The 128,776-nt window shown below is 38.6% G+C and overlaps 8 protein-coding genes across 26 annotated transcripts; 6 read left to right on the top strand and 2 right to left on the bottom strand.

Annotated features, from left to right (window-relative positions):
* The first annotated feature begins 10,583 nt into the window (after positions 1-10,583).
* Positions 10,584-15,795, top strand: map2k2b (mitogen-activated protein kinase kinase 2b). Of its 7 annotated transcripts, XM_041993361.1 has the most exons (13): positions 10,584-10,729; positions 11,060-11,167; positions 11,333-11,473; positions 11,561-11,771; positions 11,928-12,074; positions 12,213-12,290; positions 12,549-12,600; positions 12,811-12,935; positions 13,289-13,502; positions 13,722-13,774; positions 13,877-13,938; positions 14,056-14,101; positions 14,768-15,795. In XM_041993361.1, the coding sequence occupies exons 3-13, from the start codon at positions 11,385-11,387 to the stop codon at positions 14,876-14,878; spliced, it is 1,188 nt and encodes a 395-aa protein (XP_041849295.1). In that variant the 5' UTR covers positions 10,584-10,729; positions 11,060-11,167; positions 11,333-11,384; the 3' UTR covers positions 14,879-15,795. The 7 variants fall into 7 exon arrangements, with proteins under 7 accessions (XP_041849295.1, XP_041849290.1, XP_041849291.1 ...); XM_041993356.1 differs by having other exon boundaries at positions 11,060-11,473; XM_041993357.1 differs by having other exon boundaries at positions 10,584-11,167; positions 11,340-11,473.
* Positions 15,796-19,640: 3,845 nt separating this feature from the next.
* tcf3a (transcription factor 3a) lies at positions 19,641-50,547 on the top strand. Of its 10 annotated transcripts, none has more exons than XM_041992395.1 (21): positions 19,641-20,175; positions 25,374-25,470; positions 25,836-25,908; positions 37,577-37,650; positions 38,653-38,728; positions 39,370-39,410; positions 39,571-39,706; positions 40,154-40,203; positions 41,249-41,348; positions 41,639-41,772; positions 41,894-42,044; positions 42,160-42,218; positions 42,370-42,448; positions 44,775-44,851; positions 44,956-45,129; positions 45,265-45,370; positions 45,467-45,599; positions 46,341-46,406; positions 48,052-48,293; positions 48,712-48,858; positions 48,978-50,547. In XM_041992395.1, the coding sequence occupies exons 2-20, from the start codon at positions 25,417-25,419 to the stop codon at positions 48,849-48,851; spliced, it is 1,965 nt and encodes a 654-aa protein (XP_041848329.1). In that variant the 5' UTR covers positions 19,641-20,175; positions 25,374-25,416; the 3' UTR covers positions 48,852-48,858; positions 48,978-50,547. The 10 variants fall into 10 exon arrangements, with proteins under 10 accessions (XP_041848329.1, XP_041848335.1, XP_041848333.1 ...); XM_041992401.1 differs by having other exon boundaries at positions 41,636-41,772; positions 42,439-42,448; positions 44,959-45,129; XM_041992399.1 differs by having other exon boundaries at positions 41,636-41,772; positions 42,439-42,448.
* A 1,110-nt stretch (positions 50,548-51,657) lies between these two features.
* On the top strand, positions 51,658-55,110 carry LOC121645240 (cytochrome b-c1 complex subunit 10). 2 transcript variants are annotated; one of them, XM_041993629.1, is made up of 3 exons: positions 51,658-51,791; positions 52,767-52,897; positions 54,771-55,110. In XM_041993629.1, exons 1-2 carry the CDS (start codon positions 51,742-51,744, stop codon positions 52,885-52,887), a joined length of 171 nt encoding a protein of 56 aa, XP_041849563.1. In that variant the 5' UTR covers positions 51,658-51,741; the 3' UTR covers positions 52,888-52,897; positions 54,771-55,110. The 2 variants fall into 2 exon arrangements, with proteins under 2 accessions (XP_041849563.1, XP_041849562.1); XM_041993628.1 differs by having other exon boundaries at positions 51,664-51,791; positions 54,746-55,110.
* A 750-nt stretch (positions 55,111-55,860) lies between these two features.
* Positions 55,861-63,117, top strand: mbd3a (methyl-CpG binding domain protein 3a). Its single transcript, XM_041993061.1, has 7 exons — positions 55,861-56,017; positions 57,200-57,356; positions 58,482-58,619; positions 58,897-58,987; positions 59,221-59,398; positions 62,035-62,190; positions 62,319-63,117. The coding sequence occupies exons 1-6, from the start codon at positions 56,004-56,006 to the stop codon at positions 62,183-62,185; spliced, it is 729 nt and encodes a 242-aa protein (XP_041848995.1). The 5' UTR covers positions 55,861-56,003; the 3' UTR covers positions 62,186-62,190; positions 62,319-63,117.
* Positions 63,118-64,223: 1,106 nt separating this feature from the next.
* On the top strand, positions 64,224-72,330 carry LOC121644828 (RNA-binding protein MEX3B-like). The gene is made up of 4 exons (XM_041993059.1): positions 64,224-64,700; positions 65,211-65,784; positions 67,414-67,670; positions 67,800-72,330. The coding sequence occupies exons 2-4, from the start codon at positions 65,274-65,276 to the stop codon at positions 69,015-69,017; spliced, it is 1,986 nt and encodes a 661-aa protein (XP_041848993.1). The 5' UTR covers positions 64,224-64,700; positions 65,211-65,273; the 3' UTR covers positions 69,018-72,330.
* A 1,858-nt stretch (positions 72,331-74,188) lies between these two features.
* On the bottom strand, positions 74,189-107,073 carry LOC121644826 (protein unc-13 homolog A-like). 3 transcript variants are annotated; one of them, XM_041993054.1, is made up of 42 exons: positions 106,638-107,073; positions 102,383-102,412; positions 102,061-102,160; positions 98,183-98,300; positions 97,983-98,106; positions 97,275-97,345; positions 96,989-97,043; positions 96,560-96,589; positions 94,948-95,161; positions 91,096-92,193; positions 90,855-90,957; positions 89,647-89,690; positions 89,014-89,092; positions 88,632-88,637; positions 88,466-88,540; positions 88,144-88,363; positions 87,311-87,538; positions 86,988-87,129; positions 86,573-86,742; positions 86,279-86,394; positions 85,760-85,923; positions 85,410-85,563; positions 85,083-85,151; positions 84,766-84,855; positions 84,355-84,489; positions 84,131-84,258; positions 83,819-83,904; positions 83,572-83,698; positions 83,382-83,478; positions 82,337-82,480; positions 82,179-82,256; positions 81,375-81,452; positions 81,206-81,294; positions 80,972-81,115; positions 80,208-80,331; positions 79,558-79,614; positions 79,356-79,436; positions 77,832-77,979; positions 77,469-77,525; positions 77,056-77,142; positions 76,803-76,959; positions 74,189-76,720 (listed from the first exon to the last, which is right to left on the bottom strand). In XM_041993054.1, the coding sequence occupies exons 1-42, from the start codon at positions 106,657-106,659 to the stop codon at positions 76,432-76,434; spliced, it is 5,628 nt and encodes a 1,875-aa protein (XP_041848988.1). In that variant the 5' UTR covers positions 106,660-107,073; the 3' UTR covers positions 74,189-76,431. The 3 variants fall into 3 exon arrangements, with proteins under 3 accessions (XP_041848988.1, XP_041848990.1, XP_041848989.1); XM_041993055.1 differs by lacking the exons at positions 74,189-76,720; positions 76,803-76,959; positions 77,056-77,142; positions 77,469-77,525 and having other exon boundaries at positions 77,851-77,963; XM_041993056.1 differs by lacking the exons at positions 90,855-90,957; positions 91,096-92,193; positions 94,948-95,161; ... (6 more) ...; positions 102,383-102,412; positions 106,638-107,073 and adding an exon at positions 90,199-90,237.
* Positions 107,074-111,775: 4,702 nt separating this feature from the next.
* Positions 111,776-115,765, top strand: LOC121644829 (BTB/POZ domain-containing protein 2-like). The gene is made up of 9 exons (XM_041993060.1): positions 111,776-112,314; positions 112,429-112,548; positions 112,950-113,106; positions 113,394-113,499; positions 113,598-113,795; positions 113,884-114,076; positions 114,374-114,461; positions 114,557-114,703; positions 114,787-115,765. The coding sequence occupies exons 1-9, from the start codon at positions 111,806-111,808 to the stop codon at positions 114,946-114,948; spliced, it is 1,680 nt and encodes a 559-aa protein (XP_041848994.1). The 5' UTR covers positions 111,776-111,805; the 3' UTR covers positions 114,949-115,765.
* Positions 115,766-117,236: 1,471 nt separating this feature from the next.
* On the bottom strand, positions 117,237-127,131 carry LOC121644827 (elongation factor 2). Its single transcript, XM_041993057.1, has 14 exons — positions 127,003-127,131; positions 125,524-125,738; positions 124,091-124,272; positions 123,804-124,015; positions 123,484-123,662; positions 123,003-123,108; positions 122,506-122,758; positions 121,870-122,065; positions 121,634-121,757; positions 121,244-121,486; positions 120,314-120,667; positions 120,003-120,185; positions 118,129-118,261; positions 117,237-117,895 (listed from the first exon to the last, which is right to left on the bottom strand). The coding sequence occupies exons 1-14, from the start codon at positions 127,003-127,005 to the stop codon at positions 117,702-117,704; spliced, it is 2,577 nt and encodes an 858-aa protein (XP_041848991.1). The 5' UTR covers positions 127,006-127,131; the 3' UTR covers positions 117,237-117,701.
* Between the last annotated feature and the right edge of the window lie 1,645 nt (positions 127,132-128,776).

Genomic DNA, 128,776 nt, shown 5'->3' with positions numbered 1-128,776 from the left:
TTTGTTTTCCCACGGACTGTATAGTTTTGCATTTATGCTCTTAGTGATAAACCTAATCGAAATATTGACTGACAGAGATTAATGACATGGCGCAGGCCGGTTAGTGGGGTTGGGAGGGGGTGAAGGAGGTCACAAAGTTAGGATCCCAACGCTGCAGACCAATGAGAGAACAGCCCGATGGTTTGTTTGTACAAAGGTCATCTCCGAAAAACAACGAGTGTACATGCAAAGTAATATTACATATCCATATAATCAACCAAAATATAGTAAAAAAAAAACATTTGTGAGGACTGTAGGAACTGAGATGAAGTTTGAAACTACTTTGAATGCAGGGGTGTGGGTAGGGTGTGTATTACAAGCGAATAGACAGAGGTTCTGAATTTAAAACAGCAGCAACAACAACAACAACAATAATAATAATAATAATAATATAAACAGGCAAATTTGACTTGATATTTAATTGAAACAAATTGTTTTCCGGCTCTGCAGATGGGCAGTCAGACAGCTCGAACGTCTGACCGGTTCTGGGCTCGATGCCGCGATCGGCGCTTGTACCTTCCGCCTCATTCAGTCACTGCCGACATGCAGATGCAGCCAGTTTTATCTGTCGTTGCTTTGTTGGTGTGTATGAGTGTGTGCGAGTGTGTATTTTGTTGCCTATGTGTGTATAGACCCCTCTCAAACGTGAATATGTAAGAAAACTGAGAACCTTTAAAACTATAGTTCGTTTGTTGTCACTCGACTGGCCCTTATTTAAATTATATTATTGTCTCTAATGATGTTTCAGATCTGTTGAAACGGATAAACAACTGCAAAACAAAAAACAAGATCTGAACCACAAAACGAACATTTGCGGTCATTTCTGTATGAAAGCTCGTTTCTTACGGTGCACGAAAAAGAATGAAAGGGAATGAGAATTGATAAAACAACATTATGAAAAGGGATTTGCTATTTTATTCGAAAGTCTATTTAAATTATTTATAATGAAGGATTTACAAACACTGGAGTCTTTCATATTATTTGTTGTATTTTCCCGCAAACTATTGGATATTTTTCGACCTAAATATCATCAAAGTTTCCGTTCAAGCACAAAATCATATTCCAAAAATAGTTTAATGTCTAAAACATTAGGAAATATGTTAAAAGAAACGGATATAAACACACACACGTTCACACACTATTTATTTATTTACTTATCCAAGCTACAGGCCTCCTCTCCACAAACAGGAACAGCGGGGTAAAGATTAAACTAAAGGGTTTTTTTTTTTTCAGCAGAATTCTGTCTTTCTTTTAAAAAAAAAAGACAAAACTTTTACACTTTTAGTTTTCATCGATTGAATAAATCTGAGTGCCAAGGTTAAAGAATAAGTCAGGAATAAAAATGGCACATAAAGATGGAGTCTATCCATACAACCCCGTTATTTCCGGCTATCATAAAGCTCGAAGCTGTTTTCCCTAAAGTTTAGGTATTGATCTCAGCGTTCGATGTATTGATCGTCGATCAGTTCAGTCACACTCGGCTCCGTTTCCTAAACACCGAGGCATTTGTTTGCGATCGTTTCAGCTGTTAGGATTTGACCTGTGAATGACTGAAACCAGAAACACGCTGTAAAGAATAAATGTCAGCTACCTTGTTTTATTATCTGTTGAACAAAAAGCCCATTTAAAGCTGCGCCGCTTCTTCCTTTGAATAAGATTCACAATAATATCCATGTTGGCATGAAATTTAGTCTTACACTGACGTGGTTTACCATCAAGCGCTTATTTTGAATATTTGGGAAAAGAAAAAGGAAGAATAAGAAAAAAAGCGCCCTTTATTATGGAGCAGTTATTTTATTTTATTTTTTATTGCTGGTTTTATTGTTTGTAGCTGGTTCAGCAACACAACATAATCATTTTGTTTTCAATCGAGATTTATAAAAACAGAAAATGCATCAATCTGTGCGCGAAAGTTTGCTCTGTAATCCAGTGTTTTATTGCATGATCAGAAGCCATTCGGGAAGGCGTTAGGCCTAAATTATATAAGAACAACCGTTCGCTCGCGCGTGTGTGTGGTTTAATTATTTCTTGATCTAGTTTTACATTTTACATTTCATTCATGTTGAAGGATCTGAATGTAAATCTTCCCTGAAGTTAGTATTACATAAATTACCATTTTACATGTAATTGTTTTGTTTATTTAAATCTTAATCTTTGTGTATTTAAACTCCTGAACGTTTTAAAGAAAAATATTAGTGAATTCAGCATTTTCACCTTAACTTTGTTTCCCCGTTTTTCATACAGGCCTGTCACAATGAGTTGGGGCTGAGACTTTTGAGGAAAGATAATAGAATAAAATAGAGTGAAAGCAGTTAAGATAAATGTACTGCATGCATAATTAGGGGACACTCAAGCAATTTTAAGTAGACACAGGAGAAGACTCCAGAAATTAGAAGTCTTCTTTTTTTTAGTTATCTTAACAAATTAAACTGATTTAATGTTAGGATTTTTGTAAGATATCTGTTTGTTGATATTTTAAACAAAGCCTTTGTGCAGAGCTTGTCATTTCAGTAACATTCCTTATGGAAAAAAAAAAAACAACAAAAAAAAACAAATAGATAAAATGAGCAAAGACTCCACACTAAATACAATACATTAATTTCACTATTTGTAAAGGGAAGTTTTGTTTTGTTTTTTCCACACTGCTTATTACAAATATTTACTCCATTGGTTCATTAACAGAATTTCTTTTTGTTAAAATTCAGTACCTCATTTGTCTTCTTGTTGGCCCTGTGATGGAGTGGCAGCCTGTCCAGGGAGCCCAGCCTCATGCCCAAAGCAGCTGCCAAGCCGTAGCTATTCCCAGCATAGACATACAACCTTGAACAGGATGAAGCATAAAAAAAATACATATGTATATTTAAATCCAGCTAAAATGTGACCAAATGTTTTGTTGAATGTAGTTTTTCCCCCATTTATTTTGAAAATAATAAGGATTTTTGTCATTGTTTCAAAGTTTTCATGGCACAAGATGGGTTGTAACATGGAAAATGACAAAAAGCTGAATTATTCATTGATAATTCAGCTTACTAAAAAGTCTTAAACAGCTTCATCACTGAAAAATAAATAAGAATAAAAACAAAACAATAAAATCTCAAGAGCTTTACTTAAAATATGATGCATATTGTGGATTTAAGCATCTGAGTTTTGTATTGAACTCGTATTTTGTTAAAAGCCCAATTCACTTGTGAGCAGTTAAAGTATTCTAATTAATCTTTCGGTAAAGGAACATCATAGCTGAAGGAATATAAAAATTATGCTGTGTACCTTCAGTTTCTTCGAGTTATCAGAAAACATCAGCCTCGTTAAAGTCAGATATGATAAGAGAAAGAAATTTGACATTATGTGAAAGAGACAAATACAAAATTATTACATCAATGAATGAAACAATACGAGAGCAACGAGCATGTTTTTGTCATTTTGTTATATTTGTGATTCAACTTTTAGCATCTCATCACAGTAAAGATGATATTCTTATTACTCACATTGTCTAATCAACAGAATATGCACAAGAGTACAACTTCTCCAGCATCCATGTCCTCTCAGGCACTCGTTGCTTAGTAACAGAAGGAGAGATGTACTGAGACAGAAAAGTCAATCAATTCTCCTGTGAGGGGTGTGTAAGTGTGTGTGTCTGGTGTTTAGGTGTCTTAAATCCATGTTCCTTGAACGCTTTTTTGGAGTCTTTAAGTCAAACACAGAGATTGCATGTGTTTTTTCAACAGAAAAAATAAATAAGGAATTTGAAGTTGTTTTAAGAGGTGGGCCGAAGAGCGCGGTTTCCAGCACCATTCACACGTGTCGTTTCAACCACAAAACATATTAAAATATCAGCAACTATTTTATTTACAAAGGTCAAAGATCACATTGATTTTCCCCCAGGGATTTTCTGTTTTTAATTTCGTCAGATCAGTTCAAGGCTTTAAAGGAGGTCAAGTCTTATCTTCACCATACAGCAAAAAAACAACCAAGTCACTGATCATCCTCTCCTTACCAGTTCTCAAGAAAATATACTCCCTTTCATTTACTTGTTACAGTTTGCTGACAAAAGAAAGAAAGAAAGAAAGAAAGAAAGAAAGAAAGAAAGAAAGAAAGAAAGAAAGAAAGAAAGAAAGAAAGAAAGAAAGAAAGAAAGAAAGAAAGAAAGAATTCTGACTCAACCAGATCGCTTCTGATTCAGTCGGGTGTAAAGTTGAAGTACTTTGTTGAACTTCAGATTTTTCTTTTTTAAATTAAACTTATAACATTTGGAAAACAAATGTATAGAAAACAGAGTATTTCTGCGTACATGTTGAGTTTTTCCTTATTTGAATGAAAAGTACTGAAAACAGATTGTAACAACTGATGAGACTGATGATGTATTGAGTTGTATTAACCATATGATTCACATTAAGCAATTAAATGAGTATATTATATGCCTTGGAAGGCCACAACTGACTATGAAACTCAAAAAACTACAGGAGAGTCACTCCAAATACAAATCTCAGCTTACTTGAAAATTTGTTTCAAAAACCTCCTCAAAGTTCAACAGCTTAACTATTTATGCTTAAAATTTGTCTTTAACTTAAATAAAAGTATAGCAGAAATCTACATGAACCATCTTCTCCATGTCTGTTCACCTCAGGTTTCCTGAAGCGGGGGGCAGAGAAATATACTGGTTTCATACACACCATCAATTTTCCCCTCAAACAAAGACAGACAGAGAGCGATGGAAGTAGGAAGGGAGGAAAGGAAGAGTGAGAGACATGAGAAATAGATGAGAAGCACCAGCCACAATGCTAAATTTTCTTGTTTTATCTCCCACATTGACCTGTCTGGCAATTATAGGGAACTAAAGGAGGAGATACAAGGATGTGCATTTAATATTTAGATCGTTTAAAGGTTTTGTGTGTTTACTGCAGAGAGGAAAACATTCATCAAGCCGGCTTTGAGCTCCCCAAATGTGGGGGAAAGCCCACTTTATTGTGCAAAAGACTGTGACACAAAGCACCAGAGCAAGAGATGGAAACAGAGAGCAACAGGGAAAAGGATGAGGAGAGGAGGGAAGGAAAGAGAAAGAGAGTTAGGCTGGTGTTAAGGTGATTAGTCTGGTGGGTTGGTGATAGAGAGAGTTGATCAATAACCTATCGATTGCCTATTGCAAGTGTCAGGGGGGTAGTGGGAAAGAGAGGGAGGTGAGAGAAAGGATAGGGAGGGAGTCAGTCCTGGCTTGACTTTTAAAAATCCTTTACTCTGCAGACGACAAATAACCCATTAAATTGCAGGAGAGTCAGAAAATGTGGAAACCCTCCCTGTTATACACACACATATTCACACACACATAAATATATATACACCTGTACAAATATTTCTTTGTTTCAACCAAGTGCAGTGCAAACAATTTTTCAACTTTGGCTTCATGGGGAAGAAAAATCATTTCTGTAAGTAGTGTGGAGGAACTATTGAGTTCAATGCAGAGAAGTTACTTAGCAGACCATTACTTCAAAGAATTCCTGTAGGATGAAATATTCACTGGAGCGAGCCTCACTCAATACTCACCCTGAAACCTTTTAAAATGTTCTGCAATAAGTCTGTTAGAAATAGATGTCAAATACAAACAAAGGAAAAGCTAACAAAAATGCAGTTTTTTTAAGTTAATTTTTAAAAGTAAATTGTGAATTCTGTGATGTACTTTGGCATCGGTGTAATCTGTGTATTATTTATTTGGAGCCCATACGGAGCAAAGTGAAATGAAATCTTCTCATAATGTTGAGTGATGCTGTGAAACATTCCCTCGGGCCTTGCCTCTGCTAACAACAGCCCTAACTGGAGTCTGAAAAATTCATACTGGAAAAAAATAAAGATGCCAAGTTAATGAAGTGAAATGGCACAGAAGTGTGACCCTTTATCTTTATATGTCTGTGCAGGTGCCTCTAAAAAAAGGGCTCATTGAATTACAAGATTTGTCACTCTCTCGTGTGATCAGTGTCATGCAGGATGGGGTCAGAGGTGAAGGGTTACTCATCTTTTAAAGTACAACAGAGTGCAACAGGATGCAGAGGGAGGAGCAGATGCTTATTGAACAAAGCATTATTTTCATTGTAAGATCTTCTATGCTATAAGTCCTTCACTACAGCAAGCAGAGACAATGTTTGATGCAGGTATGTGACACTGTGCATTTTCATCAAAATAAAAAAAAAGTTCTTTGCCTTTCATGAATCAAAAATTGTTTTTCACTTTCTCTTTGCCGATGCTCGGACGTGATGGTAGACTGTGATGGATTCTCTTCGCAATGAGGCTTAGTTCTCAAACGGCTATTATCTTAACAGATCCTGCTGACCACAGGGCACATTTAAACAAATGGAAAAGGCTTTTGATATTTGAGGGAAGCCGTGTTTAAGACTGATGGGTAAAACACAGCCATTTTTCCTGGTTATCTCTATCCACACTCTGCTCTCCCATTCTTCTTCTTTTTTCATCCTGCTTTCATTTCCTCGTTTTCCATTTTCATCTCCTCCGCCTGCTTCTCTCCTTCTCATGCCCTTGTGCCACTATCCCCCCACCTCCTCTCAGGGAGCCCTGCCCCCACACAGTCTCTTTCAAATTAATGTGGAAATATTGACAAGTGATTGGCCTGGGACGAATAGATCATCGGGATGTAGAGAAGAAGGATGAGGCCAAGCTGGAACTGTTCCTAGTGGATAGCAGTGGATAACAAAGGTTTCCTTATTGTTACTCAACAGATTTCTATGATCCCCTATTTGCTAATACAATCTTAAAAGTTGTTTTACACATCATCTTTATTCCTCACTACAGCATAATTCTGAAATTATTAGTAGTAGAAGCAGGATGGAGAAAGTCAAAATGTAGATCTACAGACACAATAACACCTTTTAAATAACTCCCTGCCACGTTAATGTCACAAGCAGGGGTACACACTCCTGTGTAAACTTAATAAAGTGCTGCAAACAATCTACAAAAGGCCACTTGGTCTATATTCCACTTAAACAGATGAGGGTATGAAAAGGGCAAATAATAGCCAATCAGTGAAGTGATTTTACTGTCCTCTAGCAAGAGCTGACCCCCTGACCCTGTATGCGGACCCTGAGGCTAAAGGTTACCTCTCCACAGGTCAAAGGGCATGTCCATGTACTGACCAGAGATGCATTGCCATGGCAACAGCATTGACCAAAGAATGTGGTGTTCAGGTGGAGCAGGGTCACTGACAGCAATGTGATGGTGCTAAACTTGTTTAACCTGTTTCTTTCCATTGTGTAAATGTAACACTGAAATAGCTGCATTCGGTTTAATTATCAGTATAAGTATATATATTTTATAATCTTAATTTATATTTGCAATCTTTTTAACTTTTATAAAATGCAGTATAATAAGAATAAAAACAGTGGGTCTCAACCTTTTTAGCCTGTGATTTCTATTTGGAGCGCTTTGTCACACCTCATTCCAATGTCTCATTCACCATATTTCTCTGATGCTTTTATTAAAAATGTTCAGATGGTATAAAGAAATAAAAATTGGTTAACATTCAGTTCAAAACATGACTGAAATCTGTATATAAACCTTTTTTCTTTCATTTTGTGACCTCTTATAAACAGCCACTGTGTTCATACCCAGTGGTCTGCATGCAGCACAGCATATTCACTTGTTAACGATTGTGAAATGCTTCCTATACGTTGATGCATTCATATTATCTAACTTATATGCACTTAATTATATATTAAACTCATAATATTTTGAATGTTATTCAATAGTTTACAGTGAAGCATTGAATGTTCACCCAAGTATATTCCAGATAGTTATTTCACAGTTGTTTTGCAGCCATTACAAAAAAAATTTGTTTATTATCTTATTTTAATTTATGGAAATAAATATCTTAGCAGAGTGTGTACCATTTTTACTAGTACACTTGCTATGCACCTTGTTGTGCTTTTTGTGCTGTTCCATTGCTGTTTTTGGGTGGTGATAGACCCCATCTCTAAAATAGTTGTGTTTGTTTGCTGTATGTGTCTAATCTGTCTTGCAAAATAACTTCTTCTCTACATAAATTTACTGAGTTGGCTGTCATACAAAACAGAAGATATGTCTCTACCTTGGTTTGATAATATCTCACCATTTAATTCCTGTAATCTATTCCCAGCTTCCTTGTATCATCATTTTTATTTAATATTTCTTCTCTGATTTTCCCCCTCAGGTTATAGACTTTTCTGATTACTTCTTTTAATGTGTTAGTGCTAAATTGGACATTGAAGTAGACAGAATTACTCTACAAACAAGAAATAATTATTTAATCATCATCTGCTTATTTATAAAGGCCTTTAACACCAGCCACAGCTAAACAAAGTACCAAACAACAAAGAAAAGTAAAAATAACATAAAACAATCAAAATGATTAAAATATAATAAAAGTGGACAATTAGAAAAAAAAACAATATCAAATCCAGACAATTAAAAACTAAAATAAATAAAATATAAACCAAATAAAATCAAGTCTCTGGTTGGGTGGAAGGCCAGTGAGTATGTGTTTAAGTTTTTTGTTTGTTTTCTATCTAGTAACTACATTTCTCAACAAGTTGTCAAATTAACTGACAGTGAATAATATAATGGCCTATAATTAGATACAATAGCTAATACATACATACATATATATTATACACACACACACACGTGACAGTCTGCTTTCTCAGAACCTCAACTTTTTGGGGGGGACTTTGGTTGCACTGACATTTAGGACAGAATAGGATGGCATTTGAATTCTGAGTGTGATTGAATTCTGAGTGTGTGTGGGACATGGGTCAGGTATCAGTGTATCAGATGAAGTGGCTGGATTATAACAGCTGGGTGAAACCTGTTTGAGAAAGTTTATTGTAGAGTAACTTCTCAAAGTGATCTACTTGACTAATTATACAGCAAAATGCCAGTAAATGTATTTAATAAATTTAAACTATAACCATTGTTGATTTAATGTTTAAGAATAATTCACTATCACATTTATCTCTTCTTGCCACTTTATGCCTAAGTATTAAGATATGCATATATATATATATATATATACATAATATATATAATAACAAATAACATTTCAGATTCAAGGGGAGCTCCATACCCATAAGGCTCCTCTTGGCAAAGTAAATCTGGTCAGCACAACACGGCAGCCAGAACATCATTCTGCTGTCATAATGCTGGACAGGAAAGGTTTATAAAAATGAAAAAATAAAAGAAGTTTTCCCTTCCAATTTTTTACAGATTTCTGTGTCCCTGTTTATCCAGTCATTTGCTTATTGCAGCCAAAAACAGTGCAGCTGAGTCTGTTAGAGCTTCCTGAAGTCAGTTGAGGTTTTGATTTACTTTGCTAGCAATTCAGTACTCTTGAGTTATTCAGTTCAGTTTTCTTTGAGACCTCAGCTTCACCTCCGCTATTTCTATCTATTAGAATTTCATGATTACTTTATGAATGTCTAAGAAACACCTAAAAATAAGGTCATACAATTTTGAGACACCAGAAAGAGTATAACGCCATTACCAAGACAAATCCCAGAAACCCATCACAACCAACACATTAGGATTTCTAAGACTTTATTTTAACTATGATAAATTAAACCAGGTTTTGGTATCTGTTTTGCATGTAGATGGAGACTCTGACAAGCCAATAAGAGCAAGAAATATATACATAAGAAATAGTAAAACTATTCCATGTATTCCAAGTTTGAATAGTAGTTTTATCTCTTTTTCATATGAAATGTGCTTGCACTGTTCTCATATTAACTCTGAGTCCTCCTTTCTTTCTATGTATGCAGTTGCAGATCAGTCTAATACAACTACACAACTACAGGCTGTAAAAAAAAGTGAACAAGAGTGCCACCTAGTGAAAGGAAGCCACACAGCTATAAATTTCACAGCTTTGCTTAGTATATCTGTTAGCAAGACATAATGTTTTTAAGGCAGAGAATAAGAATAATATTGTTCTGTCTCTGTGCTAATCAGTTTTAGTATAGAGAAGGTGACATTAGTAAGAAATATTATGTATTTGTGTTTAATAAAATTTATTTAAAGTTTCTGGGTTTAAACTTCCCCAAAGCTCTATTGTATGTTGATTAAGTTTCTTTCTTTAGCTGTATGTGTATCTGTCTGTGTGTGTTTAAACATATTTGGCTGTTTAGGGTGTTCTTTTGCACTTGCTGAATGAAAATATAGAATAACAATAATTTATAACTACATCACTCTCTTGCCCGTATGTCTGGATTTGTTCAGTCAAACTGGTTTTAATAATGAGCCATTTTGAGACATTTTTAATCAGACTAGCATGTATTACTTCTTTTTCCTCAATTGCTGACGTAATTGTTTAAACTGTAATTCGGGGTGAAATGGTTGTGTTTTTCTGATATTATAGGCTTAGGCATATCCCTAGTTCTTAGTGGTGCTTAGAAAACAAAAAAAAACAAAAAAAAATACTCTTACTTAAAATTTTCAGAACATGGCTTGTTATTATGGCATTACAAAATCTCGGTCGAATGCGAAAATATCGCGAGATGTGACGCTACAATCACAGGCGAAGTGCGGCGATTCCATACTGCACCGCCCCCCCGTCTCTTCTGCTGATGGTACGGGGCGCTGGAACCCGGTGTTTGTCTGCGGCAACCATACCTGCCAACAGCCCGATAACCGGGTGTTTTTGAAACAGGAGGGTGGGAAAACGGTACTGGAAGTGTTCCCCAGTAAAAGAACGGACGGCTTGTTTACCTAGCTATAAATGTGCTACTGTCATTCAACAGCTAACAGATAAAGTTAGCTAACGTGGGATGCTGCTAGTTATGGCGTTAGTTTTTAATATATTTATTTGGCCATTACGTTTTAGCTAATTTTGTGTAAATGAAATTAACATTAACTTGGTCAGTATCAGCGCAGTGACCATAATGCTTGTTAGCTTGCAAACAAGTTACGTCTGGTCCTCTGAAGTTAGTTAAGGTTAGCATTATTCTACTGTATTTGTATTAATTAATTAATGCCCTGGTGTTTGTTTTGTAAGTCTGATCATTTAAGCAGAAGCAGTGTTCAAGCCTATTTTGAAGGAGGTACTCAAAATCATTTACCTTTGATGACTCTTGGACCTGACAACAGTTAGTTTGCGTGACAGGTAACGAATTATTTAAGTTATCTAATTAGCATCTACAAGCTTATAATTAGTTTTCGTTTAAACCTCCAGAGCTGGAGGGTGATTATGATGTTAACAGTGTTACTGTTGGCTAAAGTACAAAGTCTCTTTGAGGAGGTTTTTAACTTAACTATTTATCATTTGTAGCCTGAAGCAAAGCATCACTAAATCCTACCTCATAGTTTATCTGCAAGTTAGCATGGCCCCCAAAAAGAGACCAGTGCCCTTAAACATTGGTCCCACCAGCGAAGGATTATCCTCTCCCACTATCTCAGATGTTGAAGCAGAGTAAGTATTCTGCATCTTTTCAATAAATGGTAAAAGTTGTTGTGCACTTGACAGAGGAGTCACTCCAGTCTTCATCTGTTTTCTCAGGGCCAATTTAGAATCACTTAAAACAATATTGGAGGAGCTGGACCTGGATGAACAACAGAAGAAGAGACTAGAAGCTTTTCTTACCCAGAAGGCCAAGGTCGGCGAGTTGAAAGACGATGATTTCTATCGAATCTGTGAATTGGGTGCAGGAAATGGAGGAGTAGTCAACAAAGAGTGCCACAAACCATCAGGCATAATCATGGCAAGAAAAGTAAGCTACAAATAGAAAAAAAAGTAATGATACTTGTGTGGTAAAACTACGATCTGTGTTCCTATCCAAAGAAGTTATACCAGACTAGTTAATCAGGTGCATTTATTGTTTATATTAAATGTACTTGATAGTGTCACAACTTTTTTTTCTGTTCAGCTTATTCGCCTAGAAATTAAACCTTCAATCAGAAACCAGATCATCAGAGAGCTTCAGGTCCTGCATGAGTGTAATTCACCCTACATTGTGGGATTCTATGGAGCTTTTTACAGCGATGGAGAGATCAGCATATGCATGGAACACATGGTGAGAGAAACTGAGAGGGTATATATATATATATATATATATATATATATATATATATATATATATATATATATATATATGTGTGTGTGTGTGTGTGTATACAATATATTTTGTTGTGTTCTGTTCTCTCTCTCTCAGGACGGTGGGTCTCTGGATCAGGTGTTGAAAGAAGCAAAGTGGATTCCTGAAGAAATTCTGGGTAAAGTCAGCATTGCTGTAAGTACTCTGACACACTGTTTAATCTAAATCATTGTAAGATGAGCAATTTTATCAAAGTCTAAGCAGTTAAGAACTTTAGTAGTCACATATTCACTCTTCAGTTTTTCCATTGAGCTCACTGTAAACCATACACTTTATATGCATAAACACGTCATGGGCCCCAACAGGTTTCATGCTGGTTTCTCTGTGTTGTTTCACATCAGAGCTATTTAAGGTTATTGACTTTTGTAATAGTTTCGTTTTGTTTTGTTCCAGGTTTTGAGAGGCCTTGCCTACCTACGAGAAAAACACCAAATCATGCATAGAGGTATCATAATTTTTATTAAGCTGTTGATTTGCACCATTTAAGAATATAGTTTTTTCTATTATGCACAATGCACACATAGCAAGGAAATCTTTATTTTGGTTGCTTATCAATGTATTTATAGTGGTTACTCTGAAAACAAGTATGTGATCAAGATCAGTTGATTTTAGGCTTTGCAGATTAGTAGACCTTTTCTTACCCCCCTTTTCTTAGATGTGAAGCCCTCCAACATACTGGTAAATTCACGTGGTGAGATCAAGCTGTGTGACTTTGGTGTGAGTGGGCAGCTCATAGACTCTATGGCTAATTCCTTTGTTGGAACAAGATCCTACATGTCGGTATGTTGATCTTCTCTAAATTATGTCTCAAAATCATTGATACCGTTTTACTTATCTACATACTCTCTTGCCTATATACCTGATTGATTTGTGATGTGATTTTGATCAGAAATGTTCTAATCCTATGCCAGTGTGTAGTGTTCAGTAACATGTCTTTTAACTTGATTAAAGGTACTGGCTTTAATGTAAATAACTTTTTTATGTTGTCTTTATGGTATAATCTAATCTAATAATACTAATTTAACTCTAGTCCAGTACCTTTTATGTCAAACTGTGAGCAACAACAAACAGTGAGCAGCAACCTTTATTATGTGTTCATTTAATGACTTTTTTGTGTGTTGTTTGCTGTGCAGCCCGAGAGATTGCAGGGAACCCACTATTCTGTGCAGTCAGATGTGTGGAGTATGGGTTTGTCCCTTGTAGAGCTCTCAATCGGACGCTACCCAATCCCCCCTCCGGATGCTAAAGAACTGGAAGCCATATTTGGACGCCCCGTTTTGGATGATACTGAGGGAGGAGCACTCAAAACTTCACCTAGACCTAGAGCACCAGGTAGACCTGTCAGTGGTGAGCATCATATACACATACAAAACATGTTTCAAGTAGCTATTTAAAACTACAGTTGCTCAATTTGTATGCAAGCCATTCTAAAATCCACTAGAAATGACAAGCCATGATGTTAATTACTTCTCTGTGATACTAGAGGAATATTTACTGTTTTTCACTAGGTTTTCAATAGTAATTATATAAAACATTAAACTAAATAAATCATGCCTTTTTCCCCAGGTCATTGTCCTGTAATGGCCATCTTTGAACTATTAGACTACATAGTCAATGAGGTAAGTATCAAGGAGTTTCTCCAAAGTCATATTCCCTTCCTTCCCACAACATCATTAAGGTCACACAACATTTTTACTCAAGTTTCCTCCTCTGTATTTCAGCCTCCTCCTAAAATACCTGATGGTGTATTCACCAATGATTTTCAGGATTTTGTGACAAAGTGGTGAGGCAAAATATGCTCTTTCAAGTGTTGTAACTATCAGAAGTTACGTCGAAGAACTCCTTCCTAATTTGGATGTAGAGATCTCCCTAAACAAACTTTCTTGAATTGTTTCTACAGTCTAGTGAAGAATCCTGCTGAAAGAGCTGACTTGAAAATGTTGATGGTAAGTTTCCTCACATTTTCTACTGTGCCCCATTCTCTTTAGGAAATCCAAGTTGGAGAAAGTATTTACATTGTGCTCCTTTCTGGCAACATTTCAATTTTCTTCCTGCATTCACATGGCGTCATTTCACACTGGGGGTGTTTCAGATCTACACAGCCGCAGAAATAACAATAAGTCAAGCAAAGTCTCATATTTGTTCCCTTATTCAACAACTTGACTCATCAGCTATGGGTGGTATGAGTATTACCTGCAGAGAACAGTAGTCAGTACATTCTGAGTTAGGAGAAATGGGGAAGATTCTTGATTGCCAAACGAGGCCAAAGGATGCTCAGAAAAAAAGACAGCATGACTGTGAAAGTGTCTGTATTGCAGAAATTATTACCATATGGATGTTTTTCAGTTGAGAAAATGTATAGAGAGTAAATGTCCACAATATAGAATTTCCTTAAACTGCAATTAATTTTTTTAAGGTTTGGATTCATATGAAATTGACTTTTCTCTTAGCCCTCTTTCTGAGTAGCTTTTAGCTTGGCTCTCCTGTCAGGAATCATCCCAGATTCTCCAAAGTGAGACTGACTGCTGACTGCTTTCTCCTGAAGGTGAAACAAAGCACTTTTAAGTTCAGATATGAGAATTTAATTTATTTGTGTTTGTGCTTTGTTACAGAACCACACATTTATCAAACGGTCTGAGGTAGAGGAGGTAGACTTTGCTGGCTGGCTTTGTAGAACCATGGGACTGGACCAACCCAGCACCCCAACATGCACTGCAGACTGAAGATAATCTGTATGACAGTATGTTAAAAACACGCTACCCACCACCATACTCTGATAAACTGAAATCTCCTTGTTTTCCATCATCTCCTTTAGGTGAGCCTGTAAATCCTTGAGTAACATTCATTTAGCAGATAGTTTTATCCAAAGCAACTTACAGTGGTTAGGCAGTAGCGTTAGGTGTTATTTCATCCCCTGGGGAATTGAACTCTGGCCTCCTGCATGGGAGACAGAGGCTCTGCCAGCTGAACTATCCATTTAAAGTAGTATGGCTTGGCCAGTGCTGGACTATTTATTCTTGTAAAGCCGATTCAGTTTCATCTTTTTTTTTTTTTTTTAATCCACTCTTACCCCACCATAGTGTTCTGATCCTGCACATGCCATTAAAGCTGACAAAAATGTTTATAAAAATTAAAATAAAGATTTTGAATACTGAATATGCTTTTTTTTCCTGAATTTCTTTTAAGCTCACAGTGCACTGCAGTCCAAACTGTTATAGCCATAATGAGGAATTTGTACCGTTGTAACAATGTTATGCAAACACAGTGAGAAATCTAAGAGCTTATTTTACTGAACAGATTCAATTATGGTTGCTTAACTTTTAAATTTATTTGATATTTTCTACTGTTATTTGAGACTTTGCTTATGAGTGTATTTTATTTTATTGCTGTCTGCTTTTTTATTGTCTGTCCTGTGCAGCACTTTGGTAAACGGAGGTTGTCTTAAGTGTGGTAAAGAAATAAATTTGACTTGACTTGTATTAGGAAGAGAGGATTGTGTGTAGAATGTTTCTTGACATGACTTTTTAACTCATTTTGAGATGTCTTGAGGTGAAGCACAATGTTCAAACCATTATAGCATGACCCTCATGTCAAACTCTAAGTCAAAAGTAAATAAATAAATAAAAACTTCAATACACTGCTCCATTTTGCGTTCTGAATTTCTTCCTGAATTACTTATCATCATGATATTATTCTATTGTTTGTATCAGTGTAATCATGATTTAGTCAGAGGCTGGCTAGAAACTAGAAACTCAGTTCTGGAAAGAACCTATTGTATCAAGAAACACTTGCCTCTTCAGCAACTGCATCGGGGCTCAATGAGTAATGTCAGCTGCAAACAATTGTCATTGTGTTATGTATTTTGTGCTGTAAACAGGACATAGATTTGCCATGTGCTTCCTGTGTTGGGGCATTTTCTCCTTGGTCTTTGTTCTTTATGTTGTAAGCGTCTTCCTGACACCTTTGTTCAAAGACAGTTTTTATTTTAAAGTTGTTCCAAGATTTGTCTTTTTTTTATCATCTTATTCAGTAAAATATATGTATTTTATCTTCTTCTGGCTTCTTTTACCAGATTTTAACAATTAAACAGAAGAGGGCAGCAAAGGAGGCACTTATCACTTAGAGGCTCAGGTACAAGTGCAATCTAAAGTGGGCTGTTACCAAACTGAGACATGAAAATATATCTGGGCCGAGTGTTATGTTATATTTAACCTAATAAACTAAACTGAATAACTAAAGATCAGAAAATAGCAGAGCTGATATACATTATTCCACTTTTGTAAGATTAAAAAGAACAATGATAATCTGTTTGGCTTACATTTGGTTAATAAATAAAATGTCTTGCCTCGAGTGTCCAGGGTCCAGACTTAAGGTGTGAGACCTTGAGCTCAGTGAATGGCAGTGTTGCAGTATGTGGTGTGGCTATGTCTGAGAAGTGTTGATGGGAGGGGGAGAACTGCAGCAGAAAAACAGCAAAGTCTGCAGTCATTAATATGCAAATATGCAAATGAGAGGGTAATTAAGATTGGGCGTTTGTCAGTGGCTCTTTGATTGCTAATGAATTCCAATCTGCAAGAAAGAGGGACGGGATGAGCTAAAAATGAGAAAAAAAGAGCAGGATGTTATGGTGCATTTCCCCTTTCCTTATAAAGGGAATTGAAGTGTGTCTAAGCGGTCCGTACAGTGCTAAGGCCCTCTCTAGATGAGAAGAAAGGCTCGTTTAATTATTGCAAACAATACCAATAACATTTAAGCTGTTTACGCATTCATGTAAAGAAAGGACAAGGTGACAATCCCTGCATCCAAAACTAAAAAAATGAAATACTTTCTGCAATAATAAACTGAATGATTGAGCTAAAATTGTGTGTCTGCCCCAGCAAATGCCTCAACATATTAGGTTGGGACTTTGTGTCATACAGTTACCCATGCCCATTATCGCTGAACATGCAGCACAGCAGGCTGAAGCCTCTGCAGGAAAGTAAAAAGATTTTTGCTCATTAAAGCAATGTGGCCAACCCCTGTTGAGAAAGAGCTCAGGTATCATAGTAGGGGATGTACAGAGATAACATGTTGTCTGTCACAGTTTTGTTTTTCTTATTTTGTAGCAAACAGGACTCACAGTTCACACACGAGCACACACTGTTGTTATTGCTCTTCCAATGGTCCCTGGACGCTTGTACGTCTTCCTCATTGGCGCATGAAATGGCGGTATGTATACATGAAATAAAAACTAAATGAATGTGAGGAATGGGTTGAAACAGCTGCTCAAGTCCCCATACAACGTAATGACATTTTTATATTTCAGTGGCCTCAAAATTGCCTGCTAGTAAATCAAAATCTGTGGTACCCAAGGGAAAAACAAACAAACAAAAACAAAACTCACCAAAACACATAATGAAATCTTCAACGTGACTGAAAAGTAGAAAACTTTTATTGAGTCTTAACTGGCAGTGTGATAATTTCATATGTTCTTAAATATTTGACAGTGCAGACAGTAATGTTAATATACACTGTCTGGAATGGGGTGCTAATGGCTGATCCCACCCCTGCTCTGTTTGCTGTGTGACAAGTCTTGGAGTGTGAAGTGTGTTTGTGTTTGAGAGACAGAGGTGGGGTAGGGGGGGAGTTTTTTTTTTTTTTTTATACAGGAAACAGGAAACCAGAAGTCATAACAGGATGCCCCAGGTTTTGATACTGTACCTGATGCGTGGGTGGCTGCTTGGGGGTAACCCATTTACAAAGCCTTAGAGTTTGTGTCTAAAAGACGAAAGAGCCCAGTAAAGCGTGGGTGGAGAAGAGGGTACACACTTTGGGGTTAGGAAAATGGAGTTCCACTCTAAATATAGCCTTTTTCTCTTTTTTGCTTTCTGCCATACAACCTTGATGTTGTTTTTCCCCAGTCTTGTTTGTCCTACTTTTAAAAAAGCATCAAACCAAACAACCTTTGATGCTTTGCATAAAGCAGTGATATGATCGCTTCTATGCGAAAATATGCACCATCTTTCCCCAGGTGTACTGTAGGAGCATCACACCGAATCTGTGACATGAAACTAGTTTTGTCATAATGAGGTTGATGTGCTCACACCAACTTCATGCAGTTGCAAATCGGAATTGAGCCGTACCCTTGCAGCCGTTCTCATTCAAGTACATCTTTAAGAGAAAGGCAGAAAAGAGACATTGCTGCAAATGAAAATATCTTGTTTTTTAAAAGCCTTAGGATAATTTAACTCAAAAGAATTGCATGTTAACCAGACCCACTGTTAATCACATACAGGTGTGTGATTCAGTTGCATGTCTGCAACACATGGCGTGCATGTGTGCATGTGCATGTTTGTAAACCACAAAGTGGATGGCTGACTTTTCTCGTAAAGGCCAGCACAGATGTTACTTTGGTTGTTTCCCGACTAACCAGTTGAGGTTTTCTCTAGAAAGTCTGAAAAACAAAAGCTAGTATCAAGTACAGCTTACATGACAACAAAGGTACAACTCATGCAATACACCAAAGTTAAAATTTTTCAATTTATCTTTTTTTTTTTTTTTGTTTTGGTTTCTTGTTCACAAAGAAAATTGCCCCATATATATATATATATATATATATATATATATATATGTATATATATATATATATATATATATATATATATATATATATATATATATATATATATATAAATTATGCATGTTTAGTCATTTTCCAATGTTCATGTGTTTTTGATAGGTCCACAATTAGTGTACATTACTGACTAAGAGTAAGTGATATTCAGCTTGTTGTATGATGTCAGAATGTACCTAAAATGTACTTTAACCTTTACAGGTGAACTTAATTTGACATACTGCTGAATGCAGGTGTTCAGCTGCTCAATGTTTAAGTATTTATTACACAACATACTGTTCTTTAACAAGGTAAATAACCCTTAAAAACAAAGTGTATGAACCATGAATCAACCACAAAATGTTCTAGTGTTCTGGTTCAATTACAATTTGTGTTTAAACAGTCCTTTTTCATCATATTGTTCGTATATTGACGTTATAAAAACCAAGACGACACTTAACACATGACAAGATATTGAGACACTGATATGTTTATGTTGTGGATAAACTGAGTAAAATGATAATGCATAATTATACTTTAATGCCGTACATTCGTGATATTATATCAGTGTAGCATAAAATATATAAAAACGTGTGCATAGTGCTTTTGGTAAGGAATTTAAGTGACGTTGCAAATTAAAGAAACTTACATATTATCTTATTTTGTTTGGCATGACATTTCCCCTCCACTTCTCTTTTTTGGCCAGGACACTGTTTATTAACAAAATTGAAATGCCACAAAACCCATTGGCAAGCCAAGACAGCCCTAAAGGTTGAGGCTGAAATATACTTGGGCAGCCTATGTGTCAATCAAATTTTAGTGGTCTCCAATTGGTCCTCCTTCTGATATTATCTTTCTGTCTTCTGCTACACTAGCGTTTGTTGGGCTTTTTCGTTGTACTCATCCGCATGTCGACGTAGATCCCCGCAAATTGCTACTTAGACCATTTGTCTGTTGTTCACAGCTTCAAGCGGTGAGATTTTTAGGTGCTAACAATATTCACTGCATTAATATACACGGAATCAAAACCTGCTTCGTTTGTTTTCTTCGTTTCAGTAGAAATTGGACACTGCTGATGTTTTAGTGTCCATGTCCTACCGTAGGCTGTATTGCGGAGTGATCTTCCATTGGAACCGACAATGTGGAGGTTGCTAAAATGTCTACTTGGAAAATGAAATGCTTACAGTTTCTGTAACTAAAAGGAAACAGAGCAACACAAGAGTCATGCTTTATGCGAGAGACATTTTTTTAGCTTCGTGACTAAGACGACAACGAGACAAGGCAACAGAGGAGTGGTTCATATTGTCTTTTCCTTTTCATCAAGCTCACAGTCCGGACCACGGGAGAAGGATCCTATCCCTAACTTTGTTTTTCCTCTCTTCTACTACCGTTCTTTTCCCTAGTTGGATGCCACTTTATTAAATCCAGGTAAATGTTGTCAAATTCGTAACAGACGTAAGCATGTCACACAGAAGTTTTTTGTTAACTTTGGTACCGGTGTAATATCCAAATTTTAAGTAGCAATGTTTCAAGTTGTACTGAGTAGCCGGGAAAAGTGGGGTCTTGGGTTTTCGTCCCCTCGGCCTGAGTGAGCTCGGAGTGTTATTACACAGCATTAGCAGCTTGCGTGTGATGGAAAAGACGTCTTTGTTCACTTCAATGGGCTGTAACGTTGAAACACATTAGCATATTACCAGGCTGAGTTAGCTCTCCTGGGGTCTTGTTGACTGTAGTGCTAATATGTAGCCATTATTTCTGAATGTCGGCCGTATAACATTAATGTAAACCGGTTGACTTCTTTTATAACATTACTACTTGCGGCTGTTATGCTAGTTTCCCCCTCATTTTGTACAGATTGGAATTTCACGAATACAACCTGTGTGTAAAATAATTATGCATTGATTTTGATATCCACATAAAAAGTATAACTTTTTTTTGCCTTTAAACACCCATCCTGCCTGTCACTGTTAATACGTGGCATATAGCCAAACATCTTTCTTTTTCAGTCTGAAAACGGCAAACGCATTTTGGTAAATTCTTTTTTGAGACTCTGGCATTATTTTATGGTTTATTTACTTTTTGCACTCGAGTAAAAATATTAGTGGCCGAGTCTTTGTTTTCATCAGTGTCTCATCCTGCTCCTCGACGTGCGGCCAGGCAACAGTTGTTTTTTTTTTAATTCTTTTTGTCCTTTTAAACGTCCCGTGGTATTTTAAGGTACCGACGAGCCTTTAAAACTCATGCTGCCGCCAATGATCTGCCCTCTTATTTGCCGCCAGGTAGCCGTTATCGTTGCTTGTCTATTTCAGTCGTTTAACTTTTCTCCAAATGCGCAGGCCAAAGGTGGGGGTGCTCAAGACAAGCGTAGGCAACTTCCATTTGTTAGGAGGGGCTAAGCACTTATCCCCCATTTTGACCTCAGCTAACTGAGAGAAATTGCTAGATTATATGCGGTCACCGTATTTTCCTTTGATAGTTTCGCATTTCTCCGTTACCTGCTGTACCATTATTTTCTTTTGTTTGTTATATTTGTTGTAGTATTTACCTTCTGTCATGCTTTCAGACACTCGTCATGGTCTTTTATTAGTTATGTTGCAAACTTGTGATGTTTATAGTTGTGTTACTCGAACAAAGTTGGAAGTCAACTCTGTTTTTACAATATTTCCTCGAATTTTACATGTAAAATAAATTCTAAATTATACTTTAATTATGTTTTAATGTGAGGAGCAAATTTCTAGTTACTTCACCTAACTAAAACCACCAGGAATAGCCATTTCCTAGTTTTTGCTGTAGCATAAAAGCAATTTATCAGTGATGATATGGAAATAAGTTATTCAGCTGTTAGGCTTGCAGTCACTGCAGTAACACCTTTAATGCACTTGAGGTCACCAGCCAAAGACCCCCATTTAAACCTGTTATGTTCTTAAAATACGGCCTGCTTGCTTTAGGATAACTTATTTTGGTTAGTAGCCATAATTTCCCACCACAAACTAGCCCCTTTGCCACAAAAATAATTGACAAAATTACAGTAATAAGTAACATCCTAAGAAATAATTGAGAGTTGTTTTAGATCCATCATAATTTTAATTACTTCTAAATGTTTATATATAGATATAGCTAGATTTATCGTGACCTTTAAAGTGTAAAGTTCTTTTAAGAATCATACACTTACTGTTATTGTATAATAAAAGTATCCCAGGAGGTGAATTTAGGTCAGTGTTGGTTGGCAGTCGTTTGAAGTCAAATTTATCTGTAAAGAATGTATTATTTTAATAGTTTTTATATAACTGTTTAATCTTGCACATTGATGCAACAGAAATGGTGGATATATGTTATTGGTGCTCATAATGAGCATAATTTTAGCACTTACATGGAAACAGTATTTTCAGCCAGTAGTCAAGGTAACTTGCTGAACCTCACAGTGTCTCTTTCTCAGATAATGGAGAGTCATTTAAACTTTCAGGGCTTAAAAACAATAACAGTGCATTCCAAGCTCTAGTAAACTGAACCAGTGAAAAGGTCATCAATGATGCTGACCAGCACTAATTACAGGACATTTTATGTTTATTTGCCTTTATATCATTCTCTGACTTAATTAAAATTCTATGACACAGTATGAAATAACACTATGTTTCTTCTTGGTGGCTTTACTGCAGTTTTATGATTTTTTTTGTTTGTTTTTTTTAAAATCTCGCTTGCTTGTTTGTCCTTTCTAAATATGGTAGTTTTTAAGATGTTCTCCACACATGGACACCATTTGTCCTGATGTTGGCTTGCAATATCTTTGCCTGTTAGAGAGTTCAGCATGTCCGGTTATCACTTTTGAAATTTTTTGCAGTTATTGGAGTCACTTGGTTTTGAGGTGGAGGAAGCAGCCTGAGCCCAGCAATGTGGCCTGTGGCTGAATCATGTTCACCCTTTTTAGATGTGGGCTGCTCTTAGAACTGGTTATATTTTTGCATAATGTTGTCAGTACTTAAGGACATCACTTAAAGTGTAGTTTAGTCTTGTGACATACATAGACAGTAAAGTTAAAAGATTAGTAGAGAATGCAAAGTGCTCACTGAAAACTGAATGTAAGCCAGTTACTCTTTTCCCATCTGTTGCTTTCCAAGGATTTGTTTGATGTAAATTTTCTCATCTACTCAACTCCATGAAGACTTCTCAGTAAATGTCCCTGTGGATTGTGTACATGCAGCAGTTACTGAATGGAAGTCCAGCTTGTTTAGCCCTTTTTGAGGAGAGGCCTTTTCAGCAGACTAACTATTGTCCACACATGTATCATTCATAATTGAAAAAGTTGGCCAACAATTTTAAAATAAAATTTACTTCCATCATCATCAAACAGGCTAGGTTTGTCTGTCTGTCTGTTAGCAACATAACCCAAAAAGCTATGGACGGATTTTGATGAGATTTTCAGGAAATCTCAGAAATGGAATAAGAAACATGTGATTTGATTTTGGGGGGCGATCCAGATCATTGCCTGGATCCAGGATTTTTAAAAAAAAAAACGCTTCTTTACTATGGGGAGATAGGGATAATTTTGTCTTTAGAGTTTCAAACTAAAAAATAATGCCCACAATCAATGGCAAATGGCAAAAAAAGACTGACTTGGTTGAGGTCTGCCCTGAGTGCTTCTAGTTTTATCTATTTATTGACTACTTTTCTGTTTTTGTTACACCATAAAGAACAGGAGTTCATATTCTCGCTGCTCAAGTTGTCATTATCTTCCTAATGTGTATATGTGGAGTGTCCAGCAGTGTCCTGAAGCAAAGAAACCGCACTATACAACTTTTTCATCCGGAACGCTGTGTGAGGTTACAGCTGAGTTTTGCTTTGCTCACCACGTCACATGCTAGCAAACAAGCCGATGTGAACTCGCACAGAGGCTGATTCAGCAAAGAAATGCAAGAAGACACTATTAGGAGAAGAGAGGGGAAGAAAGAGATAGAACAAAGATAAGAAAATAGTCAATACAGTCTTTTACAGACTTGAGAGAGCTCACAGTATACAGGTAGGATAAAAAATGGATGCTGAATTAGCTTTTGATAGGGGAAACCTCACAGAGAATAACAGAAGTTCTGCAGTGCGTCTTGATATGGTACATTTCTGAAATAAGTTTAAATAAAGAAAAATAACAGCTAAGATCTCTTTTGTAAATACTTTTTAGTGCTGGACAACAATTAGAATTTTTAATCGCAATTAATTGCATGTTACAATGAATCACATTGTTATGAGCAAAATATTCTTTTTATTTAACAGTTGGCCCACTGTTATATGAAGAAAATGCAGTTAATTTTGGTTTACAAACACTAAATCAGGGGTCTGCAACCTGTGGCTTCGAATCTGCAAGTGGATTTCTAGACTTTTCACAATGGCTCTTAATACATAACTAAAAAAGAACTAATGTTTTTATTTATATGTATAATAACAAAATGAGTTGTTTTTTTTTTAGCAATTTTTCAGTTTTGTTTTTCCATTAAATTATTGCATTTAATTTCCACAACATAATGACACTAAAAGTACCAGTATTATAATTTTTTTTTTCTTTTTTTTTCTTAGGTTGGAAACTATGGGCTTTTTACAATTTTCCTGCCCGTTTGCATGTGTTTTGACGGACAAAGATAAATGTTGGTTCTTTTTCTTTCTTAAGTGCCAGACAGAAAACATCTATTCATTTTTAATAAACCCGCTCTGTCCTGATTACATCAGACACAGCGCTGCAGTAGGACAAGACATGGAGGAAGAGGCATTGGACTGCAAGCAGCTGCAATATGGTTTCTCTGTGTTCAGAGCCAATGAGCAAGAACTTTGGGGGGGAGGAAAAACTGCATTAACACGTGATAAAAAAATTTAACAACATTAACGTGCCCAGCCCTAATAATGGTTTTTGTAAGGCATGGTCAGTCAGTTATACAAATAGCAATATGGCAGTTCTATAGGATGAAAAAAACATACTGCAGATATTAGGAGTAATTTATGCATAAAATGATACAGTACATGTGGAATAATGAAGAAGATGTTTGAGTGGGCGTATAAGATGATGCGATAATAGATCAAATTGAGGGCCAGTGTAACAAAAACAACTTCAAAATGATACTTGTAGGAATTTTCCCACTACACCAGTCACAACATTCTTTTAACTGGGGGTAAATATATATATATATATATATATATATATATATATATATGGCAGTAACCAATATTTTTTATTTTTTTATATTTCTATTAATTTTTTAGGACTGATGTAAGTATTCAGTGACTTAGTTGTAATCCATATTTGCGTTCAATTAATGGAGAAAATTGAATTTTTTTAAACAAAATTAAAGCTAATAAAGATTGACACACTTTTAAAAAGAATTTTAAATTTATTAAAAAATCTGGGGTAAAATATTGACAATTAGTAAAATAGTTCTGGAATAAACACTAAAAATCTTTGTTTGACTTTTATATCCACAAAAGTAATATTTTTCTAAGTTGACCATAACGAATTAAAAAAGGCAATAATTTTATCCAATACATTGCCACATTTTCAGAATATATATATATATTTATATTGAATAGATTACTTGATTATCTTACACATGAGCAGAATAAACTCATGTTATTCTTACCTCTGCTTGTAGTCAGTTGCTGAGACTGAAAGGGCCCAGTGAACAGCAGCAGAGAATGTCAGCAGTGGAAACAGACAAGGAGCTCAGCGACTTGCTGGATTTTACCGCGGTAAGATTTCTCTACAGATTGCCTGGATTTATCCAGTGTGAATCTTAAAGAGTTCCCTCAGTGGTCACAGAACAACATATAATTTTTTTAATTAAAAAAAAAAAAGAACTTTTGTTGAGTTGGGTTGAATGAATGGCATTCACGATCAGTGAGGGTTTAAAGAATTTCACTGCGTTTATCTGTCGACTGTCACATTAACTGAAGAAGTCACAAAGTGTCTTGCTTCATGCCCATTGGGGTTGTTGGTTCATGACGATGGGGCACTTTTAATAACCTCTTAATCAGCTTTTGGATAAATAAGAAGGGTACATCAGGATGTTATATTAGCTTTCAGTGGTTTTACAAATTTCTTCTTCTATTTTCAGATGTTTGAGCTTCCAGTTTCGAATGGTAAAAATGGGCCAACAACGCTCGCCAGCAGTCAGTTTGGAGGTTCTGGTAAGAAAATACCTATACAGTTTTATTTCTCTTCTGTCACCTATAGCTAGTAAGAGAAGGTTATTGTTCATTTCAGCCTTGGTGTATCTCCAACAACAAGCTAAAAACCCTTCTTTTCCAGTTTTACTACTCCACTTCCATTTTTAATTTATTTTTCATTTAATGGAAAAATATTTGATTCTTATTCTCTTTTTCTCATAAGCGAGATTTCATATTACTGATTATTGTAGTGTGATGCCCCTAGACCTCCTCATCTTTGCCTCACAGGTGTCTCTTCCCTCACCTTCTCAGCTGTTGCCATTCAATCACTTAAGAACAACGGCAAAGGATGGGGGTTGATGGGAGCAGCCAAATTATCTCCTTTGCTTACTCAGTGAAAGAACTGTACTCCCCTTGTCCTGCATTCTCACACCCTAGTTTGTTCCCTCCACATAACTCATTTTCATCTAGCACTGTTATTCATCTTCATCACACTCATTAATAAAGTACTGTTCAATCAGCTACCAGCTCAACCTTTGTAGTTAGTTTGTATGCACTTTACGGCAGACAAAGCAGTTCATGCTACTTGAGATCAGACATTTTTCTTGATTCGGGGTGTTTTTTGGTCCCATTGTGTTGCTGTCATATATGTCCTTGCCAAGTTCTCCTTTTAGTGTATCAATGTTTGCTATTCCAGATCCACGTCATACACAAACCTTTCTATGCACTTGTATTTCTAGAGGTGGATTAAGGCTTTTACCAACTGGTTGAAAGGAGCCTGATATTCAAGGAAAAGATGATAGATAAGGCATTCAGTTTCTGGGTAGGATACAGGGGTCTCTGTTACATGTGTTCACTAGAAAGCCAGTTGCCTGTTGTTTTACAAGTTCAAGGTGTGCACTTATCAGAGACAAGTTGATGTTATCAATTTAACAGCTACTCATTAGGTGTTTTTGGACCACATGGACCTGTTCATAGTTCTTATAACTACTGAAGAATTTCCCACCTCTTTTTTGTGTCCTTACCACAGAAACTGTGACTGCCTGTAGTTAGTAAAACTTAATTTTTTAAAATCTATGCTCTTCTGTAATTCCTATGTTAGAGTAGGAGCTTTCCCAAAATAAAGGAAACCATTTATGATATAACTGTAATATGACTGGTAAAACATATGACCAAAGCACTGAAACACCCTTTCACAAAATAAATTGAAGACATTGATAAAATGTTGAAAAATGTAAAAACGATTCTTAATGTGGGGTTATTGGCTCTATAACTCTAAAAGTGGATTTATACTGGCGCGGCGTCTGCATGCGGTCGGCTACAGTGTAGCTGACGCTGGTGAGTTTGCTTTCGAGCATAGGGGGTGTGCATCATTTTGGTGTCATGTTGCAGTTTCTCTTCCTAATCTGAAGGTGGCAGCAGGGGTGGTATCGGCCGATAAACTCACCAGGTCTGAGTTTTTTTGATGGTTTACTTCAGTAGGTATTTTCTGTTTTAAAACAACAATGGCGTCCAATATGGTTCAGTGTCTTTATTAGCTTGTGGAAGAAAACAAAGAAATAATTGGATCAGCCTCTCATCAACTTGATCCACTGGTTATTGTTTTTAAAAATGGTGGTTACCACACAAATTCAGTGAGAAGATCCAGAGATCCGGCAACACGTGATCCCAAACTGACCAATCACAAAGGCGTACCTCTGCGTAACCAGGGTGCACATCTAGCCTCTGTGGACTGACAAGGCAGTGACGCAGACACCGCGCGAGTATAAATCCGTCTTAAAGAGTGGATCCACAAAGCCCTTTCACACTGGCCAGGCACCATCGCGCTGCCCGTTCCCAAGCTTGAATTTAAATCGGCCAATGCATTAACACCAAAAAATGTTGGTTCGGAACCTGAAAAGTTGGTTCTCAGTGGTCATTGAAAAATAGTGATTCTCAATCGCGAACTGTGATGTCATTAATGGTCAATGGGTGGATTCATTTGAAAACTAAGTCGCTGTTTTACTTTGTCTTCAATAAAATTAAAAAAAGAAAAAAGGCCAAAGCCAGATGAATGCTGGCTGTCAATGTTCATGCAAGTGCTGTATTGCTGGCTGTGTTTCAATAAAGTTGGGGAAAAAATAGCAAGGCAAAAAAATCAAAAAGCTTCAAAAAGTGAAGAAGGAATACCACAACAAAATAGTGTTAAAAAAAACAAAACAACATCAATTCTCAGATACTTTTTGATTCTTAAAATTTAGCATCTAGTTAGATATTATTTTGCACAGGTATCGATACTTAAAGGCCATTTTGGTGTCTGCTGGTTCAAGTAGTACATACTACAAGGCTGTGGGGGGCCTTTGTACTGATGAAGAAGTCGAGCTTCTTCATCAGTACAAACAAATCAACGCTGGACTGCAAAGCAAAAAAAACTTGAGGAAGGGTGGGTTGGTAATCGGCGTGTGATTGTCACATTGACGTCATATCCTCTAGTGGTGCGGTTCCTCCGTCCTTACAATACCACAGACAGTAGAGGTCTCAAACCTACCCACCTTGGTACCTGGTTTCAGACATGATCGGTTTCATGGAGGCTAATCCCTGGTTTCGAGGGTTTGCAGTGTATTACCGGTCACATTAGCAACTAACGCTAAGACCGCAGACACTAGTAGCTAATGCTAACAAGCTCCGCAATGTTCCACAACAGCGTTGTCACCACTAGGACTGCAACGATTAGTTGGCGTTGCATAATGCACATGCGCAAAGAAAAAAAAAAACTACAGAGTGAGACATTGTCTTCTTCCCTATCTCTGCTGAGCATTGCACATGCGCAATAAAGTCCGCCAGGGGAAAAATATGGTGGTGGACCAGGGAGCAAAACAGAGGACATCAAAAGTCTTGGATAACTTTCCGATAAACTTGCAATATAAATTAAAACATGTGAGATTTGTAAAGCGGACCATGTGTACCACAGAAGTACGTCTGCAATGCAATGCAAGATTTCAAAGCTGAAAGTGAAATAAGAGCTATTTATAATAATCATGAGATACATAATCCAAATGGGCGACTAGTCTTTTTAATAGTCGGTGACTAATTGACCATCAGAATAGTCATTAGTTGCACCCCTCGTCACCACACACATATGTACTTGGAAATAACAGGTTTACATTTCATCCTATTATCAAAAAGTAAAACATTCTGATGCTATTCATCTGATTTACATGACGGCATGTCGTACCTGCTCTCTGTGTCCACAGCAGTGCGCATACACACACAGACATGTTCGCGCACACACTGGTTTCCATCATAGTACAGAATGCATGCGTTGGAAAACACATCAACCAGCTGAAAATCAGACAAAAATATAAGTTTTCTAAATTCTCTAAGACAACTGAAGATGGAAGCATCTTGCTCCAGTAAGGAGCAGATGGAGTATTTCTCCTGCTCCAGTGTTACTCTGATAGCGTCGCGGCATCAACATACTTTATCTCATACTGTTAGAAGCCAAGCAAACTGAGGTGTTAACAATACCAGTTTAGTTTTTAAACTAATACTTTATGCTAATGTTTTAAATATTGTTTTAAACAACAGTCTGTGTTTGTGAATGCTCTCTGTAGCGCTAACCAGTCCAAACATTAACCAGTGTTCATTAACAACAGTGCAATGCAAATTTATACAGTTTCAAGTGGAAGAAATTAACACTGAATAAAGAAGAAAAACAATCCCAAATAAGAGGAATAAATGGTTCCTAAATTAGATTGCGAGCATATTTGGATTGATCTCTGTGATAAGTATAAAACATTTTGAGTTGATCCATTCACAGAGACTGCTGTATATCCTTCAGCACACTCCAGTCCATGAGTTGGTGGTAATGCACCTATAAGCTGATTGCTAACTGCCCAAAAAACAAAAACAAGGAAAGTTAGGATGATGATACAAAAACTAAAATCACCGCAAAAAAATGCTACATCAGTAACATGATAGTGGTTATGTTTTGTTAAATTGTTAAAAGGTAAAAAAAAAAAAGAATTAATACCAGGTACGAATTTTGTTGGTTAGTAAGTGGAAAAATGGGAAGCGCGACTAATTTCTTTACTCACCTGAAAAGGGGACAGCCCAGCAAGTACCCAGAGGGCATGAACATGTGATCGCCTACTGCGTCAAACAGAGCAGCGTCACCCCATGATGTGTCTGCCATCTCATATGAAAAGCATTCGGAATTAAGTAAATAAAATTATATTTTACAGTCTTACTATGTTTGTTTTATATTGTGATCCTTTATTAGAATACGTTTGAAATTGACAGCACTAACAAAATATATCAAGATCAAGATTGAGCTGAGCAAGTAATATCATGATAGTATTCTTGCCAGCCATTATCTCACAGTCCCATGTGTCATACTAAACAGGTTCATCAGCCCAAGCAGTGGGAAGAATCACTGTCTAGCAGATTAACTGATTCTATAAAGCAGCAGCATGTAATGTTTTTTTTTGTTGTTTTTGTTTTTGTTGTTGTTGTTGTTTTGTTTTGTTTTTGTTTTTTTTTGCCTCAAAACATATCTGTGTCTAGTGATCCCTTTGTGGGTCTTAAACTACAACTATTCAATCTACCACTTTTTCAGATATAGTCAAATAGGTCAAATGGGTGTTGGTAGATTTATAAAAAGTAAATAGTATTTATCCAAATGCTGGGGTTGAGGCTACTTAAGTAGTATTGCGGGTTAAGAAAATATTTTAATTTTAGTGTTCAAGCCAGTCTACATTTAGTAGAGTTGGTTATATAATCATATTTTTGTGCTTAACTAAAAATATGTTATATGATTCCTTAAAATTAAGTCTCACTATGTTCTGCTTCAGTATGGTTTAGGTTTGAGGCATGTATGGGTTTAACAAGTGTGGCTGTAGCAAACTTCCCTTTAAGAGCTATCTCTCTCTTATGTCTTTTCAGTCCCTTTCCCCCAGGCATTTTTGGTACACTTTCATTTTTTGGTGACTAGAAATTGAAAGTCCTAACATGTATTTTTATACTGGTATGGGCAAAATGCAGAAGGGTAAGAGATCAAAATTTGCATGAAATTTTTAAGCAGATGTTTGAGTGAATCTCAGAGACTAAAGAGTGTTCAAATCACAAATATAATTTGAAGCTGGAATCCCTGTCACACTGTTGTTTAAAATTCACATAATTTTAGAAGACATGATGTGAAAATATAAGTTAAACTGTATGAGTTATTTACTTACAACACATTGTGTTGTGTTTAAAATCTGTGGCGACTCACAGGTCAAAACAGCAGGGCTTTGTCATTGTATATTGTTCAGTATTTCATTTACAGTGCTCACGCTCTTGAGATTTTATCTGACATCATGCTTTGTGTCTGTGTGACTCATTTGGCCAGGGAAGGAAGAAGTTGTATAGACAAATAGCACACTCAGTTAAAGGTGGCCTGGGGCAGTGTTCTTGTAAAAATGGAGACATGTCTTAAAGTTTGATGAATACATGTGCCTCAGCTTTGCTCATGAAGCCTGTGACTCAAGCCGTCTGTCTGTTTCTAGTATCTCTTCCTGTGTAATTATAGACTAGTAGTGCTTAAAGGGGTGTTGCATGCTGGGAGGAGAAGTGCACTGGGGTTCTCCAGAGAATTTGTCTGATATTACTCACTCTTTTCTTCATTATTATTATTTTTCAATTCACATTGTCTAAATACTGGACTGTTCGTTTTCTCCTGATATTGGTCTTTCTTGGGGTCATCATGAAACATAGTTGTTGTTTTTTTTTTTGTCATAGTATTAAAAATTCATTTTTGTTTGTATTTACTATATTTCACTATAGGAAATTTTTTAATTGGTTAGCCACTTTTGGTTGACTCCAAAACTGATCTAATCCCTCATGTTCAACTGCTCAGTTTTACAGCAAGACAAAAAACCACAAATTACCTCTTAACAGATAATTTTCCCACTGATGACAACTGTATGTGAGTACATTTTATAAAACCATCTAGTCTGATTTTATATTAAGCATTTCCCCATTATGAGCTTGATATCACATCTCATACAATATTTTGTCTTAGAATTACATCTTAAAAATTAGGTTATGTTCAAATGGCACTGAAGCAGGTTCAGGTGTGAAAACAGTGGCGAAAACTAGAGAAAGGCTTCAACAGCCCCTCAAAACCACTGTAGTACATACTACAAGGCTGTGGGGGGCGCTACGATGATTATCTCATTTTGATATAACATTTTAATACAAGTGTCACTGAAAAGTGGACTTTAAGTCTTCACTAGCTGATTATTTTTTATATATTCTGTTTGTGTGTATGTGGGTGGGTGTGCATGGTGTATGAAATTATGTAAATAGCAAAATTTGTAATGTAATATCGAGGAGACCCCAGGAAGAATAGTTATTGATGTTTCAGTAGCTAATGGGTATCTTAATAAATGAAATGAATTGAAAGAGTAACACTCCAGAGCTAGAACAAGACAGAGCACATGCGCAGATAATGACATATCTGCTTGCTCCCGCTGTTGATGGTACAGTAGTGCAGCACTGTGTTGTAAAAGCAGTGCATTTTGGTGCTAAAGCTGTACACAAGCCAGGACTGTCTGGTGCAGCACCACAACACAGCTGAGGGGTATTGCACGAAACCAGAATAAAGAAATCCAGGATGATTAAGCAAGCCCAGCTTGACCTAGCTTGCGCGGCCTATCCTGGCTTAATTGGTTGCACGTTTGCTGAGCCAGGATGAGAAGGTGCGGCTAGGTTAAGCCAGGTGAAGATAGTTGGGATAAGTGCGTGTGCACGGCATACTGAAGCAGACCTCGCGATCGCTCACAGAATCACCGATGGGGAAAAGGATAAAAGTCGCGCGTCCTACGTCACGGCCGCTGAACAACAGCTCCTGACGGAGTTCTCTGACGAAGTTAAGGATATTATAAGGAAAAAAGGCAAAACCAATGCCATAAGTAAAGAACGCGAGAGAGCCTGGCAGACAATAGCCGACCGGCTTAATGCGTAAGTGGTCAAAAACTGTACAATTAATAAACAGTGCTCCACTGGAACTGTCATAATTAGGCTACAATTAAAGGAGTTACTTTTCAAATCCACTAACTGTTGTATACTTTAAGAGTGACAAGCAGGTGCATGTTACTCAGGAAATGTAGAGTATGATTAGGTCCAAACAATTATCCACAATGTGTCATTTAATCTATTTTCCTCATGTAACGTTTTTATCTATTTTATCTTTCTGTCCTTCATAAAGGACAAACCTGTCTGGCCATAAAAGGACCTGGCAGCAAGAAAAATTAAATCTAAGAACATTTTGCAGGCTGGCAAGTGACTCCAAAGTAGATAACCGTGAACAAATGAGGTGAATAGATGAGGTGTCTGCTGACATGTTCAATGTCTGTATGATTGTAGCAGTTAAAAAAAAGGCCTATAGAACTGGTACAGGGGGCGGCCCACCAAGCCAGGATGTGACTCCAGCAGAGGAACTGGCCTCCATTTAAATAAAGGGAGGCCAGTGATGGAGGGGATCCAGGGAGGGACAATAACTGACTCTGTCCCAGCCACAGAAACTGTCCGCTTCATACAAGGTACATCACGTACTGCAATTCTACTGCACATGGAACACAATCAAATATAATATAGTGTCTGACTTTGGATAACCTTGCAGTGTCTGGGAACACAATTACACTTTTGGAGCCACCAGAAGATGATCCGGTTAGTACAGTGTCTCGAAATCACAGGCTTGGTATGTTCTGTGAAATCTTAATCCGAGTCCTCTCGCTGCATGTATACGGCAGGGGGAAGGCACATCTGCAGCTGCAGAATGCACGTCTGCAGATGAGGAGACTGTGTCAGTGGAGTCCAGAAGGCTTGAGGCATGTCAGTTTTATGGGATTGGACTGCTTATTTATTCCATGAAGGATATGAAGTCAGTGATGTGGTGCTAATACAAAATGTGTAGCAGGTCCCGGATGCTGCACAGTCTCCTAAGCGGCCTGGTAACATTGTGAGTATTGGCTAAAGTAAATCTACGTTATGCACAAATCCTGCTGTGCTAATTGACATTTCCTTTACAGACTTCACAAACTGTCAGAACGCTTTATTCAGGGCACCTGGAGAGAGAGATAGAGCTGGCAGATGTTAAAAGCTGACTCAAAAAGAGCAAGCTCCAAGGAATGGAGCTGGATCTTGAGATTAAACGCCGGACACTCAGAAAACTGCTGGAAATCCAGTAACGGAAAATCTGTATCTCTCAATGACATAGTCATCTCCAAAGGCCAGGGGATGTGACCTATGGGGCGCCAAGTGTAAAAATTCAGTATAAAAGTTGTAGCTGACACATTTTCATTATTTATCTCACTTTTCTCACATTTAGCACATTTTTCCTACATTTAACATAACTTTTAACCACATGTATAATGGTCAAATAGAACATCTAAATCTAAATTTTAAATCTAAATCTAAATGTTATATGTTATATCTAAATGTTTAAATCACCCCATAGTGACCTGTCCCTGAAGACTCGTTCACGTCTGAATGCTCTTCTGAGGATCCGGGATTCCTCGTCCAGCACATCCTCCGAAAAAGGGCAAGCCATTATGAAGAGGGAACAGGTGAAGGGGAGTTGGACCTGAATATTCTACATTGCCCTCGTCACGGATTTCTTTGAATACACCTTTGTAACCTCATCCGCTGTGTTTTGTAATCTCAATTAATGCAATAAAACACATATTTATAAAACCTCTGACAGCAATTTGACGAACAGTCTTCATTAGCATAGCAATATAACACTTGGCCTGATGAAATCATGCACTTATGACCAAGTTGATATTGTGTGATGACATCGTGATCCTGTATTTAAATAAAATGACTAAAAAAAAAAAAAATTATATGCACTGCACTAGCACTACACGACAGCACCTGGGTCCAACTGGACTCAAAAGCGGTCTGACTAACACTTAATTATGACGTCCCATCTTGTTTGAATTCATGCTTGTGTTGTTCTTACTCTCAAATGTAAGTGGCTTTGGATAAAAGCGTCTGCTAAATGACTGTAGAATAGAATAGAATAATAATACTAAAACTCGAATCCATATAAAAAGGCTGTTGCGATTACGAACAGATTTGGATTAAATGTACAGTGACTGTATATGTAATATTTTAATACTGGATGATTAAAATGACGCGCCATACTTAGGAAGACCATGGACATGCTGTAAAACACATTAATTCCTCATAGAATTGACGTTGGACATGCAGGTGACTCGCTAGGATTAATCTTAGCCTGAGCAGTTAGCCTGGTCTGGAGCAGGCTAGCTGCAGCGGATAAATCACCACAGTAACTTGGCCGGGATTAGTTTGAGCTGCTTTCATGCAACTGATTTAGGGCTAAATTTAGCCAGGATAACCAACATATCCCGGCTTAATCCCTTATCTTGGTTTCGTGCAATACCCCTCTGGTCATGGGATGCCGTTATTGTTGTTGTGTTAGGCACGCGTTCATCACATGGACGTCACATCCTCTGGTGGTGCGGTTTAGGGCTGCAACTAATGACTATTCTGATGGTCGATTAGTGACCGACTATTAAAACGACTAGTCGACCAATTGGATTATGTATCTCATGATTATTATAAATGGATCTTATTTCACTTTCAGCTTTGAAATTTTGCATAAGGTTAAGTCCGACGTGCCTCCTCTTTAAATGTTCAAGCATTGCAGACGTACTTCCATGGTACACAAAGTCCGCTTAACAAATCTCACATGTATTTAATTTATTTTGTAAGTTTAACGTGAAGTTATCCCAGACTTTTGATGTTCTCCACCGCCGTTTCTTCCCTAGTCCGCCACCATATTTTTCCCCTGGCAGACTTCACTGCACATGTGCAATTCTCAGCAGAGATTAAAAAAGAAGACGATGTCTCACTCTGTATTTTTTTCCCCTCTTTGTTCATTTGCATTGTGCAACTCTTAGCAGAGATAGGATTAGAAGACAATGTCTCACTGGTAGTTTTTTTTTTCTTTTGTTTGCCAACAATAGTCGACGGCTAAATTCGTTGTTGACTATTTTTATTGTCGACAACGTCAACTAATCGTTGCAGCCCTAGTGCGGTTACGCTGTCCTCACAATACTACCTACGGTAGAGGTTTCAAACCTATCCACCTTGGCACCTGGTTTCAGACACGATCGGTTTCATGGAGGCTAATCCCTGGTTTCGTGGGGATGAAAGGGTGGATTGCTAAACACTTTTGGGGTTTTACTACAATTCTGCGTTGTGGGAATGGCCCCTTAATCTCATAACACCTTATTTTCATGTGTGAGCACTTACATTAATTCTAACATTACGTTTGTTTAACATCCACTTCTTCTACTAAAATTGCTGTTCAATTTAATGCTGAATGTCTTTTTACCCAAAGTGCTGTGAAAAAGTAAATGCTGAACAAGAGGGATTGTGAAGAAAAACATTCTAGTTTACTATCAGTGAGGTGGATCATGATTGTCCATGTTTCTCTTTCTAACATCTTAACTTATAGAATGCCAAAGAGTCAAAAATACCACATGTACATTTCATGTTTATCATCAAGATGCCTTGTTTCTACCAATCACTCTAAATGCAATGTGTTTTTGTGTAATTGTTTGGTTAATTAAATACATGCATTTATTTAAAGAACTTAACTTGAAGTCCACTTTTCTGTGACACTTGTATTAAAATGTTACATCAAAATGAGTTAATACAAATATGCTGAATGCAATAAACTTGCATTGAACTAGCAAAATTTAAAATGGTCCTGCATACATTGAATTGTAGCTGGAGATTGAGTTCTAATGACTTAAACACAAAGAAATGTTGAATGTGTTTCATTTTGAATCTTTGATTGGCACAGAGAGTGATAGTCAGCCGTAGAGAGGGAACAAGACATTGTCTCCTTCGTCTCTTATTCTGCTGGTGTTGTGTAGATCACACTTGTCATTGCAATCTAGCAGCTTTTGGCACTATGGACCCATCATTCTGTTCTACTGCTGATCCTGTCATGATTCTAGTCCGCCTCTACCCCTCTCCTCTCTCTCCCCTCCGCATTTTAATTAGACAACAAAACAAAAATATGAATATTCATAGAGCCCAGCCTCATTAATATGCACAATTATGCAAATTAGGGTGCAATTAAGCTTCAGCTTTCCCCCAGAGATGCTGTGTTACAGAATGAGAAGGGATTGAGAGAGAGAGGACTGACAGGAATTTCTGCTTCACTAGTTTTTAAAATCACTCCTTTCAAACACGGTCACCTTTCTGTAAGCTGCTCTGGCCAGCGATAACACATGCTAGCCATGTGAATTCAAGACCATGAGTCTGTGGTAATGCAAAGGTGTAAGCCAAATGTGTGGGAATAAATGAGCTATGAATGACTGTTGCCATGGAAAATGTAAAGGAGTGGAGTGGGAGAACGAAGAATGTTGAGGATGATTCTGGAAGCCTCATACTGGGTGTTAATTATTCAAACTTCCTACAGCTCATATCCACACTGTGACAGCACTGTCACTACGCTGTCTGTACATGAGCTATAAAGTGAAGCTCTTCATTGAAGGTTACTTTGAGCAGCCTGAAGGAGTTAGGAAGTTAGGAATTTCTTGCAAAACCAGGGCATAAATCTCTGATAAGAATGTGTTTGCCATTAACTGGGGGAAAAAAAAACCTAACCCAGTTCTTTGTGTTCCAGGTATAGAGGAGAGGAGTGGGTCCAGTCCCTGGGGACAAGGCGAACAGAATAGTCCATCTTTCAACCAGGGAAGGGTATGGTTTATTTGAACTTATTACATTACACTCAGCCTAAATGGTTTAGTGCAGCTCAGTTGGCTGCAAAATTCTTCAACCCCTACTGAATGGGAATCCAGTGCAACTGAGGTTGAATAATTTTGCTGTACACATTTTAAACTTTGGTCACTCACCAATTTTTTTACTGCTCAAATTTTGACCACTATTATAGTACTATAGTCAGAAGTACATATGCAGTTGTGACCTAGTTTCCAACACACAATTAGTTTGATTTGACTCTAAACACAAGCTTGAGGGCCACTGTCCTGCAAGTTTTCAATGTTTCCTGCTTCAACACACCTGATTCAAATTAAATGGATCCAACAGCCAATTAAGTTTTGCACAATAACTCATTAATTTGAGTCAGGTGGTTTTGGAGCAAGGACACACTGAAAACCTGCGGGATTGTGGACCTCCCGGACCGGAGCTGGACACCCCTGTTCTAGAGAAACGTGCTCTATGTACTATTTGACAGTTTTGTACTGTAAGGATGTCACGAGTCAACATGTTCATCTTTAAAGTTGTAGTCAAGATTACTATTAACGCTGAGCAGGTGTGCGGTGGTGCATATAATTTATCTCCAACCACTTTTAAACAATCAAAACCTGAAGGATTTTATAACAGTATTTGTGTTTTGGTAGTTATTCCCAAGGATTTCTCAATATCTGCTGTAAAACTGGGTTCAAGCTCATGTGCAAACACTAAAACTAGGCAACTCATTAGCAAAGTATTGACCCAAATCAAGGGCAAATTTTAACCAAACTGAATTACTTTAATTTACAAATTGAAGGAGCATGAATGAACAGCTTGATAGAAATACACAGATGTCTTTTGTTTTCATGCTTTTTCTTTTTTTCCCTTTTTTTATAATCAGTTGCAATTTTTAAAATGTTTGTCCTTTTTTTAGATTTTTTTATCAATTCATTAATGATACTAAAGTAATTTAGTTTGTTTGTATTTCCATTGCTGTCTCTCTGCCAGGGTTATGGAGAAGAGGGCCTTTACAATGAACGAGAGGGCCCGGCCTCTGCCTCAGCATTTGGATCAGGGATAGTTGGTAAGAAGGCTTGAACTGAGATGTTGAAGGAAAGATGTCACAACTGTCCCATATTCCTTTTTTTTCACAAACCAAAGCAGATTTTGGGCAGTGTTTGATTAAATGCTGGAGAAAGGTGGTGACAACAACATACATTTATATCAATGGACAGTGGGACTGAATCAGAACAATGAGTTGTTTGTTTTAAGAGAGCAGTCGTTCTCACGTTAGGCACAAATGTGCCAGTTTAGAGTAAAGCATATTTATGGATGGAGGGAGCAGGGTAATCAGGGAGGATGTGGAGGAGGGGTTTGTTTGTGTGTTGCAGTTTGCATGTTCACTGTGGGAGGGGTGGAGGTGTAAAGGGCACCCGTGCACAAACAAGGCTCTCCTTAGGGAATACAGTGGACTATAGCGCTTTTCTGTTTAACTGTCAGGGGTGGGGGCAGAGGTTGTGTACAAGTGCCCTAGAAGCATTCATAATGGGTCTATTTGTTTTATTTTTGCTCTCTACAGTCAATTACCACACAACCACATATACATTCACATGGCTGATGGGATAAAAAAAAGGGATGATAAATGCACGATTTAATGTTGAGATAAAGTTTGGTTTTCACAATCCTAACATGTTTTTTTCTTTCTTAATTTCCTCACAATAACAGGGAAGGCTGAACGGGGAGCTTATTCGTCATTTGCAACGCAGGTAAGGAAATTTGAAAGATGAGTGCTTCTTTTTGTCAGTTTTTTGTTCGTGTTTTACTTGTAATATTTTTAACTAAGTCCTCCTACATCTCCTTTTTGACAAAATAAGCTTTTTTTCCTCCCTCCCTCTCTGTGTTTTTTTTTTTTAAATCTTTTTGTAGCTGGGTTTTATACCCAGTGAAATACCGATGTCCAGTCCTGATGCCATCTCCCCATCTGCTGTTAAGTCCAGTTCCCAATTTTATTCATCCTATGAGGGCAGCAACCCTCGCAGGAGACCTTCACAGGATCCCATCGGTAAGACTTCAAAGCATTGTTTCAAGCGTTTACTTATTTTCGTTATTACATATTATGTTTAACAAAAAACAAAGGTCTTCTGTTTTATATCTCTATTTGTGTTTACTATAATTTTAAAAAGGTTGTGAAAAATATCACTTATTCTTACTAAGATACAGGGAAATCGGTCAGTTCGCAATGAGGGACATCATTAAATATCAACATGATTGTCTTTTGATAAAGCATTAAGCTGGATTTATACTTGCACGGAGTCTGTGTACAGTAGGGTTGTATTCAGTGTACACCAGCTTTATCGAGCTATCACAAAGACAGACAGATTGGGCAGGGTAGGAAGGAAGTGGCAAAAGTGAACCCTTTCAATGCTTATTTTATTGTTACTTTCTCAAAAAGGGTTGATCCTTTTTGTAAGCAGTGTTAAATGATTTCCTTTTGTCACACTCCCGGCAGAATCACAGCCAAAGAAGATCAGGAAGGTGCCCCCGGGTCTGCCTTCTTCCGTGAGTACTAATATCCTGATGGCTTCAGCCTTGTACAGTATCTCAGCCCTGCCCTTCATTCCATAAAACCCCATGTTTTCATTTTTTCGCCCCCTTTCACATTTCTGACATCTTAAGTCTTCCCTCGACTTGCAGAGCAGTATAATAGCTGCAATACAGGCCTTCCAGGTCTTACAGCTGTGCATCTTGACTCCTCATTTTTTCCTCCCACTCTCGCTCTCTGGACACACTATTTCCTCATTTTTGCTACCCCCCACCCCATCTCACACCACTTCCCTCTATTCCCCTCTCCACCACCATAAACAACAGTCCTCCCCTTTCTCCTGCTCCCTCCCCCATTTCTCTACCCCAGCTGCCAGTAAAGTTGGCTGCCATCCAGGATTCGGCAGATGGTTCAGTAATTAGGAGTATATCTCTCCGTTCTGTCTTCTGTTCTCCGGTCTCTTTCCTTTTCTTTTTCTCTGTTTAATCAAATTACTGAAGAAAACTTAAGTCCATTTGGGTTTGAGTTTTTCTGCCACAGTCCTTGATACTTGATTTTTCATCCTGAATCATCTAGAGTGATAGAACAGTGGCTCCTTTATTCTCATTATAACATCCAGCTTCCATTTTATGGTAACATCTTACTATTTAAAAAGTGTGAATTATGTGTCTGTAAACCATTCAAAGGATGTCTGTGTTTAAGACGCTTAAATGAAAAAATCTCATTGAATTTGTAGATGGGGCCCCAAAAAAGTACTGAGACTGAACTGTGAATACACACTGAGCTGTCTGAAAAGTTTATTCAATTAGATTGTAAAACCAGATAGTAAAACATACATTCCAACCAGGGAGGAAACTTAACTTTTTACAGCTGTTTAAATAGGTTATATATATATATATATATAAAGTTAAAGTTAAAGGGCAACTGTCTTTAATGATCTTAAAATGCGTACTGAATGACATGCATGTAACAACATAAACTATGTAGCTTATGACTTTTTAATATTTATTAGACCAAGTTTTCAAGCATTTAAATGAAGAGTTTTACTTTTCTTTTTTGTAGGTTTATGCATCAGCCACTGGAGAGGATTTTAATCGGGACAGTTCTTGCTACCCAGTCTCCAAAGCAGGAAATGTTTATCCTGCACCGTTCTACATGCAAGGTTAGTTGATACAATATTTTCCTGCAGTATTTCTTTGTGTTTAGTTTAAAAGTTTCATCTGACAAAGACAATATTTACTTGGAAATGTTCTTCAAAAATAAATTTTTGGACTGTGTTAGGGAACAATGGAGATATGTAGTTTCATTCGTGTGTCACTACACCCCCTACGGTGCCATAAGAGTGAATCAGTGGTTAAATGAAGTCATCACAGTAATGTGACATGTCCTGTGGCTGCTTATCCCTCGCCCTTATTGCTTCCCCCTCCTCTACTGGATGCTCTTTCACAGAAGGTCTCCACCCACCCTCCAATCACTGGGGCTCTGCTGGGTCGATGGTTCAGCCTGGTTATTCTGCCATACTGGGTAACTCGCCCCATCTGAGCCAGCATGGGCCATTCACTGCCATTAACCCACAAGACAGACTGGTGAGCTCTGCTTTCACACTAGTGATGTGCTAAAGTCAACGCATACTTTTTCACCAGTGCATCATGAGGGCTTCTGTCTAGTTTCATTTTCTTCCAACTGTTTTGTGGGTTTTCCCCCAAGAAACGGCAGCCCCTGCCCCTGTCCCCCCAAAACTACCCCCTGCACGGCAGTGAAGTGAACGGAGCTCATCCTGCTGGCTTCCATTCTGGCTCCAGCAGCTTTGGAGTCCCCAGCCACACACCCCCTATTGCTGGCACTGAAACTGTCATGGGTAAATCCTTGAATGTGTACTTTTTACTTAATTACATATATTGTTTATGTTTTCAAATGCCATAATATAATGTAACTGTAATATTAATTTAATTTTTTGTTTTCCATTCATAAAGCAAATCGGGCTGCAGTACCTGGAAGTTCAGGTGATGAGATTGGAAAAGCCCTGGCATCTGTGAGTATTTAAAATATGCAGTTGTAGGCCAGTAATCTTGTTCTTATTTTGACACAAGGTTGTAAATGTTTTTGCCTATGTTGCTGATTTGTTATAATTATTAAGGGATAAGTTGCATCATTAGATTAAAAATTAGACATTCTGTGTCCAGATCTATCCTTCAGACCCCAACAGTAACACTTTCCCTCCATCTCCGTCTACTCTCTCTGGCTCTCCTCAGGCTGTGTCAGGTGAGTGAATGACTCCTGTAATTTTTTCGAGGCCTGGTGGTTGGATAGCTTTTAAGTCGTCTTGTTTGTTTGTCGTCTGTTCTGTGTCTTCTTCAGAGTAGATTTTTTTTCCCAGCCTGAATGTGTTGGAGTGAGAATGAAGGCATATAACATTCCAAACTTTTCTTTTAGTATTTTCATAAGTCTTACCTTTCTTGTGTTCATTTATGATCCATATCAATGTTATTTGTCATGTTTATCACTTACAGTACATTACATGAATAACTGATTAGCATCCGGTGTTTATCTTGCCACACTTTAGATCCACTTGATAAGGAATGCTCTAAAATGTCTGTCCAGTTAGAAACGGATAAATTAAATCTTAGATTATAAGCCAAAAAACAGACAAGAGTCTCTTTTCTTTGACTGAAAGCAAGTTATCTGTGCCAATGAGTTCATTTTGATGGCTTTGTGCTCAGACTGTGTAAATATAGCACCTGCTTTAAATTAGCAGGCAAGCCTATCTTGATATTTAGGTCATCTAATCTGGCAGCAGGTTCTTTTTTACTAAGATTTTGTTAAGGGGGGGACATTCATAAAATGTTTTAATATTTTTTTTTTTCAATGACAGGCTTTAAACATTGTGACACTAACACCCAGCTACAGCATAACCCTCACTTGATCTTTCACATACAGTCTCACACACCACCCTAAGATAACTTATAAGAGAGGAAGGGAAAAGATAGAAAATTAAAGGAGGGTGGGGTCACTTCCCTATTTGAGTCCATGCATGAGCTGGTTACACACTTCATACATCTGATACTTCTGTTACAGAAAGATTGGATGAATAACAAAGTTGTGAAACAAGTTTATGTAAAATCATGAAATAGTTGTCTTTGCAAATTTAGATGAGATTTGGTCGTAGAATTTTATGTTCATTATTCTACAAATGCAGGGATTTGTTTTCATAAATGATGCTGAGGAACAGTTTAAAAGGTGCTTGTGAAATTGTTTGGATTGAAGTTGCTTTAAGAAGAAAACTATTCATTAAATCGTTTTATAAATTGATGTTACACAAAATGCAGTAAAGAAGTCAACTCAATAAAATAACCTACATGATTAACCTCTCTGGAAAATGGCTTTAATTATTCAGTTTTTAAAAGTAATTTAGCCAGGTCTGTCTGGAATTTCATGTCATGTAATCCCAGAATCACTCCAGAGATGATGGCTGTGTGAGTTCCATCTGTAGCAGGGATTCTTGTTCTTCAGGTTACTGAAGATATTTGTTTGGAATCGTTTTCATGCTGCACAGTTTGGGAATGACTGCTGCTAATATGCAGTTCTACAGATATGCAGCTCTAAGAACTTGCTCCATCCTTCACTGTTGCGTGCAGACGCTCATGCTTGTAGCACTTGTCAGCTCTTTGGCAAGCTAGCTGCCTTCTGTTGAAACCAAGTATCAGTTTTTTTTTCATTATTTTTGACTTGTCGGACCAAAGCACCTGCTGTCAGCTTGGCTTTGTACCCACATCAGAAGAAGAGCTTTTTGATGTCTGTAAAGACCTTCTAACCAGATTTCTCCAGACTGTAGGTGGGTGTACCAGGGTCTTACTGGTCTCTCCATCAGCTTTGAGCTGATGGCAATGCACCATGTTGTTGGATTTTGAATGGGCTTAAGTTTTATTTGTCTTTTGTCTGCGTAGTTTTCTTGACCCGCCCCTACAGTCCTCAACTTTGCAAGTTTCTTTTTACCTCTGCAGAGGGGATTGGACAGCAGTTTCTGCCTGTGACAGACCTTGTTACAATTTGACCAATATATTTATTTTTTCTTCTGTGCTCAGTCTTAGTGTGGTGAGATTTTTATATATATATATAAAATAAAACCACTTCTAAAACCTCAATCTGTTAATATCAGTATCTCCTGTTAGCTGTAAGAACCTTTGTGCCATTGTTGCGCTGACCTGTATGCATTAAAGTGAAAACTGTTGTCGAAAAATTGTAATATCTTAACACAAACTCAAATATGTAAACTCATAATAGTCAGCACAATGCAGCAAAGCATGAAACCTGTATGAACACATCATTTTTCTACATGAGGCTAGTCTTGTCAAAACAGTTGTACATTTTGTGTATCTTGTACACATTCCTGTGTAGCCTTTCACAAATGAAGAGTTTAGATTGCTACTCGGAGGATGCATGCTAAAAGTCCTGAGTTTCATCAATCACTTGTTTAAAAAAGCGGACATGAATAGTTGGTCATTACCAGTATTAATCTCTTTTACTAATCTAATATTCTATAAACAAAAAAAAAGTTGGCATAAACATATTATCTTCCTTTTTCTGCAAGGTTCTGCATCCCAGTGGACTCGGTCCTCTGGCCAGGCCACACCTTCACCAAACTATGATGATGGAGTTCAGTCCATGGTGAGTCAGTCTGTAGATTATTTCTATCTCATATATCAAAGATCAGTCATTTAATCATTTATGCATCACCACATGTCTTATCCATGTTACTTCATACCACATAGCAGAGTAAAATGGAGGACCGGCTAGATGAAGCCATCAATGTTCTTCAGCGACATGCCAGTGAACAGGGAGGACCTGGACTTACTGAAATTAACAGTCTGCTGTCAGCTGGTTTAGGCCTACCTCCAGGTTTCAGCAGTGCAGCACTTGGACTGGTCAGTCGCCTGCCAGGACTGGTGAGGGTTATGAAAATGTGATAGGAAAGTTGTCCACAAAGGACTGTAATGAAAATTAAAAATATTAAAACTTAACAGTTACAGTGTTTTGCACATTTAGCAGCTTTCATGCCAACATAAATTGCTGTTTTGTAGGTGTCCACCCACCATGAGGACTCTGCTAGTCTGCCCTCTAGTGGAGGACTTTTGCATCACAGCTCTGCAGCTGCACACTCAGGTTCTCAGCCTGAAGGCTTTACAGGTGTGATTTTTTGTTTGCGATGTTAATCAGAATATATGTAATTTGTCACTTTAGGACTGTTAAATATTTTGATATTTTCTCAATAACCCTGTATAGCCCTGCCTGGCAGCCTGAATCGTTCCGGTGGTGCTACTATCAAACGGGAGGAGAAGGAGGACGACGAGAACTGCTCCATTACAGACAAGTCAGATGACGAGAAAAAAGACATGAAGCCCCACCTTCGAACAAGGTGTCCAAAATCTTTTGAATTTTTTTTTTTTTTTTTTTTTTTTTTGTCAATAAATGGAGTCAGTCATCTTCTAATGTAAATCAGCAGTATTACAATATACTTAGCATGAACCATCTATACACCCTTTCATGTACTGGATTTCTTTTTAATTATATTTCATTCAATTGTTTTCCCTTAAACATGGAAAGTGGTATACAAGTAAAATGATAATGGTGATAATTGCTCTAATGTTATCACTTCATAAAGTGAATAAAACATTAGTGTATGTCATGTACCTTAAAAAGGTAAATCTGGAAGTGAAGATTATAATGGGAACTGACATCTAATTATCTGAATTAATTTGAATTAAATATTAAATTATAATGTTTCAGAAATGTGTTTTAGTTCAAAAATAAATTTCTAGGATAACTCACTTAGTTTTTTAATAAATAATCATGCTAATCCAACCAATCTTCTAGTTCTTCCAGTGTGATATAAATGCTTTTATTAAAGACTTTGATCAGCTGTTTCAGTTCCTGTTAAGTCCAATGATTTGATTTTTTCTGGTCTTTTTTGACCTGAAAAGGGCAGGTTGTTTGTAACCGGCTTCAATACTGATACGCTCATGTTTTTAAAATGATTTTCATTACATTAGATTACTCAAGAGTGTTGACGTTAATTAGGAAACTGTGATACTATTACAAGTGAACTATACCCATATTGTTGTTTCCTTCCGTCCTCATCTGCCATGAACTCCCCTAGTCTGGATGATGAGGATGATGAAGATCTACCAATGGAATTTAAGGCTGAGCGAGAGAAAGTGCGGAGGTTGGCAAACAACGCCCGCGAACGGCTGCGTGTGCGGGACATCAACGAAGCTTTTAAAGAGCTGGGCCGCATGTGTCAGCTCCATCTGAGCAATGAGAAACCACAAACCAAATTGATCATACTGCAACAGGCCGTTAATGTTATACTCAACCTGGAGCAACAAGTTCGAGGTCAGTGGGTGTCCAGGGAGGAAGGAAGTGGAGGGGAAGGGCCTCTGTACAAAATAAAACTCCCACACAGCTTTGGTTTCCAGATTCTGCCATGTTCACTAATTCTGATGTTAAATATTTCTGAATAACGTGATAAAACACAGTAGTTCAACTGATGTAACTACTGTTTGTCTGTATTGTATAACTACTGTAAAAAAAAGATAATTTTCTTTCTTTCTTTCTTTCTTTCTTCCTTCCTTCTCTTTTCTTTTCTTTTCTTTTTTCTTTTATGAAACAGTCCAAAAGCAAGGACACAATATTGTTAAGCTGTGTGGTAGTTTTAAGGCTAGCCCATTCCCCAGTTTACCCCAAAATGTTCTCATTGTTGAGTAACATGCAGGACTGTGGTGGGTTGGCTCTAATGTTAGTGCTTCACTTGCAGCTTGTTGCCTTTCTACATCTAAAATGCTCACATGTCTGCCTACCTCATCACTGGGCTTTATTAACATCTTTTTCTGCACTCCTTTGCTTTTTTACTGTTGCATCATCATTCATTTGCAAAACAATATATTTGATTTAATTAACATAACATTTTTGTCTGTTTTTATAATATTTTACTCTAATTATACTTAGTACCATGAAAGCAGAGCTGTTTTGTATTTGCACGCTTTCATGTTTTGTCGCAGTGTCTTTGTGCTGCATGTTCCAGCTGTTCAGTATTGACCTTTTTATTTTTCTACCCAGTTTTCTAAAAATTATTTCCATTTCACCATTCCCTTCCCCTGGCCTGTTCATGTTTCCTTTTCAGATGGCAACAGGGATCTACTTCTCCTCACATTCATATAAATACATCTACTGCTGATGTATTTAACACGATGAATGTCAGTCTTGAGTTAGCTTTACCTCTGTGGCTCTTTCTGTGCACTGCATTTGGCAGAGGGTGTTGCTTCCTCTCTCCTATAACTTCTCTCATCCTGATGGACAGATTGCTGTATCCCCTCAACTTCCATCCTGGACCCAAATGACCAAAAGCTATTTTTGTAGGTCAGTTAGTTTTGATGACACGTTGATTCACGATTGTATCTTGATCCAGTCTTGGCTTTAAATCCTAAGTGTTGCGCTTCCTCAACCTCCAACAAAGAAAATATGACACAAAAAGATGACATGCTTGCATTTTAAAAGAACATCTTTGAATATTCATATATTTACACACCTGCGTTCAATCTCCTGGAACACAGCCCTGCTCCATTGAGGTCTTCTTTCGAACTTCCGCTGATCTCTTCTTGGACTCAGAGCTTAAAAGTAGTATCAGACGTTGACATACACAAAGAAAAAATATGTAACAGAGCAAAAATGCTGAAAGGATGAAATGCTAGGTTAAGTGCTGCAGTATGAGCTGAAAGTGCAGTGGCTGTGAGAACATAAAGCCTAGGTTCAGTAAGGGTTGTGATTTGGGTTTGTTAACCAGCCCCTCCAACCCCCACCTCTCGTCCTAGCTGCAGCCTTGTCTCGGTGACCGATGAGAACCTGACTGCTGAGGAGAAGGAGCAGAGGGAGCGTGATCGCCGCCAAGCTAACAACGCTAGGGAGAGAGTGCGTGTTCGTGATATAAATGAAGCCTTCAGAGAACTGGGCAGGATGTGTCAGGTCCACCTGCAGAGCGACAAGGCCCAGACCAAGCTTGTCATCCTTCAACAGGCTGTCCAGGTCATTCTGAGCCTGGAGAAGCAGGTGCGAGGTAGGTCAGCCAGTAAAAGAAGATCTTATACATACAGACAACCAGCCGTCTGTTTATCGTAGCTGAACATAAGTTGACGGTTATTCACCAAGTGGAAAATCTTTTCTTCAACTCTGTTCTTACTGTGGCATCCATTAAGGCTCTCTTTGGCTCTTTCGCTTAAAAATTAAGAAAGGAGAAGAAAAGGAGAAGGTTTGAGGAAGTATATTCCAGCTTTTCTGCCAAATGCTTGCAGTTCTCACCATACTTTTCTTCTGTCTTACTTTTACTTTTTGTTTTTGACCTTTCTTGCCAACTCAGTGCGCCGTATGTTCATACTGTTCAACTGCTTGGTTGTCTTAAAGTTTTTAAAGGCCAAGAGACTGAGGTAACCCCTCAATGGGATTTCTGATTATCTTTTTTTTGTCTTTGTTTTAAGAGCGTAATTTGAATCCAAAGGCTGCCTGCCTGAAGAGAAGAGAGGAGGAGAAGGTTGCAGGTGTGGACCCCCAGATGCAGATAGGTGGAGGTCACCCTGCTCTGGGTGGTGATGAACACAACCCTGTGAGCCATATGTAATTCTCAGGTCAGTCTACAGAGGTTTTACAGTGAGTTTGTGATTCCTGTTTTGATATGATAAACATTTTCATTACTTAATTAGTCTTGTTGTAAAATATTAATCATTTGTTCTTCTTTTTCTTCCAGTCTATCTTGATTTTACAGCCATCAGAACACGTGGCCTTATCTATCATTGTCATACATCTCATTGTGTGTTAATCAGCTTTTGGAAAACACACGCACACACACTTCATTACTGACAAAGCAGGTGGCCACATTCCTGAAGATGAATACAAGTATAAGAAGCACACAAGATACAAAAAGAGAAGATTTATTGATCTTTACTCAAGAACACCTTGAACTGAGGACACTGCTTCTGGAGACAGTGAAAATTGGACATAAGAATGCTCTTATGATCATGTTTTTGTAGAACATTGTAAAAAAATTACACCTTGGGAGCAAAACTTATTTGGATCAAATAACGCTTTTGGATCAATTGCTCGTGTGAGCAAAGTTAGGATTTATATTGTTGAATAGTTATTGGCATTCCCATCAGTAAAAGAGGTCTTACATTCTTTACAAGCTAAGAGGGATGGTTTATATCCTATGATTGAACAAAACCTGTTTAATCATGCCTTAACGGGTCTCCTATATAGTGTTTGGTTTGATTAAAAATTAGTCCTCTCCTGATGGCTAAATTTTGGAGAAATCCAGCCAATTACTTGTCAATCAGAAAACTGACTCCTCTTTTTGAAATGCTGGTATTTCAGGCTGTTTTTCTTTAATTTATTTAAATGGCTGGAAAGGTGCCTCAGTCACTTGCTGACACATGGGTTAACTTGTTACCTGTGGATCTAAGAGTATTGTCTCTTAAAGTCCTGTACATTTGTAATTGTCACTGCCATGCAAGTGGAATGGAAAGACTGCCAGAGAGAGGCCCCCACGGACTCAAACACACAACTCTTCAGGATCCACAGTGAGGTTGAGTCAGAAACCCAGCACTATCTCTGAGGCTGCCTTTGGACTCGAGCATCCTTCACCACTGTAAAGTCAGTTGCTCTCTGCCACGCAGTCCGTGGACTCGATTGCAGCCAGCCTACCCACATCACATCAGACCTGGAGATGCAGTTACAGCATTTTGAACTTATAACCAGAAGTCTCAGAGTAGTTTGTATTGTGGTAAATATTTTTTTTGCTTGTTCACAAATAAAGCATTGAAAGGGAACATAAGTGTTACTGCAATGTTTCCTCTATTGCCATTAGCTCACTTGTTTTGGTTGCTCTGTGTAGAGCATTTGGTGTTTTTGCCCTCCCTTTACCTTATTGAACAATTGTAGAGCCTGTTATAAGGATCTTCCTTTCATGGAATTGATATATCGTTGTTTTTTGTTTGTTTGTTTTTTATATATATATATTATTTTTTTACTTTGTAACATAGGTGTAAGAGTTTTGCTTGTATCATTTGGAACGCCTTTTATCTCCTTTTACATTGTTTAAATGTAAGACAACACCATTTAGATTCCAGGAACAAAGTTTGGATTTTTCTTTGGTGCCAGATGGTTAGAAATGTCTGAAAATGACTAAATGATCTGGCTGTAATGTCACATGTTGTGATATGGGTCTTTTTTTTTTCTTTTTTTTTTTTTACTTTCTGAAGGCAAACATATAAGGCCAGTCGTAATTGGATTGTTCTGGTGTTTGTGACAGAAATGAAAAAGAAATTAAATACTTTTCTTTAGCGCACACCCCTTGCCTCTCCCTAAAATCCATTTAACTGATGAGCTTGTTGATTAGTTTGAGGAAGGGGCAGATGGGGGGGTCTGCACAATCTACAACAAAATTTACTTTATGATGCAAAACATAAAATGAATCAAAAAGGGTGGCCTTGGTCATTTTCATGATATTGGAGGTTTTGATAATGGTTACTCACCAGTGCCTGAATACATCTCTGCTACATGATGGATGATGTTGCATTCAAGGATTTATAGGTTATACCTTCTTGTAATACAGATGTACAAAACATGCATATTTTAGGAACATCTGTCCAATGACGAAATACATGCAGTGATGCTGACCTCTTTGGTGTATGTGTGTCATGAGATGTTGAACATGGTCTACAACTTTATTGCTGAAAATTGTACTTAAAACGTGCCATCTTTTTCATCATCATTTTGTGATATAATTTTGTCCTAGGTTGGCATGTGTATTGAGATATATGTACAGCTTTCTGATATGTCCTTTTCAGCTTTATCATTGTAAGCTGATATTGATATATAACAGTATTTGTCATTTTATCAAATTCTGCCCCTTGGATGAGTTCCAATTCTAATTTTCTTTATCAGTTACTCTAACTTTTCTCTAGAAAATGAGTGTCTGTAATATGGAAAATTGCTACTGAAGACTTACTTCTGTTAATGAATACTTGTCTACAGTAACTTGGTCTCAAAACCAATTTTGTTCTCTGTGAAAGATGACCGGCTACAGCTCTTTGTCTTCTCTCATGCTTGGGGACAATATCTGTAGGTTTTGTCCTCAAAGTGCCTCCAGTTTTCCTATTTTTTATATATATAAAGTAGATATTGAGGACTGTTGTGTATATAACAGTACTGTAGCAATAAATGTGCCATTTGTAATAAGAAACGTGTTGTTCTTTTATGTTTAAATAAAAACTAAGCAGTAAGAGATCCAAGTCACGTTTTAGGATGCATAAAAACACTCTAACTTACTTGGACCACATTTGTGCTTATTATTATTATCCTTAGTACTATCCTTATTATGAGCTTGTAGTTTCTACGAATCGGAAGTGACTTGCGCGCATGCTCAATGCGAGTTTTACGCCGGCGAGACTCGGAAGTTCTTCCCAACGTTTGAATCAGCACGTACTGCGTAAGAAGGGCATATTTAAGCCAAAATGATCGGCAAAGTTATCGGTCACAAATATGCAGCCATCGTCAAATCATGGTGAGGTGATTTTACATCGTTATATAGATTAATAGCGGCCGGAAATTATATGTTTACTGAACAGTCTTGACGTTGTTTGTCCCCCTGATATTAGCTGCTAGCCTAACCGAGGTCATACTAGTAGGGGCATTTTGACTTTAGCCTCTCAGCTAAATTCTGTTTTTAAAATGTCTGAAATGACAACATTTGTGTGATAAGAAGGTGTGTCCGTCTTCCTTTCCTTATTGGTTATACTTCCTCGATCATAAAGCTACATTATGACTTTCTTACCTTATAACATAATGTTATTTTGAGTTAAGCAGCTAGCTAAGTGTACTCGTTGAGGGCTTGTACTGTCATTACATACTGGATACAGATTTAGATATTTATCATTTGGGCTACAGAACTGAAACAATAAAGCAAATTAATGTAATTAGAGGCATTAAATCTCTGACACACACACACACACACACACACACACACATATATATATATATATATATATATATATATATATATATATGCATTCAGCTTCAATGCTCCACATGTCTGAAACAAACTCCCAGAAAACCTCAGATTAGCTGAAGCACCCAGTTTTTGTTCTCTGCTGCATTTCAATAGTTTTTATTTTAAAATGTCCAAATCTGCATCTGTTTCTTTTAAGCTTGAATTCTTAAACTTGATCATGTTTTAATACTGTTGTTAACCAATGTTCTTTTGTTTTCTTTTGTTTTTAATGTTATTATTAGGCTTCTTGTATTCTGAAAAGCACTTTGAATCACCCTGTTGTTGAATTGTCCTATACAAATAAACTTGCCTAAATTCATGATTCAGTTGTATTTTTAACTGTAGCAAGATTTGTTACTGGTTCTTTGTGATAATAATGTTTTAGAAAGGTTACTTGCATTGATATTCATAGACTAGTTGCATTAAGGCTATTCTGACCTTTAAATGTTAGAAAATGACCCAACCATAAATGTTTCCTCTTATCCACAGGGTCCCTACTATGGCAATATGGGGTACAACTGGAGGTGTAGCTCTAGTCTACATGACAGACTGGCGGTTAATTTTGGATTATGTTCCCTACATCAATGGCAAATTCAAGAAGGATGACTAGTGGCAGTCAGGTTGGTCTTAATAAGTAGCAAAGATACAAAAGCAAACGTGAAAACATCATTTGCAAGCATTACCACATGTTACTTTATCTCAGCAATATCCAAAGTATCATTTCTCTGTAAAGGTGGACAAATATCTTCCGATTTGTTGCGAAGACTTTACTAAATTCCATCCTTTTTGGAGAGTTGGAGCATGAGCAAAGAAAGAACAATATTACTATATTTCATACTGTATATAGGGCCTAGCCTGATTTAAGGATGTACTTTTATTGGTATTGTACAACTTAAAACGACTTCTAGCTGTCTTTATCAGTCAGTACTCAGATATAGAACCTAATGACTGCTGAGCAAATGCATTGCACAAATTTCTACTAGTCTGTCACATTTCAGTAGATGCATTGCTCTGCACTAGAAGTTTAATTCAGTGAAACTTTAATATTAAAGTAATCTTGCAGACAGTACGTTCCTTCAAAATAAAATGTTTAAATGTGACTGTAGACCTCCATAAAGACACAGACATCACTTGATGGAAGCTTGCTACATTATTGGGGAAAAAAGCCTTGCCAGCATTATCTGCACAGCATCTCCACATATTAGCATATGCTTTCATCCCCTTTTCCATGTAAGTGTTTTTATTATTTTTGTTTTTGCTTGTGTTTGCTCAGATTGTGTCAGGATGGAAATTATGATGAATAAATTACACGTCATCTAACACAGTCCTGTCATGATGTCCGATGGCCTCAGTTGTGTTTGGATTTAAATCAGTGGCATGTATGTAGTAACCCATCTGAGCTTTCAGAGCTAGACTTAAGTATTTCCAGGAGCTCATTAAGCTCAGTCCATGTAAAATGCTGATTATAAGAAGTGCCCCAAGTTATGAGGTAATTTCCAAGTAATTTGTAGTCCATCATTCTACCCTAAAAAAAGGAGTATTTACAAGTCGAAAACACTTGTGACATCTTTCAGTTTTCCCAAGAGTGGATGACTTAAAGTTCATCCCATGATCAGACCATGCAATATTCTGATAAAATGCAATAAATCCAAATTCTGTATCTCAATTTACAGCTCATGACAGTACAATTAGAAAACCACTAAATAGCTGTGGCTTGTTGGCAAGTGTTGTCAGAGGAAAGTCTCTTCTGGCTAAAAAAAACAAACAACAAAAAAGCTTTGCAAAGTTGCATCTGAACACACCACAAAACCTCTAAAACAATTTCCTTTGGACTGAGGAGACCAAAGTTGGATGTTTTGTCATAATGCACAGTACCACAATTAGTGAAAACAGCAAGTCAATACAAATTCCTCATGCAACTGTTAACCATGTGGTGGGGAGGTCATGATTTGGGTATATTTGGCAGCTGCAAGATCTGGACACCTTGCAGTCACTGAATCGACCACAACTCCTCTTTATACCCAGAGTATCCCAGAGTTAAAACTGAGGCTATCTATCAGAAAAGTTTGAGCAAAATCCAAACTTATGGAAGAGAGAGCAGTGCATAAACATGCACAAACCTCAAAGCACTGCCAAAGCCAAAATTCTTCCACAATGATGGAAGAGACTGAGAACATCATAAAGAAAATTATTGTGTCACGTTAAAGCTTTTTGTACAAACTTTTTAATTGTGGGGTGTTTATAATTTTTCACACTGTATGATTTTACATGTGTTTATTTGAGGTTGTATTTACCTAATTATTTTAAGGTAAATTATTATTTTGCACACTGTGCAAGAAGCAAATGGTTATAACTGCATCCTGTTATGTAATCCTTCAAAACCTCGGTTAATGCTTTACTTAGAGGGTGTTTTAAAACAATCTTGACACATTGTTATACAACATAATAACATAATTTTCTCCTCTCAGGTTGGTGCTATTTTTTTGTTTTCAATACGACGACCTACATCATTAACATGACGTGCTGCAGCCTGTACCTTGCACTGTGGTCCCACTGCATGGAAGGCTACTGGAGCCCATGGTCTTGACCCATCTCAGTTAACATTGAACTGTTCTTCAACGTCCACTGATATTCACTGGGGTGGGGATTTCATTGTCCTCTGCCAGTGAAAACATGAATGAAAGGAAATGGATGGTGTCAAACCTGTAAACAGAATACAGTTCTATTCCTTTCTGCTTAGTCTGGGGATATGTATTTATTTTAATCAAACATCTTCTGTGGGTCAAATTTAATGCCTTCTGTTAAAAAGAGAAGTAAAGTGTTTGACTTCTAATATGGTTGTGTGCTATCATTTGTGAGTCTGTGTTGAGTGATCAAAAATTACTTCTTCAACTTAAATAAAGCTGTATGTAGATCCTTAATTCTGTTCTCAGTGGGGTTCACAGTTTGCATGGACTAGACTGAGTCAGACCAGTGAAAATTTTTTTAATAACTGTACCTTTTCATTTGATAAATGCACCTTAAAAGTTCAAGCAGTTACTGAAAGAATCAAAACACACAAGCGTATGACAGTAACAGATATATAATATGCCCAGAGCTTTGATTTTAGATGGTGAAATAAGTTTTTTTTATTGTGTTGTCCTTTTTAAACAAATTACAAAATGATCAGAAATCTCAGCACAGTCAGCAGAATCTCATGAAAATATATGAATACAAAGTGAATAATAGTCATCCTGAATAAAAATTGTTTAAAATGTCAAGAGCGTTAATAAATTATTATTCAAATAAAATGAAGACTGCTGCACTTATATGGCATGACATCCTACTACCAGTATACCACTGCACTTGTATCAAATGTATGAGTTTAGTCAAATTTAAGTTACAGTATATTAATCCTGAAACAAATTCAAAGATTGAACCATGATTTAAATACTCTAATAAAGTTGTGTTTGCTACACTCTATTCTGTCGCGGTGCAGTGCATAGCCTTTAAGAACTCTGGAGCGTTTTAATCGGACTAGTTGACAATAGTGCGGCGCATGGATTACAGTGATTATTATGCTACTGGTCTGGCGGAGTGATCTACAGTTATAAAGGTCCTGACAGCGGGCATCGACAGCTAACGAGAACGTGTAAATTCATGACGAGAATAACAAGGATATAGCGGTCTTCTTATCTTTTTTTATCACCCAAAATCGTTAGCAAACGAAGCGAGACAATCGGGACCATGGAGAGAAAAAGGTGAGACTTCCAAATGCGAGGTTGCAGAAGTTGGTTAAGCGACGAGGAAATGCACGCATGCATGCATCAATTTTGTAGTTAAGAAACTCATCAGCAATTAAATAAGGTTGATTTATTAATTTTATACTATTGCTGTTGTAGTTAAAAGTTTTCGGACGCTTCGACTGCACTACTTAAGTTAGCAAGCAGCTATGAATAATATTACTTTATATGGAAGTTTTTGGGACATTGATGTTCAGACGCTGCTAGCTTGATTAGCTAGCTAACTTTCATTGTTTACACACGCTTGATTTGAAGCGCGCAGGGCCCGGTGTCACATCGAATTCTGTGACCCATCAAATCCCGTGACCTGGTGGGCGGCAGTTCAACTTGGAAGTTCTCGTCATACATGTTAAAAATGCATTTTAAAAATACAATCTTTTAATTAAGACATCAAATAGCAATACGTGGGATTTGTGTGGTTTCAGATTATGTGACATTAAAAGGCAGAATGGTTAATAAAAGGGGTTAACCAAATAGTTGATGAGTTGATACTTCTTTACAAAGTTGTACGCCAGAGTTTCTGTCATAGCTATGAACGTTGACATGAACTTTTATGTAATATATAACTAGCCTAGCATATGTAACGATATCCGAGTAACATTTCTGTATACACTTACTAAATAAAGTATGACACAAGTTCAAGAAAAAATGTTCACTTAGAAACTTATTGCTCACAAATTACATATTAATTTTTGAACCGGTGAGTGAACTTTCTGCCACTTTCTTGTTCTTTTTTTCCTCCGACTGCAAGGCTGTAACCAGGAAGCTTGACAAACATTAGAAAGGTTCACGGAGTCATACTACCTGTAGCCTAATAACATTGTAAAGCTAGCACGTGTGGGAAAGCGGTTGACTTGTCAGTGTAGATGATGGGGCAGGAAGATCTATACTTGTGGATCTTAAAAAAAAACAAAAAAACAGTGCGCACAAACAATAAAAAAAAAAGAAGTTTTACTACTATAGTAAAGCTCATTCTCATCTTCTCAAGAGGGTCATACACATGAATACCTGAGGATCTTTGTGGATTTTAAATAGTAAGGCCTCAGTTGTTAAATATATAACTTTTGTGTGAAATTTACTCAGGTTATTTTTTTATCTCAGCTATATGCACTGGTGATAATGTTGCTGTTCTCTTTATAGTCTGCCTGTTAAGCGCATTTTCAACAAGCCCCAGATATTACGCAGCGACCCTCGCATTGATGTGAATTTCAGCCACTCCCAGACCGGACGCTCCCTCCAGACCAAAATGCAGCGCAGCAGGCACAAGCATCTCTATGACACCAACCATCAGATCAGGGTGAGATGGAGTCTGAGTTTGAGTGTTTGGGCATCACCATCGGCATTATGCTTTCTAGTTATTTGTGGTCACTGTGAAATTACTACACAAGGTAGTGGTACCCATGGAATAAGTTATTATCTCTTTTACGTTTTCATAAATCTTGCACTTAAACTGCATTTGTTATTGTGTACAACATTTAAAAATATTTACAATTTAATTGATGGGACATTGTGGGCATGTTGTGTGTGTGTGTGTGTGCGTGTTTTTTTTTTTTTTGTTGTTGTTTTTTTTTTTACATGCCACGTAGGCTAGATCCATTTTTCTCAAGCATTTTCAGTAAATCTGCCCAGGTTCTTTTACATTGATAAGAACCTGACAAACAAAGAAAATAAAAGTTCTTAACATTGAGTATAACTATGTAGCTGAGCTTTAATCAGATTATGAAGCCTTCCTTCACATTTTGAATTTCTCACATGCGTTCTGGCACAGTCATTAAAATGTCATGAGACTTAAACAGTGGTCACACAGTGTTTGCTATTAAGCTGCGACTAACGCATCACCCTGGAAGAATGTGTCTGAATCAAATACTTGTTTGCTCATTTGCTATGGCTTACATTATAATTAATATTTATAGTTTATCTTGTGCATGTGCTCAACATAAGTATAGCTGGACAATATTCCATTTTTAACTCCAAAGAGTAAATTTTAGCATTATAACTGATTAGCTACTGATAATTGTAATGGACTGCATTGTATACTGTTACTAGTAAACCTTCCCTTCACATATCTGTTTATGATTGACCGTTGACTGCATTACAGGGGATGTCTTGTAAATATGACATAATATAGTTTTTTTTTTCTCTATTAAGCTTAAGAACAGATTTTTTTTTTTCCTTTAAAGCTTTTTTTATCATCATAATAGTCTTATCAGTGTAATCTTTTAGTAGCAGTCTCACATTATCTAGAGTTAAATAACAGATTCAACAGTAATTCCAAGTTGGAATAACACCAAGAATAAAGCAGGATTTCAAACGCTGTGACCTGTCCATGGACTTCTCACAAATGTCTCAGAAATGGTAGAAAACCGATTAGAGTTGGTTTTAATTTTTGACCCAGTTGTTCATGAAGTTGTTTGTTTTGCAGGTCAAGCCTGATTTAAACACAACACTACCAGTTCGACAGACTGCGTCCATTTTCAAACAACCAGTGACCAAGGTAACAAATCACCCCAACAACAAGGTGAAGACAGATCCTCAGAAGGCTGTGGACCAACCAAAACAAGTAAGTCGGAGGGCAAAGAGAAATATATCACTTCCTCCCTGTCATAAGGATGCTTTTTTTTAACTTCATCAGTAAAATAGACAGCATTTAGGTCATTTCCACACAGCTGTGGTCACCCTTGTGTTTGGCTGGCCATTTTTAGAATATGCTGGTAATTTGATTCAGTTTAAATACATGAACATACTGTATCAACTTAAAAGATGACATATAATTTGGGGGGAAACTGCACCCAAAAATGTAACCGTGATTCTTTAGTGTGTTTTTCTTCCATTGTTAGCTGTTCTGGGAGCGAAAGCTGAGTGGGTTAAATGCGTTTGATATCGCAGAGGAGCTGGTGAAAACTATGGATCTTCCCAAAGGCTTACAGGGTGAGGATAACTTGGATTATGGCTACCAGGTATAAAACCCCCAAAAACCGAGGCACTGTGTAAATATATAATTAAACTAAAAAAAGCAAACATTTTCTTTCTTTTTTTTAAATTAATGAATGAATTAATTTTTTAAAGATTTTACACAGCTTCCTAACTTGTTTGGAACTGGGGTTATAGTACAAAGTGAGAATTATTTTTTTTCAGCATATTGCCCATGTTTCTTTCTGTAGGTGTTGGGCCTACATCTTCAGACAAAACGTTGCTCTCTGCCATCGCGAGTGCCCTGCACACTAGCCATGTACCCATCACTGGGCAGCTCACCGCCGCAGTGGAAAAAAATCCTGGAGTCTGGCTCAACACGGCACAGCCTCTGTGCAAAGCCTTTGTAGTGACTGATGATGACATCAGGTAGGATTAATTAGTGTATAATGTATAACCTGTAATAATATGAAGCTAATGTTGGTGGTTTCAGCTTGAGTTGATGTGAAATTAATGACTGCCTTTTTAAGGTGTCCAAGTTCTCAAATGTGAATGCTGTGATGTCTGAAAGAAAACTTCATAGTCGTACATGCACTCAAGAGTTAGTGTTACGGTGCAGGAGACTGAGTAGAATGGTTTAGTTTTTTGTACTCACTTAAACTCCTGACACTTTGAGCTCTTAACTGAGCTACAAAGCTGACATTATATTTTACTGTAAGGATGGAAACTGAGAATCAGTTCTAGCTGAGAGGAGGCTCCAAATTATTTCATCCATCTAAATCCGGTTGCTCTGAACTTCATAGTATGTTTTTATGAAAACTGACATTAAACTACATCATCACTGTTGAAAATCAAGGAGTCATGGCAAAAGGGAAGCGATGGTTTCTTACCAAAAAATATAATAATCTTAATTTTTTAAAAAAACAAACAGTAGGAGTAGTGATGATTATTATGCCTGTTATGTAGAAGTTGTAGTATGCCAACAACTCCTCCCTCTACCATGTTAGACGAAAGCTCCTTCCCACTGGTCAAGAAACCTGCTAACTCCCACTAACATCTGTCTTGTGAGTGCCATGAGGTGGTCTTTAATCAGCATTCAGTTCCAGGCCCACTCACTTTGCAGTAATCAAAATATTAATCTGCTCCATGTCTGATGAGCATTAATGGGAGCAAAACACATGTTTACACTTCTTAATCTTCAATGAGATGCTGCGCTGAGGGCTGCAGAAATGGATACAAGTGGCTTTTTTCTTCACTAAAGCAAGTTTTACTGACCATAGGTTCTTACATGGAAGCTCCAAAATGACAGCAATGATTTGATGACTAAAAAGATTCAATTATTAGTTTTTACTTTTCTGCAAGACAGCTGACAGCTTATTTTCTGCTCCAGTGTGTAAGCTGACTCCTGCAGCCCAGTCAGAAAATATAAACTTGTCCATTTATCTCAGACTGTTGTTATTATCATCAACCGTGGTCCAACACAGCCAGCAGGATACAGTGTAGTGCTGTGTCTCAAGTTGTTGCTTATGGGCTCATTCACAGGAAAGCGGTGGTCTCTGCACTCTAAGGATAAACGTGATACTAAAGCCAATGGAAACTAATTTTATTGGCATGTTGAAGCAAGTCTATCTATCTCTGTTTTATGTCATGTGGGGGGAAAGATAAGTTGTACATATGTTACCTCATGCCATCGTTTTCAGCTGATGACTTTTGCCAGCTTGTAAATCTGTAGCTTTTGTTCCATCCTGTTCAGTAATCAGGTGTTCATATAAAGATTATGAGCAATTTACTCTAACGTCATTGGCAGTTTTGGCTTTAGAGCTGCCAAGTCAGGCATTCATATATCAGTAACGCAGAACTGTTTCAAGCTGGCTGTTGGATAGCTGCACATTGCTGAATGTTCCCAAATGTAACACTGAGGCTGTTGATAGAGTTAACAGCTTCACTATATTAATCTTGTGTTTACTATATACCTACTTAACTCCTGGTGCACTTCAGTGTGTTTTTGTGACTTATGTGAACTGCAATTTCCCATCTTCAGCTTAATTATAGACTGAGGTTATATTTGGTTCATTTGGGGTTCTTCCAGTTTTTCCTGTGCAGAAGTTGGCAGTGAACCCAGTTTGCTTGTACTCAAAGTATAGAATTGTCAGTAAAGCAGTGTAAATAAAAATAGACTTTTAATAGTAGTTACTGAGCTCACGGGGCATCATGTCTGAAAAGTAACTTATTAAACTATTCAGTCCAAGTATTTTTGCAACTTTGGTTGTAGTTACTCCATGCATACATGGGGAAAACAAGCAAACTCCACCCAGGAAGACCCCACCTGAGGTTCAGTCCTGGAACCTTGCTGTGAGATAAGTGCTAAGCACATCACCAACATGCAGCCTCTCCTCATGTCAAAAAATCTTCAGATGATGCATCCACATTAAAATGATGTGCTCTGCCCTGCAGAACACTTGCCCCATTTACAAGTTATGGTCATCATAAATTTGTTAGTACAATTAAAATAATGGATCTAATTGTCATGTTGGAAATGTACGTCACCCCTGCCCCTCCATAGTTCCATGTTGGTCATTGATTCATTATAAGTGTATTACAGAAAGCAAACAAATAAACCAAAAAAAGTATATATATGACTGCATTGATTGTGTAAGAGCAGTTATTATTGTAAACGGTGATTACCCTGGATTTACTAGACTGATTGTCAAATATCTACTCGAATGTCCTCTTGAGCTCAATCAATGGATTAAAATATACTGCCTGTCCAACTCTGGTCCTCGTGAGCTACTGTCCTGCAGGTTTTGGATTCTACCCTGATGAACACACCTGACTCAAATCACTGGGTCATTAACAGGCTTGTGCAGAGGTGTGTTGTAGTAGGAGACATTTAAAATCTGCAGGACAGTAGCTCACGAGGACCGGAGTTGGAGACCCCTGTTTTAGATATATATGTAATTTTTAGTCCTTTTTTCTGCAGATGTTAAAAGACAATAGGTTTTGGCTTCTTAGTAGTGATGCGCTTGTCATTACGTCTAATCCTTGTCCTTGTATCTACCTCTTAGGAAGCAGGAGGACCTGGTGCAGAATGTGAGAAGACGGCTGGAGGAAGCCCTGATGGCTGACTCGCTGGCTCATATAGAGGCTTCCTCTGCAGATGGAACAGTTGACAAAGTCGAGGAGAAAGTTGAGTCCGTGGACAAGGAAGAATTATAGCCCAGGTACACACATACACAGCGTCAACTCCAGCATAGCAAAATTTCTCTGATTCATCCAATGCAACTCAGTCTTACAATGATGTGAACTTAAACAATCTTAATAGTAAAACTCTTTATCATCTCTCCCACAGGTTTGATGGGCATGAAGTTTGCTGTTAAAGTTCCTTTTTTTTCAGATATTAAAAAAAAAAAGTCTCCATGCTGAACTGTATACACTTAAACTGAAACAGACTTTAAATGCAGACATTGTGCTGCAGACTTTGCTCACATTAACAAAGACTTTTGTCTTTATTGTTGTTTTTTTTCCCCCCATTACAAGTGGCAGTGTAGCCCTAAAAGGGTGCTTTGAGTTTCAGTTTTCATTTTACCTCTACTAATGGATGGCAGCTGTGGATGGTGCTCAATACAGTGCAGTGTTACATTTAACTAACAGCTGTTCTAGCTCGATGCTGAAGACACAAACCTTATGTATGTGAATTTTGTGATGTTTAAGTTGGTTCTAAAAAGTGTGTATATTTTTAACTGTTCTCCAAGAACATGTTTATTTGTATTTCACTGACACTGCAGGTAGTTTGTTACACAGTTTGTTTGGAAGCCAGGAAAAAGAAAATAAAACTGCAGTATTTCTTTTGTATAAGCACACAGCACTCTGTGGCTGTGAATAACCAAACATTTAATAATTTTACATTTAGTCATTTTTTTCTTGCAATAATCTTGAGTTTACACAGTTTGAGTCATGGTGCTTGTGTATGAAAATAATAAAAAATAAAGAAAAACATTTTGTTTTGCCAATTACACTAGAGTTTGGACAGTTACAGTTAAGATATGTATCCTGAGACGACAACACACAATCCTGGTGTACTGTACATCAATTATAAAACTATGTCTGTGTACTACTTTCATTGTCAAATAAATGCAACTCCTTTATGATTTATGGTGAAGAATAGTTTTCTTTTCATAATGGTTTATAATCTTACTTTGAACAAGGTTAACCTTTAGACTACAGCATGCAGATTGACTGAATTAAAAAGAAAACTTCCAAAGGTGATAACTCTTTTGAACTAATTTGACCAATGATTAACTGGTCAGAAGCCTGAAAATTGGTCATCTCGCCTCCTTCAGCCAACGACTTCTTACTGGGAACTTTATCTTGGCACAAAATCTTGAAGATGTTTTATTTCCTAAAATACACTTGGAGGAGGAAAGAAGCTGCACAAAGAGCCAGGGTGCATGGGTGTCTTCTTTGTCGAAGACTTTCCAGGATCTGTGATGCATATAGGAGTGTTTAAAAATACATTTTTAAAATGTTTATAAGATCGATTTTTAAAATAAAGCAATAGGCTGTACACAATTTTTTTAGAAAGATGATGCAGCTGATCAAACTAATAGTGAATCTACCTCTGCTTAAAATTCATGATTAGTTAGAAATACCAGATAGGTGATCGCTTCCTGTGTCTATTCTGCATTCATCACAAGCTGGAGGCACTAAGATACCAGAAGAGATGGTTCACGAATCAAATCTGATTTGGTCAAAAAATATAAATAAAAGGATTTTTCAAATTTCCTCCTCTCAGGACTGTTGTGGGGGCATACAGGGACTTGGTATTAATTATAATTAACCTTATGACTTATTATTTTTTTTAAAAATTGCATGCTTTCATTGTGCATATGGACTTGTGATCATTATTTTAAGATACACTTTAAAAAAAAGCAAACCTTGATTCCAGTGCTTGGTTAATAAAAATAATGCCCTGAAGTAATTGCATGATTTCACATTGACTGTTTGTACCTATATGACTATTACTTGTCATTATTTAACCTAGGAAGCAAACGCAATACCAAAGTGCATGAGCATCTCTCTGAGGTGTTGTTGGACCACCCCAAACACCTCATTGGTAGCCATGGTGAACACACCCAACCATGACCACATTTTTTCCTTCACATGCATCTCTGTGTTGACAGGATGCAAAAGCATCACTGTAATAGAAAAATTTAGTTAAATTGTGCCGTGGAAATTGACAGACATATTGGCATTGGGCAGTAGCTGAGCGTTGATTATATCCACTGGCTTCATGTGGCCTTTGAACCCATTGTTGTGTCGCGGGTGACGTCAGTGCCGTGTGCGGGAGACGGAGCGGCGTGCGCCTGGCTAGACAAAGGCGGCGGACGGACCGGGGTCAGGCAGCAGTAGAGAGCCGAGAATCACTGTTTTTATACATAAAAGGGAACTCCCAGGCTTGGATCTAAGCTCGGTGTTGTTGACGATACGGAGAATGAAGACTCAGCTACCACCCTAGGAGTACGCTTTGACTCTCCAGTAAGAGGAAAAACAACAGTGCCCTATTTTCGATTTTTAACGTTTTTTCTTCAACGCCCCCATTTAGCCTGCTAGTTAGCTAACGCGCTAGCTCTTAGCGCTGCACCGCACAGCACTGATCTTCTCCTTGCTGCTTCACGCCTTTTCTTCAAGAGGTGGACGACAAGCGAAAAGAGCACATTAAAGGCTAGACAAAGTAAGTTTATGAGCTTTCCATGTTTGTTTAATTTAAAAAAACAACATATTTGTTTTTTTTTTAAATAAGCACAAGCTCGACTGTCAGGACAGAGCTAACCAGCTAGCCGCGGTGCTCCCAAACAAAGGGGTCGACAACGTGACTAAGTGCCGACTATGTGGAGCTAGCCTGTTAGCTTTCTTCTTGAAGCAAAGAACAGCATTAATTCCTTCTTTTGTAAACCTTATAAGTTCAATTTACACATATCGAGTGATCGAAGTTGGTTCAAACAATATCAGTTTATCTGCATTGAGAAATGCATTATTCAGTTTTATTGAGGCAGACAAAACAAGCACTCTCCTGGATGGGTTCACTTGTCAGACAAGAAGCAACAACAGACAAAGCAGGGCGCTCAAATCAACATCATGCATGTTGCTGTTGATGAGTTGATTTGGATGTTCATTACAACAAATTTTATGTACATTTTTATTGAAACCTGTTTGTTTTGTTTGTTGTTTTCCTTAATTTCAGCAAAGTGAGCGCACTCCCAACAAACAGGCATCCGTGATCTGATGTGAGATCAACGGAGAGACTATGCCTAGCCCTTTATTCCACCCCGAGATTATGGACCACGACGTGGTGATCAGCAGCCAACACAACAGTGTCGGTTTGTCCCGGGAAACGGATCAAGAGTCCCGGGAAGAGGATCACCAAGAGGCGCTCCGCTTTGCCCTGGACCAGCTGTCACGAATGGCCATAGAGAAGGTGGACTGTGGGGGCGGCGGCGGTAGTGGAGGCAGCGGACTTGTCGACACTCTGGATGCGAACCAGGGTCCGGGCTCTGAGAGCTGCAATGGTGTGGGTGGAGGTGGCTACATGGATCTACAGATGCTGGATCATCCCAGTGGGTCCCGGGACTCACCAACATCGTGCTCTCCGTCTCCGGAGTACTACGGTTCAAGCGGGTACCACATGGCCGGCTCACACTCCATGCTCCACGGGGAACAAAGCTCAGTCCTCTCCAACAGGAAAAGAAGCGTCAACATGACGGAATGTGTGCCTGTCCCCAGCTCTGAGCATGTGGCTGAAATAGTAGGGAGACAAGGTAAGCGTGTATGATGCTAATCTGACTAATTATTATTGCGTGTTTATGTTTATTCTGAGCTTGTTTGGGCAGCATGCAACCTGGCTGTTCTTTGTTTGGGTGGCTGCCTGGTGAGAGGAGGGTCTCTGAACTTTAACTGTCTGGGCATGGTCCTACGGTCGGACTAAACACTGTTTAGAAATTTTAGTGGTAGCATAATGCGGATACTGTATTAAACGGCACTGCTTGTGATTTTAAATGCCAATTTTATCAGTATTTAGACAATGCCCTGACAGAGAGTGGGGGTGGTTGATGAGTAGGATTGAGGGGGAGGGGTGGAAGAGGGTCAGACAAAGCGGCAGATTGTCGGGAGTCTGGACATGTCTAGAAGCCTGCACCAAACAAAGAAGATATAGCGAAATATGCTCAGTTTATATATCGCATATATATATCCCAAATTTGACCACGTAAATCGCGACGCTAACACACATGCGTGTCTGTGGTGTTTTATTATGGGATTTTCTGAGCCGATTTCAAGGTAGAAATGGGGCAGCAAGCGCACAAACACGGGACTGGGCGGTGTTACGCCCTGCACCCATCGCTGTCTGCCGATGCTGCTGCTCGCGTCCGAGCTACTGCGTTTTATACATATAAAAATTTCCCCGTCGTTTTTATCAACATTTGACCCACTCTTGAGGTGTGCTGGCGTTTGGGGTCAGTTTTCGCGTCGCAGCCGCGGCAGCATTACGGCATTGTTCTCTTTGTTTGAAAAAGCCATGCTTTCTGCTTCCCAGAATGACATCACGCTCTGTGCGTCCTATTGGTCACCGGGAATCAACCGTTCTCATTTAAAGACACAGTACGGTGTGGATGCTGGCGGGGCAGCAGAAGATGACACGGGCGGTGCAGCAGCCACAGACAACGCTTGAGCTTATGAATTATATTTTGATATAATACTATTATAAAGACGCCACAAAAGATAACGGGTTAAATGTTTTGAAGCAAAACATGTGGATTCGTTATTCATCTTCATATTATAAAATAACTGCTGTATGCATATAATATAGTGGACAGTTGACCCGTTTACTGCAGTTTGTGATGTTGAAGTTTTACTTCAGTTTTTCAGAACATTTTAAGTAAGCTATTTTAATATTATCAATGGGCTGCCACCTTTTTGCTACAAACTTCACAAATTGCCTCCTTCCTGCTGCTGGGATCTAGTTTTTCACATGGCTCAAAGCAAGAAAGCACCCACAGTGATGCTGTAACTGAATCCATAATGTAAATTTCAAAAGATGCTAATCGAAAAGCAGGTAAAAGATTAGAAGATAAGTGCTTTAAGATAAGCTGTTGGTGCCATTAAACCATAGTGGAAAGGAGATGTGCACAAAGGATGAAATATAGTGATTGTAATGCTACATTTAGTTTCATAAGCCTATTTTTATACAAGTACATAGAAATGACCATGTCGATTTTACCCATATCCTAGCTAAAATAAATGGGTCAAGTGATTATGTAATTGTCACTCATTTAAAATATAAGGCAACATACATATGCATAGACTTTTGAGTTTAGAATTTTTTTTTTTTTTTTTTTTTAAATTAGTTAAAAATGTAATTTTTACTGTTTTTGTTATATATAATCTTCCAGGGTGTAAGATCAAGGCTCTTCGGGCTAAAACAAACACCTACATAAAGACTCCAGTCAGAGGCGAGGATCCGGTGTTCATCGTAACGGGACGCCGGGAGGATGTGGAGATGGCCAAACGTGAAATTGTATCTGCGGCTGAGCATTTCTCTATGATCCGGGCGTCTCGTTGCAAAGCAGGAGGAGGAGGAGCAGGAGGAGGAGGAGGAGGTGGCTCTCTTCCTGGTCCGCCTCATCTACCGGGACAGACCACCATACAGGTGTGGCTTAGAGATGTTACATTGTAGTTGTACTCTTCAGGATAAAAAAATGAATCACTAAATATTTTTCCTAAACATACTCATGGAGTAAATGTTTTTGGGTAAAACATTATTCTGTTTTTGATCCAGGTGAGAGTGCCCTACAGAGTGGTTGGTTTAGTTGTTGGACCAAAGGGAGCAACAATCAAACGTATCCAGCAGCAGACCCACACCTACATTGTGACACCCAGCCGAGAGAAAGACCCGGTGTTTGAGGTGACTGGGATGCCAGAGAACGTGGACAGAGCGAGAGAGGAAATTGAGACTCACATCACTCTGCGAACAGGAACCTTTGTAGACCTTCAAGGAGACAATGACTTCCACACCAACGGCACTGATGTCAGCCTCGAAGGTCTCGGCTCCTTGAGTGCAGGGCTCGGAGCATCCCTGTGGTCCAGGGCTTCAAGCCATCATTCAGCCCCGCCCCCTCCTCCCCCATCTCCACCACCTTCTCTTCCCATGTCCATGCACCACTCCTCAAATCGGAAGATGTCCTCTTCTGTTGCATATCACACGCACAATGGTGGGATGAGCTCGGACAGCTTCAGCACCACCCGAAAGGCCAATGAGGGCGGTAGCCCAACCAGCCCTTTTAGCACAGGCTCCAGCAGTGCTGGAGGTGGGTTCACATTTGGGGGTGACTCTACCCCAGGTCTGCCACCCTCAGATGAACTAGGCTTTGAGTTCAGTGCTTCCAACATCTGGGCGCCTTTCGTCAATGGCGGTGCAGGCAATAAAACAGCTGGCGCCTCCCAGCAGCAGCCTCTACGTCGCAACAGCAGCGGCCTCAGCGGCGGTGCCATCACTCCACGATTGTCTCCAACTCTGCCTCAGGACACGGGCGTTGGCCCCCTGGATCACCCACTGGCACGTCGTGCCCAGAGTGACCCCCTCAGCACTCTCTCCTGGCTACAGTCTGGCAGTGCAGGTGGCGGTTCCTTCTCTGGAGCTTCGAGCTCCAGCTCTGGGGGCTCATCAACCGGCTACTCCTCCTGCTCTGCCTCCTCCCTTCCAGGCGGCTCACCCACTGACTCCGAGGGAGGCAGCAGCGGCATAGCTCTCAGCTCTGGGATGCTAAGCCGTCTGAAAGGCGGCTCCGGCCCAGGGGTTGCAAGCTTGGTTGGCGTTAGCCCTGGGGTCAACAGGGACTGCTTTGTGTGTTTCGAGAGTGAGGTGACAGCAGCTCTGGTGCCTTGTGGCCACAACCTTTTCTGCATGGAGTGTGCTGGGCAAATCTGCCAGTCAGCTGAGCCAGAATGTCCCGTCTGTCACACTCCTACCACACAGTGCATCCGCATCTTCTCATAATGCTCCAGGAAACTGAGGGGGGGGGTATGAGGGTTTTGGGTGGGTGCAGGAAGGGTGTTGAGTGGGGCACCAGCTGTGGTGGAGACAATGGAAGGATTCACACTAATAAACCTTCACAAACACAACGGATCATAATAAATGCATTAATATAGATGATGATAATATACAGATGTTGATATATTGCTGATAACTGTCAAGATTAATAACATCAACAATAATAATAATAATAATAATGACAATGACTTATTTTCAGAGGGAAGTGAATTGAAACTGGTCAACAGTCTCTCAGCGGTGAACTTATGGAAGGAAACTAGTGTCTTATCTCTCTTCAGGCCTTCATTTCGACCCGGTGCAGCCGGCTCTGCTGGCTGTCGGTCTGTCTCCACATGTCTTCATTCTGGCTTCTTCAGATTTCTGCCTGCTTTCACAGCCTTTCCTTTTGACACTTTTGTACTCGACAGATATTTTTCGATGAAGCTGTTAATGAGGCCTGCACTTTTCTACTCCTAATTTTAATGTTCTCAACCTGTTCCAACAAATCCCTTTCTCCTCCGCGATCACTCATGCTCTATTTTTTGTGACAAGAAGCGAGAAGGGTTCTCTCTTTTCCTTTTCCTTTCTGAGCTTGGAAAGCCTTTTTTCTTATTTAAAGGTTGACTTGTTGTCGGGCACCTGGCAGAACACTACACTAAAGGTACCTGTTAAGGATGAATTCCTGTTTCTTGTTGCCACACAAAATTTAGCCATCAGTAAATAAGCCAAATGAATGCTATGAATAGGCGTCAATAATTCTTGATTCAATGTCAGTAATGAGTTGGATGAATTTGGATGATTCTGCTCCACGTTTTGAATGTGGCTGTTGAATTTATTCTTATTGATTATCCTTTTAATAGGTGGGGAAAAATATGGTTCAGTGATGCTGACTGTGGTCAGTTAGGAAGTTTGGGCTGCCTGACAATCCCTTTACATTTATTTCCTTCTTCTGTGTGTATGTGTTGATGTGTATGCAAGAGAATAATGCCCACTTATATTCATGAGTGTCAGTGTGTCATCGCTATGAGAGGGTCTGTTTTCTGTCCATCACTCTTGTCTTTAAGGAAGGCATTGCTCTGATTCATCCACACTAGAACATTATCCTGTCACATCCTGTGTCTGTTACACTGCTTATTTTAGTGTTTTTTACTAGTTTATGACTCTTGACTGTCTAGTGTGTGGCCAACAGACTTATTTTGAACTCTAGGATGAGATAGGGCTTTTCTGATGTCACACAAGAATGTTTTGTTCACTACGGTTAAGGAGAGAAGACTGCTTCTCCTACACGACACAATAAAAAAGGGGCTTGATTGAACCTTTACCCTCCCCCCCATGCACTGTACCCCAGTCCCTTTTTAAAAACAAAAAGGAAAAAAAAAAACAGCTCTTACCGTTTTTGTTAGGTTTTGGTCTTCCACCCCTCTCAGCAGCAAAGCTGTATGGCACTCTCTCAGATGACACACTGTTGTATCCATATAGCGCTGTACTCTTGGCAAAATGTAGTGCGCTATATGGTTTAGTAGTTTTGAGATTTGTCCTGTGTTTCATAGCATTACTGAGTAACCTGAGGCAGGTACAGCCTGTTTTGTGTTTGTGTTTTTTAAAAAGTTTCAGTGTGAGTTTGCAGTAACTGCCTCATTTAGTGTTTAATACAACATGATTTGGGCGACGCTGGTGTGATGGTTGTTGTCGGTGGCCCTTTTGAGCATATGTGGAACCAGCACATAGAGTGAGACAAGCCATGACAACTGAATTAAAACACACCTAATTCTCAAGGGCTTCCTCTGACTGCACAGACACATAATCACATTTTCAGGCTCACATAGTAGAAAAGATCAACTTATTCTTTATGGCAGCTAGTAGCTAGGTCATCCAGGGCTTCCAGACACTCTGTGTTCAATCCCAGCAGCTGCAGAATGTTTTGCTTTATTAATTATTTTTCCAAGTATCTCTACACGCTCATTGCATCCAGATCTTGTTGGAGTGTAGAGTCATTGCAGTCAGTGTGTCATCCTGCCTGGACATTATCACAGATCAATACAGATTGCAGGGTTTAATATTATAAGATGAAAGTTAACTCTCTCAGTAAGGAATTGTGCAGTTGCTGTTGTGCTTTGGTGCTCCAGTTAGTATAACGTCAAACTTATTTGCTGTTTTGACCGTTTGTTTGCTACTTATGGGACAATAACAGTGTCTCCACTGTGACTGTCCCAGTTGAGCGCAGCAGTACGTGGACAGTTTTAAGGAAGCCTGCCCAGTAGCTGAGCTAGTAGTCTTTGTGAAGACCAGTCCTTGGTGCTTTGGTGCAACTCCCTACTGAATTATAAAGATGAACAAAAGTCATTAGTGGGAGGCCATTTAGTTCTCAGACTAACATCTCCAGTGCACTATAGACCCTGTTTCTAAGCCCTGTTTTCATTCTTGTTGTCCCCCTCCCCCTGTGGGACTGCTGTGTTGAAACCGGCAACACCCCCTTCCTGTCGGGCTTAGTTGCTTTCCGTATCTTCTCCTTCACACTCGAAACAGATGCAGGGCTGCGAATGTGTCTGAATGAACAGATATGTGATGGTCTGTGAGTCTGTTGGGGCCACTCTTGAAGCCCTCTTTAAACTGTCCAAGTTAAAATGTTAAAGAAAAAAAATTGTGTTGTATTTGCCAGATGGGTTAAATATAAATCCTGGCATTACCCCGGGATGCTTCTGGCCAATGAGAGAATGTTAGGGTTAATGTACAGTAGTTTTAATTGTTAAAAGGTACAATTTTTTTCAGATTGACTGCTACTTTTTATTTTTTAGCCAATTGTTTCCCCTCCCCCAATTCCTTTTTAAAGGTTTTAAAACAGGGTTTCCTGAGGCATGCTAGTCAGTGACCTCTGACCTTTTTTGTGATTAGAAGGGGGATGCAAAGAGAGCCATGTCAGTAAGGGGTGACAGACTCCCCTTTAAGCCTCCGCTCTCCTATTTTTTTGCTTTAATTATCTTTGTATGCAGAACCAAAATGTAAAATGTTAGCAAACTAGGTTTCAGGCCTAACCTGTGTGTGTATATACCCTGGATACAATCAACGGGATCTTTTTGTTTTCAAAAACAAAATGACTTAATTGAAAATAAGTGTAGTTTCTAAAGAACATGTATCATTATTTGTAAGTTAACCATCTGCATGTCTTCAAGCCACCTGGCATTAGCTAATAATTTTTAAGGTGAAAAAAAAAAAAACAACAAAAAAAAACAACAAAAAAAAACTTTGTACACGTTTTATTTTTTACAATTTATTTGCTTACCTAAATATCCCAGACAATAATGTGACCCTTTTTATTACTTCAAATTTATTTTTATTTTCCATTTTTTATTTTCCTTATTTCCTGTGTACTACATATAGGCAATTTATAACAAAATGAGAAAATTATTGAAGAAATTTTAAAATTGAAATATATTTTATTTGAAAGTTTATGGACCTTTTAACCGTGAGCCGGAGAAATTGTATAATCGTATAATTTGAGCTGACTTGACGGTTATGAGAAATGTATCAAGAGTTTTATTTTTTATGCTTCTTTAATAAAGTCTTGTTTTTGGTTTCATTTTTTTACGGTAAAAAAATAAAGCGCCTGTGTCCTGAGTCTTTATTGGTAGAGTAAAAATGTGCAGCAGACTGGAAGAGCTGCGACGGCACCGCGTGGTGGCAGCAGAGACACACCTGCAGCAGATCAAACACTGCCCCTCAGACATGTTTGGAGATGTGTGCAAAAGACTTTTTTCCTCCATACGGAGAGCTAAGGGGCAGTACAGGGTTTAATATAAAGCATAGAAGATGTTTTAAATTCTCTATAAGAATGCATTCTAAATGGGTATTTTTTTTTCTTGAAATCACTTTTTTTTTAATGGAGATTGCTTAATCAGTAGATTAAAGAAGAATACATTCACATTTTTAATAAAGCTTAAAGATACTTATATTTTAGGGGACTGTAAGTTACACAATTAAGTCAGGGCACGGTCCCCAACTGCTGTCTGAGTGTTGAGATGGCTAAAATGCAAAGACCGATTTTCAACTGGGATTAAAGTTTGAAAAATAAAAACAAATTTTAATACATGTCTGCACTAATCCAAATCAAAATGTCATAAATTACTGCTTTTTTTTACTTTTATGCCTTTTGTCCCTTCTTACAACCCCTCCCCATGTGGGGTCATGAGGTCATGTGGGGGAACAGACTGAGTGGTCACTGAGGTGGAAGCTGCTTCAAGCTGAATGCTCATGTCAGTTCCACCCTGCTGTCTTAGAGAGACCCCACCATCTGCTAGAATACTTGTCTGAATTTTTATAGGTGAAGGTGAAGAGACATTTTCTAACTAGGTGCTTTCACGACTTTTAGCTTCATGTAGTCGTCTGACGAAATGACAGCATGAAAACATTCCTTTAACCGGCAGTGATTCTCTGTGAGACATGTAGGTTGTGACACAAAAGTCCTTTTAATAGGAAGCAGATCATATTCAGGCTGCATTCCAGCTCCACTTCGTCTCATTAAGAACAATCAATAATGATAAGAAACAAATTACAAACATCCTCAGTAGAAAATAATTCTCTCATGCGAGTTCTGTGTTCACACTACATTCATATTGGTTACAGATTCTTTTTTTTTCTTTTGCTTTTTAAAAACGAACACACTGATGAGTTATTACACAGCTAAAAACAAGTCAAATAAAAAGTCAACATCAAAGAGACACGTGCTGGCACAATTAAGTTTCCCATCATGCAATTGTAGTTGATCCTATTCACAGGGTGGGCATCATTGGTCTCCACAGAGTTGTGTAGGTGTGCATGCATGCATGCGTGTCATCTTCTATGTCCCCTTTTGTGCTTGAGCAGAGGTTGGTGTGTGTGTGTACACACTCAAGTGAAGCAGATGGCCAACGAGCCCAAAACTGGATGATCAGTTGTTTTTTGTTGCTTTTTCAGCTACAAGTTTTGTCTTGATTTCACACAACACATGAAAACTGTGTAACTGCATGGACCGTTAAAGGAGCACTCCACCAATTTGTAGCACTGTGAAATTTCATTGACCGGTATCAATAAAAATCAGTACCCATAATGCAACATGTTTGACATTTCAGTCTGGGTTATTGTGGCCTATGCACATCAAGACCCTGATGTGTAAAATCAGTGGAGTTCCCCTTTAAATGTTGATAAGGACTGCACAACTAAAGATTTTTCACAAAAAAAAACAAAAAACAAGCAGACTATATATTTTTATGGCTCAAGTGCTATCTGGTGACCAAAATCAAAGGCATGAGTTGGTCTCTCGAAGCTAAAAGTGGTTCAAGATTTAACAATCCTTTCGATGAGACAGAGAAGGCTTTGCTGAGGATAAATAACATTCAGAGATTTTATTTTTGGTAGGTCTAAGCAGTTTTGAGTTAAGATAACAGATAAGCCGGTACGGTGTGACAGAAAAGCTTCCTGCAGCGTTTAGTCACCGCCACTGACATTTAGTTTCACTAAAAGACAACAAGACGAGCCAGACTATGGCTTTGAGTGTCTGCTCACCTCTTTGCAGGGAATGAAAAACGGATTTATCAATCCACATGATTAAAAGGAACATAGGGACATCATAATGCTTGGCGTGACTTTGATGGCTTCATTCTTTAAAAAAAAAGAAAAGAAAAAAAACTGAGCTGTGGTTTTTGCAAATTTGGTCCTACTAAAAGCAAACAGTAATTCAAAACACTTTCTTTCTCCTAAGCAAATATGTCAGGAAAGAATTACACACTTCCAATGGGAATGGGAATTTATGAGTCCATAAATAAAATATCTCAGTGATTTACAAAAAATGTGATCATAAGTTTCCCATTCCTTGGAACTGAACAGTGCACATGCTGCTCCTGCTGTTTTCTATACTGACAGCGCATACATTTTGGGTGTTTAAGTATTGCTCACAATCTCAAAAGCCCATTTTGGAGGAGCAACCATCAACCCATACACACGCACACAAATACACTCACACACACGCATGTACACAACAACAAAAGACAGCATAATTCACAAAGGGTTTGTTCACATGTTCCTGTAAACACACAAACAAACCACTATTGCCTTAAGTAGATGTGTTTATATATGTGTGTAGGTGATAAGGAGGAAAGTGTTTCAGTGACATGTCGGTCAGCGTCAAGTCACCTTTCAGGGTTCATGTGGTTTCTCCCAGTTCCCAAGTATCATTCATGATTTTCTCATTTGTTGCATGTCTGCAGTGAACTACTGTTTCTCTAGCAGAGCAGGTGCACAGGAGAACCTTGTGGTCAGTTTGCTAACAGAAGCGCGGACCGTATGTATTAGTGCCTGAAGTCCACTGATCCTGTAGCCCTTTTTGGAGTTAATGTGCACTCTAGGGGTGAGAGACAGTGGGGTATTGCTCTGTTTCAAGTGGTATGAAGCATTTTAAAAATGCAGCCACATCTGTTTCTATTAACATGTCACATATTAGGCTCTGAACCGATCCACTGTCAGTGTATTTTCTCTTTGATTATGACGGTTAGTCAGCTCATGTTTACAAAACCTTATTGTAACAGGGTTATATGCACCATGCTCACACAGATGAAATACTGGAGGCACCCATCTTTTATGTGGGAGGGGAATAGTTGCCATGATTACAGCAAAATGAATCACAGTGTTCATGGGGTCAACATGCAGGACATTGGTACATTACAACACAAACTAGCAGTGGTGTTGCCCCCTTCACACTGATCCAAGATCTTGTTTGGAATTTTTTTTGGGCGAAAAGAAGACTTAGTCTTAGATCTGTTTATCAACCCCAACTTAACACCACACCGTGGGAAGACTATGCAGATCGAACGACAAGAGCGGAGGACGCACTGAGGAACGACACGAAGTCAGGCAGGACAGACATACGGACGGACGGAGCGTAGCTAGGCAAAGACTGCTCTCCTGAAGATGCAGAGAAGCAAAAAGTGCAAAGTGGTCATTCTCAAACTATTCACATGGTTTGTTGTTCTCCAGTGCATTATATCACAACTAAATGTACAGCATATAAAAGGTGTGATGTGCCATAGGAAAGAGTGAGTGAGAGATGGACAACTGCTTGCTAATCTGACAGTAACCCTAAACTGAGAGCCTTAAATGGGGCAGCTGCATAAATAAAATTAAATCAAATCTTTTTTTTATAAACATAAGTCCCCATCTTTGCATTGATAACACTGCAAGGTAAATGTTGCATAATGTATGCAGATATATTTACAATAGAGCTTTTTTGTGTGCTTGTATATTGCACGTGGTTATTTATGTAGGCGTGAGTGCTATGTGTGCGTAACATTATGTCTATCTCATGTGTCTCTGCTGCGTTTGTGCACACGGGTTTCGTCCTCTTCCTCCTCCCTCAGCTGCGGCCCTCCTCAGCTGAGCGCTGGTCTGACTTGAGCTTTACAAACTCTTTGGCCACGTCGTCGTTGTTACGCTGGGAGAGGATGCGCAGCACTGTCAGGCCCGTCTCATCCATGTGGACTCGTCTGCCCAGCGCCATCCAGCAGGTGACGCTGCTTTTGTTGGCCATGTCCTTCACCTGAAGCACAGCCATGCCCACAGTACGGTCCTCCCGAGCGAAACAGTAGTCCTTCACACACACTTGTAGCTCGTAGCTCTCTGGTCCCACCTCAGTGCCCAACGAGCTGAAAAGACACAGAAAATGCTGGTGACCCTGATTCTTTAGTTTACAGCTTACATGCGTGATCAAGTTGAATGGATACTCACAACTGGAAGCTCTCGTTGAACTTTGGAGACCAGGTGTTGTTTTTGGATTTGGTGGCAAACTTCCTCTTCTTGTCGCTGAGATGAGGGCCGATGATGTAGACTTCCACAAAAGGCCTGAAGCCCTGTGCTTTCCATTTCAAATCATTAGCAGCAACCACTGGGAGGGAAAAACAGGTTAAGTGAACAAAAAAGGAAGATAGCAGAGGACAAAGAAGCAGATGTTACCACAGCCTAACCTGCACTGTGTTCTTACCTTTGACACTGATCTTGTGCTCTCCATTCGGTTGGGGTAAAATGTCAACATTCATTATCACCTCGCCGACTGCATCCACTCCAGATGCTGGAAACAAAAAAAAAGAAAGATCAGCCTTCTACTCATCAGATACTATTGACTTTAAAGGATAGAAAAAAAAAATCAATTAATTTGAAGGAAGCAATGAAAGTTTATGGATGAACACCACTTTTTCTTCCACACAATGTGTGCACGACCTGTTCCTTCATTCATCATGTCTTTCACACTCTGATCTGAAGTCTGCTGTGTTTATACTTAGTTTCTCTGTTGGTGTGTTGTGCTTTCTGTTTCCTCACTACAGATATATGTGTGAAAGATTTCATGTTACATCAACAATCCTATCCATTTTGAATACTTTCCTGGGGAACATTTACCTTTTTCTGGCGGGGTGTCTTCATTGGCTGAGTACCTGATCCCTTTCCCTCCATGAACTGAAAGCAGACAGAAGAAAATCTGAATTAAAGATGGCTAAAAATGTTCTTGACCAAGCAGACTGCAGGAATTAACCTCGCTGAGCTGTGGTATGTGCTACTGAAGTAATAACTACAAGGTTTTCCACAACACTAAGCAAGTTATTCCACTTAGCCCCAATAATAGAGTTTCATTCAATTAACCATACTGAATGGAAGATTAAACAAAATTCTTGAGTAGCTCAAAACATCTGTTTAAATCTACTTTATAACAGTAAAAGTGTGTGTGTGTGTGTGTGTGTGTGTTGTTACTGTCTGAAGTAATACCCTGAGCATTCTGTGAGAGGACAAACTTCCTGATGAGCTTGTCTGTGGCCTGCGTGTACAGAGACAAGGCATAGCGCAGAGATTGCAGATCCGGACTCTTCTCCAAGAATGTCTTCTTCAGGCCCACACCGCCTGCATGGAAGTATTGCTGCATAACAGTCAGGACATAACACGTGTGTTATAGACCACTGGATGGCAAGCAGAGAGACAGAAGAAAATGTTCCCCAAACAATTCCCTGCAATATCCTCCTGTTAATTCAGGTATGACCAATGATTAGCTATAGGTAGTTAGTTTTATATATCACCTAATTTCAAATCCAATTAAATAAAACACCCCATGCAGACAGTGCCTTCTGATTAAATAAATAAATGCATGACATTTTGTGGCAAAATTCTTTTAATACAAATCGTTTGTTGATGTATTAAGGTTTCAGAAATCTGTTTTTTTATATGAATGAGCAGATTTATCAGCATAACTTCTGTGTTAGCCGATATTTAGCTTGTTGACAGCAACTGACCTACTGGCAGCTAGGATGACATCAACTGATGATCTTTTTATGCAAAAGATTAAAGTTTCTTTGGATACATTTACATGATGTAATCTGTACTTATTAAGGTTAGCGCAAGGAAGACTAGAATACGCTTTAACTGATCTGTTATTTTTTTTCATAATGCATCCTACTGATACTGGTCTAAACTAAGAACTTATTAATCACCGTATTCTTAAAATTTAACTTAAACAGGGTTTATCCTTAGTATTAATAAACATGTGAGAACATTCTATGTTCATATAAATGATATGTGAAGAATTTTCATTTATTCATTCATTTAAAGAAATTATTTTACTTTGAGATATGTGAATATGTAAGTGAGCTCCATCTCTCCCCTCCCACTTGTTGCCCCTCTCTCTTTCCTACCCTCCTCATCCAGAGCTTGTTGTCTGCTGCTATGACGAGGCAGATATGATGCCTGTCAATACCGATGAAGCACATCTTTTTTTTCTAAGCAGTAGAGGAAAATCTAGCGCCTGGTTTTTAAATCAGGAATTTTCAGAGCATAGACGGGGCTCTGTGCATGTACACTTGGGATGGTGCTGGTGTTTAGTGCGGAGGGTGGCAATCCAAAGCAGAGTTGACCCCACAGTTTATGAGCACAAACACACAAAACAGTCCAGACAGAGAGGATCAAAGCAGAACAGACTCACATTGATGCCACTGTTAGATAGCCGGTTTTTCTAAAGCTTGTCATAATTTAAACTCTAGCTGTGATTTGGAGACTTTTGTTGATTTATCGCAGTTCTGAGGTGGTAACGCTCAGACATTTTTTGACTGCTTACATCAATCATTAGACTTCAAATATCCCAAAAAACCCATATGAGCATGTTAACATTTTGATTTTCAAATGAAGCAGCCATTAAATCAAAGTCTCTGTTTAAGTGTGTGAACATCTATTAAACAGCAGCATCACACTTGAGTACAAGCTATGATAATAATCAGATTAAAAAGCAAAAACTACATATTATACCTTAATAGTGTCCAGTGCTAACTCTATGACTGCACACTGTTTAGGAGTCAAAGCTTTGGCCTCTTCTCGGCCCATGTGTTCCTGCAGGACAGAACATACAGAGAATTCAGCCTTCCATGTTAATGAAATCCACATATTTTGGTGTAATTTCACTTGATAGGACTTTAAATTGTCGCTGCTACCATATAGCAATATTCATCACCTTGAGCTTGGAAAGCTGACCCAGTTCTTTTGCAGCATTAAAGATCATCTGTGTGCCCTGTGAAAGAGAGATTGACAGGCATGTGAGCACAGAGTGAAGAAAAATAGAAGTGGTGTTTGAGAGATGCGCACGTGAGCAGGATTTGCTAAGTTAAAGGTTAGTGTTTCAGAAAAGAACAGAGCTATAAATTCAAATCATTTATAATCTGAGTGAACATACCTTTCAAATGAATAAACAAGCTGTATTTTTGGAGTAGTTTTCAAGGAGGGGAAGGACTTAGGTTTAAGTGTTTTAGTAGTGAGCAGCAACACAGTGTAGCAGGGCAAATAAGGCTGCCTCTGGTGCACTGTGCATAAATCAGGTTTTGAAACACTGCACCCATCAAGGAGAAAAGTGACAAGGGCTACAGAGGGTGTTGTTAAGGTACTTGTTAAGAAAAGTGTTTCTTCATGCTTTTAAAGGCTACAAGGCTACACAAACATACTTACAATAACCTATGAGAGGGAGAGAAAAAGCAATGGGGAAACGGCAGGACAGATGAGTTAATGAATCATACTTTATAACAGCAAGGGGAAATATTGAATTTAAGTGGCAGAACAGATGAAAAAGAGGAAGAGAACATGTTTGATTTTTTTTTTTTAATGACATACCGTCTGGTCTGTAAGTGTTGGAAGCACAATTGTTTTTTCCATTGTGTTCATCACCAGTTTCCACAGCTCCTTCAACACCCTCTTCAGGACTGTCTTCTCACAGATCTTGGCAAACAATGATAAACTAAAAATGGAAAAACAAACAACCTCACTTGACAGGAACAAGAGCATCTTTAAAAGCCTGTATTTTCATTTACAGCCCAGTTTCCAAGAGAGTTGAGGCAATGGACAAACTGTAAATCAACGTACAGAATCCTCTGATTTCAAAATGATTGAAACTAGCATGAAGACATAATACTACATGTTAAAGAAGAGAAACATTATTGTTCTTTTTGGTTTTTTTTTTAAAGGGAAATGAATTTGAATTCTACACCAGCAACATAGTTATAAAAGACACATATTGTTTGCAAGATTAACTGTCAGCTAGACTGTAACGCACTGAGGATAAACAATACATCCAAGAAAGGCTTTTAGAAGTAAATATGTTCAAACTCCATTAAGATGCCACTGCGTTTTTTGGACATTAGAAGTCACATCAAGACTCATATAAGCAGTCCCAGCTGTTTTTGAAAAGTGGCGCTGGCATTGAACTGTAAATAAGCAGACATTTAAAAAAATATTTCTCAGTCTTAATCATTGAAATCTTGTATTTTTAATCTTCTAAATGAATACACTGCAAGGTTTAACTGAATAGCAGATGATCGTACTTGTATCTTAGAGTGTTTGGGCATCATTATACATCAAAACTGGCTATCGATATTTACTTGCTGTCCAGGAAGTCCATGATGGGTTGCAGGACATTATCAGCCTCCTGCACAACGCTGCCATTGGCTGGGACAGTTTGACCTTTCACCTGGGCTAGGATGTCCCCCATTTGCCTGACATTATCCTCAATCTGGGGCTGGAAACTGCAACAGGGCACAAAAAGAACAGACTTTGAAATCAGCTGGAGAAACTGGTGTGGTCAGTTTCAGGCAGAGTCCAACAAAAACGCCCACCTCACGGCAAAGATGCGACTGAGGTCGTCCATGACGTTGTTCAGTTTGTTTTGGAGCTCCTTCAGGAAGTCACTAGCCTCCAGATTGAGCTAGAAGTAAGATAGATGTCATTAGTACAACAGATGTGTCGTATTATGGGGGGAAAAGAAAGACAGGTATGGAAACTCACATTTTTGCCTCCCATGGCCTCAAACATCTTCTCCAGCTGAACTCTGAGTTGTTGGATGTTATTGATTATAATACAGGGCTGTGGAGGTGGAAAAAACATCATTACACAAACACAACAACACACAATCGTCTTTCTTTCACATCCTCCCTTCCTTCTCCATGTCTGCTCCCATCTTTTCATCTTCATCAATCAAGGCCAGGTTGCTTAACTTTCTGTTTTCTCTGAATTGCTCCTTTAGCAAAAACACCCTTGGTGATGCATGCCAGGAGACGCTAGAGTTGATTAATCACTGTTCCTCTAGGGGGTGCTAGTCTCTATGGGAGCACAGTCTAAACCAGGGGTAGCCAACGTCGGTCCTCGAGGGCACCAATCCGGCAGGTTTTCCAGATTTCCGTGCTCCAACACACCTGACTTAAACTAACAAGTCATTGTGGAGATCCTTATAGGCTGTTGGATCCATTTAATTTGAGTCAGGTGTGCTGGAGCAGGGAAATCTGGAAAACCTGCTGGATTGGTGCCCTCGAGGACCGACGTTGGCTACCCCTGGTCTAAACCCTCCCAAAGTCTAAACCACTTTAAGCTATTATACAGCACTGACTCACTCTGAACATTGTAACCTGGACTCAGCAATAACACTTTAAAGCAGTTTACTGAGCTCAGATTATTTAACTTGATCATAAACACAACATACAACCTACAAATACAGTTCAAACCACACAAATTCCCATCAGTTACCTTGTTGTGTCAAACCTCTATACTATCTATTACATACTTTTTACAACTAGAAATATCAGAAATACCTACCACTTTCTCTTTCTTGACGTGATTTGGAAAGTCCTTTGCAATGATATCAGCGTAAGACAGCAGGACATTACCGATAGTCTAAGAAAAAGAGAAGTGCAACATTAGAGTGTGTACTAAGGCAATGACATGATGTAAGAGCTTGAGGAGATGAAGGTCACCTTGGCAAATCTCTTCATGTAGTTGCCAACAATCTGAGGGTCGGGACACTCCAGCTTGCGGATGATTTCAAAGCTCTGATTGAGTTGAGAGAACACATCCACCACAGAGCAGGAGAACAAAGCGTGCTCCGAAGTGACCTGGAACTGGAGATCGAGAGGAAAGACCAGAGGGAAAACTTTGAGTAGGTTTTCGAGGTGCTTCTGCTACAGCGTGGTGATCAAACACTGGAAGTGTAGAGTTCGATTTCCCACAAGAGCCATCACCCCTGAGAGGAACAATAAAACTTGACCCCTGTTTAGTTGCCTGTAACGTATGAGGTAAGTGATCTTAAAGCATTTGGATCAGATGAATTGAGGTGATCAGAGGGTTATTATAGGGAAAAGTAACCTTATTAGCAGCCCAGCCATTAGCTCAGAATTGAATAATGTTACGGTATGCCACTGAGTCTGGGGACCACCTTTCCGCTGACACAGGAAGGCAGAAGCTACTTGGGGCTACAGTAATTGGACCCAGTGGAACCCTGACATATGAGCTGAGAGCGTCTTCAGCTGCTTTGTATCGACCTTCTTGCTGTGCAGGTGTGAAGGTGTGAGTAAGGCCCAGAGTGTGAGATGCTGCGTGGTATGTGTGTATGTGTTTACATCAACTTGTGCTGTAGCATCTGCTCTTTTCCACAGTAGAGGTTTTTTTTCCCATGTACCTTTGGTATCAAATCATTATTGATTGCCTTAAGGCATTCAACCTGCTCTTCACAGCTTGGAATGTGAGCTGAGTCACATAAATGAATTTGCATAAGAAATAAGGGTTTTTGCTGCAGGTTGAAAATCACATTTAAACTTTCAGAATGTATTCCAATGCTTTCTCAGCAGAATTATATTTAAACTATATTCTTTCATCACTATATTTATTCTTTCTTTTTAAGTAGTCTTACTAAGAGATGCAAGCACTAATGTTGCCAATATCTAGAAAGAACATCTAAAAAATAAAAAAACACAATAATTAACAATAATTGTTCAAACTGAGATGACGAATGACAGCATGTACCCCATCTTTCTTGTCCCTCTCCAGAGCTCCATGGAGAAAATCTCTGGACACTTCCTCATTCTCATCCAACCACATGACGACAAATGGCTCAAACCAGCTGCAAAAAATCAAGATAAAATAAATATTTACATCACAGATGTGAATACATCAGGAGAGGTGTACAGCTATAGAAAAAAAAAAAAACACTCACGCAGGATATTCAGGTACGTGCTTCTGGAAAGTAGGCAGCTCCTTGCAGTACTCATTATAGAGCCACTTCACCTTGAAGTGCAAATTCATGTAGTCTGCACTTTTACAGAACCGGTGCTTCTCATGCTCTGAATATCAAAGAGGAAGGATTAGGAAACTCCCTCTCTGCACTCCTATTTCTCCATCAAATTTTAAAAAACACAAACATGCATCAAAACTCCTATGATCCCAGCGATTGAAAGACTTACCCTCCATGGCATATTTCATATCTTGAGCAAACATGTTCCACATGACTTCCGCGCTGATTTTGCCCACATTGAGTTCTTGGGGAAACCTGTGAGGGACATCACAGCACTCAGGCTTAAATCCAGCTCTGTATCCAGAAATTGTGCTGTTTTATTTAACAAGTTCATTTTTATGTAACTTCGGCAGCACTTCCTCTCTATGTTTCCAGCTGCCACAAAAATAAAAATCCCTGTGAGAAAAAAGTTACTGTCCTAAAAATCCTAAAAAATTTATCATCACAAATATTTGATTAAATTATTTCAAATCACACTTACTGATTAAGGCAAGGGGTATATGAGTTTTTATCCTCTTCTATGATGGAAACGATGAGGGTAATGAGTTTTGACCAGAAGTCAAGGTTTTTGATGCTCGGGCCCTGTTCATCTGGGGGGACTGCTTTTGACTAAAATTAAGAAAAAAAGTAGAAAATTTTATCAGAAAAGATGCATCTATCAAGATTTTCTTTTTTTTCTCAAAGATTTTGTGCAGGTAAACTCACCGGGTCTGTTTGGTATTCCCTGTTGTAGAGATCGTGGCAGTTGTTAAAAATGTACTCATAGGTGGAGTTGAGACATGCTTTTACACAGTCCTTCACCACCTGACTCGCCCTGGGGGGACTCTGTAGCTCCTGGACCTGAACACAAACAACATGCAGCATATGGCTGAATCAAAAATATGTGTCAGACGCACATTGTCTCAGCAGGAAATTTAACCTCAGCTGGGAATTTAACCAGTGACTTTCATGCTAATAACTTCAGTTTAAACAGGGTTATGATCTTCTTTATCAAACTGTGCTTCAGGCTACAGAAAAAACTGAGTTTAAACATATTTATAGTGTTCATATTTAGTGTGGAGAAAAGAAAAAAAAAGAAAAACAAAAGGAAATAATCCTTCTGATATTCACGCTAACCTTCATCCTGAAGAATGTGATACTGGTCAGCAGGTCAACAGTAGACTTGAGGTCTTGTAGTCTTTCAGGACTGCTAGCAGGGAAGTTATTCTAAAGCAAACACAAACACATTGAAACATGAGAAACTACAAAAGCAGCAGCCTAAAAAAAAAAACCTTCACATTGTTTTATTCACAGTCCCAAAACAGATGACAAGGAAGCACCCTGCACATGTGCACACAAAAATAGCTCAGGCAGATGAAGCCAGCAGGAGAGATAATCACCAGCACTCATGAGACTGTTTAAACAGTATGTAAATTTGGATCAGCGGTAAGTACCCGATACATTGACAGGTCGATCCTCAGGGAGTTGTGCAGCTGATCCAGTAACTTGACAAATCTCTCCTTCTACACAGGAAAGAATACAAACACAGAAAAGAAACACAACAGAGCTGACAAATTATTTATTACCACTTTATTGCTCAAACCCATTGTGGGTCTGACAATGATCAGCTAATTGAAAGTCTGACAAAGATTCTCATCTACTCATCATCACTTCTCATCTATTCTCCCACAGGCATCAAGCCTAGCCTTTTCTAAGATTTTTTTAAAAGCAGTATTAGTATGACATCACATAATTCTTGTAGTAATTTTTCAGGAACTCACGCCGAAGTTTGATGCAGCAAATCTGTCTGAGGCAGAAACGTTGTTGGAGGACTGGGTGGTGTGGGCGTAGTAAGCATTAATGTTGGCAAGCAGGGTGCTCATCACAGCTGGCACTCCAGGGCACATGTACTTAGATGACAAGCAGGCAAAGTGGCTGTTGGGTAGAAAATGACAATGAGAACATTTAATTAATTTCTTGCTCCTTATGTCGCTGTATTCATGAATAAATCAAATATACAGTCAGCCATTTAATAGCAAGAGAAATAACTGCTAAGCTTTTCATTTAGGATTTGTTGAACCTCACGGTTATCCTAAAGTCTGACATTCAGAGTAAAAATTGTAACACTGACGTCATGGCCTGGTAGATGGACTCTACTCCGTATCTCATGGCAAACTCATCCACGATCTCCTGGGCAGTCTCCTCGAAGTACACCTTCCAAGCATCGTCTCCTTTGGCATCAGGAATCTTTATGACACCACCGTTTTGTTCCTCTGTGGTGTACTGGAACAGATGCTAAATACACAAAGGTACATACAATTTTATGAATTAAGATATCATTAATATTTCTAGCTGTAGCACTTGAATTAGTAAGATGAAGAACATATATGAAATATATTTGCAGATTTTCTAAAAGGTCATGTAGATGAATTTAGGGAAATCACAAACTCCTAATTGTGTGTAGATAGATGAATAACACGCATGTGTGGCACTGTACCAAGCAATGTCCATCCTATATCCTGGTGGTCCATTTTCTTAACAATTAATAATGATTCTAACTTTAAAATAATTATAGTGAACCAAATGTGGACAACATTCACCTTGTGTGCAAACAGAAATAATCACAAAACCTTTGTTCAGTCAGACTGACCTCATGCAGACAGGTGTATTGGACATGGTAAGGAGACACTGTCTCCTCTCCCTTGATCTCCACACTTATGTGCATCCGGATGGCCCCCGACACAGCAGACTTATCTGTTCTCTTGTCTGTCACACAAAAAGTAAGACATAAACACCTCCTTGGTTTTAAGAATTCTGAACATTCGAACAACTAGATGAGCGCTACAGTTATCCATTTCTTATGCTCTTATCTCCGTGTGATTAGCTGCTCATCTCATCCATCTTTTATTTGGCATACCCTTTTGTGTTATCTAACATTACTCACCCAGGTTGTACCAAACGTCCATCTCCCCACTCAGAGTGCGCACTTCAATGATGGTTTGACCAAGGAAGTCATCACTCTCACGTTTGAACCTCTGTTTCACGCGAGACTTGATGTCATCATCTTCATCCCATACACGAACCTTGATGCGGTCAGAAGAGTTGTGGCACTCACTGGATGAAGTGGAGAAAGAAAGGGTTAGAAAAAATAACTAGTTCACAACTGGAATGCAGGGAAAACACGATGGCAGAGGGAATCAAGGGATAATACTACATACATTTCTAGAGATTAAGCATGATAACATTTGGGAAGTTTAAAAGAGAGATTTAAGATCATTAGTCTTATTTAAACATCATTGCACTGATATGAAATGATAAGTCAGAGTTCCAAACTGTTACCGGCTTTTTATTACACTTACAAATGAAAGTTCTCCTCCCAGACAGGATTGAGGTTGCCGTAAATGGTTTTGGTCCTTTTCTTCGTCTTCCCAACTTGGACAGTTACATAAGGGTCACTGGAGCCTGTTTTATCTTTAGCCTGGAGGCCCTGGGCACATACCACTATGAAAAGACAACAGACAGAGAGATGATTAAATAAAGATTATAACAAAGTCGGATTAGACAAAAATCTGACAAAATCTTCTAGTCAGCCATAAATAAAGAACAACACTATTGTGCAGCATTGCATCTGTTTCTCTGACAAAAAAATGTTTGATCCAAGAAAGGAATAAAAAATGTTTACCTGTGATGCTGATCTTTGCCGACCATTTTGATGTGCCATCAAGCACGCTCTGCTTGATCTGTTTCATGTGCGTCCCATGTGTTGTTTTATCAAGGCCAAACACTTCCTGGATTAGCTCGAAGATCTCCGGCTTATTCCTTTCTCTGATCTTCATACGATCCTTTAGGACCATGATGATGCTCTGGGTCCGGTCCTCTGCCCCATGCTTGGAGCTCTTCTCTGCAGCTCCTGATTAGACAGACAGATGAAATGAGCAATGGGTCTGTTTTGTTTAAATACAGTTTATAAAAGCCAATTAAGACCCAAAGACCAAAAAGTTTATCTCATGCTTTCTTGGAACACATCTCTTAAAAATGGAAAACCAACTCATAATAGCATCTGTTAAAATTTAAAAGCCTTTGACAGAACCACTGATTTGATTATAGAGTGGTCATAAAGTGTGACATGCTTTTGGGAAACATGATCTTATAAGACTCTTTAAACACAGCAGACAGGCAAATTAAACATCTCATGGACTGACTCTAAAATCAGAGTGGCAACTGACTAAGCCACCTCTTGTGGAGCAGAACTAGTGAAAACAGTATGGATGCAACCATGTGGGTAGAGGAGAGAAGGAAAAAAAGCAGGGGTGTGACAGCACATTACTCAGGAGATAAATTGGAAAGGAAGAGGGAGGAGAAAGTGAAAGTGGATAGAAGACAAGAATAATGGGATGTCAATCTGGCAGAAGGAGACAGAGAAGGAAATAGTTTCTGTGTAAAGACAGGGCGCTTGTGCACTTTAGTGAAGGTGAGTATACATGTGCATGCATGCAAAAATTATCATCCCCTTACTCTGCAGACAGTCTGCATTGAGCAGATCCTGACACTTTTCATGACATTTGACGCCGCACTCGGAGCAGCGCATGCCTTGGCGTGCGATACCCCAAAGTAGCCCCTCGCATTCGTAGCAGTAGGTGGGGGTGGTGGCCGTCCACACCTCAAAGTTGTGTGGCGTAGTAGAGGAGATGGGGTAGATCAGAGCCTGCAGGGTCTTTTTATAAACATGACTCTTCTGCACATGCCACAGCGGAAACAGAGAAAAGTTATATGTCAAAGGTTATGTTGGAAAAAGCTGAGGAGAATTGTGAGGAAGACCAGTAAGAAGTAAACCCACCAGCTCCTCATTGCCAAGAGTGGTGGAAGCCATGGCGGAGGTGATTCCAGCTTTACGTGAGTTTTGAACGAGAGACTGAGAACCAGAGGGCAAAGGGTTTAAGTTTGATAGTAAACTAAAGTTTTGAACTCCATCTGATTTCATTAAAAGATAAACAAATACCTACCATCGCCTAATGAAGCCAGGCCATGATGAAACACAGGAGGAAGGTTAAAGGAGACAAAAATCACAGAAAAGAAATTTCTTTTTGAGTCTTTATGAATGTGTGTTTGTGTGTGTGTATGCGAACCCGTATAAATCTGACAAATATGTTCTAACTTTTAAAAGAGAACACTGTAGCAACACTAATTAATGATTGAAATGACATGAGCACTGTAGCTGCACAAACATTTAATTAATTAATATATCATGCTCAACTGTGAGAGCCAACTACAAAACATATAGTTTACAGAATATATGGCCAATAAAATCAGCAGAAAAACTATTCCAGGCCCTGCACATGTTTGTTATCTATTACTGTATGTCAGTGTATTTATGGTATTTCTCACCAGATCTCTGACGAGAGGAATGGCTTTCCTCTTTCGAAGGTCAGGCATGCTGTCAATACTATAGAGTGCACCTCCCATTCTGAATAAGACAAGTTAAAACCATTATACATCCATTTATGTGCTCATCACTATTTATAGCTGATCAAACATGCATAATACCAAAATGTCTAACCATGAAATCTTGTTTTAGCAACTCAGAGCCTGATGCATTTTTAATCTTTGTTTTTAATGCCAAGCCAGTCGGGGACTTCCCAAGAACACAACTGGAATGTTGAATTACTTCAACTTAGGCTGCATCCTCTCAAATAGTAGCCCAAAGTCATTGATACTGTATATCTGCTTGTTTGTTTATTTGGCTAACTTAACACTTCTTTAGTATGCATGCACTGTTCTGCTCTGACATCTGGCTCATCTGCAAATGACCTGCCAGCTAAGTCAGGGCAGCCCAGTGCCACTTAATGTTCACTGGCCAGTAAATAAGAACAGAACAGAGGAATCCCAGACTTTTAAAGCAGTGGTAGCAGATTTCCCCTGACAAGATGGTTTCATTTAAACTGAATTTAATTTCTGGAGTTATATGATGTATACAGTTCCTTTCATTTGAGAGACAGAAAATGATTGGACAATACTCACCCTCCTTTACCAAACCACAGCGAACTGGATGTCTCTCCACGAGCCTGTGAGAAAATAAGGAGTGTTAGAAGATTAAAAGACCCATCTTTTGTTTGCCCTTTTTAGCCCCTATATATATACTCTATAAATATGGCTGCATACATAGAATGAAAAGTCATATTACTATAGAGCTGCCTTATCAGGCTCTTATTATATCCCATTTGTGATTTATTTTAACTGTGGAAGAGAGAAAAATGGCTGTTTGCACAATTTGTACAAGGTGGAAAAATATAAAGAATATTACAAAATAATGTGACCCTCAAAAATTTCACTACTAAAAGCATAACTTGTCTAAATAACCATGAAAAAATGCTTGAGATTTAAATTAAGATATGTTTAAATATAGATATATTTCTGAAGAAGTAGAAATACTGCAGTGTACTGGATGCACAGCTCTTGCAACATAAGAGATCAAATTGAAATGAAAATGAAGACCAAAATGAAGGTGTCTGCTATTAGACAGCAAGAATTTCAACCAGATGCATCTCCTTCTTTCTCTCAGGCTGTACCTACCTGTCTGCATGCTCCAATGATGGCCGAGCAAAGTGCATGCGAGTGTCACTATGGCAATGACATGAAACTGGAAAGAAAACAAAGTGGGTCGGCACAAAACAAACAAAAAAATAGACGGGAACGGAAGCCAAATGTACAAAAACGCAACGTGACATACATCAACATAAACATTGAAGCAAGTGATTAATTCTTTGCACAACTGAATTCAAAGGTAATGAAAAAAATAATAAAATATGCAAGTGAAAACTGACCAAGCAAAACTAAATGTGTCCAAATAAATCAAGCAGTTTTGTCAAGCAGTGGTGTGGTGCTTCATCCAAACTAAAATAAAAAAAGTGGCCTGTCTGACAAGTACTTCCATTTTTAGAAAACCAAAGAGTATCAATTATAGAAGATAAAACACATTGAGTCTGCTTTCTGGTGACTTGCAAAAAAAAAAAAAAAAAAAAAAAACACTCATTAAAACAGAACTCTATGTGCCCTGTCTGCACATCAATTATGCACAACACATGTATATTTCAAAGAGTTGGTGGACACTTTTAGAATGTCTTGAACTCGGATATTTATTTTAGGGTGGAGTAGAATCAGACCTACAGATCTCAGCCCAGACTGGGCTGGTATTTGAAGCAAATCAATGCTGGGACTGGTGCGCTTACCTCCCGCAGCTGTTCTAAGACCTTGTTGTAGAGCCTTAACCAGTTCTCTTTGGCCCTCACTGCTGGATCGACTGGCTCTTTGGGTTCCTCTGGAACTGGAGGACTGAAAAAAAAAAAATTCAATCCAAAATGTCTTCAGCTGCTACGCTTCTACACACGGTGACTTATCTATTCTTCTGAAGTCTATTTTTGTTGGTGATTCACTTTATTGATCTCATGCCCTTTCAGCCTACCCTCCTACCTCTCAGGTGGCATCTCTTTTTGCTCTTCTGGCGTGGGTGGTCTGCTCTCTTCAAATTGCTCCTCTATCTGCTCCATAGGAAGCTTCTCATCCTGTTGAGCAGGGGGAGTCCTGGTCTCTTTCCCTTCAATCATCTCCTCTTCTAACCACATGTCTTCTTCCAACTGGGGACACTGATCCTCAAGAGCAGCTGACTGTGTGGTGGTGGGATCATTCACATGGGACTGAGGTGATGTCAAGGATGGGGTCTGATGGGATGAAGGGCCAGTGGTGGAGGGCAGCTGGGAAGCTGAGTTAGCTAAGGTGGCTGGGTGGGATGGAGGTACGGAGTTTGCTGCAGCAGACTGGTGTTGTTGAGACACAGCTGAGGTTGGAGGGTGGGACTGGGCAGGCTGGGCAGTGGGAACTGAAGACAGGAAAGAAGAAGCCAGGCCTGTGACGGCAGCTGTTAAAGGCTTGGCCATTGAGAAGAAAGAAGTAGCAGATGGGGCAGGCTGTGGCTGAGGTTGTGTTTGGGATTGTGTTTGTTTTGGTGGTTGGGCTGTTTGTTGCCCAGTGGGAGGCTGTGCTGTTGGTGCCAAGCCATGGGGATGTGCCTGGTTGGATGTTTGGTTCGGGGCTTGAGCAGGAGGCTGCTGTTGGTTTAAAGAGGACTGTTTCTCTAGAGGAGGTCTGGAGCTAAGTGGCTCAAGTGTTGGGGGGGCAGTTGATGTTGGAGTTGGAGTGAATGGTGGCTCCATGTCCTCACTTAGGGTCCCATCTAAATTGTACAAATCCTCCTCATCATACATCATCTCCTCATCCTCATAGAGTACCTCTTCCTCTTCCTCATACAGTCCTCCATCATCTCCATCATACAGAGCAACTTCTTCTCCTCCATCTTTGCTGTAGCCACACTCATCACTGTATCCCCCCTGGGTCTCATCAGGATCCCAGTCTGGAGAGCCTTTACTGTAACTTACTGAGGAGTGGCAGGAGTGGTAGGAGTCGTTCTCATCATAAGGGTCCCTTTCTCCGTACTCACCGCCGTAATCCTCCTCACTCAGCTGGCTGCTGCAATGACTGAGCTCTGCTGATGATGCATAGCTACCAGTGGGGCTTGAGAGAAGAGGAAAAAAGAGGCAAAAGTTACAATGTAGAACCATGAAATAAATAGGTTACTATCCTTTTGTGAATTATGCTTCAAAAATGTTTATAGTGCACTGTAGTGGAGGACTTTAGGACCTGCACTGGACAGCCTCACCAAACACCTTTTCTACATGTCTTGTGGCAGCCAGGATAATGCTGATAGTTAATCAATGAAAAGCAGCTGGAATACAAGAGTATCGGACAAGTAGCACGAAATAGAGCGGAACAGAAAGGTGAGAGGCTTCCAGAAAGCTGACAAAACAGAAAAATGAGTAAGGATCCAGAAATGCAACAAACAGGGAAAAGGTATTTGTACTTCTTGATAAATGGGGTTATTAAGAACTGAATAGAGGCACCAAGAGGAAGGCAGATGGATGGAGGGTTTGGGAGATAGTGAAGACAGGAAGGGAGTGGTGAGCAAGGAGACACACTAGACAGAGGGAGCCTAAAAAGGGAGGAAGTGTAGAGATCTGAGGGGAGGAGATGGAGAAGAATGGGCGGAGGTATGAGGAGGCTGCCCTGTCCAATACACTCAAAGAAGAAACTAATCTTATGTGCAGTATTGACCACTAGATTGCAAGCTGAATAATTCATAGAGCAGGGGATGGATGCATATTTTCATCCCCTGCCTGAGAGAAATACATCAATAACCACTGAGAAATCTAACAGTCCTGAAAATAACTCTGAGAGGGAAGCAGCACCTGGTCTGGACAAGCCAGTGGAAGATCTGCCTTTGCAGAAGAGAAACAAGAAAAATTAAATTTAATGCACTCATTTAATGATAGAGTTGTCAAAAAAACTTTCAGATATTAATCAAAACTAAGATGGAGCCTAATTAGATATTTGCAAAAACCTTATTATGTTTAAAATAACACTAAAGCAGCATCTATTAAAGCATAAAATCTAGCTGTTAGCTAGCTCTGTGCCTTACCGTCACCAAGTATGAATGAGGAGTGGACAAATAATGGATCAAAGTTCTTTGCGTGCCGAGCGCTAAAGCTCAATATAAATCTAATCCATTATTATTATTATTATTATTATCATTATTATTATTATTATTATTATTATTATTATTATTATTATTATGTATTGCACCGTGTATTCTTCAGACTTCAAACAGTTGCATTTAGAGACATTTAGAGAAGACAGGGCAGCAGTGTTTTACAACACAGTGGATTACTGTGAAGTTTTGTGAGATTTTATTTCAACACATTGTGAAACACCAGGACAGAATGAGAATCAGTGTGTGTCTTGGGTGAGAGCCTGGAGAGTTCCCATGAGCCTGTCTTAGTTATCATAATGTTGGTGGAAACAAAACTGTTTGACTCATCATGCACCCTTGTCCCTCTTGTAAGCTGCCTGTCATTCTCATCACATTTCATCCTTTAAACAACAGTGCATTTTCCAGAGAAACAAGCATTCAGACCCTGTTGTGACCTGAGAAAAGAGCCAGAATACATGATGATGATAAGGTGAAGATTCAGGAGGTGGAATCAGCAGGCAGCGATCTCTTCCTTCTTATATGAAACATATCAGGTAAATATTCAAACATAGAAATGCTGTGTATTTCAAATACCGCTATCACTGTGGTACAAATGAGGAGAAAATGAATTTGCTGATTCGACCAAAACTTCTAAACTTGAATATGAGACACTTGTGAAGGCCTGATTAACAGCATGCTTAAGTGCAGCACGTCTGTCTGTAGCATTTACATGGCAGGAATCAACCAATCAGTCGGCAGAAGAGATTGAAATGACAATAAATTCAGTAGATCCAACCACGATTTTAAAGGAACCACATTTGATTCTAATAATTTTAAAAACTGAGTTAAACAGCCTATCTGACTCAAAGGAACAGTTTCTGCTTAGCTCACTGGAAGTGACACTAATGTGTGAATTAAACAACTTCTGTCAACATTCAACTCAACTCATAATTATTGCATCTTAATATCGGTACTAATACTAAATGTTTTGCTAATGAACAGACAATTTAGCCTACAGATATTTCAGTATTTCAGTTTTGATAGTAAAAGAAAGGATAAATAATAACGTGTTTATTGACGTGTTTCTTTTCTTGCTTTTCTTTTCTCCTAAATCACTTCTTTATGTAACATTGTCCCTGTGAATAGAAAAGGAGTTTGCTCATCGCATTGCATGAAATATTTTATGTGGCACAATTTTATGTTGAGAGTCATATTTTGAGAGTGGAACCTGATCAGGTGTTCTTTTAATATAAAGCATTTTCTGCCTCTAAAATAGTCTTTTTTCTCTCAGTGGTATCAAAAGTGGTTTTAAGTATCAAGTAGTTTCTTTTTGTAGGAGTTTTGGTATCAAATTTGAAATTCTGGGTTAATATTCTTTTAATGGCTCGCTTTCAATAACTGCGAAGTGTAAAGCATGGGTGTAAATAATGAAATGAATTATAAATTTCAATTAGCTGCTTTGGTTGTAGGGTAACCTGTTTTCAGTGTAGGGTTATTTATTTTCTAGTGACACCTTGAGTGGATTTCCTTTTACAGAGGGTCAAAATGTCAGCTGTGAAACTCTGATACATAATCATTTTCTTTAATGAAATATTAGTTTAACTAAAATTAATGCAAAGTTATAAAGTCCAGAAATTACTAAGGCTGACGGGGCAAAACCCCAGAGAGTTTATAAAAAAAAAATAAAGTACAAATAAAACAACATATCCATAAATAATGAACAGAATCGTGCTGGAACATACCTGACAGTTCTCTGATGGTGGTAGTCAAGTTCTTGACTGTTTCCAGACCGTGGGTAAGAGAAGCTTCTGGAGTTGCGGTGCTGGTGGCTGATGGGATATTGGTGGACGGAGGCATTGGGCTGGGATGTGCTGTAGTAAGGAGGGGGGATGCTATTACTAGTTTCGCTCCGATAGTCGCTGTCCCTGTCGTCCACAGCACTATCTGGGTCTTCATCTACACAGAAGGACATTAAAAAAGTGGAATGAGGAACAAGAAATTTCCTTAAAAAATACATTCTGTTGATTTTTATATAGTTAAAAACAAAATAAAGAAAAACAATGAAGAAAATTATTATTTCTAACAAAACAACATGTGGCACTGAGATAAAAAGGCTCTAATCATCACTGACCCATTTTTCAGTACTACATTAATTAATTAAATATAATTTAGATAAGCTGGCACCATTCCACTACTGAAACCCTGCTGATGTGGGTCATTCAGAGTGCATTCATACAGGAAACACATGATGAACATTATGATCTTCATCCCCCTCAGGCTTATCATCCTAACGAAGCATAAATCAGCCACGCTTGCTGAGGAAAAGCTTCACTTTCTGTGGCATTCATAGATCAAAGATTACCATCCCAGAGGGAAGTGATGATAGACTTTAAAAGCCAAAGCTGACAAAAGTGAAAACCATCTATCTATTAATCGTTCATCATTATCCATCATCATCTTTTTCATTCTGAAAGCCAGATAACGAATGTGGCTGCTGCACCATTTACACCTTTATCTTTTATCAGCCTGGGCATGTAAACACTAATTAAAAGGCATCAAACTTAGTTTTTCACTCCATCCATGTTTCTCACTGTTTCTGCCTCCCTCAGGCACTTAATCAGCTCACCATCTATCACTAACCTCCTCGCTTTCTCTCTTTTTTTTCGCTTTTTCTTTGAGTAAACAGAGATGAGATGAATCGCTGCAGTTGTGTGGGTGAGTCTGACAGGCAGTTATATAAGACTGTCTGCTTATCACAGCAAGAGGAAAAGCGACAGACGGGATGAAAGGGGACTCTTTCTGTAGAAATATACTGTGTGTGTGTGTGTATATATATATATATATATATATATATATATATATGGATGATTTACAAGGTCTAGTCTGTTTACTTTGTTGATTATTCAGAATAACAAATAAACTTTAAGAGCTAAATTTACTTATATTTTATTTAACTGACTTTTTATTGAGAGATCAGAAATGAAGCAGGATCATTTGTTACCAAAAAACGTAAAACTATATATAAAAAGGGAAAAAATATATATATTTTGTCATTTTGGGAGAAGCTGCAGCTCATGCTCAGCAGTAGAGGTTTTGAAGGTGAACAGCGTTGGAAGTATAACTCGTTTTCTAAACGTTTCCTTCAGGTTATAGGCAGTACAGCAGGACACTGACAGATGGCAGTCTTACTGTTTACAGTAATACAGAAACACAGAATAAGTAAACACACTCAAATTGAATCCCTCTTACTCAAACATTGTTTCGTTTCAAATCTAATCTAGTTGCAGAGCCAAAACAACTGCAGTTCTCCAAATACAGCACTTTATCTACAGTGCATACTGTATGTGTACTTACTTTGTTGGTCTCCCCACAGACTCCAGTTACCTGCAGGGAAACAGAAGGGTGTCAGTATTGTATTATTATAAATTGCACCAGTGTTCAAACTTTAACATAATTTTACATTATCAATGCTTTAACATGTCCAATTAGACTCAGCTAATGGAAAGAGAGCAAATAAGGAATGTTAAGCCCTCCTAGTCTCTACAGCTGCCCCAGACAGCTTGCTCAGCAAGCTCTGCAGACTGGGCCAAGAGTTGAAGCGCAGAAGCACCCTGGAGGACCTGGCCTCTGGACATCTGATAGCGCTATTGATCCCTTGCAGCAGGAAACCAGGACTGCTTCCCCTCTAACACACAACTCATGTGGTCAAACACTTAATGCACAAGCTAAGTTAAAGTAATCTAATTGCATCTCAACACCTAAAATCAGCGACTGGTTACTTACAGCACTGGGTTCCTGGTACACGGAGTGGGGGTTCCTGCTCCTCTTGATATGAGTACTGCAGCAGCAGGATGAATAAAAAATTAAAACTGATGAAAAAAGTTAGCTGGTAATCAGCATGTATCCTATGTGTATCGTATCCCCTATGTATCCTTATACAAAGAAGGTGGAGAAAATGTTGGATTTCATCAAGTCGGCTGCAACATATTTTGTAAATTATTCATGTTGGCTTGTTTCTAGAATGCAAGGATATGTCGAGGTGTTAAATCAAAACAGGCTGACAGCTTACATCTTGGTCCCTCATGGCATTAAGCTGCTCCAGTTTTTTGGCCCAGTAGCGTGCCTCATCCTCAGGGATATCTGAAAAGCAATTAGCAAGCCAAGTCGAGGAACAAAAATCAACCAAAATGGAGCTTCACCTACCAAAACAATTAATATAATTATACAGAAAACTGTCAAATTAAACTTCAATAAAGCATGATGAGAAAAAAAAGACTTTTATATAACCACACAGAAATACAGCTGCTGATATTTCAGCCTAACATGAATATGTTGACAATTAAAACTCTCCTGTTTCACCTAAAGCCTTGAAGCCAAATACCTATAAATAGGTCAGGTCAAGATACTAAAGCGTTCGGTGCACAGCATTGATTAGAGGACAAGGCAGAGTATGAATATAACACCTAATCAATGTTTAGAGGAACACAGTTTGAACACTGAAAAGAAAAGGACACACATACTCTGCTCAGTGACACAAATACACAGCTTTTAAAAAGGTATATAACTGAAAAGTGGGTCAGGGTAATAAATAAAACAGATTTTTGCAGTTCATTTCTCACCATTTGTTGAGAAAATATCCTGACAGACCAATTTATTACTCTCCGCCTTCCATTTCCTTAGAGGGGCAATGATCTCTTATAGTTTCATATTAGTGCACAGCATATTTTCTCCCACCTAACAGCAGTTTCTGATTTTAATGTGAGTGATGGGTTCTCACCTAGCGGCAGTTCAAAGCGTGTATCAAGTAAGACCAGGTGTAGGGTGGGGTCTTTGGTGCCACAGATCTCGTTGTCAGTCATGATGACCTGAGAATCCACTGTGAGCCACTCACCCGGACCTTCCTGTGTACACAGAGTTTTTTTTGTAAAAAGCATTCAGTTATTGTGTGTTTTACTCAAGTGGTGGTTAGTGGCAAACCTCATTTGACTGTCGGATGCTGTGGAGAGGAATCCACACAGTACCAACCATAGTGTCCCAAATTAAGCCTTTGTTCCACACCTCCACCGTCAGACCCAGGTCCAGGCGGTTAATTTCACTACAAAGACACAGAGAGGTGGAAAAATAAAAAAGAAGAGGCTGATTTCATGATAAAAAGACATTCAGAGATATCTGGGGCTACACATGTTTAAGATGTCTATGAGCAAAAATAGGTAAAATCTCGTAACGTTGCACCAAAAAGAGATGATAAAAATAATGCAAGTTTCTACAGCAATGAGTTGGTCTGAAGTACTTGATGCACAGTTATGAATAATAAATAAGTGAATTAAATCAAGTAGTGGGCTCAAGTAATATTTAAAATGACTTTACTTGACTATTCCATTTAATGCAAGAGTACCTTATATGTCCACTCTACCACATTTCAGACAGAAATGTTGAATAATCCAGTTCGTTTGATTGACAGATTTAGTTACCATTTAGGTTTAGACGGATGACTTTACACCATACCTGAGAAAACAGTCTCTCACATTAAAAATGCAACACATTGTTAACAATCAGAGCAAGTGGATTACAACAAAAAACCATATGTAGTCTGTCCAGGGCCGCTGCTAGCCATTTGGCAGCCCTCCCTGAACTCTGTTTGACCTTTTCAATGATTTCCAGTTACTTGAAACATAACACTGATATGTGAACACGACTAACAGATGTTATCAAATATTAAGTTTGCTAACACTAGTTAACATGACCTCATTATGTGAGTATAGAAGGGTTGACTTAAAAATGTCTTCATATTTAACATAACATTTGGATTTCACAGGCTATAATTATTATTTAAAAAAAGAACAAATATTTCAGTTTGTATTGCTTACACCTATTAATGTAGTTCATATATTGGACTGGGTGACATATTAAATAGAATAGAATACTTTATTAATCCCTTCGGAGAGCCCTCAGGGAAATTTGGGTGTATGTATGTAATGTAACTGTTATGTTATATAAATCTGCTTAGCTGGGATAAAACATAATATTCCAATACTGTTGCACTGACTTTTACAGAGTGTCAGTGAACATGTCAGAAACTATAAGTTTCAACCAGCAGGTTAGGTTAGAACTTCAGCCAAACTTGTATAGAAATCATCTTTATTTTACATTCTTTATACAACCATTTTTACAGTTAAAAAGGTATATGGAGACAATTATACAGTCAAGCTCATGATTTTACATTATCAAATAATTGTGATTAATTGTGACAGCACCTGCTGTAATTGATTGTTTTATCATAGCTGTGCCTTTTAAATAACAGATCTTTACCACTTATTCATCCATTGCTGACCCATTAGTCATCTTACAGCTACCCAGATTCATTCTCCAGTCATTTGAACGTCCGAACAGCAGGATTTGATGTATAATAAAAAATTGTTAAAATTAATTTAGAATCAACAAGAGCAACTGTATCATCCACATTAAATAATTTCTGCAAAATTTGTACTTTCGAGTAAATTTGGTTTTAATGTCACTGTGCTTTTACCTAAGTTGGATATTAAATAATAAACAAAGTTATAGATTATTTTTACATTATTTTACTGGTAGAGAATCTTCTTTTCATATTAAACACACTAAAGCTCTCACACACATAACCCATGACAATGGCTTGCAAGCTGTGTAGTTATAAACGTCTCTAAAGGGAGAAAACCTGAAAATCTAACAGAAAGAAAGAAAGAAAGAAAGACAGAAAGACAGAAAGAAAGAAAGAAAGAAAGAAAGAAAGAAAGAAAAAAAAAGAGGGGGTGACAACAAGGCACTCAGCAGCATTGGGCTTGATAATATTCAAATGTTTTATGTGTGCAGTTTTGAAAGAAAACTAAGTTATTTCAAACATCCAAAACCTACAAAGTCATGTTTTATATGTAACATAAATATATTGACCTAGAAATGATTTACGGCACTTACCTGTTCAGCTTTAACTCAAATAAAACTAGAGCTGTTTTGTATTTATTAAAGGGCTCCTGATAAACTAAATTTGGTAAACTAAATGATGAGTCAATAACTAAAGGAATAGAGTGACCTTGCAGTGATCCTGTTCCCCAGTATTTTGGTTATGTTGAGGATCTGAGCTTTCAATCTAGAATAATAATGGTTATACACGATATATACACATATATATACACATCAGATAAAGTTGCATGGTAAACCACAACCAGTCACTGATCTCATTAAATTTAATTAACCTCAAGTAATGAAGTTAGAAAAATAAATATCTTAAAACATTTTAATCCACTCTTAATAATTTAAAAGAAAAGGAAGATCCCTAGATGATTTAGCAATGTCATAAACATGAAAGAAAATGTATAATTTGAAAAGAAAACATAAATCAATGCTAACTTGCGCTTGATTTACAATTTGAAGATAGTTATGTGGTGAAAGGCATGTAAAGGAACGTGATAATGTTTGCATTAACTTCAGTTCAGCTTCATCTAAACAGCTGACATGGGATCAACAACTTCTGATCTAGAGAGCTGAGCCCAGACAGCTGAACTCGACTTGAATGACACTGCTGTGGGTATTTTTAATATAGAGGACAAAACATCACAATTGTGACTAATATTTTAAAAATAAAAGAAAGAAAGAAAGAAAGAAAGAAAGAAAGAAAGAAAGAAAGAAAGAAAGAAAGAAAGAAAGAAAGAAAGAAAGAAAGAAAGAAAGAAAGAAAGAAAGAAAGAAAGAAAGAAAGAAAGAAAGAAAGAAAGAAAAAGAAAGAAAGACAGAAAGAAAGACAGAAAGACAGAAAGATAGAAAAAGAAAGAAAGAAAGAAAGAAAGAAAGAAAGAAAGAAAGAAAGAAAGAAAGAAAGAAAGAAAGAAAGAAAAAGAAAGAGGGGGTGAATAAGGGGAGAGAGATGAGGCATGCGATGAAGGCAGAGGAGGAAGTGATTGTATCGCATGCCTGGAGGGAGAAAGAGGGAAGTTTAATTAAGAAATAGAGGGAATAGATTTCCCATCTCAGTGGTGACTCATTTTAAGAAAAGTGGCTGTTTGATTCGTGGCAGCAACTGAGGGGGTAGAGACATTTAAAACAGGAGGACATGGGGTGCTCTCTGCAGCCCAAACATTACATAACAAAGCTACACTGATGCAACCCCTGTATAATGCTCAACGCCTCCGAACATCATACAGATGCACAGAACTGTGCAGTAATCCTGCCTGCTGCATCCCACATGCTAAATGACTCCAACCATTTATCGCCCATATGCTGCATGACTGTCATCACTGAATCACTCTGTAAGCCAAAAAATAAATGTTGTGTTATCTCACCAACTACAACAAGGTATAACTCAATATTTATGGAAACATCAGCTACAATAAAGTAAGAAAAAATAGATAAAATAACTGCAATGGATCCACTCAAGAGCAGAAATAAGAAGAGGGAGTGGAAACAATGAATGTGAAAGGTGATAAGGTAAGTATGAAGCAGAGAGAGGAGGAGGAGGAGAAGCTAAGTAGATGAAGATCAAGGAGTTGTGTTTAGAGGAAGTGACAGAGAAGAGGAAGGACTGGGAAGGAGCCAAGATTGAGAATGAGGATGAGAGGGCTGAAGTGTTGAGGGAGAGTGGATGAAAAAGAGCATGAGATAGTTGTTGCAGGCAAAGAGGAAGAGCTATGCGCGGATAAAGTGCACTTGGGATGAAGAAGTGAAAAAATGGGGAAGAGAGGGAGGAAAACTGATAGAAAGCAAGAGCTAGATTAACAAAACATTCAAGCAACTGAAGTGGAGAGTGAAAAGGGCACATGAAAGGAGAATGCAGAGGAAGGAGTGGGGGAGTGAGGCAAGAGCTTTGTCAGAAATGCTAAAGGACTCACAACATGAAGTCTTGCTCCCAGCTGGGCAAGTTGCCCCGGACAGCTATGGTTGTGCTCTTCACATTTTGCACCTTTAGAGTCACGTAAGTGTTGAATTTTTCTGTGAAGGAGAAAAGAATAGAGAGAGAAGGATGTGGTATAACAAAAATTCTCAACATTGGAAAGGAATGACATAATTCCTGTGACATATAAACCCTGTAAATCTACACAATAACTAATTTACATCCTTTCTAGTATCCTCAGTCTGCTAAAGGATTTACATCACATAACAGCAACTCTTTCCTTGTGTACCTCCTCTACCTTCCAGGCTCCCAGGTCTTACCTTGGGGTCCATCCAGTTTGGCTTTCTTCACTGTGGAAACACAGACAGGGACATGGTGACACACAGGAACACCATCTGTTTTCAGGTTTATATGTGCTCTGTTTTTACACCCAGAGAGGAAGACTAGAAGATGCCTGTGGCACCTTAAAACAACTAAATCAATTTTAATAAGATAAATGCATCTTCAAACTAAGGAATATTACAGTAAAAACAATACTGTACCTACGCTAAAACTTTTAAAAAATATAAATATAAACCTTTGCCTCTATAAATATAAAGGCAAAGGTTGTAAATATGTTTTTTTAGGCTAAAAAACTACTTTATTTGCCTTTAGGTCCATGCAATTGGGCCCATTGTTTGGAGGCAACACAGAATATTATATTTTTATTGTCTTTTTATTTATTTTTACTTTTGTGTACGGTGACCTTGGGTGTTTGAAAGGCGCCAAGAAATAAAATTTATTATTATTATTATTAGAAGAACATAATAGTGCATTTAAAACATGGACATTCCACACTGCATGCCTATATGAAAAACATCAAAATCATATAAACACTCATTAATTACAGGGAACTTAATTATTTGGCATTTGTTATTGAGTTGGCTTATACAGGATATATTTGGGAAGATCCTTCTTGGGAAAATTCCTATCTCTGTCTGTGGATTATTCAGCATGCATTTGAAGTCCAGACTCTCTCTGCAGCACTGTTTTACCAGCTTTGACGTAACTCGCACATACATTTTTAATGCTTCTCTACCCACTACTCTCCACCACACTGCAGATGTGTACACATCACACACACGTTTACATAATAAAAAACAAACCCAAGTTCAGCATGTTACATAACCAAGCCTGCACCTTATTCTCACCTCTTTAGAGATGCAATAACAGGATCAGTTTGTGGCTTATCTCAATTTTCATCTACAGACCTTCCACAAGAAGTCAAGTTACTGTAGTAACTACAATGAAATGAAAAGCACAATTTTCCTGAATCAGCAAGACACGTTTATGTTCCCTATCTAAATGTTTGAATATTTTTTTATGCAACACATACAAAACTCAAGCTACACCTGCAGCTGCTGCCATGCTGTTACATCACCGAGCAGATATGCACACACACATGCTGAAATGCAGTGGTTCCCTCCCAAGCATGAAAATATTAATGGCTGCTTCCACTCAGCCTCAACAACCTTGAGGAAGAATGCATAAGTGCAAATCAAAAAGACATGTATGCTTTAAATAAGCATCTTTATTGAGCTCCTTTCGAATTTCACCTCGGTTTTTGTTTCAAAACAAATCAGAAAGAAGAAAGAAATCTAGTTGTTTCCACTGTTACAGCAGTTTACATCACTTCAGATCAGATCTTAGTGTAGATGTACACTAAAACAGAGAATTATAACAGCATGTGAGGAGAATCAATAAAAAAGAAATTGGATTTTCAGTGGCAGAAAACTTAAGCTTAACGTTAGCACACAATCATAAATCTCTCTGACAGGGTGAATTATGATAAGAAACACAAAAAGCACCTGCTAACAACAGCTCCCCCCAAATGCATGCATGTAAGCAGAAAATAAAACACACACTTACTATGCGTGTACAATATGTTCCTGTAGCTCATAAACCTGTAAGGGGCTCTAACATCAGATCAGGTGGCTGAAATATAGGTTATGGGTGAGAAGCCTGGGTATAGAAAACGAGGTCAAAGCTATGCATCACCATCTGATTAATTGATTTGACAGGGTGTTACAAATCAAAATGTGTCTGGATTTCATTAATCAGAGCATACAGGGGCTAATCTAAGAGACCAAATAGTAAATTCTGGGCAGCAACTTCATTCAGGAACTGCCTCTCACACAGCAGACTCTGACTTATGGGAGCTAAGTAGGTTGCCAAGAAAACAGAGTTGACAGAGAATCAAGCAGACCCTTCAATTTCATTTGTCAGGGAATATATACTCGGTAGAGGGTAAGCTGACTTCAGCCACTCAGTGACAAAATGTAGGATTCAGGAAAGACGGTACCTTAGTCTAAAGGATTACACACATAGTTATCTGCTGTTGTCCAAAACAATAAGAAAACCAGACTTAAGAGGATATCTGCATGAAAAAAAAGATACCAAATTCTACTTCGTCAGCAGATGCACCAAAGAAATGCTGCCTTTTCACGAGGCACAAAGTACTGTGGAGGCCAGAAATAGCTCCAGTCAGGTAAGCATGAATGATGTAACCGGAACAGAAAGAGGGCTCTCTGCCAAGTCTTGTAGTCTACAGCACCAACAGCTGCAGCCAGTGTTTATGAATGAATGACTTTCAGGGTCTTAATGACACCCGGGACTGTCTCAGAGCAGGGACAGTCAGTGGATGGGCCTGGCTGGGAGGGGATGAGCTGGAGTCGCATCTAAAATGAACTTAGTGTGTTTGTTGACTTGAAAAAAACCTACATTTTCCTTTTGTGCTTACATTGCCATTATTGCACCTAAAATGATGTAAGCTCAAATGCTGCATGCATGCACAAATATACCAGCCCTTTTTGCTTAGTTAAAGGTGTGTTAACTGAACTCTAAAAGCAAAAATAACACATATTTGGTGGCTTTATCTACCCCACTCTGTCATATCTGGAAGCAGTTTGAGGACATTTCTTTAAGCTGCAGGGTAATTACAATAATGCAAGCATTTCTTTTTCAAAGCAATTTCCTTGCCATTGGAAAGCAAGGAAGTACATTCCACTGGGGAAGATCCCACATATGCAAGTTGCTTGATAGCTTAGTGGGTCGCTTTATCATTATTCTACCTGATCATTCTGTACAATGATAGGTCAAAATGTCTGTCCTAAGAGAGGGCCTACTGGTGTTTCCATGAGAAAAATATTTCCGATCTCAGTTCTGTAAAGCTCACTTTCATGTCTTTGTCTTTAGACAGATTTAAAGATTAAACTATTTGCCCTCTTTCTCTATTACTCTGCAGTCATAAAGAAAATTTAAAAAGTCATTCATACCACTGACAAAAACTCTGTACAATAAGTCTTCCATATATGAGATGATTTTATTTGTGTTACTGTCTTTGGTTGCTGTGCTGAAAAAAATAATTTCACAACGATAAAGTATATTATCTATCTATCTATCTATCTATCTATCTATCTATCTATCTATCTATCTATCTATCTATCTATCTATCTATCTGTCTATCTATCTATCAATTTTAACTGACATGTTTTACAATTTTTCTAACATGTATATGTTGTCACATATGTGCAGAATGTATAATCCACATTTCCTATAGTCATTATAAGGTTAGTGACACCCAGTTTTTGGCTTTGAATGGACTTGCTTTGCTAAAAATAGCTGAAATAAGTAGTTATTCCAATTTGATTGTACATAAAATTTTCATAATTTTGACACTTTTGCTGATTCAGCCTCCCATAAGTCCAACAACATACTACCAAACACACACTCCTTGAAATACACGTGAGAGCCCTCAGTTATTCCTCCTTTCACCTCGCCCTGAACGGGAAGCTGTGGTGTTCCTTTATGTGAAATAACAGCAGATGCTTATTCATCTCACTAAGAGGCAACAGCATCAGCATCAGGTGCTTTTAGGCAGTCTAGTGGGAGGAGGTGACGCATCGCTTTGGGGAAAACGCGGAGGAGTGACGCGCACCTCCAGCCGGCTGTCAGTATTCCCTCGGTATAGCAGAAGCGTCAAAGGGGAGCGGCGCGCGGTGCGGCAGCGGCAGAGGTAGCGGCAGGGGCTTTTCCTCGTCCTCCTCCTCTTGCCCACGCATGAATGATTAGAGTGGATGACACACACATATACTCCAAGCAGTCGCAACAGGATAAACCAGAAGATAAAACACCCCCGTCCCCCTCAAAAAACACACATTTTTAGAAACTCAAACAGCCCTTTAATATTTGCTGTTACTACCAGTCACGACATAGCTCAGAAATTTCCCTCTCTTTTGATGTCATGTTAGGACATCTTTACTTTAGGTTTGACAGTTAATTAAACAAGCATATCATAAAAGAAATAATCCTGTTAAAAGTGTCTCAGTGCCACTATCTGTATCTGTAGCTGTCTCCGTATGAGCTGCTGTGTTAAATGACTATTCAGCACAAATCTTCCGCTGCTGCTCGGCTGCACACTTTTCCACGGAGCTGACAGCCCGCAGGCTCAGTCAGACATCTGGTCCAGTTACACCACCAGCAAGTAATACTTGCTATCAAATACAAGGAGGTTTCACAGACTCTTTCTTTCCTTACCTCCTACACACAGCAGGGACATCTCTAAAAGCGGCGTGAGCGTCCCCGGCTGTCCTTTACTTAGTGTTCCCTGGTTTGTTTGGTCAGTCCTTTGGTTGGTCTCTGCCACGAAAACTCACAGACAAAAAAACGTTACCCTTAAAACAGTAACGGGAAATAAAACCGCAGCATCTCAGAGTCACTTGTCTCTTGCTCTGTGGGGCTGGTTCTCTTTAGACAGGACAGGACAGACAGGAGTGGATTCCTCGCCCCCCCTCTGCTTCCTCCTCTGCATTGCCTCAGCTCTCCACCGCTACTCCTCCTGCGCGCACAGCCATCTTGTTTCAGCACCATCCAGCAGGCTCCGCGCGAGGACTACTCCCCCGTGCCGCGCCGCTTTGACGTCACGGTTGATGAGTAGCAGTTGATGAGAAGCAGGCAACGGGAGAGACGGGGACTCGTGCTTTGAGGTGGCCTGCAAGGAGGAAACTGAGGCGGGATGGGGAGTGAATTAACATCGTCCTGTGTACTCAATGAACAATATGGCGAAAAGGAATTTCATTCATTGTTTTAAGCAATTTAGTTCTTATTGATCAAAGATCAAGCTGTGTTAATAGTTCTTTGGCTTTGTTTTGTTTTTTGCTTTTTTTGTAAAATGTTTTTTTGTTAAATATTCAACTGTAAAATCATTTTTATATTACATATTACTCCTCATCTGATCGTATTCTAGGAATACATTTCAATCAAGCTTGGACTTGGAACGGCCTGAATCGTCATTTATTGCCTAACATTATTAAAGTCGTGAATCTTTAGATTACTATCTTTTTCTTAAATTGAGGGAAGATGAATTGACATAATTAAATAAATAAAAAAAAAGCTTAAAAAAAAAAAGAAAACAGTTTACTATATTGCTTTACTAACAAGGACCAAACCTCAACAGTTTAATGAAAGCTATGGATGAAGTTATTTAAAGGCTCTCTAACTGGTTCATCTGGGATGTTGTGTTTTAAGGCTGGAAGGAGGAGACCTCAGTGGGAGGATTCCCATCTCAAAAATGAAAATGTTGGTGGAGGGATGGAGAGAGGATGTCCAGCTGAATAATGAATGAACCAGAGGGAGGGAGGACGAAAGGACGGATGATGGCTGGAAGAAGGGATAAATGAGGTTGAGGAAGGGAAGATGGGATGAATTAATGGTAGATGGAAAGAAGGAGTGGTGGAATGAATGGATGAGGGAGGAGGAAGAAGGTGAATGGATGAAGACGGGATAGATGGGTGAATGGGGATGAGGGTGAATGGAAGAATTAATGAGTGAGAGAAGGGAGAAAGGGTGGGGCAGTTAGGATGGATGAATGAAGAAATGAGGGATGGATGGGTGGACAGACAAGAGAGGGAGGAGAACAAATGGAGGATGGAGGGATGAGGGATGGATGAATGAGGTTAGCATAGAGAGGGTGGAGTCAAGAGATCAAAACATACCTACTGTGTGGGAGAACCAGATATAAGGAGGTCCACCAGAAGTGGGATTAGAGGTGGAGCTAAAGTGTGAATTGATAATATTCTCACATAACATATTAACTTTTTTTACTGGAATAAGTGGGAGGCCTAATAATGTGGCAATCAAGCCAAACAGACAAAAAATATCCATCCATCCATCCAGGAAGCAGCAGGAGTACCCAGAGAAAACCCACACATGCAATGAAAGAACATGTTAACTTCACACAGAAAGAAGAAGAAGAAGAAGAAGAAGAAAAAACATGGAATTTGATACTGAGGCAAAACAAAAACTGAGCTCTGAGGAATCAGAGCTATCAAACATGCATCCCTCAAGAACTGAGTCTATCAAAGTATGACAAGAAAGGGAGATGGTGCATTGGAGATAAGACAAAGACTAAAAAAACAGGGAAGATTTAACACAATAGGAGATGTTGACATTAAATACATTTAGTGGTTTAGGATAAACACTTGCTGTTACTAGTATAGATATAAACCCCAACATATATTACAAATTGAAAGGAAAAAAGCTGACACGTTTAAAATGTAAATAAAAACACAAAGCAGTGATTTGCATAGGCAAGGCAAGGCAGTTTATTTGTATAGCACATTTCATGTACAGGACAACTCAAAGTGCTTTACATAAAACAATGACATTACAGATATTGAGAAATAGTAAAAGGCATCAACACATAATCACAATAAAATAATAAATTACATTAAAATGATTAAAAGCAAAATAAGTTAAAAAGTTAACATGCCGATTTCATGCATAGGAGCATGAGAAAAGAAATGTTTTTAACCTGGATTTAAAAATGTCTACATTTGGTGAAAATTTAATCTCCACTGGCAGTTTGTTCCACTTGTTTGCAGCATAACAGCTAAATGCTGCTCTTCCATGTTTAGTCTGGATTCTGGTTTGGACTAGTTGACCTGAGTCTTTGGATCTAAGAGCTCTGCTAGGTTTATATTCTCTGAACATATCACAGATGTATTCTGGGCCTAAACCATTCTGGGATTTGTAAACAATCAGAAAGGTTTTCAAATCTATTCTGTGACTGACTGGAAGTCAGTGTAAAGATTTCAAAACTGGTGTTACGAACTTGGTCAGTGATTTTAAGAGCCCGAGTCTCCAGGTGTTTACTGATGCTGACCCTCTTCTCTTTGCTACCGAACAGAATAATCTCAGTTTTGTCTTCATTTAATTGTAGAAAATCCTCCCTCATCCAGGTGTTTATTTGCTCCAGACATTGACACAATAAGTCTATTGGCCTGCAGTCATCTGGTGACAGAGACACATAAAGTTGTGTATCATCTGCATAACTTTGATAATTACTGCTATAGTTCTTTAATATTTGACCCAAAGGGAGCATAAACAAGTTGAACAGAAGAGGTCCAAGGACTGACCCCTGGGGGACTCCACAAGTCATGGCCACTCGCTCGGATTCATAGTTCCTGATCGTAACAAAATAACTCCGGCCTTCTAAGTAGGACCTGAACCAGTTAAGGACCGCTCCAGAAAGTCCAACCCAGTTTTTCAGCCTGTGTAACAAGATTCTGTGATCTACAGTATCAAATGCAGCACTGAGATCCAACCGAACCAGGACTGATACTTGACCAGAATCAGTATTCAACCTAATGTCATTTAACACTTTGACCAGAGCTGTTTCAGTGCTATGATGAGGTCGGAAGCCGGACTGAAATTTATCAAGATTTCCACTTTAATTTAAAAAGTCATTAAGCTGATGAAATACAACTTTCTCAGTAATATTGGAAATAAAAGAAAGGTTAGAGACAGGTCTATAGTTGTTCATTATAGAGGCATCTAGGGTTCTTTTCTTTAGGAGTGGCTTAATAGCAGCTATCTTTAGTGACTTGGGAAAAATGCCTATAAGGTATATAAGGTAAATTTGTAGCTAGATATTAAACTGAAAATAATACATATGTACAGCATGTTTGAAATGAGAAATTTAATGTTCTTGAAAATATATTTGTAATACATGCAGAATGCGGCTTTCTGGAAAAAGTTAATTTTGAGTCATGAATGTACTTTTACAGATATGTCATGCCACGTCACATGCACTATTGCACCAACATACCATCCTGAATTCTGGTTTTTATACAGTACACTATACTTCTGTGTGATTAACTGTAGTTTATAGATATATGTAACAGTGTTGCCAAGTAAGGATGTGTGATACTACAAGGTGTGGCATTTTAATATGGCCATCAAAGTTTGTGTGTTAATGCAAAGAGATTAATTTGTGAAATTAATGCATTATGGATTTTAACACATTAATGCACGAACAACAATGTTTTTACTCACACCATAAAAATCTGAATTTAGCATTGTTTCAGAGAGAGAAGTGGATTTTGGGCATGTAGGTGACTTGAACTGAAGCCACCAAAAAATACTTTAGTCTCCTTATTTATGAAGCTCCTGACTGTTTTTAAGCCTTACATTAAAGTTATAACACAAGTTTTGATCAATATGGATACCAACGTTGATATTGATATTGACCCAATACTGATATTAATTTACCCAATATTTGGGTAAATCTGCCCCCCACTAGCATATAGGTGCTTTGTCATAGTGAATCCATCAAAAACTAACTTAAATAGAGTTTATTTTTCTCTTTATTTATTTATTTTTTTTCCTGATCAACATTTCCTTCAGATGACAGCTAGACCAGGGAGAACCTACCAGTGCAGCCAGTAGAGGTTTTAAGGCAGCATGGTTTTAAGTTCACAACTGCCTTGAATACTAAAAACTACTGGACTGCATAAATATTATGCTTGCAGATATTTTAGACTCCCTAAAACCCCAGACACTGATGATGCACCATCTGGATACAAGAACTGGAAGAAGGCTACCTCTAGTTTTTCTATCCAGCCAAAGATAACTGTAATTGAACTGCTGTTATGATATTGCCTTCATTATACAGTAAATTTTTAAATCCTTGAAGGCTGTCTTTGTTATTTTCTCATGAATATGCCTCTACAAAAAAGCAGTCCCCCCCACCCTGGTACCCCCTCTAGAGATGATCTAGAACTGCCATTGGGTTTAATATAATGAAAAACCCCATAAGTGGAATTATATGATATTATCTTATTTTCTACGACCTCAGTTTAATAGCCCAGTAGCCTTGTGGCATACTGTATCTCTGTGACAAAAGAAAATCTTGAGTTTAGTAAAGACAAATTATGTATTAGATCTTACCACAGACAATTTACACCAGCAGATGCAGGAAGAGGGCTCTCTGTATCACGAAGGACTTTTGCACACACATGTTTTAAACAGTGCTAAACTGAGCCCTTTTTTGGTTTTGTCATTGTTTTGTTGTGTTGTTGTTGTATACCTTTAGTTCTTAGTCAGATTTTCTATTTGAATATATGTAAAAATATATATATTTTTATTTTTATTTTTATGTCTGTCTTAATGTGTATATTTTGTCTGTACTTGAGCTAAAACTGGGATCTTGGGTACCAAATTTCGTGCCATCTTAGGTGTAAATATGTGCTGGTATAGCAATGAAGTTCCTTAAATCTTGAAATAAAACAAATCTGCTGCCCGTAAGAACAGCTTGCAATACTAGTTCAAACACCAGAGGGCGGCAGCACACAAATAGACTGTGTAGACTACTGGAAATACGCAAAGCGACGGAGTGTGTTGTTTACGCCTACGCCAGGTTCAAGATGGCCGCTGGAGACAACAGCGGCAGGCCTCCTTGCCTTAGTTTCTCCGGCCCGGGTCCTTTGGGAAACAGTCAGCCGAGCAACAGCGTTTTCTCAATGCCAGCATCCAACGGGGGAGCGGTCGGTGCAGCCGGGGGAGCACAAGGAACAGCGAGGCGTCCCAACCCGCAACTGGGGCCTGGCGGGGGTGACAGCAACGGTGTTTCGACCGGAGCTCCGCCGATTGCGCAGAACTCTCTGCAGCAGCCTGCTGCGGCAACCGGAGCCATGGCTACCCTGGCGTCCAACATGACAACCACCGCAGCCTCAAATGCGTCCCCAGCGACCGCACCGACCGCCACCCCGGCTGCTGCGTCAGTCCTGGTGTACCGAGAGCCAGTGTACAACTGGCAGGCAACAAAGAGCACCGTAAAGGAACGGTTTGCGTTCCTATTCAACAACGAGGTGCTCAGTGACGTTCATTTCTTGGTGGGCAAAGGAATGGGTGTTCAAAGAATACCTGCACACAGGTAAGATGATTAACTGCAGCTGCAACGCTCAAACTTCAAGCCGATTTAGATTGTGATAAACGGAATCAGTTGATCCATCTGTTCTTTGTGTCTTCGGTCCGTTAACGTTGTCAGGTTTGTTCTGGCTGTGGGGAGCGCGGTGTTTGATGCCATGTTCAACGGTGGGATGGCGACCACTTCAACGGAAATCGAGCTTCCTGACGTGGAACCAGCCGCCTTTTTGGCCCTGCTGAAGTTAGTATAATTAAATGTTATTGCATTTAAGCAAAAACGATGTGGTGTTTAAGGTTATTTACCATTTGCTGTTCGTATATCACCTAGTTGAATAACGGAAAACACCCAAGAATTAGCAGGACAACCAGGTTCTGCACAGTGACCCATTTATTTTAGTCAGGTGTTTTGAGGCAGGGAAACATCTATAACCTACGATATAATGACCTTTGATTGCTGAAATTAAATGTCCCTGCTCTTCCTTGCTTCAACACATCTGACTCGAATGAATGAGTCTTTATGTAGAACTTAGGGAGCTATTGGATCTCTTTAATTTAAATCAGGTGTGTTGCAGCCGGGAAGCACGTAAAACCTGCAGGATACCTGATTTATGTTCTTGTCCTGATTTGTATAATATCCTGCAGGTTTCTGTACTCGGATGAAGTCCAGATTGGACCTGAGACTGTGATGACCACACTCTACACAGCTAAGAAGTATGCAGTTCCAGCCCTGGAGGCTCACTGTGTGGAGTTCCTCAAGAAGAACCTCAGAGCAGACAATGCTTTCATGCTGCTTACACAGGTCAGCTTCACTGGTTTATGACTCTTCCTGTGTTTTTTGGTTTCATTTGACTGACATTTGTTTTGTTTTTTGTCTGAATTGCATTTAAGAATGTGCTGTTTGTATGAAAGTGTGTGAGTGTGTAACCCTACAGTTAAATTTATTGGCATATAAACTTCCTGCTTTCTGCATCCTCAATGTAGAAATTTGCTGAATGCATACACTGTCCTGCAGTATTAAGTGCACTTATTAGTTTTTAATCTGGCTTTTCCTCAAAAAAAAGAGCAATGGTGTGTTTTTTGTTATAGGCACGACTGTTTGATGAACCACAGCTTGCCAGTCTCTGTTTAGAGAATATTGATAAGAACACTGGAGATGCTCTCGCCGCTGAGGGATTCACAGATATAGATTTGGGTAAAGCATCCCTAAAAATAGTGTGATTGTTTCTACATATTAGGAATTTCAGTCATTGAAAATTAATTTCTTTTTCTCTTAATCTTTCCCTCCATTAGATACGTTGGTGGCGGTGTTGGAGAGGGACACTCTCGGAGTGAGAGAGGTGCGTTTGTTTGGAGCGGCTGTGCGTTGGGCTGAGGCTGAAGCTCATAGGCAGCAGCTGCAGCCCACACCCGAGAACAAGCGTAAAGTCTTGGGAAAAGCTCTCACACTCATCCGCTTCCCTCTTATGACTATTGAGGAGTTTGCTGCAGGTGAAGATCACAGTAAAACTATCAAACACACACACACACACACACGGGGATCCAGAATTTGATTTGTCTTTACGTCATGTTCCTTCAGGTCCAGCCCAGTCCAATATTCTGACTGACAGAGAGGTGGTGAGTCTCTTTCTCCACTTCACTGTAAACCCAAAGCCTCGTGTAGATTTCATCGACCGGCCTCGCTGTTGTCTCCGCGGGAAGGAGTGCAGCATCACACGTTTTGGTCATGTGGAGAGCCGCTGGGGTTACAGCGGGACAAGTGACCGCATTCGGTGAGTTAAGAGGAGAGCATTAAACATATTTTAAGTTGCTTTAAATTTAAAACCTATCATCTTTTTTTTTACTGACTGCAAAGACGATCAGAAAGTAGTGAAAGTGCACCCAGTAGGTGCAATACCTTGTTGTCATGGTGCAGTAGAGCTTTTTTTTCTGGAAAAAAGCTAGAGTAGTTACTAAATAGAGTAAACCGAGCCATTAGACACTGTGAATTAACAGGAAAAACATCCAACATATATCACTAAAACCATTATTTGTTACTTAATTTCTTTTTTATTATTATTTATTTACAGGTTCTCTGTAAACAGAAGGATATTTGTGGTTGGATTTGGACTCTATGGCTCCATACATGGACCTACAGACTACCAAGTCAACATACAGGTACAGTACTAAGCTTCTTCTAGTGAATACTTAATGGAAATTTTCTGTCAGAATGTATTTTATTGTTTTATTTTGAATATACGTTGGTGTTCCAGATAATTCACACAGACAGTAACACAGTGCTGGGACAGAACGACACAGGCTTCAGCTGTGATGGGTCAGCAAACACATTCAGAGTCATGTTTAAAGAGCCAGTGGAGATTCTACCAAATGTCAACTACACTGCTTGTGCAACACTTAAGGTTGGTAGCGTGCTGAAAATAATCAATACATGGGAAAAAAATCGTCTTTTGTAGTGTATCTCCAACCTTTTTGTCTATTACAGGGTCCAGACTCTCATTATGGGACTAAGGGGATGCGTAAGGTAACCCATGAGTCATCATCCACTGGCACAAAGACCTGTTTCACCTTCTGTTACGCAGCAGGCAACAACAACGGCACTTCGGTAGAAGATGGACAGATTCCTGAGGTCATCTTCTACACATAGTCACCTCAGACATTGCAGTGATCTTCCATCAAATGTGACATGACACCAGCGCAGGGCCACAGCTCAGCAGCTGTACTGGGGACTAATCTGCCAGACTTCATATTTTTCCTTCTACATGAGTCACTACAGTTGTGAGGACAGACAGCTGGCTTGTCTTTCCCTTTTGTGCTACGACGATGCCAGTCTCTGAAACAGGCATGACTGAAACCAACTCCACAAGGGATTTAGGGGAATGAAGAAGGAGTCTATCAGATTATTCACAGTATCAATGTTCCTGCTTTTGATTGATGGCATAAGGCTTCACACTGAATTCTTCTTAAGCTGTATGATTCTCCTTGTACTCCTCTAGCATTAGTACAAGGGAGAGTTACAACTGTATGAATGTACAGTTTATCAGATTTGCCAAGACAAAATCCTCATCAGCATTTGTACAGAATAAAACTTCACTCGATCCCACATTAGTCGTAACTTCATAGACTGACAGACCTCCATAGGCTTTATGAAATCTTGACAAGTTTGAACCAAATTTCATAGTTGAGCAATTTTTCAGTTTCTACTTAACAGTACAGTCTGTGATATTTCGTGTCCTTGCTTGGTAGTTGCCTATACCCAAGATACTTTGCACTTCTTGGCCTTGCATATGTTTATTTTGTTGCTCTATGGATGCACACTAACTCTTCAAATTTTCTTTTTAGCTTTGTTTTAAAAAGTGTGTATGGAAGAGATTTCCTCCTTTGGTTTGGAAGTTAAAGGGTTGTATATTAAAGTGGCATTTATTAACATATGTAACTTGAAATAAATATGAAAAGTAAACAAACACGTTTCTTTTTTGGTTTGTTTTTCTTCCCAGTGACATTTCTCACATCTGAAAAATATGACAGTAGCTAAATCCAGTAGCCAGTTGAAGCATGAAGATTTTAGACAATTCTGTCTAAAATGCAACAAAATGCACCTGGAAGCTGAATTATTTTGCACTTTTGGAAAATCTTATGAAACGTATATTTTTTTCTCCATTATTAAAGAAAAAATATAACCATACGTATATATATATATATATATATATATATAACTGGTCAAAAAACTGAAAGAATGTCATGACAGTAACCATTAAATGTAGCAGTAATAATCTGAACCTCTGAGTTGCAATTTAGTGCAGCAGGTATGTTTAGAAATGTGAAGTTGTCACTCACTGTCATACATTTATAAACCCTGAATTCTGTCTTCAGGATAACATTTCTACACTTAATTGTAAAATAGACCTCTACATATTTTAGACCATTGTATTTGGCATTCTTAGGACCTACATATATATGTATATATATATATATATATAGTGTTGCATACATGAGCTTAAATTAGCCAAAAATATGGGGAGGTCAGATTTTGGCACAATTGTTATTTTGCAAATTTTGAATTATGTAAGTAGTGTGACTTTGTTACGCTCAGTTTAATTAATCCTTTTCTCCATTTTTTTTGTCTACCTTACATTCTTGACTAGATTTCTAGATCATTTTAAACTAAGCAAAAAATGTAGCTACACAACTATGGTTGTCAGTGGAAGTAATGGGAGAATATTCCTTACAAATGGCATGCTGAGCCATCATGTGTCACAGCATGATGTACATTCAAATATGGCCGAGGCATAGGAATTCTACCTTAATTTACTATTTCTGATAATGCCGTGAAGTTCACATAAAGAGATATTATATTTGGTTGTTTTTTCTGTTCTAACTCAAGTACATTTTCTGTGGGAACCTTTTTCATCCTTCAAGAAGTTTAGTATTTTATACCTACATTCAGTTTGAAGACAGTCAAGTTTGTACAGAACGGGATGCGGGACTGTTTAGTGTGTATACATGTGTGTACATGCGACTGTGTGAAAGATTTTAATGAGTTTTTTTTCTTATGTACTTGTGTGTAAAGGCTTGTTTTATTTTTAATATAAATATGCATGATTTTTTAAAATCATGTAAAGCACTTTGTGTTGCTTTCAGCATGAAAAGCACTTTATAAAGTTTGATTTGATTTGATTCAGTTCCTGCTGCTGCCAGCTTAAACAGAATATATTGAGCCAATCATACCTAAGTTTTTCTAAATTATACAGAGATATGCTAAATTCTTATCTAATGGAGGACTTAAGAATAAAAATTTATGCTAGGCTAAGCTAACACATTGCCCACTGCTGGTTGGCATTCACTGTCTTCTTATCTGACCCACATTCAGAGAAAATAGAACCTTAAAAAAAAAAACCAGAAGAAACAAGAGACAAACCAGAATTTGAGAAGTCGCATTTTCAACATGAGTTGCATTTTTTATTTTATCATTTGAACAAAAGTCCAATTCAGTAATTTGAGTTCTGTAACACTTTATTGTGATTTCCATTTATTACATCTGGCCATGACCCATTTAAATAAGCATTATTGCAGCAGTTTCACAGTGCACTGTACAGGCCCATCCTGGCAGAGAAGCTGAAGGATAAGGGGATGATGTGAAAAAAAAGAAACAAGGAATAACTACTTTGATCCAATTGCTTTCCAAAACCCTCACCCTAGGCACTTGGTGTACGGTAGCTGTGAAATGGAAAAAAAAGCATCACTGCTTTCACTACCCCACAACTAAAGCTTTATTTCTGCTCTCGACTCAAAGTTAAATCAATCCTTGCCATGTATACTGAAGCCTGTGCAAATGTTTTTGAAGTGCCCTTGGGGTAGGGTTTGGTATTGATTTGGTGTTTTATAATCCAGGATTGGAGCTCACAATTTGTCCAAATAGTTGTCAAGGGCTGGTATGCCCTCTTTTAGACCTTTGCGTTTCCTAATTTCTGCGACAACTTGGAAGGGTCTGCTGGTAGGGTCACTGGGGTCTCCCTGGAGAATCTGCCAGTGGTCAAATACACACTGAGGGAAGGCCTGGCCTCCAGTGTTACTGCGCAGGTCAGCTGTAAACCCTAAAGAAAACAAATAAAAATGAAAAACAGGTAGTTTTAGGTAATGAAATGTGATGTTGGTGCTTTTGTTTGGCTATTGGCTGATAGTTTACATCTGAGTAAACCTTCCGAGAAAGCTCTTAATACCATTTTTAATATGTAAATACTGAATCTTATCTTTGTTATAGTCTCTCTTTTAGAAACATTGTTTTTTTCAATCCAACCATGAAGTGCATCAGTCTAAAACAACTCACCGAAAGATTCATTGACAGGCAGGTAGGCTTTTACCACAAACATAGGTGTTCCCATAACTTGGGACTCTTCAAACACATGGCCACGTTTCCTGTTCAACACACCATAGATCCCACCAACCACCTGCTCAGGGCACTGCAGAGAAAAAAGACCCAGAAACAGACTCAACTATGTTTTTCTCACATTAAAGAGAAACTTTCATATATCACAAGTCAGTCTTGAAAAAACTTTGCCTAATAATCATTCATTCATTCTCTGTACCGCTTTATCCATTACGGGTCGCGGGTAAGCTGGGGCCTATCCCAGCATTTTAACAGGCGAGAGGTAGGGTACACCCTGGACAGATCTATTTATCTTTTAAATCTGCAGAAGACCATTGCGTTAAAAATCTTCAACAGTGTTTGCAGGACGTTAAAACTTGGATGGAGAGAAATTTCCTGTGTATAAACAGCAAAAAACAGAGGTCATTATTTTTGGTAAATCTGACCTGCTGGCAGGATGCAGCAGCGTTATTGGTACCCTGGACTTATTTATTCATTCTTTTATTAAAAATCTTGGTGTTTTATTTGATCCTAACCTTAAATTTGACAGGCAGGTTTGTGCAGTAGTCCAGTCTAGCTTTTATCAGCTGAGGCTTATCAGCAGAATTAAGCCTTACCTTCCCCGTGATGCCCTAGAAAGGGTTATTCACGCTTTCATTTTCTCTAGACTGGACTACTGCAACTCCCTTTATTCTGGGATTGATCAATGTCTTCTGCGCCATCTTCAGCTGATTCAAAACTCAGCTGCCCGCTTACTAACGGGGACTAGACGGCGGGAGCACATTACGCCAGTGCTGCGATCCCTTCACTGGCTGCCTGTTGCTTTTAGAATTTCTTTTAAACTTTTACTCTTGACTTTTAAATGTTTACATGGTCTAGCACCTCCTTATCTGTCTGAGCTGCTTCACCACCACCGTCCTGGTAGGGCGCTGAGGTCGGAAAATCAAATGAGGTTACTTGTCCCGAGGACTCGGTTAGTCACTCGGGGAGACAGAGCTTTTTCCGTGGTGGCTCCAAAACTTTGGAATGGACTTCCTCTCTCTGTGAGGTCTGCCAAAGATCTGAACAATTTTAAATGTCTTTTGAAAACTTACCTCTTTACTTTGGCTCATTAGGCTAGGTCTTTTAATTTAATTATATTTTTATCTGTTATTTTACTGTTTTAAACTGCTTGTTTTATTATGATTTGATGTTTTATTTGTTGTAATTTTATCTGTACAGCACTTTGGGTACCCTGGGGTATGAGAAGGTGCTATATAAATAAAGGTTGATTGATTGATTGATTGACAGGTCACCAGTCCATCGCAGGGCCAACACAAAGAGAGACAAGCAACCATTCACACACACACACTCACTCCTAGGTTAGTAGAGGGACCAATTAACCTAAGATGCATGTCTTTGGATGGTGGGAGGAAGCCAGAGAACCAGGAGAGAACCCACGCATACACGGGGAGAACAATCTAATAATCCTTCTTCCTGTTCATATCGTCCACTAAAATACATGTTTTAAGGTAAACTACAGGGGAACAAAAATTAATTATAAGATTATCTATATTAGCTACATGCTGGATTTCTTCCACCAAGCTTTCACTTGATATTCAAGAAAAGGGAATTTTTTAATGTCAGCAATAAAATAATGATTTCAGGAAGAAACCTGACTGTGTCTGAAAAGGAAGTCTCAAAATTAAACTGGTTTTTGTTTTTCCCAGGTGGATTTTATTCACTCCATTATGCACATAACATTGTCAGACCTCTCTTAACTTTAACTTGATTATTTCAGCTACTGTGAATAATCTGGCCTTTCATTTTTGTGTAATATGCCTCCACACACCAACCTGTATCTCCACAAGGTAGACTGGCTCCATGAGACGAGGCTGAGCGGTGAGCTGACAGGCATACAGAACCCTACGAGCTGTGGGAATAATCTGCCCTCCACCACGGTGAATAGCATCTGCGTGCAGTGTCACATCATGGATGTCAAAGCGTATTGCACGCATGTTTTCCTCACACAATGCGCCCTGCAGGTTGAGGACAAAAATAATTCTGAGGAACATGCATGCACATTCTTTAAAAAACACAATTCATCTCATGACATGGAGGGAAAAATTCAAATTGTAAAACCAATCAAAATGAATTAGACACCCACCTCTTTAGTTGCCCACTGGAAACCAGCTGCTACACTGTCCTTGATTTCATTGAGGTACTGAACCCCCTTTGTGATGTCTATCAGCAGGTTGGCCCCGTTTCCATCAGGACCGAAGCACCAGATCTTCCTGGCTTCTGTCACCTCCCACTCATACTTGTCAGCAAGGTAACGGGCACGAGCCTTCAGCTCCTGTCGAGCAGTGACATCCCCCTTCTCGATATCTTCAGCCAGGCCATCCGGGAACGGACGGGCCTTCATGAAAAGACGATTGTGCTTGTTGGGGGACTTAGACAGACACATCTGGTCTGATTCCTCTGTCACCGTCTCTCTGTAAGACACCACTGGGTCTGATTTCTAGAGTGAGAGGGAAAAGAGTATAGGCTGTATTTGTGTAATGTAATTGTGATGTGAGGATCATATGTGCATTTTCATTTGGAAGGTGAGGTGATTAAAAAAGGTGTGTTTGTGGGGCAAAATAGCCAATAGTAAGGTATTATACAAATAGGTTTCACGGCAATGTAGATAAGTAACATAAGAAAAACTTGCACAAAAAAATTATGTGATTTGGACAGCTGAAGAAAAGCTTCTTATTTGGGCGACAAGAGCTCCCTTTGGTGGGAGCTTTCTAACATTATCTAATTTCCATCAGCACACTACATCCTAATGGAAATCGAAGAACTAAAAAATAATGTGTTGTTTTCTAAGCCTAATTATTTTCTTAGCTAGCAAATGAGAATAGCTGCAGCCCTGCTGTTTGCTATTTTCAGTATTGGACTGACTACATTAAGCTTAATGCAGATTCTAAATAAATAAATAATAATAATAAATAATCATTTCTAATGTATATCTCTGTTTTAGTTTTGCTGCAATGACTTGCTTTGCACCTAGCCAGTATTTTTGAGAAAACAACAACTCAGTTTCACAGTTAACCTTCAGTGGAATGCAGGCATGGTCCTCCTCCAGGTCCTTGAGGCAGATCTCCAGGTGCAACTCTCCTGCTCCAGCTATGATGTGTTCCCCAGACTCCTCAATGATGCACTGCACCATGGGGTCTGACTTGGCCAAACGTTTCAGGCCCTCCACCAGCTTGGGCAAGTCAGCAGGATTCTTGGCCTCCACAGCAACTCTGACCACAGGACTCACACTGAACTTCATCACTCTCATGTTGTGGGCCTGCAGATAGAGGCACTTCATTCATTTTGTGTTTGTGATAAGCAAACACAGCAAAAACATCAATGTAAAAACAGCCAAAAAGAATTGCACATTTAAAAGCACATCAATCTTTTATCCTACACAGGAGAAATAAAATGAATACTCTACTTGTTCGAAAGTGGTAATGGTCCCTGTCTTAACCAGGAACTGGTCCACTCCAACGAGCCCCACTATGTTGCCACATGGGACATCTTCAATAGGCTCCACGTACCGACCCATCATCAGAATAGTCCTGCATGAACATGGTGATGAAAGGTTTTCAACAAATATATGACAACAAAAGGAAAGAGAAGCTTATATTTGCCAATTTCTCTGCTCTCCTTCATTAACATGGACATGCTCACCTCTGGATAGGTTTAATGTAGAGATCTTCCTTCTTTCCAGGGGCGAAGTTTGGTCCCATGATGCGCACTTTCTGGCCTGTGGACACACAGCCGGAAAACACACGACCAAAGGCGTAGAAACGGCCCTTGTCGCTAGTTGGGACCATCTTGGAGATATACATCATCAAAGGAGCCTTGGGATCACAGTTCTTAATACCTGAGAATGGAGTTAAGACATTAGGTTTTGATACTAACACCAAGACGATCCATTATTTCTTTATGAAGCAACATGAAATAATGTAAATGCTCCTTATTGAATGAGGTCCACTATTAACCTCTTGATGCCCATTGTTGCAAATTTACAACAAACCCCATATGGCCTTTGTTTATTTTATTTCTTTGTTCTAAGCTGGTTTATTTATTCTATCTATTTACTTTTACTCACTCTTATTTATGTATTCATTTTTATAGTAATCATTTATTTATTTTATATAATATTTGTTATTAAATTATTTAGTAATTAATTGTATTTAATTTTATTTTAGTTTTTTCTTTTTATTTTTCTTTCCCTGATTATTTCCTGTATTTATCTTGTTTTTAAATAATTGTAAATAAACTCAGGCATTAGGAGGTTAAGGGAAAGATTTTTCTACTGACCCATGGCAGCTTCGTCATCTCCAGGCCCTTCATAGAGAAGCTCACAGCGGTACTTCTGTGCAGTGACAGGGGAGGGCAGGTGGATGGTGATCATCTGGAGCAAAGCCTCTCCGGCAGGCAGCCAGCGACGCATCACAGCCTTCAGGAGGGGCTTCCCTTCCTTCTCTTTGTCCTCAGTGTCCAGTTTGACATCCAGCTTATCAATTAGTTTGGCTGTCTCTTCCTTTTTAAAATTCATGATGGCATCAAATACCTGTTTAAGAAATGAGAAATTTTGCTGAGAAATTGAAGAGAGCTTACGAGGAATAGTGGACTCAGTACACACTAAAGACTTATTTTAGTATAATAATCTTTTCTGATGCTTTGCAAATAGGCCAATGTCTAAAATAAAGGTGGTAAAATCAAATTCTAACAAGATGGAGATATATGAGAATTCACCAATTATCAGATAAACAAATCATGCAATAAATTCTAGATTTATTGCATTATATTTTCACCTTAAAAATGGGATCCAAAACAAGCTGGGAGAAGGTTCGAGGTAATTTCTGACCATCAGGACCAGTGGCAGTCTTACTGAATTTACCAGCACTTGGATCAAAATATCTGCAAGAAGAATAGCATTAATTTGCTTTATACATTATATATGAGCTAAATGAACAGAAAGAGACCATATCATACTTTAGTATTCAGTATACTAAAATAAGTTTGCATACCTAAATATGTAAAGAAATAAACATTTTCCTATATACTATGTAGCTTTGCAGACCATTGCATGCACAATCTTCATAATGTTTTGTAGTAACTAATAGTAACTAATAAAACCTCAAAAGCATGACATGCTAATTATTGCAAAGGAACTAAATATCCTGTTTTAGTGACATCCAGTGGTTTAGCTTCTTACTACAGTCATGAAGAAATGTACTTACTAGAATGTGAGCCTGGGTTAACATACTCTGCCATGTGTCCACTCATGTTTACCTGTCTCCCCACAGCTTCTTCATCATGTCCTCCACCTTCTTACATCTCTCTGCTGGTCCAAGCTGAGCAACTCCCTTAGCAGCAAATTTAGCCACATACATCTCAGCAAACTGCTTCAAGGTGAAAGCCCAACCGTGGAGGCCGGAGCCGAACCCAACTGTGCCAATAACAGGGTCAATCTGAGGAAAATAATGGCAGTTTTCTTACATGTATTAACATAATTTCAGCTGGATTGTAACATTTGTCAGCCATGTAAGAAAATAAGTGTGTGTGTGTTTTTTTTTTTTTTTTTTGTGGTGGTGGTTGTGAATGTGCTTCACCATGATGTTCCCCATGGGTCCACCTTCATCTTCTCCATAGGTGGAGATGATGACGTTGACGTTCTCCACGATACGCTGAAATGTCTGGAAAAGTTCATCTGGCTCCAGCTGCAGCTCAAGCAAGGCCCGGTCCATCTTGTTCATCATCAGAACTGGCTTGATGCGCTCAGCGATTGCCTGCCGCAGTACAGTTTCAGTCTGCACACACACACCTGTCAGAGGAAAACAACAGGTGAGCCTCTGCGAAAAACTTCCATGTGGGAGAGTGCTGAAAATGATGAAATTACCTGAGACACAGTCCACCACCACCAGGGCTCCATCAGTTACTCTGAGGGCAGCTGTGACCTCAGAAGAGAAATCAACGTGACCCGGAGAATCAATCAGGTTGATGAGGAAGCCATTTCCGTCTTTACACTGCTTGATGAATGCCAAGTCATTCTCTCCAAGCTCATAATACATGGAGATAGCCCTGAGTAACACACAGAGGGAACAGTAAAGATCTACAGACATGCTATTTGCTCATTTACCTCTGCTGTAATGACTCAACTATACATCTAAAATATTCTGTCTACAGCAACAATTTTAATACCAACCTTTTGTGAGCCAGATAATCCTCTAACTTAAAAGAGACAAACATTGAGTGACCTTCTATTTCAGCTACTGAAAATGGTCTAACTGAAATGATTTACTGTAAATGAATATTCAGTGATGTGAAACAGTGTAAATGTTGATGTGTTTAGTGTAATCAGAGAGAAGCCTATTGCAGGTTTTCTGATCCTGATATTTAAATTAAACAAGGGACAAAAATGCAGGTATTTAACCTTTTAGAACCTGAAGTTACATGTCGTTTTACCCGTCAAGCCCAGAGCAACACGTTAATACTCATAAACATGACGGTAAAGTTCGTTATTAATTATTTTCAAACATAGTTGTGTTTGGTCAAGACTGTGTTTATAAACTTGCTGCTGAGGTTTTTCTTTTAGTTGGGTGATTACAATTCTATGAAAAACCAGCAAACAAAACAAGTAATCTGATTAAGAAACTGGCATGTGCTCGGAAATCTTCCTTTTCAACAAGTAGCAAAGCAGCACAGCTGCTAGTCTTCAGAAAGAAATTATTCTATGGTAGAAATCTCTGCATGGGTTCAAGTACATTTCTGAAAACCATTAAATGAACAGGGTTTATTGAAATCCAATGATAAAAAATATGTGTGTATCTTGAGATCCAGAAATGCCACTGCCACCCCGAGGCCAAACTAATAGACCGGACTGAGGTAAATTGGACAAATTGTTTTATGATCTGAGGAACACAAGCTCTCAGTTTAACATGTCTCTCTGCCAACTCTTTTGAAATGTGATGCTTAATTTAGATTTAAAATGATAATATCTTAAAAAGTATTATGTTTCAGTGTTTGCCAGACACTATGACCACAGTATGACTGAGGTATTACATGAATAAATTATTCAGAGGAGCTGAGGTTGCTTTGCATAAGGGTTGTATGAGTGTGTTATTTCTTTAAAGAAGTTGGTGCTGATTTAATGTGATGTCACTTATTTTATATGCACCGATGAGTTTGTGGAGTTGCTAAGGCATGAAGCTTAAAACATACTTCATGTTGTGAAATTCAGCTATTAATAGGTCATAAATATTCACTGTTAAAGGGGAACATTCAAATTAAATGGAGAGCTGTGTCTCCACCCGTGTTCTGTAAACCACATACGTTGATTTTATGGTGATGCAGCGTTCCTGCTCATCTTTGCGCGTGTCCGTGAAGCGGGTTTCTCCGGCCCGGGCTGAAGCAATAATCCCCGCCTTGGATACCAGTGAGTCGGTCAACGTGGACTTCCCATGATCCACGTGAGCAATCACAGACATGTTTCTGATGTTGGACTTTTTGTCCATGATGGCACGGATCTGGTCCACAGTAAAGTTCACCTGTTGGGAGTGGGTTAGGTAAGGGTTACATTCATCCATTTACAACCAGCAGCAGAGGTTCATTTTATTAATCACACGTGTCTATTTATGTCCAAAGACAGGTTTGCACAGCCCTTCCAAGCAGAGCTATAAAAAGAAAGACATGCCTGAAACTGAATCTGGGAGAAAGGAGGGTGGGCACTGCGTAAAGACTTTACCTTATGGTTAAAGCAACAGATTAGGAATTACTGAGTCACCATTTACATGCTGCAGCTGAATGGGATGTTGCACTATGGCACAGAATCTCTATTTCAGACTTTAAGCTTCTCTAAAAATGTTGAGATAAAGATTAAGGGGAAATCTATATTAAATAAGTAAGAGAAAAAAACATATCAACACCTTGAAATCTTAAAAGAGAAAAATATTATATATATGTTCCACAATATGACCACGCTATAATTTAGTTTGTGTAATATGGGGAGGGGCAGTTCCAGATCAGAAAAGGAAGATAATTGTGAAACCATTTTGAGTTGTTTTTTCTACAGTTGTAAGAATATGATATAAAACCATTAACACAGACCTGTGTGAGATTTAGTAGTACTAGTAAGAGGTTTTCTTTCAATTAAACGTGTACAAGTGTTATTTCAATACAATTCTAGCAATAATAAATGCATTCAGCCATGATGAGACCATAAATAAATAAATAAAAACCGCACATCCATAAATTTAGAGCTACCCAAACCCTTCTAAATGTTCAGTTCACAAACAGAAATAATAAAGCAGTGCAGCTGTCTGTAGTGACGTATTACTGTGTAATTGAATAAAATTAAACAGAGTGACGCAATCTTCTGTAAGCCCATCTAAAACTCGGTAAAACCAGACTTGACCATATCAGCAGCAGATATGTCAGCACCATGTGCTTTCAGTCTTACAGCACATTAACATAATATTGCAGCCACACTCCAGCAGATTGATATTAAAGGCTTTGCGATGAACGTCACAATGAGGCAGAGCGGGCCGTGCAGTGAAGGCCACAGCCCTGCTTTATCAGCTGCTTGCTGCGCATGTTATAACGGATCACAGACAGAGCTCTTATCTGGTCACACTACACCACCAAACACCGGCATCCATTTCCCCGCACCTGACGGGCTCCATCCAGGGCAGCTTGTTTCACTGACACCGTTATAGCTAGACACGAAGGTTACACAGCAGGGCGGTTGTCAACCCCACTTTTCAACTGCGACAAACGCATTAAATACGGAATTCAAGCCCGTTTTAGACTCACCATGTTGCCGGCAGGTCGTGGATCTTCTTGTGCGACGGCTTATTGCTGTAAACACTGCCTCTGAGGACAGGCAGTCCCGGACAGAAGACGCTGCTGCCGCTTTGGCTGCCGTGTGAAGGTGCAGTTCACAGCGCCAACCAGCAGGGGGTGCTGCCGTTCAGCGGCTCCACTCCTATCAGGTTTCTGTGGATGTGGGTCAAGTCCTGGTAAAACACGCGTGATGTTTGTCCACTGTTGCACTGCAGGGGTGAGACTCTGACTGAGAGAGAAAGATAGACTTTTGTTAGATCTTTTTTTAGAAAGGTTCATCACAATTTTTAAAAAAAATTATGTTTCTCCAACTGCCGGTTGGGATTGTAAACTAGATGGCAAAAAAGTTACCATTATAATCCCAGTTCTTTGTAAAATGTAAACAAAAACAGAATGTAAAGATTTCATAAAGCTATATTTTATTTACAATAGAACATAAACAACATATAAGATAATGAAACAGAGACATTTTACAATTTCATGGAAAAAATGAGCAAATTTTGAATTTATTGTCAGCTACAAATCACAAAAAATTGATGCTTCTCATTGTATAGCATCCCCTCTTCTTTTAACAACTACCTGTAAATGTTTGTGAAGTGAGGAAACCAGTTATTTGAGTTTTAAGAGAGAAGTGTTTTGTCATTCTTGTCATTCTTGTGTGGTGCAGGATTTTAGCTGCTCAAAAGTCCTGGTCCTTCATTGCTGTAGTTTTTGTTTCATGATGCACCAAATGTTTTCTGTTGGTGCAAGGTTGGACTGCAGTCTTCAGCTCCCAGATTCTTCTCATGCAAAGTCATGCTGTTGTGATGGATGCAGTATATAGTTTAGCACTGGCTTGCTAAAATTTGCATGGATTTCCCTGAAAGACATGTTGTCTTTGTTAAAAGCAGAAGTTGCTCTGGATGCTGGATGTTTCCTCTCCTCTTTAGTCTGTGGGACATGGTGTCCATGGTTACCAAAAAGAATTTCAAACTTTGATTAGTCTGACCACAGAATAATCCAATATTCCTCAGATCATATTAATTTAGAGAAGATGGAAGTGTTTTTGGATTGTGTTCATGTAAGTCTTCTTCTTTGCAAGATCTTGAACCTGCATTTGTGGATTGTACAGTGAAGTTAAGTGAACTGTGTTCACAAGCAGTGATGACAGTGATTTTGAAATACTCATTTTATACCCAGTCATGTTGCTAACCTGTTTCCAGTTACCCTAGTTAATCACAAATGCTCCTCCAGTTGTTCTTCGTTGGTGCAAATTATTTTTCGAGTCTTTTGTTGCCCTGTTTTAACTTTTTTGAGATGTGTTACAGTACAGTACAGTAGTAATTTATTTCAAATGTCAGAAAAACAAGCTAAAGAAATCAAGCAGGTGGATAGTCCACCACATTCAAACTCAAGCAATCAAGACATGTAATTTCATGCCATGTTGATAAAGGAATGGGAAAAAGTCTGAAATTATTTATTTGCACCTCCTTCCTCATGAACAGAATTGACCTTACAACAAACCCATTTAGCTCCCTGTTCAATAACCAAAAGTGTAAATATAATAACATGTATAAATATATAACATTGCCAAACCACCACTATAATTAGTATACATTGGCATACAAGTACAAACATACATCATCAGTCAAAAGCAAAGATCCACACCCCCATCAGACCCACTGGGAAAGCACGCCCAAACTACAGACCGATTCCATACTTTTAATTGATTGATTGAACACTTTATTTGAAAATAATGACAAAA

The sequence above is a fragment of the Melanotaenia boesemani genome, chromosome 8, assembly GCF_017639745.1.
Source record: "Melanotaenia boesemani isolate fMelBoe1 chromosome 8, fMelBoe1.pri, whole genome shotgun sequence".
Taxonomy (NCBI): Eukaryota; Metazoa; Chordata; class Actinopteri; order Atheriniformes; family Melanotaeniidae; genus Melanotaenia; species Melanotaenia boesemani.
Note: the sequence above shows the minus strand (reverse complement) of the source record. Positions and strands in the feature narration are given on the sequence as shown.

Bases quoted from the DNA above. Each gene is read 5' to 3' on its own strand.
- LOC121644826 (XM_041993054.1), bottom strand. From the start codon at position 106,659: ATGTCCCTGCTGTGTGTAGGAG. The intron at 84,490-84,765 runs GTTAGCGTGAAT...GTTTGTGTTCAG, and splicing joins TCACATTCTTCAGGATGAAG to GTCCAGGAGCTACAGAGTCC. The intron at 81,116-81,205 runs GTGGGCGTTTTT...GCCCTGTTGCAG, and splicing joins AGTCGCATCTTTGCCGTGAG to TTTCCAGCCCCAGATTGAGG.
- LOC121644829 (XM_041993060.1), top strand. From the start codon at position 111,806: ATGGCCGCTGGAGACAACAGCGGCAGGCCTCCTTGCCTTAGTTTCTCC. The intron at 112,315-112,428 runs GTAAGATGATTA...TAACGTTGTCAG, and splicing joins CAAAGAATACCTGCACACAG to GTTTGTTCTGGCTGTGGGGA. The intron at 114,462-114,556 runs GTACAGTACTAA...TTGGTGTTCCAG, and splicing joins ACTACCAAGTCAACATACAG to ATAATTCACACAGACAGTAA.
- LOC121644828 (XM_041993059.1), top strand. From the start codon at position 65,274: ATGCCTAGCCCTTTATTCCACCCCGAGATTATGGACCACGACGTGGTG. The intron at 65,785-67,413 runs GTAAGCGTGTAT...ATAATCTTCCAG, and splicing joins TGAAATAGTAGGGAGACAAG to GGTGTAAGATCAAGGCTCTT. The intron at 67,671-67,799 runs GTGTGGCTTAGA...TTTTTGATCCAG, and splicing joins CGGGACAGACCACCATACAG to GTGAGAGTGCCCTACAGAGT.
- mbd3a (XM_041993061.1), top strand. The intron at 58,620-58,896 runs GTAAGTCGGAGG...TTCCATTGTTAG, and splicing joins CTGTGGACCAACCAAAACAA to CTGTTCTGGGAGCGAAAGCT. The intron at 58,988-59,220 runs GTGAGGATAACT...TTCTTTCTGTAG, and splicing joins TCTTCCCAAAGGCTTACAGG to GTGTTGGGCCTACATCTTCA.
- LOC121644827 (XM_041993057.1), bottom strand. The intron at 121,487-121,633 runs GTAGAGTATTCA...CTCTATCTGCAG, and splicing joins CCATTACCACTTTCGAACAA to GCCCACAACATGAGAGTGAT. The intron at 118,262-120,002 runs GTTGGTGTGTGG...TTTTCTCTGCAG, and splicing joins TCTACCTTGTGGAGATACAG to TGCCCTGAGCAGGTGGTTGG.
- map2k2b (XM_041993361.1), top strand. From the start codon at position 11,385: ATGGCCCCCAAAAAGAGACCAGTGCCCTTAAACATTGGTCCCACCAGC. The intron at 12,291-12,548 runs GTAAGTACTCTG...GTTTTGTTCCAG, and splicing joins TGGGTAAAGTCAGCATTGCT to GTTTTGAGAGGCCTTGCCTA. The intron at 13,775-13,876 runs GTAAGTATCAAG...TCTGTATTTCAG, and splicing joins TAGACTACATAGTCAATGAG to CCTCCTCCTAAAATACCTGA.
- LOC121645240 (XM_041993629.1), top strand. From the start codon at position 51,742: ATGATCGGCAAAGTTATCGGTCACAAATATGCAGCCATCGTCAAATCA. The intron at 51,792-52,766 runs GTGAGGTGATTT...TCTTATCCACAG, and splicing joins GCAGCCATCGTCAAATCATG to GGTCCCTACTATGGCAATAT.
- tcf3a (XM_041992393.1), top strand. From the start codon at position 25,417: ATGTCAGCAGTGGAAACAGACAAGGAGCTCAGCGACTTGCTGGATTTT. The intron at 40,204-41,248 runs GTGAGTACTAAT...TCTTTTTTGTAG, and splicing joins CCCCGGGTCTGCCTTCTTCC to GTTTATGCATCAGCCACTGG. The intron at 42,219-42,369 runs GTGAGTATTTAA...TTCTGTGTCCAG, and splicing joins TTGGAAAAGCCCTGGCATCT to ATCTATCCTTCAGACCCCAA.